This window comes from Pavona decussata, unplaced genomic scaffold, assembly GCF_977016875.1.
Source record: "Pavona decussata unplaced genomic scaffold, jaPavDecu1.1 SCAFFOLD_324, whole genome shotgun sequence".
Taxonomy (NCBI): domain Eukaryota; kingdom Metazoa; phylum Cnidaria; class Anthozoa; order Scleractinia; family Agariciidae; genus Pavona; species Pavona decussata.
In genome coordinates, this window is record NW_028145713.1 from 1,592,373 (window position 1) to 1,736,551 (window position 144,179).

Here is a 144,179-nt window from a genome sequence, read left to right on the forward strand (position 1 = left end):
GTCATCGGATGGACGCACGGCCGTGCGTATGTTGAGAAATGTACCATGATGACGCCAACAGAAATTAGATTAGGATGCGCTTGCGCTATGTTATAATGCAATATGTTTTGAACAGGTGCAAAGATTTATTTAAGCGAAAAAAAATTTTGGGGTTAGGTGCACTTTAACGGCTCAACGGATGAGGTTAGGTTCGGCCACGCACCGAGTGCAACTGGAAACGAGTCTTTGCGTTTACGTAATTAATCTAATTCACTATATTGAGAGGGCCTCAATGGGGTTAACTGTCAGCCGTCAAACAGCCAAAAAATTTAACCGTCAACTGTCAAAAAGGGCAACCTTTACCGTCAACCGTCAAAAAGGCGCAGTTATTATTAGCCGTCAAACGGTTTCAAGGTCTTTTAAATATCACTATTTCAGCTGCTCATCCTGGATTTCTGGCTCTCAAAGAATCGTTTCAACTGGTAAGCCAGTTTCCAAGTTCCCAAATACAGTCAACTCTCTCATTATTAGCGACCACTTCTCGTAAGCGACCACTTCGTAAACAACCGTTTTGTTTCTCAGTTAAATACTGTTTCAAGAGCTCTCTCGTAAGCAACCACCACTCAAATTTCTTAAGGGACCGCGACCACTTTTTAGGCCAGAAATTACACATACTCTTTTGTTTTCTGTTTCTGGTAAGCGACCACCCAACATAACCGTTAGTAAATCATCACTCAGAAGTGACAAAAATTTAATTTTGATGACGATTCCCCGGACTGCTGACAGATAATAACAGTTTACAGACAGAGAAGATGGTAGGTAAACGGGAATTATTACAGTGATTTGTTCCAAAATGTTATACTAAGTTTCATCAGAAGAATGAATAGATGTGAAAAAAGCAAATAAATTAATTTCTATTTGCCTAATTTTAGCTGCTAAGGTAATATTTTTATGTAATTAATTAATCAATCCAGTATTAGGCTTAGTTTGTTGATCTTTCCCGTAAGCGACCACCTCCCGTAAGCGACCACTTTGTCGTGCACCAAGGGTGGTCGCTTACGAGAGAGTTGACTGTATGCTCACTTTACGGTCTTTTCCACGTAATTTGCGTTTAAACTGACACCGCAACTACCTTCCTTCTGGAAGTACTTCCGGTTTCAAAAAATTAATAATATATTACATTGATATAACGTGTTTCTGACCACAAAACAGCCTCCAGAATTGTTAATATTAAAATAAACAATAGTAATGTTAAAAAAACACAAAGTTAATATTGACTTTAACTCATGGAAGAAATTTCCCCTTGATATCCATGAACCGTGCAGAAGCCTAGACTGCAAGCCGTCCCTTTCTGGATATTCAAGAGGTCGCGCGAAATAGCCGAGGGCGAAAACACTGCCGGTCAGTGATTGTTTGAAAATGAAAACTTGATTCTTTGAAAATATAATGTTGATTAACGTAAATACTCAAATTTTGGATTTTTACTCGGGCCGTAAGGCGGCACGAGTTAAGGTTTCGGTAGCATTATCAAATTCTTTTTTATTTCTTGGGTCGCAATGGGCCGAGAGATAAGACTTCGGGCCATGAGTTATTTTTCTCGGTCTCGTTTTTTGTACTCGGGTGCTACGAGTAAAGTTTTCGGTCGCGTTATCAAATTCTTCGCGTTCTTTGTACCCGGGCCGTGAGGCGCCGAGTTAAGTAATCGGGGAAGGGGAGGGGAGGGTCCCGAACTTCCTCATTTTTTTCGCTTCCTTAGCTCCTCCTCCCTTTCCCCGATGTATTCTGCGAGTCACTATTCTTTCGAATCAAAACATTTGGCTTCGGTTGTGAAGCGTTCGTGAACGTTTCCCTTAGCGCAGAGAGGGTTCTGGAGTCGTTAGAACAAAAAGGTGAAGGCAATGATACTTATGTCGAGTGGCGAAGAAAGCGAAAACGTAAGGATTTAAACCGGTGGATAAAGCATAAGAGAAGAGGAGGTAGCTTGAACATGGTGCATTCCGTTTCGTCTGATTAGCGAGGGTGACAGTTGTGCAAGAAATCATGAACCTTTGGAAGGTTTGTCGCACGAGCAGCACGCGCATGAATTTAACTCCGCAAGATGTAGATGGTGAGCTTCGAAAACGCGAATGCGAAATCGAAACAGAAAAGTATAGTGAGGTTTTGCAGCTTTCTTCGGGACCCTCGCAAGAGGCTGCAGAATGCTCAGAAAATTCAAAGAATTCCAAACATTAGAATGCAGACCTCACCGCAAGCAACGCGAATGTATTACAGAAGAAGAATAGCCATGTCGAATCGAACGATCGATTTGCAAGTGCACGCTGAGGAAGAGGGGAAAGAGAGACAGTTTCTGACTTAGTGAACGCTTGGAATAGCAGAGGTGCTCGATGTTTAGTTGAATACGATCCATTAACCCGTTTTAACTTTCAAAGGTCATCTTAAAGAAATGACGAAATCCACGTTTGAGAAAACTGCCGCTCTTTAGCTTTTATTTTAATGTCCACGCCTTAGGTTTTCATCCAGAGACTTACAAGTTCGAACTTCGCATAATAAACATCAAAATAGCCCCAAAAGAAAGTACCGCTGAATAGCTTTGATTTGGGTGACCACAATAAGACTTAATTTTCCAATTTGACTTATAAAGATGTAATCGGTGACGCGATCGCTATCGTGTCACACTCAGTTCTGCAATGACAATTCTTGTGTTTGATTCCTCCGCCGGAAAAATCCTGAACCTTCATGGGTTATCGCGCGGAGCCTTTTTATTACGAAACGCGAAACAAGCCGGCACGTTCCTAAGGACGGGCTATTATTTTTCTGGAGGGGTGGGGGGGGGGGGGGTATGAGAAATATTGAAAAAAAAAAACCAACAAATCTGGGCTCTTGTTATTACAAAGGGATGCAGAAAGCGTGTCTATTGAACATTGTTAAAACTTTTAAACCAAGATTACTGAATTAATTTTTAATTTTTTTTATCACATTTCGTTTTGTTTGCGAGCGCGAAACCAACAGCCAAGTGTTAAATCGTATACGACAGAATTTTATATATTTGCTTGATCAAATGTCTATTTTATACTCGTATGAAAATCGGAAAACAAAATCCTTATCAATTTTTCTTCCCCGTGTTTGAGGCGTATGAAGGCGTCAGATTTCACTTCCGTTAGGCTTCAGTACCTCTCAAGACGGGAGACTGGGGATATTAGGACTGCACTTTCTTTATTCCTCTATTGTTTCATTTAGTGAGTATTCAACAATTCCATTCATATTTTAGTCCGAACAGTTTTCTTCCTCTGCACACGAGAAACACAACTGAGGAATAGAGAAATTGCAAGACTCTATTGACAACACCCCTTTTATTCCCCATCCTCTTCTTGGGCTTGTTAAGCTTATCAAAAACTAGATCATTGTATAATGCAATTCCAGGGAATTGATTGGCATAGCGGCCATGGTATATGAGCCATTATACCATGCCCGAGGAAAAAGCGACCATTAAGTTGTCTTCTCGGTATTCTTGAAATGCAAAGTCAGCAAGGTCCAACAATATTTCTTGATTGTTTTAAAAAAAACCACTATTCCACAAGGGCTTGTTGGATATATGAGATCGATTATAGCCAATTCGACGTTGGCTATCTATCATCTTATATCCAACGCGCGTTCGTGGAATAATTGCTAATTTCTCAACCTCCTGGGTCATGAGAATTAAGGATATGATCACTCAAGTTGAATTTTCTTAATTATTTGATAACTTCTGCCCAGTACGTTATAAGAAAAGAATGGGGACAACATAGGAGAATTTGTTCTTTGATATTAGGGGTTACAGAGTCAAAAGTCACAGACCGGCACTCAAAATTTCGTACTGTATGATGCGTTTTGTTTTATTCAGCAGTTTTAGTAAAATGCCGTAGGTTACAATCTCAATAACGACACTCGTCTGATTATGCTCTTTATGCTTATTTCAACAATTTAAACTTTGAGAACTAAATAAGTTAAGGCTACAGTGTATATTATAGGGCCGTTAATCTTTTCTTATCCAGCATTCTGATACGTGTGAAGCCAATATGACCATCAGTTGTCCTCAACAGTCGAGTTGTTTGCATGTATCACAGAAGTCCTGTCCCTGGCCCTGCAACCATAAAAAATCAACTATGAAAAAGCTATATGAACGCGGGCAATTTAGCGATTTTGTGTGCGTGGCTTTGTATTATGGTGGTGGCGTGAAATGGTCAATAGGGACGCTGGATCAGTGTTAAGAATGTCCCGTGCCTGGGGCCCATTTCTCGAAAGTCTCGGTAACTTACCGGCCCGGTAAGGAGGTAAGTGTCTTTGACAAGAGATCAATGTTTCTTAAGAGAAGTCAATTTTTGTTCGCTTTGAATACTAAATTTTAAAAATCTTCTAATGTTATGAAAACGTTGGCCAAGAACCATGTCTGTAATCACTGTGTAATCTGCGAAAAAATCGGGTTGCAGTAATTAGAGAGATTTCGAATCGCGTTTACGGCAAACGTGAGATTTGTGTTGTTTTTTTTTTCTTAAAAAAAAGACATAGATAAGAATAGTGCAAAACATACAATTCCGGCCTTTGATTCGATGCTAACGCAAAGCTACTCAATTGTTTTTTATAAAAATAATGGCTGTAATCACTGTAAAATCGGCGAAAAAAACGTTGAAATGTATACTTATTGGGCCCGATAAGTTACCAAGTCGTTTAAGAAACGCGCCCCCGGTAAGTTACCGGGACTTTCGAGAAACGGGCCCCTGTACGCGCACCGGACAATGAAGACAGGATGAAGTTAAGAGCGCATATCCCTCACGGTCATCAAGAGAAAACAAGGGGACATGGAGGAAAGCCAGGCGCGTGGGCTGGGATATGTGAATTTCACTTGATTTATTTTAGACATCGTGAAAACGAAAGTCGGTTTTCCGGGACGTCCGCAAACGGTCCATGTGACGTCCCGGGAAGTCATCGAAGCGTGTCAACGTCACATTGTGTAATGGCGGCTGTTGAATATTATATTCAGTATGGTTTTCCTAAGTATAACTATATGGAGGGTTGGGTGAATATATGGTACCTTAACATGAAGTAACATGAGGTACTTGCATCATCGAGCCTTTCAGTGCACGAGGCACAAGATGAGTCGAGGAAACGTCATGTACAGCGGTCTTTTCTCACTTCATTTACAACGACTACTAATGGCATCTTGTTTTACAAAGATTCCTACTTTCATAGCAAGGTAAGGAACAAGAGAACAAACCTGCCTCATTTCCTTCTGTTCGGTAAATTATCAATCAAATCTCCCTATACGTTCCCATTAAAAATGTCTACATGCCCCGCCCCACCCCAGAGGATAGAGGACACATTGTAATTGTAACACTGCCCAAATATGGTCATGGTGCACTTTACTGCAAACTAGAGATTTGCGGGGTTCTTTTTCTTTTTCTTGAAAAAAAACTAAAACGTAGATAAGAATAGTGAAAAATATACAATTCTGGCCTTTGATTCGATGCTAACGCAAAACTACTCAATTTTACTGAGGAATATCGAGTACCTTTCATATCGAGACGATTTTTAATCGAATCAAGTTACCATGGTTTCCCAGAAAAAGAGAGTGATCGCAGTGTGCGGCAAATGCAGGGCAAACCTAGTCATTTGGTATACACGTGTTCATTTTTGCCGTTTGCAGTTTGTCGTGAAGGTAATTATAAATCTCTCTAACGAAATGCCAGGTAAAAACCGCCTAATTTTACATGAGTTTTCGGCCCATTTTCCCCTTGGGGTAACGGAAATAAGTCAAGCAATTTTACATGAGCTATTGATTTTCATCGTTAACTCTTTATACCTGTCGAGCCAGCCGCTGAAGAATACTTGATCCGGCCGAAAGAGGCGAGCCATTGTCGTTGTCGGACACCTTGTAAGAAAAACAGAAGAATTAAACGTTAGTGCTTTGCGAAATTGGTGCTTGCATCACCTATCCAGGCTGAATAGCCAGTAAGGGGATGCATCGGTGGGGAAGAGAAACGAATGTTTGGTTTATCAACAGAGCTGATAACTAAAGGTAAATTGGCCACCGTAAAGAGATTCGAGTGCTGACGGGTCGAGCGTAAGCTGTTAGTCAGATCGATTCGCTCTGACGAAGGGCTAAGGCTCGAAACGACAGCACTCGAACCTCTTTACGGTGGCCAATTCACCTTTAGTTATCAACTCTGTTGATAAACCAAATATTCTTTGAATAGCAATACTCCGCGTTGTTTTGTGTTGCAGAAATAAAACCAAATTAAGGTTTGGCTGTACATGAATGAAGCTTTCTTCACTGACCTGCTCAGTAGCAGAGCGTCTGCCTATGTTATTCATACCAAAGCTCTCACTCATGCTGATCAAACATGTCAGCAAAAGGAAAGCAAAAAGAAAACCTCGAACCTTGGCGTTCATTCTTAGTATGCTTGTAACAGCAGATGACAAAACTTGCTTAGCTTTTAGCCGCTTATCTCGACGTAAATGGAACAGTGGAACCCCGAGCAGATTGGTCGTTATTATAATGCTCGTTTGTGAAACTAGATACGAGCGACCATTGTTCTGTTAAACGCCGTTTAACGGCGCGAGCGGATACGTTTGTGAAGACGCTATTAGCGTTATTTGCTGAATGGAGTTACTATTTGCATCACGACCGATGCTTCATTGAGATAAACAGATAGGAAGCTTTATGTGAGTTTAGTAAGAGATAAATTATCCCTAATTGCTAATCGCACAGAATCGAACTGCTCTTTTAAACCCTTCTCCGAAGAAGTTCACAACCCAAGAAAAATAATCCATGCATCCTTTTGTTCAAGGTTGAAACCATTAACAGGTACCCAGCCTCGTACAGAGCGCGCGATCGTACACAAGAAAAGATATTATCCACAGACTCAAAAGTTAGAAACACCTTGTACAGCATAATAACCAGCACCACAGGAAAGTACAGTTCAGTAGCTTTCTTTTGAATGGTCACACTTCAGGATTTTATCCTCAAACTCAAAAGGTAGCACCTCCTTCGGCAACTTCCATTTGGATGGTCACACCTTAGATTTTATCCGGCGCCACAGACTCTAGACACCTAACTGTCTCTGTCTTGGTTAGCAAAAAACTTTCCGCTGATTAACTCTGATATGACTTCATATTTATTTAGACTGAAAAGTGAAGCTACCTTATACAACATAATAAACCCGGGAATAAACGATTTCATTCAAAAGCTTTCATTTAAGTGATCCGTATTTGGAGTCAGTCAGCTTCTAACCAACTTTAATTTATTTTCACTCCTCAAGTATGTACGCATAAATGCGAAGACAAAGCTACATCTTCAGAAAAAAAGTAGTTTCCTACGCAGTTGTTTTTAGGTGACTCGTATTACCTCCTCCCGCTAGGACCTACAACGAAAATACCCTAAAAACGACTGAATGGGAAGCTGGAAAAAAGTTAAGGTCCATTACCAACCGCTGTAACTAAAGAAATTTAAAACGATGTCCTTAGTTCCAATTTTGAGTTTAAAATAACATATGATTTTTTAATCTCAAGCTCCTAATTTAAGCTTCCATCGAGTCTGATGAGGAAGGAAGTGGGCTTCTTACTGATAAATCGAATATTTTTCTTAAAGTAAACGTTTCAATCATTTATTCAATTCTTGATGATGATAACGCACTAAAGAGGAACAAATATTGATGTTAAATGATCCAATTGTTTCGAATTCATCCGTAAGATAATTGTGTGGGCTGATTTTCAAACACACAAACTTGACTGCACGCCCAATATACGAAATGTTAACTTGGTAGAAAGATATGACTGAACGCACGCATATGTTCATGGGCATAGACAAGATGATAATTTCATCTTTTCTTAGTTTTAATTTTGTAAACGAATACATATTGCAGTGTAAAGAATGAATTGCATATTTAGTATTCTATACTGGAATTTTTTCAGAAGACAGCTAGTCATAGGAAGAATTATATATACTGTAATGTACATTTTTTTTTGTCAGATAAAAATAACAATAAAATAATGAAGAAGTATTTGCATTGTGCTAAAGAAATCGACTGAAGCACAGTAAAGATAAAAGAAAAAAAAAAGAAAAATAATGTTTCTATTTAAGACAGGTTAAAAAGGTTCGATCTATTTTACGGTAGGGTAACAACTTTGTTTCTCAAGTAAATCAAGCTTTGACAGCCTAAGCAACGGTAATTTCGATTCTGGGAAACTGTTTAAGAGCCTAGCAGTATTGTCTTGAAACATCCCATTAGCTCTCGGGATCGTCAATCTTGTCTGGCCGTGTATGTCATTGTAGGTCTCTTGCACTTATTCGCTTTGATTTGTAGCTTTCAAAAGGTGATTCGGACGCTCGCATTTAGAGTTCGTGAAAAATTCGACAATTCATTTTATTTGAAAATTCTTGGTATAGTTTGATAGCCAGCTCTATAAGTTTTATTTTGATATAGGGGTTTAAGTATCTACAGTTTAAACCGGACGCGCTACATCGCTTAGACACGAGACACCTCAAAGGTATACTGTAACCTTAACTGATTCAGAACCACATTGAGCAGGAAATTCTTCCTCAATACTGAATGTAATTACTGCTTTCTTGGGCTTCATCAATTAGATCTTGTCTGACAAAAGAGGACAACGGTTTCTGTCCTTTCTCGTGCTGTTGTCCCCTCTGCTCCATGTACATCATTGTTCAATGAAATTTCTTTTTCTTTTTTTATTTTCAATTTCAATTTCTTCCTCAATAATGCAATTACTGCTTTCTTGGGCTTCATCAATTAGATCTTTTTTGACAAAAGAGGTTATCAGGTCTGTCCTTTACCATGTTGTGTCCCTTTTGCTCCTTGTACATCATTGTTCAATGATGACCCTGTTTACTTCAATTTCTTTCTTTTCTCTTTCCGTGCCTTTTTTTTTTCGCTTCTTCTCGGGAATTACTTTCACCGTCCCTTCCATTACGTATTTGTCTACGGCAATTGCTTTGAGTGCGGAGATTCTAGTAAGCTCCATTTCTATTTTACCGAATGGTGTGGTATGTCAGTTCAAGTTCTTCTTCATCATCATCATCATCATCATCATCATCATCATCATCATCATCATCATCATCATCATCATCATCTCGCCTAGTGTCTGCTTGCTAAGGAAGATTTTTTGGAATCCCTAGTGCATTATTGTACATTGACTACAATGCTGCAAAGCCAATAATAACCCGAGGGTCAGTCACATTCAATGAAGGTGAGAAATGTTACAAAATGGGAGTAAGTTCCTTTTTAACCGATAAATATAAGAAAAAATATTTGAAAAGTCAAAAGTCCTCTTTAGTTCAGTTTAATGTTCCTTTATTTCACATTTGAACATCCTTTTGATTTACATGTTTGTTGAAACAATTGAAAATTTGAGCCTAAAATTATTAATGTGTCCGTTAATCTTTTCTTATTCAACATTTCCGTGTTGTGGGAAGCCACGTTGGGCTTCCGAGGTCGTCAACAGGTTCGTTTTGCGATCCCACAGAATTCCGAACGCCGAACGAGCACCTCGTCCTGCAACCATAAAAATCAACTATGAGAAAACTGTGAATGATGTATTGATCAGTGTATGAAAAGAGGAAATCCGAGTGCTCCTATCAGGAGTAGAACTAAAGACCTTCCGATTACTAGTTCGGATGCTCTACCTACAGGAGACTCATGATCATGGGAGTTAAGGCCATTGAACTACGTTCATGGGACAAACATCCTACATACTGCTAGGATTTGAATGTCAATGTGAGGCATATGCGCAGTGGAATATTTTAAGCCTGGTGAATATATCTACGATTTGACGAAGAAATGCAGGCACGCAAATATAGCGTTGCTCTGGGCGGCAATAACTTTGCATGGGTTAAGCTTAGATTTAGCTGTTTTTTCTTGACGACGTGGCGCCGACGTTTACAATTTCTTACGTATTTCTTCACTTGTGTCTAGATAGAGCGGTTTTCAATTGAGTGTCGTAGAACCAAAACCAAAGTAAGTTACTCTGACCAATCACAGCACACGCAAACAGCGCAATGAACCAATCAGAATTCAAGGCAAATACATGTAACCGGCGCCAAGCGCGGGAAAACGCTGCGGGCAAGTCACGATTGGTTTTGGTTGTGCTTCTCATTGGTTGAGAAAGTGGCGCGAGGTTTGACAACCAATCACAGGGCGTAGTAAAGCAAAACCAAAGGAAACGCGAAATTGCTTACGACACTCAATTGAAAACCGCTGTATAAGTTTGAAAATTAATAACTTATTGTAGCTCATTTTTCTTCTTGGAAAATTCACTTGATTTAGCCTCATTGGTGATGCAGGAGCAATTTATGTGTGAGCAAGACATTAATAGTTGTAAATATAGAAAATCTTCGACAAAAAAGGGATAATTCTTAAGTCACTTCCCATTTACCTACACGTCATTAGCAAATAGAGAGATTTAGAATCGCGTTTACAGCAAACAGCTAGCAAACGTGAGGTTCGCATTTCTGTTTTCTTGAAAAAATAGTACACAGATGAAAATAATAGCGCAAAATAATTCTGACCTTTGATGCTAACGCAAATCTACTCAATTTTATTGAGAAACTGAAAACAGCGAGAGGCAAATATAGGGTAAACATGGTCACGTGTTCACTTCTGTAAACGCACATGTAAACGTAATTCTTAATCACTCTATTGATATGAGAAACATGGAAAATTATTGACGAAAGTAAAAAGTGGTCAAAGGAAGAAAAGAAGACAAACAAAGGAAATCTCAAAAGGCCATTACGATAATATCCTATCCCAGTGTGATCAAGGATATCTACATCTACATCGACATTTAATTTAGTCGGTAAAGTCGTTAGTGAGACATCTATCACGCCAACTTTTCTTAAAAAATAGATTACATAATAAGTAACTCGATAAAATAAAAATGAAAATAAAAACGTATATAAATATGAGAAAAAAACATTAAATGATATTTACTAGCTTTACATAACGTATTTAAAAGAATTATATTATGGCATGACTATATCATGGCGTGGATTTCTGCGCCCTGTCAATTCAGGTGAGTAGCGCTGAGCTAGGACGAGAACAGAGATCTCCCAACATCTATACCACCCCCTAAATTACTGAGGGCACCGACACGCTTGCCGACGCGGGGTAATTGGTATGAGCCCAGAGCCTGTATTTGAGATTTTACATGAGCTACTGATTTTCATCGTTTACTGTTCTTACCTGTTGAGCCAGCCGACGAAGAATTTGTGATCCGTAAATACCCGAGGCACTATCGCTTTCAGACACCTTGCAAGAAAAACAGAAGAAGAGCGTTAAGGATTAAACGCTTATTCTATACAATGCGTTTCAAAGTTGGTGCTATGCAGCCACGCCTCCAGTCCTGTGACATCACCTAAGCCGCGTTAAACGTCTGCGCATGCGTTAGGTTATAGTCACGCATTAAAACAGTAAACAAAGACACACAGCGCCGAACAGCATACAAATACTTCGCTTTGAAAAACATTGATTTAGTAACTCACAGACTTACAGAAAAGTAATCAAGTAACTAAATGAGAATAATCACTTATAATAATTAAAGACAACCCAATTTCGTTCCCAGAACCCGTGTTCCCGTTCCACTGAATTAGGGTAACGCGGGCTCTCGATACAAGATTGAAAATAAACCTGCGGATTTCATTTTGCAAGAAAGATCTGAAGCCGCTATTTCTCGACCATCGTATAATGGCTTTTATTATATAAACAACAGTGTTTTATTAGGATTTCGGCTACTGAGAAAATCCATATATTTTCACACGTAAAAATACGATATCTTTACACGTAAAAATATCAGCCAATCAGAATATTCGTCGTCCGTAGTGAACAGATATCCTGCGATATACGTAATTTCGTGTGTCGTGGAGAAAAATGACAGAATAAAGATCGTCTCCAGCTTTTCTGCAGCAAAACTGTACTTTGTTATCAATTAGTTGAATAATAGAACAATCATTATCCTACTCAATCTTGCGAAATATCTCCTCATTTTAGCCAACCTCGTCGATCGGCCAAGTATCAGGCGATGTTCCGCGCGATTTCGCAAGACAGTTGTCGAATATCCTTATGACCGCTAATTATAAGCCAGTCAACTCAAAGGAATTACATTATTGAATGTGCCCAAATGACCCTTCTCCAAAATGGCGGCAACAGATTTGGATGAGTTGAAATTGAACTGAATGAAAAACTGATACCAGCACTGGAAAGAGAACCTTGACTTAAGTAACCTTACAAAGTTTCAGCACATTAGGTGTATATCAGCTTAGGAAAAGTGAGATGAAATTCGACAAATTTACAGACGTTTGTATGTCTGGGGGTTACGTCATACCCCCAGTCAAACAAACGCCTGTAAATTTTTCATTTTCTCAACTTACATTTTCTCAGCTAATATTACACCTGATATGCTGAAACTTGCAGGGTAACTAAAGTAAAAGTGCTCTTTCTAGTACTGGTATACGTTTTGAATTGTCCGGCTTACCTCACTGACCTGTTCGGTAGCAAAACGCCGTTTGCCTTGGTTTGCTGGATAAAAGCTCTCACCCATGCTGATCAAACATGTCAGCAAAAGGAACACAAAAAGTAAACCTCGAACCTTGGCGTTCATTCTTAGTATGCTTGTAAAGCTTGTTTACCCCTTTCTCGAAGTGAATGGAACAGTGAATCCCGAGCGGATTAGTCGTTATTAATAGTGTTCGCGTGTGAAACTAGATCCGAGCGACCATTGTTCAGTTGCACGCCAGTAGTTAGATATTTGGGTGTATGAGCCCACTTTTCAAAAAAATGATAAAAAATCCCATACAAATCCTTATAAACCCCAATAACTACATAAAATACTATTTCAGCCTTTGAATTCAACAATGAACTCCTGCAACGGAGACGTCAAAAACCTAAAAACCTAAATTTAGCTTTTGACCTAAAAACCTAAATTTAGCTTTTGACCTAAAAACCTAAATTTAGCTTTTGACCTAAAACCTAAAAACCTAAATTTAGCTTTTGACCTAAAACCTGAAAACCTGAATTTTCCTTGCTTTTTTCAAAACTGGTTTAAACCGGTTATTCAATTTTATGTAACCTTATTTATATGAACAACCAATTTGATCACAATGATAAAACATATTTTATTCATCCAACATTTGAAAATTACGGAGCCTCAGTTGATGGTTATATAATCAATCGTAAAAGATTAGAACCTAGAAAAGGATATTTGTCTGAGAATGGCTATTATATAATTTCTCCGGGACGTAACAATACATGCCCCGCTCATCGATTCGTCTATGAGGCCGTAAATCAGACACATATTTCTCCTGGATTGCAAATAAATCACATTGATTCCAATCGCCAGAACAATTCAATTGTAAATTTGCAATTGGTTACAGCCTCTGAAAATATGAAACACATGCACAAAGCCAGAAAAGAATTTTTGAACAGCTCATACTCTGAAGAAGAATTGCAAACAGTCAATAGATTAATGGAATTTCCACCAATGGAAGACAATGATTGCGAATTTACCAGGACAGAAAATAAGTTAATCAATAAGATGTATTATAGAATGTGTCACGATTTGGATGACACTGATTTTCCACTTTACAGGGATTAATCATCAATGAATACAAGGGTTGTTTGACTATGTTTGATGTATTTTTTGGGGTCAATTTGGTCATGAATTTGAAAACCTTAACGATATAAAGCGATAATTATAGAGACTATTATAGAAGAAATGAGTGAGAAAATAAAAATTAGAGAAAATGTATTGGATTCTTCTGCTGGTGAAAAATCAGTAGCAAACACTGTTATTCATAATGAAGGAAAAAAATATTTTATACACCATAAATATGATAATTATGGATCTTCAAAAGATGGATATATAATCAATCGAAAGAGATTGATTCCAAGAAAAGGAATATTACATTTAACTGGGTATTTGCAAACAACTGTTCGCAACCAAAATGGAATCAAAAATTTTTATGTTCACCGATTTGTTTACGAATGTTTTAATGGTCCAATTTCTGATGGAATGCAAATTAATCACAAAGATTCAAATAAACAAAATAATTGTATAGACAATCTTGAGCTTGTAACACGGCAACAAAACATGATATACAAAGGAAAAATTAGACTTGGTAAACAAAAATCAAAAAAGCAAAATGTTCCAACTAAATGTGAAAAATTTCATTATCATCATATTTTTACCAACTTTGGAGCCAACAAATTTGGGCAAATATACAATAAAAAAACCAAGAGAGTTTCAATTGGAATAAAAAAATTTGATGGTTATTTTAATATAACATTATCACAAATTGGTTTACAAAGAAAAACTATTGATGTTCACCGATTTGTTTACGAATGTTTTAATGGACCAATTTCTGATGGAATGCAAATAAATCACATTGACTCCAATAAACAAAATAATTGCATTAATAACCTTGAATTAATGACTCGTTCAGAAAATGCTAAACACGCTCATGAAGCCAAGAAATATAAAACAAAGATTGAAATCACATCTGATAAGCCCATTGAATCAATCAAAATGGAAATTAAATTGGAGAAATCAGACGAAGAGTTTACAGAAGATGAAAAACAATTAATTGATAAAAAATACAATACAATTATTGAAAAAATCAAAATGGGTAAATTTCCATACAAAAAACAACTTCAAGAACATTTACCAAACATGGAATTTTGGTGATTTTTGTAGTTTAGTTTGTAGTTAGTGACCTTAGATTTCATGAAAAATAAATGGAATTTGAGGCCATGTTGCCACAAAACAGAAACAAATCAACGAAGCCGTCAGTCCTTCCACAGATGACTGACATGGATGTTGCCTCCAGTCTTCATCCATTAGCAAATCTGGAATCACAAAATAAAAATAATCTGTCGTATAATATTATAATGAACAAATCTAATCTATCCAAATTGACGAAAGATCAATTAATTGAATTATTAATCGCTAAACAAAAACCGGTTCCAATGCCGAGAATTAAGAAAGTGAAACCAATACCCTATCCACGAAAATCTGTCAAACAAATGGTAAAAGAGTACGAGAATACAATCATCAAGCCGCCAATGCAATTCAGAGATCGACCAATTGTTCAACCAAGAAACAACATTATTCCTCCTCCAAAACAATTTGCTGATAAACCCAAAGCAGCACCAAGGACTAAGAAAATGGCTCCGATTCCTAGACAGAGAACTCAAATCACAGAAGTTGCAAGAGCATTCAAGGGATATAACAAATCTTATGAAGTTGGAATTAAAAATGAAACAGATCCTTTGATACAAATGAGTTCAACCAGATTAGCTATTGCTCATTTTATGAAACAATTATTAACTCAAATGAAAGGAATAAAATTTATTGAAACTTTGACAATTTATTTTGAACAACAAAAAGGAAACCAAACTGTCTCCAGAATTGGATATTTTAATAGTAAACCAAAAACAATAACTAATGCCAATGATTTTCAAGAATCTTTGGATGTTAATGTTGAACAAATTATGAATGATATTCACAAATGGATTAGTGAAGGTTCAGCTTGGATAATTAAATCAATCAATGGACATTACATTAATATTATCAAATATCAGCCTCTTACTGGAAGTTCTTACATTAAACTTCCAACTGAACTTCAACATCACAAATGTGGATTGATTAATCTCAAGAATAAAGATAATGAATGCTTTCGTTGGTGTCACGTTAGACATTTGAATCCACGAGAAAATAATCCACAACGAATCAAAAAAACTGATAAAGCATTTATGCCACAATTGAATTACCAAGGAATTGAATTCCCTGTTTCAGTCAAACAATACAACAAAATTGAAATCCAAAACAGTATCAACATCAATGTTTTTGGTTATGAAAACAAACAAACTTATCCAATTTATGTGTCCAAAGAAAAGTTTGAGAATGTGATGAATCTATTGCTAATCTCAGAAGATGAAAACAAACATTACTGTCTTATCAAAGATTTTAATCGATTTATGCACCACAAAACCAAATCACATCAAAGAAAACATTTTTGTATGCATTGTTTGCAATGTTTTTCATCAGAACGAGTTTTAACCAAGCATAAGGAAGTATGTATTGAAATCAATGGTGTACAATCAATCAAAATGCCCGAAGTTGGCTCCAAAATAGAATTCAAAAATTATCATAAACAAATGCAAGCGCCATTCGTGATATACGCAGATTTTGAAGCAATCACTGAACCAATTCATGGTTGTAATCAATCTAACCAACAATCTTTTACTGAAGCTTATCAAAAACACACTGATTGCGGTTATGGTTACAAAGTTGTTTGCTGCTATGATGACAAATATTCCAAACCAATAAAATATTATCGTGGAGAAAAAGCTGTTTACAAATTCATGCAAGCAATGCTTGATGAAGTCAAATATTGCCGCAATACAATCAAATACAAATTCAATAAACCATTAGTTATGTCTCCAGAAGATGAAGACAAATTCCAAAAATCAACATCTTGTCATATTTGTGGTAAAAAATATGAACCAAATGATAAACGTGTCAGAGATCATTGTCATATTAATGGAGAATTTCGTGGCTCAGCCCATAATCAATGTAACAGGGATTTTACAATAACTAACAAAATCCCTGTAATATTTCATAATTTGAAAGGATATGATAGTCATTTTATAATGCAAGAAATTGGTAAAATTATTGAGACCAATACTTATGTGGATAAAAAAGGTGAAACCAGACAACACAAAATTAATGTAATCCCAAATAACATGGAGAAATACATGGCCTTCATGTTGGGTTATAATTTAGTATTTATTGACAGTCTTCAGTTTATGAATCAATCATTGGCAAATCTTGCAAAAAATCTACCAGAAGATGCCTTCAAATATACTAGTGAAGTTTTCAAAGGTCGTAAACTGCAATTAATGAAACAAAAAGGAGTTTATCCGTACGATTATATGAGTAATTTTGATAAATTCAATGATACTCAATTACCAACCAAAGATGAATTTTACAGTCAAATGAATAATACAAATATTACAGATGAAGAATACAGTCATGCACAAAATGTTTGGAATACATTTCAATTGAAAACCATGGGCGAATACCATGATTTATATCTCAAATCTGATGTACTGCTGTTGGCTGATGTTTTTGAAAATTTCCGTAAAACATGTTTGGAATATTATAGATTGGATCCATGTCATTATTTTACATCTCCGGGATTATCTTGGGATGCAATGTTGAAAATGACTGAAGTCAAACTTGAATTAATCACGGATATTGATATGTATCAATTTGTTGAAAAGGGCATGCGTGGAGGAATCAGTTACATAGCCAATAGATACGGCAAAGCAAACAACAAATACATGCAAAATTGGAATCCAAATGAACCCAGTAAACATATCATGTATTTGGATGCAAACAATCTATATGGATGGGCTATGTCACAACATCTTCCAACTGGGAATTTCAAATGGTTGAATAAACAGCAAATAAAAAACATTAATTGGAAAACGATTCCCAAAGATAATAAGACTGGATATTTATTGGAAGTTGATTTGGAATATCCTCATGAATTACATGACCTGCATAATGATTATCCATGTGGCGCTGAACAAATCAAAGTGACACAAGATATGCTGTCAGATTATTGTCAAAGAATTGCAAAAAAATTTGGAATCAAAAGTGGACAAGTCAATAAGTTGATTCCAACATTGGGAAACAAATCAAAATATGTATTACATTATCGTAATCTACAATTATATCGTGAATTGGGTTTGAAATTGAAGAAAATATATCGTGTATTATCCTTTAATCAAAGTCCTTGGTTGAAGACATACATTGATTTCAATACACATCAAAGAACTAATGCAAAGAATGCTTTTGAGAAAGATTTCTTCAAACTGATGAACAATAGTGTCTTCGGTAAAACAATGGAGAATATCAGAAAACGGGAAGACATTAAACTGGTGACTAATGAGAAACAATTATTGAAAATGACTTCCAAACCAACATTCATCAATAGCAAAATCTTTAATGAAAACTTGGTTGCAGTCCATAAAATAAAGGAATCGTTGACACTTAACAGACCAGCCTATGTTGGTATGTGTATCCTTGATTTGAGCAAAACATTGATGTACGATTTCCATTACAATTTCGTTAAAAACAAATATGGTAACAAAGCTAAGTTACTGTTTACGGATACAGACAGTTTGACATATGAAATTGAAGCCGAAGATGTGTATCAAGATTTTTGGAATAAAAAAGAAATGTTTGATAACTCGGATTATCCATCAAATCATCAATTTTATGACTCCACAAACAAGAAAGTTATTGGAAAATTCAAAGATGAAGCCGCTGGTGTACCCATTACTGAATTTGTGGGATTGAGATCCAAAATGTATTCATATATCAAAGATAACAACAATGGTGGAAAAACAGCCAAAGGAATCAAAAAGAATGTCATCAAAAATGATATTCAACATTTTGATTACAAAGATGTGTTGTTCAATGAGAAACAATTATTTCACCAAATGAAAACAATCAGAAGTAACCATCATGAACTTGGTAGTTACACCATCAACAAGACATCGTTGTCATGTTTTGATGATAAACGATATTTGTATCCTGATGGAATACACTCATTGGCCTATGGTCATTATGCTATCCAATGATAGTATCAACTTGTGATCAAAACATTGCAACAAAAACTTGTGACAAAACTTGGTTTTTATTTGTTTTTTGATAAATATTTGATTTGAACACTTTGACTCATCTTTTGTGATGAGATATTTAATTTTAATGTTTTTGGAGAAAATTTGGTTTCAATATCTTTACAATTATTTGGTTTGTTTTTTGTCAAATATTTGATTTCGAGACTTTGTATCATCTTTTGTGGTTTCAATATTTTTGAAAACATTTTTGTGTAATTATATTATATACTATATTTATACAAAAATGAAATCCATTTTGAAAAAACCAAAAGATGTTTCCAAGCAGGTGGAATCATCTCTGTGCCAATTCCTGCATTGCAAAGATGAATGTGAATTTTGTGGATATCATGATGAATCCAAAGTTGAGAAACAACCATCAATGCCTGATTGTTGTGAATCACAAAATTTGAGAAACATGGAATGTCAATTAACGTGTGTTGCTTGTGGACAGGTTGTTGGTGAAGAATACAAAACAGAATACATCAATTTTCATGTCAATTTGTTCAAAATATACAAGAAAACAGTGTATAATAGAAAATACCATTTGTCGCATACATTAGATAAAATTATTTTGAAAAACAAAATTGAAATCAGTTGTTCAACCAATTTCAAAATTCATAAAATATTCGTTGAAATAAACAAAATACTGCCACAAATCAATGGTAAAAGAAAGAGAATAATCAGTTTGAAATATCTTTTGCATAGAATATTGCAATTTATGAAAATTGATTCTTCCCAAATTGAGTTGACAAAATCCAAAAAAACAATGAAATTATACAATGTTTATTGGGATAAAATTATGGACATTATTGGCCCCCAAATCATGCACATTATTAATCAAACATAAGTGAATATCTGATATTTTTCATCATATTTGTTACCCCATTTATCGACAATCGGCGAATTATCCAAAATGAAATCATCATTTTGAGTAAGCTTGTTTGTCAAATCATCTCTATCAAAATGTCCATTTCTCATTATTTCTTTTATTTCATTTAATAAATGTCCGTAAGTTTGAAAAGCATATTGGCATTGATAAAGTTTGATTTCAACTTTTTTATGCTTCATATAAGCTTGAATTATGACAGACACCGATGATATTGCCAATAATGAAGTTCCACTGGTTGCAACCGATGATGCAATACCACCAGTTGCAAATACAATGGATGAAATATTACCAGCAAACTCCCATTTTTTGAATCTTTTGTATGCACTTTTGTACATCCACATCTTTTTGTGATATGACATGTAATAAGCTTTCAATTCATCAATTTCTTCTTCTGATAATCGATTTGAAATATGATTGAAATCAATTATTAATTTCTTCTTTTGCATATATTATATGGTTATCTTATTTTTGATGCAATAATAGAGACCAGTTATTTGACCCAAAAACATGCATTTTTTCATCCAAGGATATGTTTTTTTCTCATTAATGGTGTACATGTATCCTTTGTCACGATGATATCTGTTGTAAAATTGGCCATAAGCATCATGTAATATTCCATGTGATCTGATATATGGTTGCCAACCAAATAATCGATGGAGAATAGCTGTTAACCATCCATCTCCAGGTCCAATTAATCCGATTCCATCATGAATTAACTCTTTGTAAACTTCATCAGGTAAACCTGTGTTGTAATGTTTTTCATACAAATATGTGAATATTACGATACTTTTTATCATGCATTCCTGTCTGGGTAATATTGGAAGACTCAATTTACGGTGAAAATCTATCATCGATGTTCGAATGTGTTCTTGCAATTCTGACAATTCTTTCATTATACAATTTGATTACAATATTTTTATTCATTATTGTCAGGTAATTGTATCCTAATATATTCGACAAAATACTTCATTGTCCAATCAGATGGATGATTGTTGAAGTAGCAATAATAGTTTTCAAATGACACATCAAAGAAGAATTCCAATTGATCAAATGATGATGACACCAAACCGGATTTAGAATGATGATATCTGTCATTTCTCCTGATATATGTGTTTGTCACAATAATCTCTTGCAATGTATTGATTCCTTTAATGTCATCTTTACTCAATAATTTTATCCATTTGTAATTTGTTTTTGGTATTGTACCACTTTTTCTTCCTATTCTCATTGCAACTTGATTGTTGAGAAACGTTACAGCTTCCTGAGCTTGTTGAGCTTTAAACTGAGCCAGAGCTTGTTGTATTTGTGTTTCAATATATGGTTTGATGATGTCTTCATTGTTGTTAATTAATTGTTGGAGTGAAATTGCATGATTTGAATTAACTCCATCTTTTATCACCAAATGTCTGTTTTCTGTATCCAAATGACCATCATCATTCACATGGATAGATTCTCTGTGTTTGTATCCATCTTCTAAGTTTTCATAAGTGACAGTAAATTCAATTTTATTTCCATTTTCATCAAGAATATGGTTTCCATTTTCATCTTCAATGTATGGCATATCTATTATATATATAATGTTGATAATTCAAATTGATATTTACCTTGAAAACTACTCACTACACGTCGTCTATCATTTTTATCAATAATGGCAGCCATTTCTATACTATGTAATTTTGCATTAGTTGTCATACTATTAATTCCTGATTTAATTGACATTGAAAAAGTATGATATGCACCCCCTTCTCGCGTCACAATGGATACAGCAGCATTTGTTACTGTTGAAGTTGTTGAAATAACAATTCTTTTTAATCTTATTTGTTCATAAACAATCATATTTGTCCCCACAAAATTTTTAAAAAAACCAAATTTTATTTCACCTTCAATTGTATAATGACATTCAGAATTAACCAACACACGTCTATTAATTGCATCTTGATCAAGTAATGCATCACCAACATTTATGATACGATTATTGTTTACATTAACTATTTTATTAAAATTTGTATGATATCTTTCAAAATAATCAGAGTATAATATTTTCAATTCAAAAGTTCCATTGATAGCAGTTCCTGCTCCAATATTATCCAATATTGACATAGAATCAATACTGACAAATTTTCTTGATTTGGGCAAATCAAATGTATTGCTTCCACTTATTATGTTTCCAATTCTGTGGTATGTGTCAGTGTTGGTTGTTTCACCTTGTTTTTTCCCATTTATCAAAATTTGTGCATTTGCAACTTGTTGATTGCTTACCAAAACAACTGAATACAAATTGAAATAAATATTTCCTGAGACAGGAATACTGAAATTGTGAAAAACACCACTGGCAATAGTTCCAGTGTATTTCGTTTTGAATAAGTTGGTAAAATAACCCAAATTCATTGCTTCAGAATCAAATATCGGATTTATTAAACCAGAAATAATCTTATTATTCATATCCATATTGACTTTCATCTCCATATCTCCATTTTTATATTCAAACATGACATTGTCCAAGCCATCATACACTCCTGGATAAACGCTATCTGACCAATCTTTGACACCGTAAACAACCAGATGACATTGTACTGGAGTCGCTGTAGCTGTTCCATGCATCGTCAAATAGATGTAATTTGGAGTTTGTTTGCTGTTGTTATTGAATTGAACCAATAGCTTGCTATAAGCAGTGAAATCACGCTGTACAGCTTTGTGGATGTATGCTTCAGAAGCAGTACATGATAATTGAATATTAGTCATTTCCGGTGGGTAGAATTCAAACACAATTGTGTATGTTCCAATAGCAAGAGTATAAATATTGAAACCTATCCTTGATCTGTAATCATTACTTCCACTGTCTTTAATCAATGTGATATCATAAGCTTTTTTATTCTGATGTGGGGATTGATTGAAAGCAGCTATTCCATACACTATGATATTGTATTCTGAACTGCTTTCATCGGTATCTGTAAGATATTTGAATTCATTTGTTTTATGGCTGCTGACAAGATGACTTTGCTCCAATTTGTCATCAAAATATTTTTTGGTAGTAGCATCATTATCATCAGTTGGTTGAGCCATATCTTTGATTTGTTTATTATTCATATCAAGGTTTCCAGTCATTGCAACACTTCCATCTTTTTTCAAATATACACTCAAATCACTTCCAACAGATGGTATTTTAGCTATTTCTGTATCAACATATGCTTTAGTGGAAGCATCATTGGGATTGGAAGGATTTCCAAGAACGATTATTTTATGACCTCTCATATCTAATTCACCACCAAGAGCATTGGGTGTTAACCTGTTGAGAAAGTTATGATCAACGTAGTGTTTATTAACAGCATCGTTATCATCAGTTGGTTGAGCCATATCTTTGATTTTATGATTGTCCATATCAAGGTCACTATTGGAGACTTTTTGTAAATATTTAGTATCACAGAAACCTAAATTAACGACATCATATGTATTTTGTATATTGGCTCCAATATTAGTAATTTGTTGATTACCCATATCCAGATTTCCAGTCATTTCAACAGTGCCATCTTTTTTCAAATATGTAGACAAATCAGGTGATGGTATTTTTTTAATCTCATCATCGACATATTTTTTATTCGCCGCTTGATCGTTATTATCAGGTTTTAAAACACTAATATCAAAAAATGTTTTCCGTCCAGTAATATGTTGTTCTGTTGATGTAACCATTATTTCGCTTTTAGCTCGTCCACCATGGCCATCAAAGTTTTTCAAATCTGGTATATTAAGATGAATGTTTTCATAAGACTGATGCTCAGTCAATAATCGAACATCATTGGAGCTGCCAGCACCGTCTGGTGTGTCTTGTAGATAAATACTATTGGTATGAACACTTCCACTGTTGCTGTAAATTACTGCTTTATTAGCTCGCACATCACCAGGAGCATTATCCAACAATTGTATTTGGCTCTTTGTGACAACATCATTGGGATCAGCTCCTTGTTTAACATTAACAAGTTTTTTGTTTTGTATATCATAATTGCCATTTTGGGTCAATTTAAACCCTATTCCTTGAAGCCCAGCGGCTCCTTGAAGAGGAACCGTTGTGAAAGAAGACGATGAACTATGTTCGTTGAATATTCCCATTTATATCATTTGGTTATATTGTTCCATAAAAATTCCTGTTAATTCTCTTCATGGGCTTATCAACATATAGAAATGAAAATGGCTCTTTGGTTGCTTTAATGTATTTATCCTTTTCGACACCCAACTCACGGGATATCAGACCTCTTTCATTGCTGCTAGGAAAGTCATAGACACAGAAATGAGAGCAATTGAGTCGAATATCTTTTGGTGTTTTGTAGAACGATTGGCTCAGATAAATAACAGAGCAGTTTTTGTGTCTGCCACGAATGAAATAATCAATCAATGGTTTCTGGTTTTTTTCACAAATAAAGTCATCAAATATGACTATCTTCTGGGCATCTTCATCCTTCAATTCCTCCACTGGAATTATATCATCATTGCTACAAACAAGGACATTATACCCGACACTATTTGATATATCAGTCAATGTTTGTAGCATATCCTTGTATTTTTGTTGCTCCAAATTTTTGGCATACAAATGTATTCTATCATAATACAAAAGTGGTTTCATCAGCATATGGTAGAATAAATTTGTCTTTCCAGATCCTGAATTACCACATATTAACATCCGAAACGTGTCACTTGGCATGTAACCATACAATCTTTTGAAATTAGTGTTTTTATCATGTCTATCATAATTTGGGATTTCCATGTATATCAATACATTATATAAGTTAATAATATAATGGATTTACAGAGATTAAAACAATTATCTGAAGCCAAGATTAAGGCTGGAACAATAACCAAACAAGTTAGAGATACATTGAAGGAGTACAAGCATGATAAACAAGATTTACAACAAGGTTTATCAGAAACTTTCAAACCAATTATTAAAGCTCAAGAGGAAACAAAACAAACAATTGATGAAAAACAAGACAAACTGATTGAACAATTGGAGAAAAACCAAAAAGCGTTAACTTCAGGTTTGGAAGACATTGCTATGTTAACTTATCAACCAGAAACAAAACCACCAGAAGCAAAGCTACCAATTGGCTATAAACCATTAATGATGTCACCTGATGTTGAATCAAATTTGGATGCTGGTTTTGATATTGATGAAATCCAAAAATTGATGCAATACGATCTTGCACCTCCGAGTTCTGTTCTCCAAGCTTCTATGCAAGGAGATATTGACATCAAGGATTACGATGCTAATATTGGCAAAATGTTGAAAAAACTTGGAACAAAGAAGGGTCCTTTATCCAAGGGCCAAGGAAAGACCAAGAATAAAGACAAAATTGATAAAATAGATGAAGATATAAAATTATTGCAAAAATACAAAGGGCGCATTAAAATAATCCCAGAAGGAATGAAAACCATCAAAAAAGGTTCTGGTTATACGCAACCAAAGAAGAAATACAGCAAAAAATTCAAGAAATTGGGCTCTGGTGTTGTTTATTTCAATGATGCTAATGATTTGATTGACAGAATGGAATTGCTTGGTGGATCCATTTTGGCTGGCAATAATGGAGTCAAAGAGGAATTTTCACAAATAGCCCATAAATTGAATCAACTTGGCTTGATAAACAACAAACAACTCATTGATTTATTGCAACAATATATAATTCGCTAGGACGCGGATTATTCTTGCATAATATATAATCAAATAATATATGCAAGAAAGAGCGATACATATTTCATCTGTTAACCGTCAAAAAATAGGTCGAAGTCGGCCTGAAGACTTTATTATCAAATTTGATCCACCATTGAAGCTTGACACAACAATGAGACATGAGCTAGCTGTTGATCGAGTGTCAATGACATACTCGTGGCATAATGTCAATGCAGGATACAACAATAATACAATAAAATACAGCCCAGATAATGGTACAAAATGGAAAACAATCACATTTGTTGATGGAATGTATTCATATGATGACCTTGATGATTATATCACTCAATCAATAATTCAAAATGGAGATAAACCATCTTCCAGCAAGGGCATCAATCTATATTTTGTGCTTTCATCATATAGAGTTGTCATTGAGCTGGACAACCAATGGCAGCTTGATATTAGAAACTCTAATTTTGGAGCACTTATTGGATTTGAACCAAAGTTAATTAACCAAACTGAACATGGGACAAAATTGCCAAATATTACCAATGATATTGACGTTTTGGACATTAATTGTGATATAATAACTGATAGCCTCAGTGATGGACGATTCACAAATACACTGATAATGATACCCACTGACAATTTAACAAGGAGTTATCCCTTTACTTTTGAGCCAAAAAGAGCATTATACAGCCCAGTTTCCAAGTCAATTATTTCAGAAATGGGGATAACAGTGACTGACGCTTTGGGTCGGCCAATTGACTTGAATGGCATTGACTGGTTCATGAGCTTGATTCTCAGGTCTAGTTTAATATAATATATCAATATATGGTACGACAAAGTGAATTTAAGCCACGTTTTGACCCAGAATTGGGTCGTTATGCGATGAAACATATCCATGGTGAAGGAATTATGGATGTTTTCAGATCAGTTGGATCAAAACTTTTCGGAAAAACAGCAAAAGAATTAGCTAAAAAAGGAGCCAAAACTGCAGCTGAAAAAGCAGTCACCAAAACTGGTGAGTTTGCTGGTAATAAAGCAGGTGATAAAATAATTCAATTATTGAGCAAAAAACAACCTTCCAAAACAAAATCAGTGACCATGAGCCAACCAAAAATGGAGCAGCCACTGACTGATTTTCAAATAGCTGAGAGAGTTAATAGGATGATATCTGGTGGAAAACTCAAAAGAAGGAGGAAATGAAAATAATGTAACATATCTGTATAAATGAAATCATTCAGAAATCCAAAATACATTGAGAGATACGAAGATGTCTTCTTCCAATTGGAGACACCATTGAATACTGGTAATCCAGGAAATAATAGGTCACAAAAGAAAGATGGTTATCGTTTTGTTGTTGACAACACAGGAGAAGTGACCCCATTTGATTGGTATAATGCAAGAATATCAGTTGGTTTTAAAGTCCAAACAATGCAGAATGCAAATATAGCAGCTGAAGACCATAATGGTATTGTTAATGGTTCACACAGTCTTATACATGATTTCGATGTAAGATTGAATGGTAAAATGGTATATGATTGTAATGATGCAAATCATTGTGTAAATATCAAGAATCTATTGGAATATAGTCCAGGATATGCTCAATCGACAGCAACAAATGAGTTTTTCTATCTGGATACAAACCGACACGCTGAAGAACGATCGGCTGAAGATAACTACAATAAAGGATTTGCTGTAAGAAAAGCACTTTTGGGTCTATCAGTTGTTGTCAATACAGAAATACCATTGAATCGATACTCATTCTTTGAAGCATTGATGGATGAGTTATTACCATCAACAAGATTGGAATTAAATTTGCAGATTGAATCTGATACTATTCTAATATGGCAAGCTGGGGCTGATTGTCGTGTAATTATTACCAGAATGGAGTTGATTGTACCAAGAATCACTTTCAATTCAGAAGGACAATCACTGTATATGAGTCAGTTTTTGAAGCCACATAAATGGGTTTATTTGCGAGAAAATATAGAGAGAAGTAATTCTTCAACACAAAGAAGTGGTAATTTTCAGATAACAAGTGGGATTTCAAAACCAAGGCATGTATTTGTTTTCATTATCAATGATGCAAATCTTGCTGCACAAACAGTAAATCCATTTTTGTACAATACATTTAGTGTATCAACAGATCCCAGAACATTGCTAAATTGTCATTTATCTGTGGCTAATGGCAATGAATATCCTGATGTACATTACACTCCAGAGGCTGATTTGACTCGAGTTTACAGAGATGTCCTCAAATATGTGCATGCAAATAATGAATACAGTCAGGGGACTTTGTTGAATATCAATAACTTCAAAACACTATTTCCATTCTTGTATTTCGATTTGACAAAACAAAAAATGGATATCAAAGATGGTACCACAAAGCTGACATTCCACTATGAATTATCTGGCACAACTGCAACTGCATATTCAGTTTATGCATTGACATTATACGAGCAAGACGCTGAGCTCATTCAAAAAGATGGCAAACTATTGTTTCGATAATTAATGTAACGTTAGTTATATAAAAGATATGACAACTTATCATTCACATGGAGTAAACCTATCAATTGGGCAAAAAGATAGACTAGCAAAAGCATTAAAAAACAATTCAGCAATAACAATAAGATTATCAAATTCTGAATTAACTGGACCGGATCAGCTGATGTTAACCAAAACACAAATAAATAGGCTGAAAAAGGCAATGCAAAACAAAACTGGAGCAGATATTAAAATAAGCAAAACACAGATACGAAAAGCTGTACAACAAGGAGGCAGTCTTTGGTCATCATTATTCAAAATTGGCACAAAATTACTACCAATGGCAACGAAAGCAGTTGGACCATTAGCTACTGGAGCACTTTCTGGGCTTGCAAATGTGGGAGTCAATAAAATATTTGGTGGTTTCCTCATTCCTCAAAATAAAATTGATCAATTAATAAAATACAAAGATTGGCTCACTGAAGCACAAAAGAAGCAAATTGTCAATGCAATACATACTGGTGGACAGATTGTAATTAAACCAACTAAGACACAATCAGGAGGTTTTTTGGGGACATTATTGGCTTCAATTGGCATTCCAATGGTTTTGAATGCATTAATGGGTAAAGGCTTGCAGGTGGATAGAAGTAGATCCAGAAGATCGGTCCCAGTTTTTGTTCCAAACACAACCAAAAAAGATGGTGGTTTGGTCCTACCACTTAATTATAGACCGCCTCCATTTTTCGGTACATGGGATCAGTATGGTAAAGGGAAAAAAAAAACCAAAAAAGGAAAAGGTCTGTTGTTAGGCAAAAACAGTCCATTCAAGGGGATTCCATTAATCGGAGACATTCTGTGAAATTCATAAATAAACCACTCAGTAACTTTGAACTCATTGACTGGGTCAAAAAACTCAAAATAAAACACTTCAGAGGCATTTACAGCAGAGATAATCTACCACAAAAGATGAAAAAAGATGAAGTTGGTATCATTAACCTGGATTCACAGATTGGACCAGGTACACATTGGGTTGCGTATCGAAACGGAGACAAATATGTAGAATATTTTGATAGTTTTGGGTTAATTATGCCAAAAGAAATTATGCAATTCATGTCAACAAGTGGCAAACGATTAATGTATTCAGGTGATGAAATCCAGGAAAGAGATTCAGTATTGTGTGGCTATTGGTGTTTGTATTATTTATTTGAGAGACAAAAGGGTACAAGTATATTGAAAACAATCCACAATGCACATTTTGACATGAACAATCAAAGTGTCAATCATAATTTTATAATCCAATATTTTAAAAAATTATCTAATTAGTTTGTATAATGGTTGATATAAGATATTGTGAAGAGTGTGATGAATACACAGAATTTTCAGGAAAATTATGTTTATGGTGTACATTGGTAACAGATTCTGAGTCTGACTCTGATGATAATTAATCTAATATAGTGATATAAAATGGTCAAATCATATTGTGTTAAACAAAAGAAAGAAACTGAATGTGTTCAGCCTTCAGGTTACAAGCAAGCCAAAAATGGTCGGCTTATGTTCTTCTGTACATGTGCTGAATGTGGGATAACTAAAACCAAATTTGTTAAAAAACAGGGAAACTAAATAGCCCCTCTGAAGGGGGGGGCATAATGGATACTTTAGCATCAACTGGTGCTGATATGTTAATTCAACATGCAATACCATGGATGGGAAAGAAAGCTGTTGAAATGGGACGATATTATGGGTCTGAAGCATTAAGAAACCCCAAATTGCAGAAAAAAGCTATTGATTATGCTATCTCTAAAGCAACACCTTTTGTTCAAAAGACTGGATCAGAGATGTTTGATAAATTATCAACCAAAGTAAGACCAAAAAGAAGGTACAAAACTGACCGAAAAGAACTTGATGGTGGTAATTTAGATACAATTTTAGAACAATTTGGCACACCAGGTAAGGTTGCGTCGAAGTCAATGGATGTTGTTGGAACATTAATTCCATCAACAAATGAAGTCTTTGATAGATACAAATCCGGTGACATTGCCAAAAGTGTATTTAGCACAGACACTGGCATATTATCGAGTCAATTTTGGTCTGGCAAGGCTGGAAAAAAGACATTAGAAAAATACAAAAATTATCCATGTGAAAGCATGGTAAAAATTGGAAGCAAATTTCACAACACACCGAAATGCTCAAGCTATGATTCAATTGGTTGGCACCCACCAAATTGGGATGAATATGAAAAGGGAATCAAAGGACGACCCAAAAGCGGTGGTTCAATTGATATACACAAAATGATTGGTAAATTACCGCGTCCAAAATCTGGATGGGTATTACCTGGACACAAATACACTGGTCCATACAATGATTTGGAAAATCAAGTCAAATGGAATCCAACAACTGGACAAATATTGGAAATATATGATAAACCAACAGGCAAAACAGATGCAATAGCCATGCAACATGATGTTGATTATTCAGTCTGCAAAGATGATAAAAAAATGTAAATTAAAAGCTGACAAAAAGATGGTAAAGTCATTGGATGCTGTTCCATATTCCGAACGACAATGGGGACATTGGTTGGCAAGAAATGCAATAAATACAAAATCAAAATTGGGACTTGGGGTTCCAAAAAACGTCAAAAGCCGTCGGGTAAAGAGGAAAACTGGCAAGAAAAATTAGCTAATGAGCTGCATAAACCCATAAGACGTAACTTTACTCGGCGGCGTGTTATTGTAAATAATATTGATGAAATATGGGCTGCTGACCTTGTTGAAATGCAACAATTCAGTAAATGGAATAAAGGTAATAGGTATCTTCTCACGACTATAGATGTTTTCAGCAAATACGGCTGGATTGTTCCATTAAAAGATAAAAAAGGTGAAACTATAACTAAAGCATTTCAAAGCATATTCAAAGAGGGTCGAAAACCAAAGTATCTGTGGACTGATAAAGGCTCAGAGTTCTACAACAAACATTTCAAAGACTTGCTCAATAAACATAACATTACACTGTATTCGACTGAAAATGAAGAAAAGTCCTCAGTGGTGGAAAGGTGGAACCGGACGATTAAAAATAAAATGTGGAAACGATTCACTGCCCAAGGCAATACAATGTATCTGGATATTTTGCCTAAAATATTAAAGCAGTATAATAACACTAAACACAGTTCAATAAAAATGACACCGACAGAAGCATCCAAGAAAAAGAATGAAGGGACTGTTTACTTCAATCTATTTGGCAATTTAACACAATCGTCATCTTTACCAAAATTTAAAGTCGGTGATAAGGTTAGAATATCAAAGTTTAAAAGAAAGCTGTTTGATCGAGGTTATACAGAAAACTGGTCAGAAGAGGTCTTCATTATCGATAAAATACAATACACGAATCCAATCACTTATAAACTGAAAGATCTCAATAATGAAAAGATACAAGGCAGCTTTTATGAACCAGAATTATTAAAAGCCCAACAGGAGATATTCAGAATCGATAAAGTCATCAGGAGAGATTACAAGAAGAAACAAGCTTTGGTAAAGTGGAAAGGATACAGTGATGAATTCAATTCTTGGATTCCAATCAAGGATTTGGTCGATGTGTAAAAAATAAATAAGCTCATTCTATCATACAGTCACGGTTTCACGAATATTCGATAGCGAGTCGATTCAATAAAAAAATCTATTGTTGTGTGCAAGATAAATGATATTCTTACCTCAAAAAGCGTCTACAAACATCAGAACGATGAAAGTGGAGAAATAAATGTTCAAAAATCCCAAAACAGGAGCCATAAACATTAAAATACAACCTCTTCGCAAAATGGCAACAAAATGGCCGACACGTGTGTTAACAAACTAGTGTCCAGTCCGCTTTGGGTTGTGTGCATGAAAGCGCATGCGTGCTAATCCAAATCAAGCAATATTACGCAATATACAGAAAAATAGCACCACAAGTGTAAAAATTTCAGAACTGAGTGTAATATATAGGTAATCGGGCCATTGTTATATTAGTTCACAAACTCTGGTGAAGCTTAGGGTGGTGTCAGTTGGCCGCTGACTGAAACCTGTTTGACGGCTTGTGCAGATGGTGAATTACTGAGTAGTGTGGGATGTCTTCCAGTAGACGGTACCTCCAGGGTGAGCCCGCTCAGGCCCTACTGGTTTACAGCGGGGTGCTCAGAGTTCGTCCCAGGACTCAACCTCGGTCCCAGAGGTAAACTGGGAAAGGGACAGCCGCCTTGTCAGCGGCGGGAAAAAGACCTGGCTGGGGCCAGGCAAGTAAACAGCCAACCGAGCACCCCACGTTCAGGGTTTTGTCCATTTTCGTGACAAGTCACACAACGTCACGCGTGACAGTAACGGCATCCAGTCACACAACAACCATAATGATTATTTTTTTATCCAAATTAGTGTTCAAAAATATTGTATTCATCATTCAAATCAGCGATTGATGAGTTGGTTGGATTTAATCGATGATTGTTTGTGAGTTTGGTGTCATTTATGAAAGTGAGAATTTAGGTTTTAGGTCAAAAGCTAAATTTAGGTTTTTAGGTCAAAAGCTAAATTTAGGTTTTTAGGTTTTTGACGTCTCCGTTGCAGGAGTTCATTGTTGAATTCAAAGGCTGAAATAGTATTTTATGTAGTTATTGGGGTTTATAAGGATTTGTATGGGATTTTTTATCATTTTTTTGAAAAGTGGGCTCATACACCCAAATATCTAACTACTCACGCCGTTTAACGGCGCGAGCGGAAACGTTTCTGAAGACGCTATTAGCGTTGTTTGCTGAATCGAGTTACTATTTACATCGTGACTGACGTTTCATTGAGATAAACACGTACATAGGAAAACACATAAGAAGTATTGCTCAACAATGCAAAGCTTTATCTGAGTTTAGTTAGTGATAATTATCGCTAAACGGTAATCAAACCGTATCCAACTGCTCTTTCATACCTTCCCCCTACGTGACAAACTAAAAAACAAAAAAAAAATCCAGCATCTTGTCGTTCATGTATGAAAACCATTAACAGACACTCAGCTTTGTACAGCGCGCAAAATGAAACACGACAAAGGAAAGTCATGAGACTGATCAGTAAACTTCTATTTAAATCCAGGCATTTTTTTGTCCCTATAACAGAAATAAATTAATCTAGTCCTCAGTTACTTCAATTTGAACGGTCGCACTTTAAGAGACTCCAACGTTAGAGCCGAGCGCTTTGTCTTAAGTTACAGAATAAACATCTCCGAATAAAAGCTCTGTTCTTTAGCTTTAATTTGATTTGACCTTATATTTATACAGACTGAAAAGTTCAAGCCACCTTGTACAACGTAATAAACGGTTTTATTTAAAAGCTTTCATTCAAGTGATCCGCATTATTCAATCAATCGTTCAACAATCAATCAAATTAATTTAGACGCGTAACATAGTCAACCTAAAGAGGCTCGTTTCATAAAATGTACGTGTATCTACAAATCAAAAAAATCTACAACAAAAATGAATCAATAAAATCTAAAATTACAAGTCTTCAACCAGTAAAGAATTAATAAAATCTAAAGCTAAATTAGACTAAGGCATATGCTAAATATCTAATCAATGTATTCAGAATTTCAAACCCAACTTTTTAAATTATAATTTATGTCCACCCTTCAAGTAAATACACGTAAATGCGAAGACAGAGCTTTAGTTAACGAAAGAAATTTGAGACGATGGCCTTCCGATTAAAAAGAAAAAGCTCCTAGTTTTAGCTTCCTTCGTCTGATTAGTACTGAGGAAGTGTGCATCTTACTGATAAACCGAATCTTTTTCTTAAAGTAAACGTTTCAATCACTTAGTCGATTTTTTAAGACGATAACGCACTAACTGAGGAACAAATATGAGCAATATTGATGTTAAATGATCTAATTGTTTTTATCCGTAAGATAATTTTGTGGGCTGATTGTGAAACACGGAAATTTGACTGCATGTACAATACGAGATATGTCGCCTGGAAGGAAAATGATATCTGACTGGTAGGCACGTATATAATATACACGTGCTTGATAGCTTGTCATAATAATCTTGTAGTACTGATAATAATAAAATTAATAATAATAATAATAATAAGAAGAAGAAGAAGAAGAAGAAGAAGAAGAAGAAGAAGAAGAAGATATAACGAAGAGACAAAATTCTCTGTTACTCCGAGTTTCGTGTTCACGAGTTTCGTGCTCAGGCGTGAGCACGAAACTCGGAGTAACAGAGAATTTTGTCTCTTCGTTATATCTTCTTATTCAAAGCTTTACACTTTAAAAGTGTATTGAGCACTGTTTAACGGCTTTAGCCACTTTATTACACGTAATAATAATAATAATAATAATAATATAATAAAATTAAGAAGAAGAAGAAGAAGAAGACGAAGAAGAACAAGAAGAAGAAGAAGAAGAAGCAGAAGAAAAAGAAGTATAGAAGAAAAAATAACGCGGACATTGACATTTAAACTGCAGAAAATTTAAACTTTGTTACATTTGTTTTTTCTTTAAAAAACATTGTGCTTGAAAATAGTCTTTTTTTCAATCGAAATGAATTGTAAATAGGTTTTAATAATTCTTTTTTCCTACTTTTAACTTGTAAATGGCAATTTGCTTGGAATATGTTGATTATTTAAAATATTCCAAGCAAATTGCTATTTAAAAGTTAAAAGTAGAAAAAAGAACTATTATAACCTATTTGCAATTTATTTCGATTAAAAAAGAGACTACTTTCAAGCACAACAGAGATATTTTCAAGCACCTTTTTTTAATGAAAAAAAAAAAAACAAATGTCACAAAGTTACAATAATATTCTTATTTGTAATATAAAAAACATATCATGATCGTATTCTGACTAAAAAATATTCGGAAATAAAAATAAAGTCCTTAAAGAAAAATAACTCTAATTAAAAATATATGCGGATAATATCGGTCATTAGAAAAAAAAACTAAAATAACGAAAATTAATAATAGTTATAATAATAATAATAATAACAATAATAATAATAATAATAATAATAATAATAATAAAAGGCGAGTAATGGCGGCGAGTAGGGCGGGGCGTGTTATCAGCTCTGATAAGATTTTCGTTCCCAACGAAAGCAAGCCAAGTTCAGTGAGAGCACCTGTGCATATCCAAAAAAGTGTTTGATACGCTTTGCAGGCTGTCGAGCCTTTTGGCAAGACGATTCGGTGTCTCTTGACGAGTGAATCTAGAAATTTTGTTTGATTTTGTATGATTTTGAAACGATACGTTACAGAAGTTGGTGGGCAACAGAGCTAAAGATGTACTCAGGAAGATGCAAAAGGAGTGCCTCTCAGGAACTCAAAACATTGCTCGCACGTTTAAGGCTGGTTTCCATATGATCGCGGATCGCAGATCGCAGATCGCAATAAGGTCTGCAATCGTCTGCGATCATATGGAAACTACTTCTGCTATCGTCTGCGATCCTGCGATCGCGATCGCAGACGATCGCAGAAGATAGCACCATGTTCTATCTCCATATGATTGCAGACGATCGCAGACCTTATTGCGATCTGCGATCCGCGATCATATGGAAACCAGCCTTTAAAGTCGCGAAGCGAGCACTCGCGGACTCAGTCGCCAGTGAGGCCTTTTTACTTGAGAAAGACATCTTTTAAGTTTTACTTGATCTCTTCTTTGTCGTTAGTTGTAATTAGTTTTTTATTTACTTTATAGCCCCGGGTTACGCTGCGTTAGCGCCTCGTGATGCTTTTTAACTGTATATAGCATTCAGACGTTTTAACTGCTATACAATGGTAATAATATTGACGGCTTATTAAACAGATCCTCTGATTGGTGGCTCTTCAAGTCTTCGTTAAATTACCTAACTACATAACAGAAACTACATTGAAAGAGTACAGTGCAATACGTTGAAGAAACAGATAAGCACACTAAAGTAAAAAGGAAAAAAATAAAAAGAATTCTATTATAAACAGGTTTAAAAGGTTCGATCTAGCTTACTATAGGTTAACGAGTCTGTTTCTCAAGAACATCTTGGACAGTCTGAGCAAAGGTATTGTATTTTTAATTTTGCGCGTTCTAGTAATTTCTTGGAGGTTGTCAAAGAGCCGAGCCGCATTGTCCTGAAATTTCCCATTGTATCGCACGCGACTGTCAATCTTGTTACTAGGTTATTCGACCACAGTGCTCTTGGGCTTATGTGTTGCTAGTTTAAGGTTCTTCGCCCAGTTTTCAAGCATGTACAAGGCTTTAAAGCACGATTTTAGTAGACTATGGTTCCATGTCCTTTCGTTGATTGGTAGGTAGCCAATGTTTATTATGTTTTTAGACCTTTGATATGAAGGCTTACCGATAAAACTCGATCGCATATGTTAAGCAACGACCGTGACGGGAACACCAACCCAAACGAAAACGTAACTTGAAAATAGAAATTGATGTTATTGGAGCTACAATATAGTTCGCTCTAATTCCAACTCATTCAACTTGTTGAATGTGAGCGAATTATCCAGGAACTAAATTACTAACAACGGCGTTCGATTCGAGTTCAATTCATTTATTGTCGTGTCTCACCTCCCGCTTGTGAAACTTTAAATTTGGTCTGTTTACGTAGTTGTTTTGTGGGGACGGCAGAGAAATGCACCAAATACATCTGCTCGTGAAACCTTTCGTTTTGTGGCGTTCTCGTTGTCTTCGCCGTCGCCGTGGTCGCTGCTTTAGTTCTGGGGTACCGTAATAACAATACAACACTTTAACTTTGACGGCTTTCAGTGACAATACGCCAACATTAATTGCAATTTATAACAATTCTAATTTTAAAAATGAAATGCAAAAAATTTCTAGAATAATTATTTAAAAGTAAAAAAGTTAAATAGTTGCGATCAGTCGCTGTTTTTACGTCCGCCGTTAATCAGGTTATTCAACAAGAACATTTATCTGAGCAAAACACTTAACATAGATCGTCTTGTGCCCTTTCAAAGGCATAATATTTATACATTGTATATATTTAGTCAAGCCTAAAAGCGGAGCTCCAAAATTACTTTTAAATAGCATTTCTACCTATGGTTTCCGTATTAACGTAATAACCTTGCAAATTCCTCATCCTTTCTGGACTTAATATATTTTTAGTGCATAGTAGCAAAAAAATTAGCAACAATCAGAACAATTACAATGTAAAATGTTATGCAGGGGAGCAAGGTATATGTATCACCTTAAATCCAAAACAATCATTTCAATAGATTTGACATTCTAAGCTGCATGATTATGTAGAGCTGCGGGTGTCTAAAAAATATCAAAACATTGTGTACACTGAAGGTAAACATTCAGGACGGGACCGGCTATTTATCGAGTTATGATAGTGTTCTTCACGCTCAAAATGAAATTGGCACAGAACTTTGTTTGCTGGATTAACTGATCCGGACCACTGCATAATCAATACACTGAGCAGAAACACAAAGAAACTTGTTGCACGGCCGGGCAACAAAGCCTGCTATAAAAGAAGGGTACAAGTGCCTAGCTGATGCCGCTGGAATTGTAAACAAGGCGTAAATTTGTGGCGTCACGCCCAACATAAATGTTTGTTATTGACACCGGCCGAGGACACAGATTTTCCCTATACGGACCGGCCAAGGTGAATAACTTGTTTTTTTTTTTTTTTTTTTTTTTAGTTTTTAAGATGATCGAGGCGAATGGTTCTGCGAACAGTCTACGCGCTCTCCGTTGCACTATTACTCTCTAGTTAAATTTGATTGATTATCAAGAAAGCCGTGCGTGTGGAGAACAAGGCTAGACTAATGATTAAACAAGCTTTAAACATATTCTGGAGTAATAAGTGAAAAAAAAACTGTGATATTTCATAGCAAGCAGTACAGAGATATTGAAACTAACAACTATATTTGAAAATTCGCACAATCAAGCGAGTAAATGTCAGCTTTGTTTTGATGAAAATGAAGTCGCTGTCACGTTTTTTTTCTCTCTTCCTTACTCTTCTTTCCACGTTTGTCGACATATTCAATGAGTACACGAATTTGTAGGTTTCTTGAAATTTTCCGTTTATTTGTCTAAAAACGCAGCCGACCACGCAACTTCCCGACGAAGCAGGGTTAACTTGAGTGTGGCATTTCAAAATGGCTTACATGGACGGGCGTACGTACGGACGTACGAACGGTCGCAGAATGACGCCATAACCAAAACCAAACTTTTTCGCATTCACTGCTTCAGGCCAATTTCTCTTAGCTATGGGGCTCTGCGCGCGCGCCCCGCTAATAATGTAAGCTAATACAATTTGATTTGTTCGTTCGAATGCATTAGCTAATAATTTCAGTTTCAGAGAGCTTTAAGGAACAGAATCTTGTTCCCCGAATTTACTAGCTGTTGTTGGCTTTACGAAAATGCGAGCCGAGCTTTTCCAGCCTTTTTAAGGACACTGTTTGTTCCTTCGAAAACGAAAGGAATAGTTTTACAGTGTTACGAAATTTTTAGTTGACATTTTGTCGAAGAAAACTTTAGATTTTCTTTATAACTAAATCTGAATTTCTGAGGCGATTGAGGCCTTCCGAACTGATTCACCTAAATAAACCATGAAATTTGAAAGAAGGAGAAATAGTATCCAAAGTTTGTAAGGTGAGGCTGAGATTGTTCCAGACGTCCACTGTTCGATATCGGTAGTTTTATACATGAGGACGTTCAAAAGCTACGCGTTCCTGACTGTGCGCTTAAAGACTTCGATGCCAGTTTTAAGCCGATAACTTGATAACTTGATGCACGTCCATCAAGTCATTAAAAGTCACGTTTACTTAAGATCTGATTAATTTGTGACAACGCGTCAGAAGACAGGCGTCCCTTAGCAAACAATATTCAATTTGACAAGAAAATGAGAACACTAAGGCAGAAGTCAGCGTCGGGAATCAATTGAACCCAATGACCTTACGTTAGCAGTAGGATGCTCTCACTTAAAAAGCTTTTAAGCAACCTTAACGTAGTTGTACCTATTACAATTATTGATCCTATTACGTTACCTTTTGTGTATTATTGACTCAAAGCTGGCCTTGAACATTGAATAAAATATTTTTTCAGCAGGCCGCTAACACGCGTCAGTCCTTGTCCACTAAAATAAGTTTCGGCATAAAGCGGAAAGTTTAATTTTAGTTTACGTCCTTTTGTTTTCGGTGAGTGAAGCCGGAACAAGCCAAAGGTGGCCAAGAACGAGGTTAAACTTTCCTAGGAATCAAGGTAATGGCTTCGTAGAGTTCCAATTAAAACATTCAGAGGGTGTTCTTGTAGATTTTGGGAAATTGTAAGCTTGATGTTTCACGGTATATGCGATAAGGCCAATTTCTGAAGTTATGGTGACTAGTAACGCCAACTTCATTCGTCTTCAAGCATTTTAATTTAGTGCTACTGTTTTCACACTGTTTCAGTTCACTTTATTTCAATGTAGATATTGTGCTAACTTGGCAAAGTTTCGTATCATTACCTCTGACAGATCATACTGTGCGTTGTACAGGATCCTCTCTCATTGCTTTGTGATAAGAAATAGTAAAATAAGGTGCGGCAAAAATCCCCGCTTCTTTCTCTACTTCTAGCTAGTCAGTCTCAAAACAGAAACAAACATTTTAATCAATGAAACAACTTTATTAATTCAACTTTTAGCCTTTTTAACATACCAATTGGGGACGCTAAAAACAAAAAAAATAATAATAGCTTGCTAAACTAGAAGAGACAATGCAGTTGTAAGTCGAACCCTCAAATTGTACCCTTCAAATATTTACTGTATTTTTTTCCTCGATAACTTGAACCCTGGATATCTCGAACCTCCTGCTACCTCGAAGTGCGTTTTTTAGCCGTTCTCGTCATTTTATTTGTAACTGTACCCGGCCTCGATAACTCGAGCCCCTTTGTGAAATTAAGCGCAGTGAATCAAAGCCAACTCCAGAACGTTGGTAGTTATTTTTGAATCAAATTAAGCAGCAAGAAGCTTGAAGTGTCTTCAATTGTCCCTATCTTATATAACGTTTATACAGACACCGAAGAGTTGTGTTACAATTCTGTCAGTGAGAATACACGTAAAAACAGTGTGAGCAAAATGGTCCATTCAGCCCATACTAGCTTAGCTGTATATAGAGCGGTTTTCAATTGAGTGTTGTAAAACCAAAACCAAAGTAATTTCTCTTTCCAATCACAACGGATATAAAAGCATAATCAGCCAATCAGAACTCGACGCAAGTACATGCAACCTGCGTCGAGCACGGGAAAATGCGTTCGTTCCAAGCACGATTGGTTTTGGTTTGGCTCCCATTGGTTGAGAAAATGGCACGAGTTTTGTTAACCAATCATAGAGTCTAGTAAGGCAAAACCAAAGCCAAAGCCAAATTACTCTCGACACTCAATTGAAAACTAAAGCTCTAAGGCTATGTCTACACTATGCTAGATAGCATTTTAGGCCGTTGTGAAGAATACTTCGGTCTGGTGTGAACAGAAGTGGCCCAAAACCGCCGCCATCTTTCCACTAGAATCCAATCCTCGCTCCTTGTTGTTGTGTCACGAAAACCTATCCGATACTGATGTGACGATTCATGCCACTTTCAAGACCGAAGCAGCGCAACAAATATCAATCCGAAATCCGCGTTTTGTGTGTGAACGAAAACACTATCCGATATATGTTTTTGGTGCCGGCACAAGAGCTATCCGGTATAGTGTAGACATACGTAGCCTAATCGTTCTTCGTGGAACAGCCTTCCATCTAACGTCAGAACCATTAGATCTTTCACTAATTTTTAGAAATGAGATAGCTCGCCAATTGTCCTCCTCGTACTCCCACACGGCAAACATGTAAATCAGTTTTATTTTTAAATTTTTATCTTGTAACTGATGTTTTCCCACTCGCGCTTGTTGGATATGAGATGATTATAGCCAACGCGGCGCTACGCGTCTCGTTGGCTATCTATTTAACAACTTTTTACCGAAGGCGAAGTAAATATTTGTGAATGTCGTGGGGAATATTCACCAATATTTACTGAGCCTGAGGCGAATAATTAGTTTTAGTATAATTACTCAGGTGATTTTCAGAGAAAAACAAGAACCGTCCGAAAAATGTCAGAGACACGCAGTTGGCGATCGCATGCTTAATCAAGGATCGATAAACTACACCTGCCTCAAGCAGAATTTCAGTATTCTTAGCCGTTCTCTGCCGTTTGAATGTTGGTTTTCTCCCTCTCTTTTACCAAAATAGAAGGAGATGAACCAGGCTGTTTAGTGTAAGACTGGAGGAAGACGTAACTAGCACTTTGTCGTACAATTCCTTTTTGATGGCTTCGCCGGTTAACGGACGTTTATAAATTGACGTCCTTGGAGATAAGCTGCTTCAGGTAAGAACTGTAAGTCCTTCAAAATTTAGTAGCATCACTAAACAAGTCTACGGTTGTCCCAGATTAAAATATAGCTTTTGCTGTAAGGGTGACCTTAGATGGTGGTCGAGAGCCTCTCGAACCGATAACAAACTAGTTTCCTTAATTTTCTGATAAAAGCTGCCATCTTTTCTCCTCACTGAGACGCAAACCTTAGAAAGACATTTATTCATCTCGTTTACTAGGCTTCCATGCTTTCAAATTCTGTCTTAAATTCGTTTTGTTGTTGAAACCATTCTGTTATTAAAGAAAATTTTGCGCGAATTTAATTTGTTGTTTTCATTTTACTCGACGCTACGTTGGTGATTATAACTTGAGAAGTCTTGAAGGGAAACTCTCTTTGCCCAAACCAAAACCAATTTCCTGAAACGAAGCTTTTGCTATAGCGGGGCTCGTCTGTGGAATAACTTGCCCCAAGACTTAAAAAACGCTGGCTCTGTTGGGCACTTTAAACGACTATCTGACATATCGGATTCCCAAACGGCAATCAGGTAGTCAGAACAGTTGTAATGGGTATTTAGTTTTAAGTTTTAGCTCAACTGATGATTCTCCGTGATTAAATAAAGTTATAAATACAAACATTGGTATCGACATCGACAACATTTTCACTGCAATTTACAAGGTTTCTTTTATTACAATTGACAAAACGTTCATATCTTCCCTTCAAAAAGTGTCACCCCGGACTTAGGTGCATCCTTAGTACCTTTTGGAATTGCGTTTATTTATTTCTTCCTCAGAAACATCAACAAATCGCTAAGCTGCCATTTTGAAATTAGTGTTTGTTCTTTAATCATCTCGCGTCAGGTGATTATACGTTGCACTTTGCACCAGGTGATTTGAGTAGCAAATGAGGCATATCCTCTACCTATGAGGTCAACAGAATCTCTATAATCACCTAAGTAATTATACTAACAGCTCATTTCCAACGCACGCTCGTGGAATAATTGTTAATTTTAACGAATCATGGTTTAGCGACGACTATCGATTTGGTCTTTTGGATACATTTACCGGCTTGAGAGCGCGTGTCGGAGAGTTCCTGCGTGACCGTGAGTTCTTGAAAATAAGCCTAGCCCTCGTGTCAGGAGATAATGAGCAAGGCTTTCTTTTCGCAACTGCTTAACTGAGTGGAGTACTAACTGCAAGGATCTTTCTTCTATTTGATCTTTCGTCCGCAGTTCATTTATTGACATCGATTGACTTTTTGACTGTTACCTAGCAACCACCATGAATCATATTGACTAATATACCAGCTGCAGTATAAAAACAAGCATTTCAGAGTTCCATGTGTTCAGAGTACCTCTTAGACGCCTCTTGTGAAAGTGAATACGAGAGAAGTGATTAAAAGCGAGTTTAAACCCAAACGATTCTACATATTGGGCTAAGTTAGATTGGTGAAACCCTAGTGGACGGACCTAAAAATTGCGAAACACGATACATTTTCCGACTTCTTCACCTAATTCTTCCTGATTGGTGCGCGGACCTCGAGTGATTGACAATTAAGCACTTTCAAGTGCTTTGAAAAACAGTCGATAGGTAACTTGACAGAGCAGACTGGTTTGATCTCCTGTCGTTCGTTATCAATGCCAAGCTACAGGGAATTTGCTTGGTTTTCTAGGGACTGATTGTTGCTTAAAAAGAGAGGTTGTTTCTTAATTATCTCTAAAAATGCCCCGCTATCCACAATTTTCTTTCTGGATTCCAGTCGCCCATACTGAGATCTCTGCTTTTCCTGCAGTCATAAACTTTGTGAAAATATTTCTGTATTAGCAGGCACGATAACATTTGACAGTTTATCCCAAATCCTGAATTTAGCGATAATCCCTGACCTTACACCAATGCGGTACGAGAAGGCAAAGTTCTGTCGAACTATTTGAATTAAGTTTGATCTTTTGACTTGTAATGGAAAAAAGTTACCGTATGAAAACCTTTTTCACATTCGTTAAATTTAACGTGGCTCTGAATCTCTTCTCACATTTTTTTAAACCTTGCAAAGAGTTATGATTTGTATTTGGTATCTAACATATTATTTTACAGTGTCCCCCATTAGGTTATAGCTAAAAACATAGACACTTAAATAAAGTTTTCATTCATTCATTCATTCATTCATTCATTCATTCATTCATTCATTCATTCATTCATTCATTCATTCATTCATTCATTCATTCATTCATTCATTCATTCATTCATTCATTCATTCATTCATTCATTCATTCATAAATTCATTGTATTTGAACATGCTACTTACAGTTCCATAATAAAAAATAGGCGTCAACTAACTTATTTCTGAGTTATTATCACTTAAAGATAAAATTAGGGGTGTTTTTATAACAGATTATACCGTTGCTATGGTAACCTATTATGTCAAGTTAATGATCATAACTTGTTCGCCAATTATTATTAGTCATTTTTTTCATACCATTATTGTTGTATCAACTGATAAAGAGTGGTAATATTGACCCATTAGAGTAGAAGTGACGGAAAGTACTGGAAATTGTTGACAGCCGCCTTATTAAAATTATTCATTAATGCAATGGACTAACGATTACTTTTGCGAAAATGATTTCTCCGAAAATCATCGCTATATAGGTATTCTGTGGTATTTTATAGCAGTCCAAAAACAATGGAATTAAAGATTTGGTATTTGTCCATCTTTCTCAAGTGAAAAAAAGGCAATAAGTTAGATGAGACAGTAAAAAGTTACGTAAACGATTCTCTTTTCTTGCAGGCCAACAGGAAAACCTGTGAGCCCTTGCTTAGTGGCATAAAGGAAAGGCAGAAAGACCCCTGATATCGCGAAAGATCCGTATAGCGTTGTTTGAAGATTCCAACGGCAGAGATATCATGGGTGAAAGTGCTAACTTCTCTTCGGGAACCTTACAGGAGCCTTTCGATGGAAACAGCAACAGTAGCAGCAACAGCAACAATTCATCGCTTTTGCTCTGCACTGCAGCATTAAGAGATCCTGCGGGTGCGAGGGTGGCAAGAGCTGCCATTTATGCGGTCGCTCTGGTCGTAGCCTTGATAGCAAATAGTCTCGTGATCGCAGCTTTCTCAAGGATGAGGGAACCACTCATGCTCTTGATCGCTAACATGGCAGCTTCCGATCTCCTGACTGCAATCTTCCTACTCCCCCGCTGGCTAACCAGTGAAATAGTTGGTTCCCCCAATTTCCAGGTCCACGGATTAGGAGGAAAGATTCTATGCAAGATGTGCGCGTTTTTAAGTGACATATCATTGGGTGTGTCGACCGTAACCCTGGTGATCATCGCCGTGGAACGTTTTCTCGCCGTGGTACACCCCTTGAAGGTCCGTCACTTCCAAGCAATACGCCGCCACCTCATCATTTTGACGTGGCTTGTGATCATGGCTATTCATACGCCATATCTCTACGCCATGGGACTTGTAAAAGGCGAGAACAATGTCCTATTATGCAGACTCACGTGGATTTTGGATAACAAGCCAACGTTTATTAGATACAATATCTTTTTGATTGTAACAGTTTTTCTCATACCTCTGACTGCCATTTCTGTCCTTTACCCTATTATCTTGATTAACCTTCGAAAAGACAAAATGGAAGGACACCGAATCGTTATTAAGAGAGAAAAACGAAGGCGTAAACGAAACGCGAAATTGGTTCATCTGTCTGCAGCCACAGTGTTATTGCTTTTAACCTGCTGGTCCCCATACGCAGTAATTTTTTTCCTTGAGTTGATTGCCCCAGATACTCTTCCTAAATGCAGCTATGCTTTTAACATAGTATACTTTGTAGCTATCATACTGGCCGGCATATACTGTGCACTAAACCCTTTCATTTGTTTTCTGTTCTTACCAAGTTTTCGACGTGAGCTGGCTGGTATATGCAAAGGAAAGCGTCGAGGCTCTCACGTAATCAGTCGTAACAAAATTGGCGAAAGCCGGTCGCTATCGTGTTCAAGGAACACAACTGATCACTCTGGCTCTAGAAGACCTGCTCAGCACCTTAAGGTTGGAGTGAATGTCCTGTTAGAAAGTGCAGTTTGAGAATTTTGAGTCATACCTTCTCGAAAGAAATGTGATTATCGCTTTAAGCCAGGGCCCAGTTGTTCGAAAGCCAAATGACCCTAATCCTCGATTAAAACTTATCAATAACCGAGGTTTTCAACTCGCTTGTTATAAAAATGCCTTTCAAACGCTAATTTTAAGCTTATGGTATAAGAGAAGTTTAAGTCAAATTTAAGGGACTAAAATCTTTTGGGAGAATCTTTTACTGATTAGCAATTAAATTCGAATCAAAGTTCACGTTAATCCAGGATTAGCTTAATCGAGCTTGAAACAACTGGGCCCGGATGAATAAATAATAGATGTATTTTTCAGTCAGCTAGTGACAAAGGCATACTCGAAAAAAAGAAATCTGAGTTCTCTCAACAGGAGTAAAACCTATGAGCTTCCATTTACTAGTTCGGATGCTCTACTACTGAGCTACAGGAGACTCGTGGGAGCTACGTGGCTATTTTCGTCCACACTAGCCTGTTCGTCTCGTTTTAATTTCACCAGCATGTCCACACTAAAGCGCTCGGAAACGATGCAAAAGACTCAGTTGGCCCCAGGATTGAGCATGTGAGGATGCTGGGATACAGTTCAACTGGAGCCGATTTCGTTTCGGCAAAAGTCTTCGTTTTCCTTTGGCTACGCTAAAAATATTTAACCGTTTTCAAAACGATGCGTTTTAGAAAGTCTTCACTTTGAAATCTTTTTCATTCCAAAGTCTCCGTTTCTATCCGTATGCATTATTTAACGTTTTTGACGTTGTGTCCAACTAAAACGTTCGTAAACACTGGTCGTAAAACGCATACGTTCGAAAATATAATGCTTTCCAGAGTAGAGACATTTGAAAACGGAGCCGTGGAATATTAGAGGTGAACAGCGTAAAACGGATCGAGGCTCTTGAAAAAGCCGCGCGATGCCATTCAAATAACAAACATCATGGCGCCTGTATATGCCACATGAGTAGATTACCGTCTTAGCGCTTCCTAGTAGCGTATCAGCGTATGAGAACGTTTTAGTGTGGACGAGGGAAAACGCTGTGAAAACGATAGCGCCGACTCGAACCTTTTGATGCGTTTTCGGCAAAATGAAAACGGGGCACTTAGAATGCACGGAACTTGGTACCAGGTTACCACCAGGGCCCCAGTTGTTTAAAGAGTGGATAACTTTATCTAGCGGAGTACATTTTATCCGCTGGATAGCGATTTATCCACTGGATAGAGTTATCTGCTCTTTGAACAACCGGGAACGAATATAAATGTTTCTTTTCTGTCTTTCATCATGGGCCATTTTAGCCAAATTGTAAAATGTAACCATTTTTCTTTGACTTTTTAAACTACATCAAACCATTCCTCTGGGGATTTGTTTATTTTTATTTTTAATATCTTTTTATTGTAACACACTACCTCACATTTTACAAACAAGATGAGAGGCGCTGAGACTAAGCTAGGGAAGAGAGGGCAAAGACATTTCAAATAACGAAACAAGAACATTACATCGCAAATAATACAAAGTATTTAAAAACAGTACGTCGTGACTAACAACAAAAATATAAGAGAGTTTTGTGCAAATAGAAGAACTTCCGAATTATTTAATTGTAATAAACGTTTGTTTAAAATGCCGATTTGAACGATTCTTAGTTTGATAAATTATCGGTTCAAATATAACTTCTATTGTATTGTATTTTATCGTCAATATTGTACATGTCTGAATACCAATCACAAGCTGTTATGAAAAAAGCTTTGAAAAAGTTCATTATAGCTGATTATTTTGCAAGTCACACTGTTGGCGTGCGTTTCTGAAACTCACGACGAGCAAGGACATTTTTAAAATTGATTAGTATCAAATTTCTCCTGGTAATATTAATGCTTATTCAACCCTTAAGGTCACGAGAAATAAGGATATGATCACCTAAGTTGATTTTTTTTATACTTTATTAACTTCTCCTCAGTTCTTTTATAAGAAGAGCACGGGGACAAGATTGGGAAATTTGTTCTTTGATATTGGAGGTAAAAGAGGTAATTTTAGAGCTGGTTCTCTCAATGTTTTGAATCAGTGTTAATGGGGCAGTGGTACCTTTAAGTGTAGCCAGCCAAACTATGTTAATGAATTAATAACGTTAAGTATTTAACTTTCAAAATAAAATATTAAAAAAAAACACACTTTTCATAAACAAGTGTAAGCGTCGGTTTTTGGTATCTCTCCCGGGAAATAGAATGCAGGACGGCGAACTTCAGACTTTGACCTTTGTTGTTTTTTAGGGGGGGACAGTGTTGCCTCATCACTAACCACCAATGACGTACGCACTGACATAGCCTGTAAAGAAGACAAGAAAAAAATATGAATCGCAATTAGGAAAATCTCAATCTGTCAAGCACGGTAATAAATCCCACTTTGCAGACAGGTCAGTTAGGGGCTGTTTGCATGGAGAGAGGAAGATCCTAGTACTAGCTAGGAAGATACTAGAAGGTGGATCATCCTAGCGCCATATGTTTTCTGTATCAGTTTACATGCAATAGGTTGTATTTGGCCCTTGTCCTAGGATCTTTCTAGCTGAGAGATAGGAAGATCCTAGCACCATGTAAACCACCTTCTTTCGGAAGGTCCTAGTACTAGGGACAAATAAACAAACAAACATGGGAGCGGCCGGGCGTTCAGCTGGTAAAGGACGACAATTTTTCTTCTTTTCCTTCTCCGCTTGGTAACCACCCCGACCGAAATTTCTGCATGTAAACCCGCCAAACGAAAAGTTGTTTCGCCTTCTAGGATCTTCCTCCCTCCATGCAAACAGGGCCTTACTAGAAAACCGTTATTACCGAGAGAGTTCTCGGACACCAGCTAGTGGTCCCAAAGTTTTCTCTTGTGAACGGAATTGACTGTATGTTCTCGAAGAAACACCCCTCTCAGAGGCTTTTTATACATGCGACAATACACCGTAACAAGACTTACAAAGGACGCATGACAAATCATGTACACTAACCACGTGATCCTGAAGATGACGTATGATGTCATTTCTGTTGTTCAGTTCGGCCTGCAACTGTTCCTTTTCTCGTGACAGCGTGTCACGCTCCAACTGCATCGCGTCACGCTCGCACTGCAAGCGCTCACACTCGTGCCTCAGATTGTCAAGCTCCTCTCGCAAATCATCTCGCTCCTGTTTTGAAGGGAATTTTAAAAAAGCAATTTGAAGTGACTAACTTGGCTTACTGCAAATAATCTCACTCTTAATGCATCTAAAATTGAGTTGATGAAGACGGAAGACGGTGTTGGGAAGTAGGTGGGGGAGAGGTGGATGGGAAGATGCGGTGATATCCTGGGGAAAAGAAGAGGTCTCCTCGCCGTTACCTTGACTTGTAATTTGAATGTTTCCTTCTTTTATTAAGGGAAATAAATGATGATGATGATGATGATGATGATGATGATGATGATGATGATGATGATGATGATGACAGGAAAAGGAAAATAGTACAATTGTAAATTTGACAATAGCAAAAACGCGAAGAACCCGGCCTCACACCCCTTCCTCTAAATTTCCCCACTTCATTTATCAATTATGATTGGAACATTTTGCACATTTCTCCCGAATTCTCGTGAAGAAACTCTCAAAACTAAAATGCAGGCAGGTCAACATCGCTTATCCAGCTAACTGCAGTCGTATCGGCTGTGACATTTCTTGGTTCAGTTTCCGAAGTCTGAACAGTTTATTTTATGATCTTTAAGGTTTTCAACTCTTACCTTTTGTAATAATTCGTGGTCCTTTTCTGAGACTGTAGTTGTCTGTGAATTCTGATGCAAGTAAACAGAGACTGTTTTACTTCACATTCGTTCAAATTAGCAAGTCTACTATCGAAATATAGTAATGTAATCGCTTTATTTACCCTCTGGTTTGTGCAGTGAGACTGGTTAATCCTCTAGCAATAAAAACAGTTAACACTCTTTTTTGCGGACACCCTCGGGACCACGAGTTAGTGTCCTTAATAGCGGGAATTTATTTCAGTCTAACGTCTGTCGTATATTTTTGCCGGGGATTTAGCTGCTGTCCGTATTATCGGGGTGTCCGTAATAGCGAGGTGTCCGCAAGGTGAGAGTTGACTGTATATGCCTATGCTCCGAGCATTTCATACCACTAAACAAACTACGTCGTCGACGAAGATCTCCGGCCAAGTTAAAATCAATCCTAAGTATTGCCTGTTTATTAACAATAGCATATCGTAAGAAACATTAATAGGGCAAAGAGTTCCGTAAATACGACCCATTGCTAAGAAACTTGCAGTCTTTTTTAACTGAAGTGCGTTGATTAAGGAGGCTCTCGACAGTTTCTCTAGCTTTTAGTAAATCTGTCAAACTAGGCCAAAGTTTTGCATAGAAGGCATGTTTTGATTTCCCTCAAACTTCACAGCCTTTACAATCTAGCTAGAATCTTTGATCGAATTTTTTCACTGCTTTTCGTTGGATTCCAAGCCACAGCTGTTACCACAGCAACCGCAACGCAAAGCCTATCGCTTTTAATAACGCCGATTATCTTGAAATCTAGTCAGCCACTTCACAACGAAACTTGCACGATTTGAACAACTTGTGATCGAACTCAGTTAGAAAAAAAAATCCGTAAGAGCGTTTTCAGCTAAATATAACATTGATTTTCGCGGGCTGGTTTTAGTTATTCTCGCATTTTTTTGTTAAAATCTCAAGAAAAATAAAACATCAATCAAAGACCCAAAGTTTTCGAACACAGGTTCCATAAAGCAAAACTGTTCAAAGTAACTTGAATTTTATAACGGTTTGGGTAAAAAATTGAGCTGTTTAAATTAAAATTTAATTACTTTACAATTTATTTTGCATACAAAAAAGGGCTCTGCACATACATGTATTGTTCTTCACTGGCTATTCTTGGTGAAAAATTTAGTTTGAACTGAATTTCTTTAATCTCTATGCGATGTGAACTATTATACCCTGACGTCCTAGTAAAAAACGAGACTGTGCATGGCGAAAATTGACCATTCTGACTACACTAACACGAGAGATTCAATGTGAAAATTTCAGTTTAGGATGCGTCAGTCAGTCATCCGATGCAAATTACAACAACAGTATACAGCTTAACGAATAACAATTTTTCTAAAAATGAGAAATTGTGCTACGCCAGATACGAAAAGCCACTAAAAACCACACTTTAGAAGTGGCCAAAAAAATTTGTGGAAACGTATTCCTCATCTAACGCAGCAGCACATGACCCCGAGGAAAGGGTGCAACTAAATAAGCCTAAACATTACACAAAACTGAACAAGAGAAAAAGAGCAAATGCAAAAACAGAAAAACTAGCGGAAAGGACGAGTGACTGACCTAGAATGATCCAAATCTCCCGCCAAAAACCCTAAATACCTCTAGAACACCCCACAACCACCTGCGAACCTCGAAATCGTGCAGTCAGAATATTAATTTCTGACTAATTCATTCACGCCATTCAAACGTCAGAAATTACATTTGTAAGTGATGATCTTAACTCTCGAGTGTTTGGATGAAAACATGAAATGTCACCATTCAAATAAAGGCTAGCTTCTGAGGAGCACTATCTGGTGGTTCTTTTTATTAAGGTTTCCATACTGGTTCTACTGTATACAATCCTTGTGGACCACTTAACTGAAAACTATTGAGCAATAGTGTTTGTTTATCACGATGTAGCGGTTGGTAATATAACTTGTGAAATCTGATGATGAAATCCTAAAATGTAACCATTCTAATGAAAACTTTTGGACATTTTTTGAACGGCGCCTTAGTTTTGTACATTCTCAACTGAAAATATCCTTGATGTTTAGAAGTCAATTTCTATCGGCTTCGTTGTATTTACAGATATTTATAAACAACCAATGGTAATGTTTGGAGCCGAAGAAGCCTGAACCAGAAGCCAGGGGCTTGTGATGGCCAGGCTTCCTTTGAATGACAAGACAATTTTTTGCGTGTGAAAAGTGCTCAGAAATCAAAGCATTAACCAAAGACGACTAAATACAATGGATTATACATAATAACTGCGGTACTTTATAAAGATATATTATAGAAAAGTAAAAAGGAGGGAGACGGAGAGTTAAAGGAACACAATGTCACGACGATTTTGCCGCATTTTGTTCAAAACTGCTGAAATATTTTACAACGAACTCGTTTTGTAACATGAAATTGCTCTTACAACATCGGGAAGAAAATATTAAAAGGTTTTAGGAAGAACAAAATCATAATCAAGTTTTACCGACTTGTCTAAAAACACAGAAAGAACTTGAAAAAATGGCCAAGTTTTTCAAGTTGCAATCCACTTCCATCCTAGCCATCCGCAGTGAGCAAGCCCAGCAAATCATTGAAGCAAATACCTTAAAATTTGTCTGCTGAAGACATTTGTGTAAGCTATTATAACCAGTTTGATCCATTCGGATGTTTTATTTTTATTTATTTATTTATTTTATTTATTTATTCACCACGACATACAAACATAGAAAGTTACAATGAATAATAGACTAGGATTACAAGTACATAAGTTTAGAGTAAATAATAATAGTAAAAGAAGTAAGAAGTGGCGAGGAGACCTCAAGAAACCCCCGGGCTTATACTGAGAGGTCTCCTCGGAGATATGTTGGGACTTTAAGACCAGTAAAGACATTGTATTGAGATTTTTTAACATACGGTGGTGGTAAGACTATAGAGACATGACAGAGTCGGACGTTTCATGCAATTAACTGAGGAAATCAAGAAGCTTTCTTTTGAAGGTGGATAGACTAGGGGAAGACGTAATTGATAATGGCAAAGCATTCCATATTTTTGGCCCTCTATAGAGTATAGTAAATTGCTTGATATTAGTTCGGCAGGTGTGAGGTCGAAAATGAGCTGAGGTTCTAGTATCATAATTATGAATTTGACCACCAGTCGGAAATAAATTTAGAAAGGGGGAAGGCAGCAAACGTTGGTGATAGGAAAACATAAATTTTGCACTATAAAAGGAATTCACTTTAAAAATATCTAGGATATTCAATTGTGCAAATAAAGGCGCAGAAGGTGCAAGGTGATTAGAATTTGTCATAGCTCGCACAGCTCGTTTTTGAAGAAGAAAAATGCGATTTAAGTTTGTTACATAAGTAGAAGACCAAACTGTAGTACAATAAGTTAAATAGGGATAAATTAAGGTATAATACAAAGATTGTTTAGTGTTTGATGACAAAAGGAAACGAAATCTGTACATTATACCAACGGACTTAGAGATTTTCTCGCAAATATAACTGATATGCGATTTCCAGGTGAGACCTTCATCAATATAAATACCTAAGAACTTAACTTCTGTTGCTTGCTTGAGGGGTATACTGTCAAGTGAAATTTGGGAGCTCATGCGGACAGATTTTTGTTTGGGTTTAAATATAACATAATTGGTTTTCTTTATGTTAACAGAAAGTTTGTTTGATTTCATCCATAAGCTAATCTTAGTCAGTTCACTATTCATTACAGAGGCAACATGAGCAGGGTCTGAATTGGAGTAAAAGATACTAGTGTCATCTGCAAAGAGCAGGCATTCTGCCAGTCTGGTTGTTTTGGGAAGATCATTGATATATAATATGAAAAGTAAAGGGCCTAATATGGAACCCTGTGGAACACCGCATCTAATTATCTGTTCGGAGGAACGGGTATCGTTAATCTGGACGAATTGGGTACGGTTGGAGAAATAACTTTTAATCCATTGCAATGCTAGTCCACAGACACCATAATGTTCAAGTTTCTCAAATAAGACCACCAAGCTAGACCACCAAATGATTTGGTGGTCTAGCGTGTCAAACGCTTTAGAAAGGTCAAGAAAAACACCTGCCGTGATTTCATTTTGGTCAATGGACGTTGCAATTTTATTAACAAGGTAAGTTAGCGACAGCGCAGTGCAATGGTTTTTGCGAAAACCAAACTGGAGTTGGTAAAAGATATCATGGCTATTTGCGAATTCTACTAGTCGATTGTGCATGACCTTTTCGAAGATTTCGAAAAATTAGGAAGTAGTGAGATTGGTCTGTAATTAGTGAATAAATCCGGTTCATCACCTTTAAATACAGGAATCACTTTGGCAAGTTTTAGCTTGTCTGGGAATATTCCTTTGGAAAAGGATAAATTAATAATATTCTTAAGAGGTTCCGATACTACTTCAAAAGTGTTTTTGATAACATACATAGAAATATCGTCATATCCTGGGGCTTTCCCAGACTTCATGGACATACAGATTCCATTCAGCTCTTCAACAGTCGTCGGCTTCAAAATCAGAGACTCATTGAACTGATCATTCAAAAAAGAGTGGAAAGAAGAGTTCACCGGAGGTATTTTCGCTGCTAAATTAGGTCCTACGTTAGCAAAATAATTACAGAATCCATTTGCTATTTCTACAGGGTCGGTAAGAATGCTACCATCAGATCTAAATGACGAAGGAAAAGGAGGTCTACATTTACGCTTGTTGATAACTTCATTTATTAATTTCCAGGTCTCCTTTAGGTCATTTTTAGCCGAAGCAAACCTTTGGTCATAATAATGGCGCTTGGCAATTCTAATGAGATGGGTTAATTTGTTTCTGTAAGACTTATATTGTAACTCCCTCGTTGGATTAGGTGATCTCAGTAATTGTCTATACAACTTGTTTTTCTTTCGAACAGAAGCTAATAAAGATTTGGTTATCCATGGGGAATAAGGCCTTTTACAATTCTTAACTTTATGAGGCTTCAATGGGAAACATAAATTATAAAGCCGCGAATATTCGGACAAGAATTTATTGTAAGAATCATTGGAGTCTTTATCATGTAGAAGTTCAGTCCAATCGACTTGAGAGAGGCGAGTTTTGAAATTATTTAAATTTGCCGTAGAGAAGTTTCTCACAGGTCGGTTGCCAATTCTTTTATGAACATGAACAAAAGAGTCATCAGAGACATAGGCAAATACTGGTAAATGATCGGATATGTCACTTATGACAATGCCTTTTAAAACGCTAGGTGAAAAATGATTTGTGAATATGTTATCAATTAAAGTGGCCGAGTGTGCAGTAATACGAGTTGGTCTGTCGATTAGAGGAACAAACATGTGCGAAAACAGACAATCAACAAATTCTTGAGTGGGTTCGTGGTCGGCGTATCGCAGGAGGTCCAAATTAAAGTCGCCGGTGAGGTAGCAGCACTTGTCACTTCTAGAGAGTTTTGAGAGGATGTCAGTGAATTTTTCCATGAAGCCGGTTAGGTGATGATTTGGAGGGCGATAGATGACGCCTACTATTATATTTTTCCCATGGGGGACTGAAATTTCTACAAACAACGATTCAATGACATCTGGATCAGAGACATTACAGTCTGAACAAATTTTGTAATCAAGATTATCTTGCAAATAAAGACCCGTTCCACCGCCAGATTTAGTACCACGGTGATTTGAAATAAAAAAAATTTTAGAAAATTTAAGTTGCAGCAAGTTTTAGGGAAACGATCTTATTCAACGAATTTACTAGCTGTTGTTTGCTTTACGAAAGCGATAGCTGACCTTTTCCGTATTTCGTTTGCGGTCCCTTGCTTATTGTTTATTTTTCTGTTTTGGACAGTAGATCTTTTTAGATCCAATATGTTGTACTTTTTTAACATGGTTTGGCCATGTACTTGTGAGGAAAGTTTTGTTTTTCTCATTTAAAACTTATTGCGAAAGCGACATGATATTTCAGTTCCGAGTGTTCATTGTTCGTAGTCACGCGCTATGACGTGGACGGATGTCTGAATTTGAGCCCATCCGAAATCACTGCCAGGTGCATTTGGTAGACCACTCGACTCGCGTTCGTTCGCTGTCGTGTTAAGTTTTCCACGCAGTCCGATCAGCCTCGCAGGAATTTGAGTCATAATAATTACGTCTGGCAGACATGAGTGTTACGAAATTTTAAGCCGGCTGGCATTTTGCCAATGAAAACTATAGATTTTTCTTTTACAACCAAATCCAAATTTCTGAGTCGATTAAGGTGTTCGGAATAGACATTCCCCGAAATAAACCGTTCGATGCTCCTGAATTGTGCTTTCACGCGATCGACGATTTAAACTCAGATAACTTAAGTTAGACAAACCATCAAGACAATTGGCCAGTAACGAGGACCTTGACAAAAAAGATTATTACCTTGCCACTTCAAAAACGATTTTTAAGAAGTTAAAAATCTTAAAGGTGACTGAGATATATAAATTCATTTTAATTTGCCAATGTTTAAGGTGTGAAGCTCCATTCACACCAACAAAACATGTTTAATTAAACAAGATTTAACAAAGTGAAAATGGGCAACAGAAAGCTGAATCATTGGCTTTGACAAAGGATTCAAGTAAACTTTAACTTGTGCTTTCATTTGTGCTAAATCTGTAGTCGACAAAAATCCAAAAGCAGCTTTTATGAAGGAAACAATTTTAAACTGTGTTTAACTAAACAGCTTTTAAACGTGTTTAGGCCTTGGTGTGAATGGGGCATGAGAGATACATTCATCTCTAAAGGGCATAATTTCTGAACACTTGTTTAAGGTTGAAACCGTAATCATGTGAAATGGAGAAAAAAAAAAAAAAAAATTTCATCCTTACCTTGTCTGTTTTCTCGTCCGTAGCGCCTCCGCGAATTTTAAGGGAAGTTCGTTTACCAGTCTCGATCAAGCTATTGTCTGGAACTTGCAGATACGACTGGGAAAATTCTTTGAGAGCCTTGACCTCTACGCTGCCTTCCTCGTTATTTTCCGATCCCGTGAAAGATCTTGAACGCATTCGGTACTCGATAAATCCCTTGGCTTGAGGTGTCGAGATAACAAGCCCGTCGGGACTGGTAGCAGAAAGCCTCGGAGATCTTCGACCAGCCATCGGCGATAAGTCTAACTCGGGTTCGGAACAACTTCGCCCGTGAATATCAGGCCTTTTGATGTTCGTCATTGGTCGGGGTATTTCGGGTGGCGTTTGAAAGACCTCGCTTGAAGAAGACTCGCTGGATGGCGGTTGCTTTGCTTTGCGAAATCTTGCCCGGGCGTTATGCAATCTTTGGTACTGTTGATCGGTGACGCTGGAAATGATCTGATCTTCGCTCGACCTCCAAGAATTTGATCTCGAAGCAGGATTTGACAAGTCTGCTTCAAAAATCCCGCTCCCGCTGCTCGAAAAACTACTCTCTCGGCTCACAGAATTCGAAGCTCCCAACTCGACGCTACTAAAACTGCTTTCCCGACTCACCGTTGCCCCGGAGCTCGCCTCGCGCGCTGAATTCTCGATCTTGAAGTTGACTGGCATGGTTTCTAAACTGTTTTGTACGGTGTGGTTACTCATATCATCCAAAACATAGTCAAATTCCGCTTTTTCAAGTCGCTTCGCCTCACTAGAACATCCGTTCTTGAGGAGGAGTAAACAAAAACCAATTTCTCCTACGTGCGAATAGCATTTAGTTTGGCATGTCCGAGGTCAAATGGCGCAGTTTGTTTGTTCGGCTTCAAAGAAAAATTTACTTATGGATTAGTGATTGATGGCTACAGCCATAATCCCCGTCTTTTTTATTCAGATATGTTGCTAAGAAAGTAAACATTTTACTCCTCCTTTGGAATTCTAAAGTCAACACTTCCGGTATGTTTCTTTGGTCAATCTTGAAACGTGTTGATACGGGACAATTTCTCTCGCTTGCACGCAATGAAGCTATTCTGAGTGCGTATTGTTATTTTTTGTGGGTCCGGAAGCTAACCTGCAAACAGACGGCGGACATAGACAATTTAGATCACATTTTTAACAATTAAGTCCTTTTGCTTCTTCTATTTTAACTGGAAAAAATTTTCCGACAGACTATCTTTTTCCGGACGATATAGCTTCGTGCCTGAAGTTTCAGACGGTTTTCCCGCCCTAATACTAATAAATTTTCAAACTTGCAGTTTGAAGAAGACCCAGGAGAAGACGATATAAATTTGTTCAGATCCTAGGCAATGGAATCACACTGTTAATTGTTTTCCTTTGTAAGCCCTCCTTGTTATAAATGTCTAAAATTGCAGTAATTTGAACAGTCGTCTAAACACACGTTATCGAAAATTGTGTGGACCGTAGAACGGCCGCGCCATATTTTCGTTTGGATGGAAAATTTTTCTCGGAGATTTTTCTTGTCTAAAAATTAAATTTATTTGTCCAAAGCACAGAGTTTGTTACTGAAGAAGTTGTGACAAATAACACAAACTCGAAAAGAAGATTTACAAATTCCCTATTGCATATTAGAACATCAATTGATCCGGCTTTTGGTACTGTTAAAGCTTTTGCCGGCCTGAATAATGAAATACCAAATGCTTCCTCTTATACACACGCAAGGTGTACATTTATGTCAAATTTTTGACTTCAATAAACTGCCTTTAAATTTCGGACAAGTTCGTCGCAGTAACTTCGGGTAAATTTGGCCGCTCTTCTATCACTTCCGGTACTGTTCTTTTCTCAGGGCGTTCTTCAAGCGCGGGTGCTTAGTCAGCTTAACAGCAGAAGCACGTATGTACAAAGTTAGGACGTTTTTTGCCGGGGAGGGGTATGAAGGCAATCCACAACGTTTCCCACGGGAAGGGTCCCTCTTACCAGCTTATCCGCGGATCTGCGATCCGTAGACCATTCTTTGCAAGGGACCGATATGCTTTGTTTACCCAAACCCTCAACAACAACTTATGGTCTAGAAACATTAAGCTATACGGTCGCAAAGTACTTGCCGGACATGTTTAGAACTGCCTCTGCGCCAAATGACTTCACGGAACAATACGGCAATGTAATGTTTAATTGAGAAGTGGTTTTCTGAAGGCAATCCACAACGTTTCCCACGGGAAGGGTCCCTCTTACCAGCTTATTCGCGGATCTGCGATCCGTAGACCATTCTTTGCAAGGGACCGATATGCTTTGTTTACCCAAACCCTCAACAACAACTTATGGTCTAGAAACATTAAGCTATACGGTCGCAAAGTACTTGCCGGACATGTTTAGAACTGCCTCTGCGCCAAATGACTTCACGGAACAATACGGCAATGTAATGTTTAATTGAGAAGTGGTTTTCTCATGCAACCAATTTGAATGATTTCTGTACTTGCATTTTAGTATATTCTAGGACGTAGTTTAGTGTAGTTTTGATTTAGTTTTAATCTTTACTCTCGAAGATGCTAGCTTATATAAATTCGAGTTAAATTAAAGGTTTAGTGTATGTTTATGTATGTATCCCTTCGCACACTACTTTTTGTTTTCGAAACTCACCCCACTAACATACATAAAACAAAAAGTTTAATTCCTCAGTCTCACACCAGAAAGATATGTCAAAGATAAGGGGGATAAATTGGTTTCTAAGGAAACTGTGGTGTTGCGTCGGTGGGGAGTGGAAACTAATGTTTGGTTTATCACAGAGTTGAAAAGGTAATTTGGTCACCGTGAAGAGATTCGACTTCTGACTCTTCCAGCTTATGGAACTTCGTCAGAGCGAATCAAGAAATTGTGGATTGTATGTGGTTTATGTAGTGAGCAGTGAAGTTACGCTGTTTAATTGGTGGGAGTATGCCGGTAACGTGGAAAACAAGATAAAAGATAGAGGAATATTAAGCACCGAATATAAAGATAAAAAATACCAAATGGTAACTGTGGCGTTCCATAGCAGAACCACATTGGACACATTACGCGTGACTTGAGCCTAAAAGAGGCGAATTTTAAGGCACTTGAGGAAGTTTATCTAGCTAATAATGTTGACAAAAGGATGTTTTTATTTTAGCCTGTGAGCGGATGTGTTCGGTGCAATTGACGTAATCTTGTTCGTAACGTACGTAATTAGTTCTAATCCTGTGTGAAGAGGAACTTTGCCGTTCAAAGCCCACCGATTCGAAATCTTTTCTTTTCCAACTACAAGCTTTTCTGTCAATTGTTCACTGCTCATACCGTAGTTTAATGGCCGGTATCTTTGGGTCAATTACTTTTCAGAATAATTGATTCTTGTCGTTGGGTATAGCAAACCGTGTTCGATCAGATTAGAGGCTGTAGCAACTATTTGTAGCATCATCTTGAAATGAAAGAAGAGTTAATTGTTTGCTTTATAAATTGACGATCCATGAAGGACAGAGTTCTCATATGAAATGGTTTTCGTATGAAACTGGGAATGTAACACGTACTCAGCTACATTGGTATGTCGGGGACTGACCTGGCGACTTTATACGCCGATCGGCGTATTTTTTTATTCGATTCGCCGGCATTCGCCTTGTGTGCTCGTTCCCGCGATCGCTGCGAATCACCAGTAAAGTCAACCAATCAGGTTGGGCGATTTTATCGCATGACTTTTCAAAAGGCCTCTCAGAACAAGGTTGAAGTGCCACATCGCCGCGATCGGCGAAAGTGCTACTATATAAATATAGGCTATGTCTATACTATGCTGGATCGCATTTTATGCCTTTGTGAAAACTACTCCGGCCTGGTATGAACAGAAGTGGACCAAAACCACCGCCATCTTTTCACAAGAATCCAATCCTCGCTCCTCACTGTTGGTTCGATTCTCTGTTAACATTACTCAAGAAAGTGTCACGACAACCTATTTGATATGTGACGATTCACTTTCAAGACCAAAGCAGCGCAGCATCGCTCCGGCACAAAAATTGATCCGGATCGGCGCTTTGTGTTTTAACGACAGCCCTATCCGATTTATTTATTGTGCCATCACAAGAGCAACCCGGTATAGTGTAGACATAGCCTAATGCAAGTTTACAGCACCTGTACATCTTTGGAAGCTACTGAACATCCATCTGGTCGCCTACTAATTTCTTGCTCATACTAAAAGCAACTCGCCAAATTTTAAAAATGTGCCGGACGGCCGCAAGCGGAGATTTTCCACAGTTCTCGTTGTTTGCAAGACGAACATAAAGCTCGGGTTTACAGTAAAGAAAAACAACTATGCTGGCAACGATTATCGATGCGCGTTAGTTATCATGATCATGATATACTCATCACGACGTTAAAGTAGCAAGCTGATTTCAACTGTTATAAATTAATTGATAACATGGGAACTCTCCGAAAGGCTTCCACCTGTTACCAAATAATTATATTACTGAAGTCACCTTTCGGTAACGAGTTTGTTCACCCTTGCTGTTAAAAATTGTGTCAAGACTGAGAACTTGTTAAACTTGTTAAATAGCGTGTACAGCTATTTCAATTCACGTTGTCGGATCAAAGTCTAAAGCTATAAGACAAGAGCTCAAGATTCTGTGGATTTTTGTATGAATAAGTTCATCAAAATCAGCTATGCCTCGTCTGTCCAGTGAAGATATACGATGGCGAGTCATTTGGATGAAAGAAATGTTAGGATATTAAACGGATGAGGTGGCAGCCTCTTTGAAGATGTCTTTAAGCTTCAAGCTTTGATCCGACAACGTTAATTGAAATACAGTTGTATTTACGAATCAACAAGTTTTTCGAAATTGATTTAACTATAAAAGTTAACGTTAAAAGAGAACGACGTTTCGACCGTCCGACGGTCATTTTCAAGTTCAAAATGAGAAGTAAAATATGTGTTTATATACAATTGTGAAAAAACTAATGAGATGCTGACTTAAAAAGCTCTAAGATATTCACATCTAAACAATATCAAAAATAATAGCGTGAATGATAAATACAAAGGAACGCTAAAAACGATAAAAGGTATTTAAAAGGTATTTAAAAGTGAAATAATTAAACAAATAACTTCGCGCGGATCGAGTCGCATTGTTTGTTCAGTTTCGGCTTTAGGTCGCGAATAAACAACATCTCGAAGATCAAGCAGTCGAGTTTGCTCTGACACTTTCTCAGGATTCTGAAGTTGCTTTTAATGGTCTCTGGATCCTGTCCATGCTCGTCCTTTACATGATTGCCAATTGCAGATCGTTTGTGTTCCTCCACACGTTGATGCAAGTGTCGACTCGTGAAGCCAACATAGTCTGCATCGCACAGACCACATTTGAAATAATAAACAACGTTTTGTTGATTCACCATGGGAGGTTTATGTTCCTTTGGTTTGATTTTGCTCTTAATCTTCTGACTTGTGTAGACAGGATGGACATCAGCATCGATCTTTCGGCTGAGATCATTAAGTTGGTGTCTTACCGCGTTCGCCGATTTCTGGTCTTTGAAAGGTAGGACGATTCTGACGAGAGCTCGTTCGTCGGATACCCGTTGTTCAGGACATGCATTCTCAGTAACTTTCATTTCAATAAAATGTGTGATGGTGTTCTCTACGACGGTTTCAGGATAATGCAAGCGAGAAAAAAATCCCTTTGAGACGTTCACATTCCTGATGGAAAAAATGCCAATTCGAAGAGAGTTTGAACGCCCGGTTTAACATTGTTTTCAGCAGAGAATGTTTGTATTTCATGTCAACATGGCTTTGGTAGTGCAGTAAAAGCCCAGTATCGGTTGGTTTCCTGTAGACCTTCGTGTCTAGTCGGGGGCCATTTCTGATAATCACCATTCCAAGAAAGGGAAGTTTGCCGTTGTCTTCGAGTTCCATTGTGAAACTGACTGAGGGGTGGATTTCATTCAGTGTCGACAAGAATTCAGAGGCAGATGAAACATCGGGCATTTTGCTGAGAGTGTCATCGACATAGCGTTTATAGAAAGCGGGCATCTTGTTTTGGTTTGTCAATTGTTCTTCGATATTGCACATAAATGCATTTGCCATGAGTGGCCCAAGTGGAGAGCCCATAGCAACTCCGTCCACTTGTTCGTACAGATTTCCTTCAAATTGAAAAAGCTGATTCTTTGTAGCAACCTCTAACAACTCTATAAGGTTGGTTTTTGTGATGTTAAGGTCGTATTGCTTGTTGAACCAATCGTCTTTAAAAGCTTTCTCCGCTAGGATTTCAATTGTTTCATCCACTGGCACGTTTGTGAAAAGAGATGAAACATCGTATGACACTAAAATATCGTGTTCGTCGATTTTCATCCCATGTAGATCATCAGCAAACGAGAAGATGTCATTAACGGTATGGTCGTTGTTGTTGTATTTATACAGTTATAACGTAGAGTAAGCGTAAAGCCAAAACATTGAATTCAAGGTTTTGAAAAGGCCAAACTCCCGAAGTCAAGATTTTGGAACGCCAAAATCTATCCTGAATTCAGGATTTTCGAACGCCAAAATCTTGAATTAAAGATTTTGCCATTTTGGTACAATCAAAATCCTAAATTCAAGATTTTGGAAAGCCAGGATTTTGGCGTTGCAAAATCGTGAATTCAGGATTTTGCCAGGAACTTTAATACACATTGTCATAACTCGATGTAAATAACTCTATTGCTAGTCGACCTCTACTTAGCATGACTCTTGTTTTCGAACTGTTGTTTAAACATTACTTAAAATACATTTAAGTCATGCGTGGTTCAAAACGATATTGTATGCGAGCAAGATCTTGATGCGAGCGACAAATCTGTTAAATTGGAAGCTTTTAAACATGACCATTTTAAAATCTAAAGGAAAATTGGTTTAAGCGCGCTTGGTTAATTTGATGGGAAAATTGTAAAAAAAAAAATTAAATAATAATAATAATAATAATAATAATAATAATAATAATAATAATAATAATAATAATAATAATAAAGGCGCCATTTAAGATGTTAAGATGGTTTTTTCCATCTACATTCAGTTGACTTTGCGAGACAGGAATTCGATGCTTTGTCTGCTTTCTCCCTGAGGCACGTGATGTGGCAACGCGTGATTCGGGGGGCGGGCAGGTTCAAAGTACGAGACTTGATAGGGCATGGGTTTTGTTGCATTTTATTTGAGCTGGCTTTGTCGCTGGTTTCAAATAGAACTGCTACACCGTGCTGACGAGTTCCAATAAGAACGAAACAGCTGTCCACGGTTGCAGCCCTGTTTTGTCGGTTTCTGTCGGGTTGTTGTCTCGCAAAGTCAACTCTTTCACGTAGTATCAGCCTTGCAGTTTGTGTTACAATTTATTTTTGGCTGATTAGGTCTCTTGTAGATCCTATGTCAACTGACAGCATTATCGTTCGCGGTCCTTTGCAGTTTTCACGTCTGCCATTTAAGACTCGGCACAACAGTTACTGAAATAACATAAATAAACATAATTATACAGTATTATTAAAATTTTTAGGCTATTAATTACGCCAGAAATTTGCCGGAAAACTTTTCCTTCCTCAATGTTCAGGAATTAATTTTTAGAATTCTGTCAAGGTCGTATGGTGATCAGAAAAAAAAAACAATCTTTTCTGATTTGTAGAAGAACGTAGGTAAAAAGCGGATAGCCTTTTTTTTTTTTCGAGGGATGAGTATATACAATTAATCCCGAGAATTAATCAAATGTTATGCACTGTTCATTCAGCTGGGAATAATCCACTTCTTAAACACAAGCTGTATAAATTCACGATAGATAAATTTATGTAAAAAGAAAAAATATGTTGTCAGCTTGTGAATCAGCTTTAATTTATAGTTTATAACTCGACATTCATCAAGACCCTACTAAAAAAGTCGCACGGCTTTCGTCTTGTAAATTTTGGAACAATACTGAAGATAGAAGTGCCTGATTCATTGCGCCGTATCTGCGTTCAAACATGTTGAACCACAGACGCACTGGCTTTTTACTCGCTTGTATCCTTTTGTGTTTTGTTTTGGTCTATGTGCTGCAGAAAAACCCTGGAAGGCCTGTGCGAAAGTCCGACTTTCACCCGATTCCATACACAACTTTAGCTCCGTGCGAGAGAAAACCAAACGGAAAATTCAACTGTCCAGGAATTCGCAGCAAAGGAACAACCTTATACTTCAACAAGCTCAACTTGTGCTCACTAGGATTCTAAGAATCTTTAATCTCATTGCTAAAAAACATGGCAAAAGTTACTGGTTGTACAGGGGTGCTTTGTAGTGTAGGCGCCGTGAGACACAATGGTCATGTACCTTTCGACAATGATGTAGACATCTGTATCCCTCACGCAGACTTTGAGAAGTTTATCAAATACGGTGCGAAGGAGCTACCTGGTGATATATTTTCCAAACGGAAGAAACTGACGTTCACTGGAAAGTACCGTGTTGGACCGGAATACTAGGAAAACTACGCGACAAGCGAAGCTGCTACAAGCACTGCATTAAAGGCGGCTGTGGGTTTAATGATGGATTGATGTTGGATTTTTTTGTTGTGGAAAATGACTCCGATGGAAATTTCATCGAGGTGTACAGTAGCAATAATCTTCTACAAAGATTTATTTACGGTCCAATTTTTAGAAAACAGAGCGAAATTTTCCCATTGACAGAAGTGAATTTCGATGGCTTTCCTCTCCCAGCTCCGCGAAAATGGAAGGAAATTTTAAAGTCGCTGTACGGAGATTTTATGAGAGTTCCCGAAGCCCAACCCCTTGGGCACATAAACACTGATCCACTTCAAAGTTGTGACGAAATCGAGTGACATGAATCAAGCTAAGTAATATACACCTGTATAGGAAAAAGTTGTTCTAAAACTGAACCCGGCCAAAACATTGATGGCGAGTTCTCTCAAGCTTCCCTTCTTTCAAACTGTTCCACATACTTTACTTTTTCTTTCGTCCGTTTAAAAAAAAATTGTTTTTTTTCCATTATTTTGCTCTATATCAGAACCTAATTAGTTTTTTTAGTCTAAAATACATCAACAATAAACCGTATACCTTTAGAGGTGTCTCGCGTCCAAGCGATGTAGCGAGCCGGTTACGTTTAAACTGCACATACCTAAACCCCTATACCAAGAATTTTGAAATAAATTGAATTGTCCATGTCGAATTTTTAGCGCTGTCTTCTCAAATCAAATTTTTCACCTGAAGGGGACACTTTAAAGAGATAAAACTCAAAGGGAATTTGTTCGTTTGCCTTCAAATTTAGACAGTAGCTAGTTTAACATATTAACAACAAAATCATGTCTGCGAACTTTCTCTTTCGAAATATTTTTTCGCCGAGGGCGATTTTTGTACGATTACTCCAAATTTATTTCGAACTGATGTTCTGCGACTTTTCACTGCAATTAAATAAAGCAAAACGCAGGCACCTTTTTTAGCGCTTTGGGTCCGGAAAGTGATGAGGAAATCAATTTTACGAAAAACAATATTCGCTTTGACTTGTAGCTTTCAAAAGGTGATTCCGACGCTCGCATTTAGAGGTCGTGAAAAATTCGACAATTCTTTTATTTCAAAATTATTGGCATAGTTTGATAGCCAGCTCTATAAGCTTTAATTTGATATAGGGGCTTAGGTATCTACAGTTTAAACCGGACGCGCTACATCACTTGAACGCGAGACACCTCTGAAGGTATAAGGTAACCTTGAAGAAAAAAAAAAAAGAAAAAAAATTCGCTTATTTTTACCTGACACTGAATCTAAATGTTGCCTTTCAAAATCTTGAAATTAAGTCCTGGCGACTTGCAAAAAAAATTCAAATTCTTGCAACAAGGCTCCGGTGACTACGAAAGAGGTTGCAGTTGCAAGTAACGCGTGACGCGTGACTCAATGTGTCACCTGACATGATGTATTACCTTTTGACAGATTGACCTGTAGCATGTGTAGGTGGCGGTATTGTAGGCGCGCGCGAAAGCCGCCGGAACTTTATTTCGCGCGCGCCTACAATACCGCCAGCTAATAGGCCATTTTTATGACGTCACGCGCGCAAAGGCTTGTGGTAGTTGTAGTAAAGAAAATGATATCAAACAAGATGCCTGCTATACTGGCATTACGCGAGATGCTGGGGCTGATTCATTTATTCCAACTGTATGCTTCGCCGATTGATAAAACTATCCTTGCTAATGGAATAGTTTGAGTCACGACGATCGCGTTACGTTGTTTTCCGTGTGTTACGCGACTCAGACTATCAGCGGAAATTTGTCAAATTCCATTACGATAACGTAAGCTTCTCAATGACCTCTTTTCAGTCTCGCGTCGTGGTCTAAGACTGTCAAACAAAGCACGATTCCTTCACTAAGAACTCACCAATTTCCACCGTTTTACGTGTCGGGTGCTTCTTAGAAGTTATTCTTTCGATTTGCCGCTTCAAAATGGTGAAATTTCCCTTTGAAAACGGCACACTTGAGTCCAGAACATGTTAAAACAATATGGCGCGACTTAATCCGTCTTTAATAAATATATCAAATGATGCATTGACGTCACACAGGTAGGGGTGAGTGGGTCCCCTCCCTCGCAATATAAGCGACAAGAATGGATTTTGATTGGCCTGCTTTTGTTGAAGACAATCAAAACAATACATCCCGAGTAGGAGAGGGGAGAGTTTAATGAATAAATTAATGTACCGATTTGTGTATACGACGAAGAAAAAAAAAAAAGAAATCGACCCGTTTTTAGACACGGTATGCCCCTTCAGGGCATCCCGCGTAAATAGCGGAAAGTCTTCCCGGTGGTTATACTTGTTGTGTTCCGGGGTGTTTTATTAATTCGAAAAAACACAAAGGTCAATTTTCCTTTTACGTGTTTCCAAAGGACCCAAAATTAAAGTGCCCATAATGGAATTTTTTTTATTTTCTTATCTGAATCTAAACATCACCCGAAGAACTTCCGCAAAAAAATTTTTCGATTTCCATAAAACGCGAATTTTTTATGAATTTTACAAATCTTTGAAATCCTATTTTATTGCGGTCAATCCGCCCCGCTGATAAGAATACCGACGGGCTCGCAATAGGTCCCCGTGACGTAGATTCAGGAACTCTCGTTTCTATGCACTCACTTGACCTTCAGTAAAGTCCGTTCGCGGCAGAAAGAAAATCGTCAGATTCACCGGTAGGAAGGAAAAAATTAGCTCCAAATAAGTATATTCCATGGCAGAAAACTTGTCTGACACGGAAAGTGAGCAAACCGCTGAAGAAAGCAGCGAGGACGAATTTGAAAGCGTCTAAGTCGAGCTGAGGCGATAGATGGCGTCCACGAAACAAGTAATACGTGTGAAGATGATGATACACTCGAACCGTACGCGGACGAGCCGATAGCAGACGAAAAATGGCTAAAAAGATATCGCAAGGAACAATTTTTCACTGAAGTTCTTAGGGTGATGTTTAGATTCAGATGAGAAAATAAAAAAAATTCCGTTATGGGCACTTTAAGAAGGAAATTGCTTCTTAACATTTCTAGAAAGAATTTTTCGCCGACGACGGGCCACCGTGTGTGTAGTGCTCATTTCCTAGGAGGCAAAAAGTCTTACCAAAACACCGTACCCACGGTTTTCTCTTTGAAGAAGTCACATCAGAGACCTAAACCAAAAGCAGTAAGATGTCTGATAAGGCATAAAGATACCACGATACAAGATACTGTGATGGAATCCACACAAAACAACGGAATTAATCAGTGGAGTCGACGAGGAGGAATCCAATGAAGAAGACAAAGGTGAAGGATCAGAAATCAAAACAGTGAACGACCTGGACCAGTTGGAGGCAATAAAAACACGTATTGCGCTTCTTGAACACGAAAAACAACAGCTGGAACAAAAGATAACGATGGAAAGGTTTGGAGTCGAGCGTTTTGCTTTATCGGACAGTGATATGCAGTCTTACACAGGTCTTGATAATTATTTACAGTTCAAAGCTCTATTTGATTTCCTTGATGGTAACTGTTGTGCTTGCTCGCAGCTTAACTATTGAGGGTCCAACAACTGTGACTTTCAACTTCAAGACCCTGAGAAGCATGGCAAAAAGCGGTCGATAATTCCAGCAGATGAACTTTTCTTGACACTCTCAAGACTAAGGGCAAATGTCCCAGAGAAAGTTCTAGCCGACCAGTTTAAGATAAGCACATCTGAAGTGTCAAGGATATTTGTGACATGGGTTGACCTTCTATTTTCAAGATTGAATCAGTTACCTATATGGGCTACCAGGGAGACTGTTAATCAGACAATGCCTGAAAGTTTCAAATATGACTACCCATACACAAGAATCATTCTTGACTGCACAGAAATCTTTATTGAGAAGCCATCTTGCTTCAGAGTCGAGGCAGAGGCATATTCTACTTACAAGTCGCCAAACACCGCCAAAGGTCTGGTTGGAATTGCTCCAAATGTAGCAGTGACTTTTATTTCAGATTTGTATGGGGGGCATGTGAGTGACCGGAAAATTGTCATTGCCTCTGGTATTTTGGATATGTTGGAACCACAAGATTCAGTAATGGCTGACAGGGGATTTGAAATTCAGGATTTGCTTGTACCAAAGAAGGTGTCCCTCAATATTCCTCCGTTCATGCGATGCAAGGATCAACTCGATCCTGTTGAAGAGGATGAGACAAGGCAGATAGCTGCTGTTAGGATCCATGTTGAACGGGCTATTGAGAGGATTAAAAATTACAATATTTTGAAGCAAACTATCCCTAACAGCATGGCTGAAGACCTGAACAAAATTTGGAAGGTTTGCTCATATTTAACAAATTTCAAGGGGCCATTGGTTGTCTAGCAGTACATTTACAAAATAATGTACAAAAATTTTTACAAAGCTGTTGATAAGCAACTACCCACGATTTCACTGAAAGAAAAAAAAAATGAGATCCTTGACAGCCTTGGTTGCTTTGGAGGGGTAGTTGCTTGTAAGAGAAGACAAGTCAATAGACGGAAGGTGGTCACATAATTACAATTCTGCAACATATCTTTAGCAACATCAGTTGACAAAATTATACACCTCACTCGAAGTCATTCAAAACCATTAAAGCACAAATATGGGTTAACAAGTCAGACTGGAATGATTTATACTAATTAATCTTATTAAAAACAATGCCATTAATATTGCACTGCTAGCATTTTTGATTGGTTTATCACAGCAGGGTTAATCAGCTCATAATTTGTTGAACCTTGCTGAAAATATGAATTGTGGAGGTAAAAAAACTATTTTCCTGCTCAGCAACTGCCACAATTCATCTTGAAAGCAATATTTGTTGTAGAGTTTTAAGTGGAACAAGTATTCTTGGGTTTGCTGGATATCAAAATAATAATTATTATAACCAACTCATCACTACACCCTCTTGTAGAATTATTTAGTGTTTGCACTTGTCTCGAAGGGGTCTAGTTTTTTGCTGTCTCATCTCTTTCCCTGTTTTATGCCAGTGGAAAGTTGTTTTCATTGTTAAAAAAAATGCTTTAACTGGCAGGTCCATGACTGTCAGGATTGGTTTTGTAGACATCAACTTAGCTGGATTGGAACATTCAGTTGTGTCTTTAGTGGCATGCCCCCAGGGGCCCCACTCACATATTTTAATGACGGGGGGGTCCAAAGGAATTTTTTGGGTCTGACATTTTGGCCAAAAGGGATTTTTGGGGATCTATGAAAGACGCCGGGATTTTTTGGGGTCGCGAAAACAACACAGGGATTTTTTTGGGTATTGTATTTTTCATCAGCTCAAATCAACAATCACAAAAGCGCAATTTACTGCTTGTGTGGTATTACAGGATATTCCTGAGATTGTAATCTATTTGTTTTAGCTTTCCAGAAGATAAATAATAACACTGAGGGATTTTTTTGGGTATGCTAAACAAAGAGGGGATTTTTTGGGGTAGACAAATTCTGAATTTGGGATTTTTTGGGGTATAAAATATGAACCTCTGTCGGACCCCCCCCCCCCCCCCCCCCATCATTAAAATATGTGAGTGGGGCCCCTGGGGGCATGCCCTTTTAGCAGAAGGAGCTGGGATCCACCTTGTTTTGATTAACCTTATTTTCATAATTATGTAAGTTGCATTGTTATTATGCTAACGAGTCCTGATTTACATGTAAAAGCACAATGGTTTTTGTTTTCAAAACAAGATCAGTCCAGCCTCACTTCCTTTAACTCCAGGTCCCTTAGGACACAACTGTAAAGTGGTACATAAGATGACATAATTTGATGAGCCTTAACATGGTAGATAGAAATATGTGTATCACTACATGTATATAGTAGGAATACTCATTGACCTTTACAGAATTTTTAGAAAAGAGGGGTCAATTTATCTGCTTTGTTTAGAACACTGTTTTTCACTTTTCCACTTAGAAGTTTGGGGAAGAGAAATTCTACTTATAGGAAAACAATGTTGGATACAGGTGTTTTCCATTCTTAATTCTACTTGTTAATATTTCTGGTATAATGGCAAATAAACAGAAATCCAAAAGCTTTTGTTTCAAAGCATTCCAATAAATTGGATCAAAGTATATTCTCTCTACATGCAAGTCTTCAATGTTACCACAGTAGGTGTAGACAGCCAAGTCACACCATTGCCTGCCAGAAATGCCCATGCCCCCTTGTATTTGTGCATAATAGTGATGTCGAGTCTTCAGCTTCAATCCAGTGTTAGTAATTTCAAGGCAGAAATTCTTTTTGTTCTCAGTAATAATATGTAGCAACTCTTTTCTGCCATCAGGCTGTGGAATTTTACTGGGGAATTGGATGTATTTCATTTCCAAATTTCCAATGGCACCATGTCTTGCAGTGGGATCATTGACTTCCCCATCAATACTTGCGGCAAGGAGTGGTGCAGTTTTATCTATAAAAAGTCCTCTTTCTTCAACAAATAGTCCAGTGTGTCCTGCTGCTTGTTGCTTGGCAACATATTTTTCCCTTATTAAGGGTTCAAGACTCAGACCCTCGGCACATTGCGCAGGTACAGCAGACCTAGTTTTGTATTGAAAAATGTCACGGGTTAGTCTATCAGGGGCTGTTGGTGGTCTCCTGTTCTGAATTTCACCAAATTTAGAAGCTGTTACCCTTCCACTTCTGTACTGAAACCACTTTTCATTGTTGGTTTGACCCCTTGTTTGCCTTGAAATTTCCTTGTCAGTTATACTCAAGGATGCCATATAAGAACTACAAATGCCTTTAAATTGTTCACAATTAAGGTCATAGTCGTCAGAACACGAATCTTGAATGCCTTTACTTGCAAGAATGTGTTTTTCAATGTCGAGAGTTTCTACCAAAGGGATACCTTGTTCACTTTCCTTTGGCTCATTTTCAATTCCAAGCTCAGAAAAGCTGGCTGTCAGTAACTTCTTGCTGAACAGTTTTGCACGGAGGTTGCTCTTCCTGAATCGTTTCACAGTGGGACAAGCAGAAATCACGCCCAAAATTAAAATCCAGAGGGGTATGAGTGTCATCCCTAAGTTTTTTCTCGGGAAATTGAAATCCGGAATTTGCCGTTACTTCATCCTCCACAGGATACTTTCTCTTTCCAGAGGGGCAATAATCGTGGTCCATACGTACGTGCGTTCTAGCTTCTTTCGCCTTCATGTTCTCAGTTATGTTGGGCTGGTAATTATTTCCTTTCAGAAGGTCGATAATCATGGGCCTCTTACCCCTAGTCGTCTCCAGGTCTTTTCACAAACGCTCAATTTGGATTTTAGTAACATTTCTTGAAAAAGATGATGCTGCTTCAAACGATTGCTTGTCGGCTTTTCTTTGTTCCCTTTTGATGCTTTTGTCATACTTTTTGTCAGCCTCGTAACTGTGCTTTATGACAAGTAGATTACTGAGAAGTATAGCCTCATTATCAGCGCAGGCTGTTGATCGAGGTTTGTGCCACTGTTGTGGTCGTTCCGTGCATGTGGTGTCAGGTGGGATTTGATCTAACTCACTTTCTACAAAATCTAGAATCGTATACAGTAGCGCACCTACATGCTTACATCTTCCAGTAGCCCCAGCTTTGTAATTACAGTATCCACTTTTCACCCCAGCAGTTTCTTTTCGCAGAGAGACTCGTGTTCGGTAGAGCTTGTTCTTAGTCATCGAGGCCTTAAACTTGCTTTCAAAAAAGCAAACATGTTGTTGTGATGTTGCGTTAAACTTTACTTTTTGTACGTGGCCGGCCTTAAACAATGCCGTAACCTTCCCGCTTACTTTTAAAAGCCCCTCGTCGAAATTTGTTGGAATCTTTTGCAATTTCTCCGGCTAAATGGGCAAATATATAGCAATGTTGGAATTCTGGCATTTGTTCCAACGATAAAGTCCAGCCATCTGTTGGCCACTCGATTCTTTGCGGCTCGTCTGGTTGTGTTCGCATTTCACGTTCGAGACGTATTCTCCGAAGATGAATTCCTCCATCAGGATCTACGATCTTGTCAAATCCAGAGCTCTGATAACTCTTTACTCTAGTTGCAATGCAAAAAAAAAAGACGGTGTTTAGGCGCGATATCTTTCGCCATCGAGCGAATTCAATATTTTTATAATGTTTATAATTTAGCGCTTACCTCTGCAGCAGTTGGCTTCGGTTTCCGCTTGTTGAAGCACCTCGACACTTCAACCATCGCCTTAATTGATCGTTGTGATAAAGTTCTGGCTCTTTGTTTTTAAAGGAAGCCCCAGGGACATCATTCTCAGTTAAATTTATTCTTTTCTTCTTGTTACACGCTTGAGAAGAAGCCATTGCTGTTGTTGCTTATTTTAATTTTAGCGCGTAATTCGCGTCCACTTTACCACAACTATCACAAGCCTTTGCGCGCGTGACGTCATAATGAAAATGACCTATTGACCTGACGCCAGAAGTCGGTTCCAGCCTATTCCGCACGTTCCCCAGTCCTGAAGCTGCGTTGTCTTTGATGATCATTCCGATATGTTCTGGCGACGAACGAGCGTTTACACGCTACGACGTGCAAAGAGCTATAAGAAAATTGTCTTCATATTGGTTGGCTTAACGTTGGGGGTTTGGTTTCTTTCAAGGGTGACGAAAACTCCAGGATCAAAGCTTCTTCAGCTCGAGCAACACGCCATCTTTCACCCAGTTCCTTACACAAGTTTAGCTCCGTGCGAGAGAACACCGAACGGAGAATTCAACTGTCCAGACATTCGCCACAAAGGAACAACCCTGCTTCGACAAGCTCAACTTGTGCTCACAAAGATGCTAAGAATCTTTGATCTTATATCTAAAAAACATGGCATAAGATACTGGTTGTACAGGGGTACTTTATTGGGCGCCGTGAGACACAATGGTCATGTCCCTTTCGACAATGATGTAGACATCTGTATCCCTCAGGCAGACTATGAGAAGTTCGTCAAATACGGTGCGAAGGAGCTACCTGATGATATTTTTTTCCAAACGGAAGAAACTGACATTCACTGGAAAGTACCGCGTTGGACCGGAATACTAGGAAAACTACGCGACAAGCGAAGCTGCTACAAGCACTGCATTGAGAGCAGCTGTAAACATAACGATGGTTTGATGTTGGATTTGTTTGTTATGGAAAATGACTCCGATGGAAATTTCATCGAGGTGTACAGTAACACAAATTGGTTTCTACGAAGGTTTATTTACGGTCCAATTTTTAGAAAACAGAGCGAAATTTTCCCATTGACAGAAGTGAATTTTGATGGCTTTCCTCTCCCAGCTCCGCGAAAATGGAAGGAAATTTTAAAGTCGCTGTTTGGAGATTTTATGATAATTCCCGAAGACGAACCGCTGGGTCATATTACCACAGATGCATTCCGCAGTTGCGACGAGATAAAATAATTATAGCAGATAAAAGTTGTCTCTTTCGATTAGTCATATTATGAATCCTTTCACAGAAAACAGAACCGCAAACAGTCAATCGCAAAATGTAAAAGTGTTTGCGATCGGGCCACTTTGACTTGTTGCTACCTTGTAATGTGTAGATGGAAACCAGGCTTTAGGGCCTTTGTCAGTTCTTTACCTTGCCCATAATTTCCCTTTGTTTTTAGCTTCTATAAGTAATAACTTTCGTTATTTCAAATTCACTTCTTTATAACTGTCTCTCGTTGTAAACGTCAGACATCTTCGCTCGGATCTTCTGTGCTTTTCGTTCATGTCCTGGAAGTCAAACAACGTTCCACCGCGTGTTTTTTTATTATTATTATTATTATTATTATTTTGGCTTCAAAGTATTATTCACCAATTCGACGGCACTTTATTAGCTCAACTTTAAGCTTGTGAACTTTTAGTTCGACGTCATTGTAAAAAAACCAAAACAAGATTTAATTGACTTGCTTGTTTTTCAAATGTTTTTGTTTCTGTTCAGCGTTACCGCAGTATTCAGTTGCTGCTCTTGCGAATATCGCCGATATTACCCTGCGAGCAGAGGCCCTTCGATCTTCCCGACTTATCTAGGAAGATCGAAGGGTCTCTGCTCGCAGGGTACGCCGATATGGAAGCTCGACTTAATTATGCATTTTTTCCATGCCTTTTGGCCCTTTCAAGTATTCTCACTGGGGGCCGCCAAGCACAAACGCCCCCTATTCCTATGAGACCTGTGTATTCAAATTCCCGCGCATCTGTGGATCCTCAGGGGAACCAGTTTGCGGGCATATTATTACATACTTACATACATACTTTATTGTTACCTCCCCAATAGGGCTTTTCAGGAACAATTATTTAAATACTTAAGTTACTAGTAACTACACAATTAAAATTAAACAAGTTTAGTATAAATAGGCCTGTTTTATCCTTTTTATTCCTCTCTTCGTTAAAGTGCTACTACGATCAAAACTTCATGTCACGTATCAAACAAACGAAACAAACATACGTTCTTTACAGCTTATCCGATGTGGCTGTACCTGTCTTGGTCACTGAAATGAAGTTTGGGCCCCGCAAATTGAAAATATTGAGCCTTGAAAAGTATGAGGGGTGATCTCCCCCAAAATTATGTTTCAAATTGTGTTATGCAGAATCGCCAATTTTTCGTATTGGCAATCAAATTCTTTTCTAACAAGATTGGAGCGGTAATTGACATATCACAAAAGAAATTGAAGAAACAGAACAGAATTTAAGACACGCGAAGTGAAATAAAGACATTAAAACAGAAATTGAAGCAACAGAACAGAAATTACAACACAATTAACAACCGATCCAATTTCGGTTCTGTTGCTTCAATTTCTGTTCTGATGGGGGTGTGGTTCAAACGGGGAACCGAGCAGAACCTGGGTAAGAACTAGTTCTACATTATAATTTATGAAAATACATTCGATTACTAAGTTGCCGCGCTGCCGCGTATAGAAAATTAATTCCTTGTCTGAAATGGCCGCTCGAGAGGAAAGCACCTGCAAGGGAGGACTTTCAGCTCGATGTATCTCCTTGTTAGAGGAGGTTAAAGAAATTATCGAGGGTCGGAGCAACACAGCGACCAACACCATAATGAATGGCGATGAGACATCAGCCCGGAGTCATGTAAGCGTAGTCATGTACTGTTAGAACAAATGAGATCACAAGTACGTGAGAATAAACAGAGTGAATCTTACCCTTGTGTCTTATCAGACTCCTTAGAAGTAAGGGGGAAAGGGAAAGCAAACCACAGAGTTAACAAAACGGCCAAAAACCGAAAAAGAAAAGAGCGGAGAAAAATCAAAGACAAAAAGCGCTTTTGTAACGCTATTGAGTCACGCAAACAGCATGTCAAAAACCTGTCAAATGAACAACTGACAGATGAGCAAATTACTTTACTATCGCGTGGCCTTAAGTTTATCCCAACAACCGTGACAAAAGAAAATCTTATCAGGCGCAAACTTCTCGCGGATTTTGATCAATTTGCGAGACGAATGCGACTACAATATATTTTTCACGGAGAAGAAAGCGAACCTCATCCTTTCCACGTTAAGTCAGACTGGAAACCACCAGTCCAGGGGTGTCAGTAAAACGCGGGGTCGGGGTCGGGGTCGGGGTCGGGGTCGGGGTCGGGGTCGGGGTCATTTTTTTTTTCTTTATTTTTCTTTATTTTTTCTTTATTTTTCTTTTTTTTTCCTTTTTTTTCTTTCTTTATTTTTTCTTTTTTTTTTTCAGGTCATTTGTGGGTCAAACAAGCCAATACAAAAAAAGTTAAGTCTCTAAAGCTTACTAGCTTAGGATAGGTCATCGGTGACCGGACAACATTCGATGCAGTTCTGTATTCTGGCGGACATTGGTTCCGTGAATTGACTACCTTTTATTCTTCTAAGAAACGAAATGAGGCAAAAAATACAAGGTACGAGACAATATATTTCCTTGAACTAACAAATTCTTGAACTAGAATGTGCATGATCTTACTATGAACACCCCCACGGTTTTCGACACCATTTTGACGAGTAGGCAAACAGGCTTGAAATAACGGGTCTGCGAAATCTGCGAGCCAGCGAGCCATGCGAGCCACCGTGCGAGCCATGCGAGTCATGCGAGTCATGCGAGTCACGCGAGTCATGCGAGTCATGCGAGCCACAGTGCAAATGTTAAGAATTTTTATTTGTTTTATTTACATTCGCGTGAGAAAATTTTGGACGAATTTTTTTCTTTGTTTTTTTTTTTTCGTTTTTGTTATAATTTTGGAGAGAATTTTGCCCATTCAAAATCGCCCAAGATGCACAAAAAAATAAAAACATTACGCAAAAATTTATTAAGGTTCAAGACTTCAGAAAAAAAAAATCCGAGAAAAACATACGGCTGCACCGCTACTCGAATAGGTATCTATTGACACATGTCATTCATTGATATCCACGTGGAACTTCATTCAAGAAAAAAAAAAAAAAAAGAAAAGAACAGCACCTCGATCTCCGTGTGTTGGCGTCAAGAATGGTGAGTAAATCGCGCCATTTTAACAGGTTTGGTCTTTAGTCGAGAATCAGAGTTATCAGAACTCTGTCGGTTGGCTGACTGCTGCATGTGGTTGTCCTTTCCCTTAGACAAGTTTTTCTTCAAAACTCGCCACTTGAGTGGCAGAGGCTGGTTTCGAGATAGCATTCGACCCACCAGCTGACGGCAAATGCTTCTGTTACGCTGATTCTTTTTAAATTGAATTTAGTGCGACAATATTGACTTCGCTCATCTTTGAGCACTCATTTATCATACCCTACAAGATTGGAATGACACTGACAATCAGTCCTGACGTGTCAATTACAGTCAACCCAGGTCGCGCGTGAACAGTATTTCCAAAATGAAATGAACATTCAAATTTCTCTTTGTAATGTCCGACGTGTGAATGGAATGTTGGACATTTCTCTGGAAATCGTTCCGAAAAAGACGCATTAACTGAAAAAAAAAAAAAAAAAAAGATTCAAAATACTTGGGAAACAATTGTTATTCTTGAAATATTCTATTTTGCAGTGTAAAGAAAAATTCATAGCTTTACACCGTCAATAAGCTAGGGAAATTTATACGGGAACTCTGAAATCTCGTTGGCGATTTTCAAAACTGACATGTAAATTTTTAAACTCCGTTCAAATTTCAAAAATATCGTTCACGCGTGACCTGGGTTGACTGTAACAAAAAACTGAAATATGATGGTTTGCGTTGTCCCACTGTAAGAATTAAATATTGCGATGTTATTCATCTTGTTCCGATGCTCTTGTTCTTGTTCTGATGTGAATGTTAAAATACAACAAATAAAAATTCTTAAATTTTATACTGTGGCTCGCATGACTCGCGTGACTCGCATGGCTCGCATGGCTCGCACGGCTCGCATGGCTCGCATGGCTCACACCTTGGCTCGCACTCGCAGATTTTTATCACTCGAAATAACAGTGTTTGTATGGAAATTCGATGTCAAATAAAATCCATAAAACATCGCTGCTGAAAAATTCATGAATCGGAAACTTTTAGCACTAGGAAAAGGATTTTAGCAAAAAAATTGGAGAGATGTAGCTGTGCCAGAAAGCGTCCAGTCGTGTTTTGAACTTTCCATACATTTATCTGCAAAGCGAACCAGCCGTGAACTGCTACTAAAAATAGTTCGCGGTAAAAAAATACAGGAAAATGTATGGAAAGTTCAAACACGACTGGACGCTTTCTGGCACAGTTACATCCCTCCAATTTTTTTTCTTAAAATCCTTTTCCCAATGCCAAAAGTTTCCAATTCATGAATTTTTCAGCAGCAATGTTTTATGAAAATTATTTGACATCGGATTTCCATTTCAAGCCTGTTTGCCTACTCGTCAAAACCGTGATAAGGCCTATTTGCATGTCAGTTTTGTTGTCGTCAATGAGATTTCAGAGTTCTCGTAGAAATTTCCCAGTTTATTGACGGTATTAACTATGAATTTTTCTTTACATTACAGCACAGGTATTTTCAAGAATAACAATTGTCTCTCAAGTATTTTGAATTTTTTTTTTTTTTGTCAGTTAATGCGTCTTTTTCGGAAAGATTTCCAGAGAAATGTTCTACATTCCATTCAAATGCCGAGCTTCACAAAGGAATTCGAACGCATATTTATTTCCGCTCTCGGAAACAATAGTCACGCGTGACATGGATTGACTGTAACAAACGAGCACGATCATGGAAGGCGGCGGGTGTTTCATAGTTCATGCAAGAATTTGTCAGTTCAAGGAAATATATTGTCTCGTACCTTGTATTTTTTGCCTCATTTCGTTTCTTAGACGAATAAAAGGTAGTCATTTACCGGAACCAATGTCCGCCAAATACGGAACTGCATCGAACGTTGTAACCGCTTTAGAGACTTAACTTTTTTATATTAGCTTTAATCCTTATTTGACCCAAAAATGACATGTGATTTTGAAAAAAACAAAAACAAAAATAAAATAAATAAAAAATAAATAAAAAAATAAAAAAATGACCCCGACCCCGACCCCGACCCCGACCCCGACCCCGCGTTTTACTGACACCCCCAGTCCAGCCATCAGTAGCTCTGATGTTAAAATAATGAAGACAGGCCAAACACAACTCCTATTGGTCGAGATAAGAAGGACATGACCTTCAAAGCTTTGCTCTTACGAGTACGTCTTTCAAAGATCTCCCTTTTCTGTACGAAAGTAGAGGAGGATCTTTGTAGATCTGTCTTAGCAGAGGCTGGTTTTCTATCAAATGCCATTTACTCATCAGAATGGTTTTTAGGTTAGGCACGGATGGGCGATATTCCGTAACAAACGGCAAAATGTTTTTGCGCGTTTTTTGTTTGTTTTGTAGTGCCGACATTCTTTCGCTGAAATTGACTTCTGATATAGTTTTATCTATAAGTTTATCGGGGTAACCTCTCAGTGTTGCGTAGTCTCTGTTTGAATAGAGTGATGTTTTCTTCAAATTTTGTTTTTGAAGAGTTCAGTGTTCTGAGAAGTCTTAAGGCTTCGCCTTTGATAAAGCCTTTCCTGACGCCTGGAGGGTGGCGGGAAGAAAAATGCGTGTACTGAAACGTTTCTGTCGGCTTGAAGTGCGTACGCACGTCAAGTTTTGATTCTTTTTTAAATCTTTCGCCCTTGTATACACATGTGTCAAGGAAAGTGATTTCAATCTCTGAAATTTCAGCCATGAATTTTATCGTCGCATGATAGTTGTTGGCTAGCTCTATAAAAGTTTGGATTTCATTTCACATTGACGAAATGACGGCTAAATGGCTCTCTCTTACGCCTGATACTCCGCGAATTCCAGTGTTTTACACACTCACTAAGATTTACGGCAAACCGACACTTCGGTCGGAAGACCTATATCTCAGGGTGTTCCGGCCCCACAGAACGGATCTCAGCATTTGTTGACCACCTTATTCAACCAATAGCACAACAACAAGCTTCGTATCTTAAAGATACGACAGACTTTATTAACTTCATCGAGAAGATTAAACTGCCTAAAAGTGCTATACTTGTTTCAATGGACGTCAGAAGCCTATACACGAACATACCACAACAAGAGGGTATTACCACTGTATGCAATGGATACGAAGAATTTCACCAAGGAAACCCTCCAGTTCCTACCAGGTTTTTAAGCGAGATGCTTAGTCTGATCCTACAAGAAAACTCGTTTCAATTTAACGGGAAAGATTATCTTCAAACCCATGGAACAGCCATGGGCACGAAAATGGCCGTAGCCTTCGCTAACACCTTCATGGCCAAAATAGAAAAAGAAATACCCAGACAGAGCAGCATTAAGCCTATCTTTTGGAAAAGGTTTATCGATGACGTCATATCAGTATGGGATACAAGCAGAAACAAAATAGAAGAATTCCTTCTAAAAGCAAACAACTTCCATCCCACAATCAAATTCACGGCTGAAATCTCAGAAACAGAAACTACATTCTTGGACACGATAGTGTACAAAGGTGTCAGATTCAACAAGGATTCTATCCTTGACGTGCGAACACACTTCATGCCTACAGGTCCTACAGAGACCTTCCAATACACGAATTTCTATTCTTGCCACCCACCAGGCGTCACGAAAGGTTTTATCAAAGGAGAAGCGTTAAGGCTTCTAAGAACAAATTCCTCTGAAAACACTTTTCAAGAGAATATGAGGAATTTTGCAACACGCCTCAAGAATAGAGATTACCCAGCTACAACTGTAGAAAAACATCTCTCGGAGGTCATTTTCACTGACAGAAAGAAAGCACTGGAACAGAGAAACAAAAATGCACGTAAGAAAATACTGCCCTTTGTAACGCAATACCACCCTGCGTTACCCCTCATTTCATATCGCAAAGGAAATTCCCTAAAAGACACTCTTGTAAGAGCTAAGCTATAAATGCTTTAAGACCAATCTATATGCGAACTGCAGGAGTCGTGCAGACCCGTCAACACTTTTAGACCCCAACGAATCTGCGTATCTGTTCACAACATCGAGTAGCCAGTCAAGGCGAAACAAAGCTCTTTCAGTCATAGAAGCTTGTAGATCTCTCAATACTTCTCCCACAACATCTAGAATACTTCGCCGAAATACATTCTCATCAGCGGCCATCTTGGAATCGGAAAAATTTTCTTTACGCGGGAAGATCATCGAATAGATTTTCATAAATTATAATGTAGAACTAGTTCTTATCCAGGTTCTGCTCGGTTCCCCGTTTGAGCCACACCCCTATCAGAACAGACATTGAAGCAACAGAACAGAAATTGGATCGGTTGTTAATTGTTGTAATTTCTGTTCTGTTGCTTCAATTTCTGTTTTAATGTCCTTATTTCACTTCGCGTGTCTTAAATTCTGTTCTGTTTCTTCAATTTCTTTTGTGATATGTCAATTACCGCTCCAATCTCGATAGAAAAGAATTTGATTGCCAATAAGAAAAATTGGCGATTCTGCATAACACAATTTGAAACATAATTTTGGCGGAGATCACCCCTCATAGAAAAGTGGTGTATTCGAGTCCGCCATTATGAATTTATGTTCCCGTGAGCCCGCGGTATGAAAGTGATTGAAGTTGCGGTATTTTTATTCAAACCTATTCTCGGTTTTCACTGTCACGCCATTGAAAAAAAAAATCAAAACCATTCCATGAATGAAGTCAAGAAATTGACATGGTATAGAGGATAAATAAATAAGGCATCTGTCCAAGTGTCAGGTCTGTGCGGCATTCCGTACTCGAGTTATTTGACAAAATGTTCCACATAAATTTATAGAGCTTAGTATGGAGAAGCCATGTTTGTGCCCCTCTGAGGGGCACAAACATGGCGGCCGGAAATAGGAAAAAACATCTGGAGTTCACTTTTGCCAGAAAAGATGTTTGTTTACCCTTGTGAATTTTCGAATGTTTAGATTAATATTTATCCTCAAACTTAAATTGTTTAGAATGCTGAAAATTACCCGAAGAGTCATTTTTAAGATACGGAAAAGCTCTGTCACGGCCGTCCTCCTGATGTCACGCACGATGGAAACTCGGAAATTGAAACTGTTCTATTTTCAAAAGGAAGCACGACATCGAGCTAAGAAATTGTGAACAGACATATTTTTAGGCAATCTTTCCTTGAATGAAGGTAAAAACTTTGTAGGCCTCCCAGTTTTGAATTCTAGAATTTGGTGACGTCACGTGAAAACCAAGGTGTTTTTGTCGTGACGAAATACTCTCAAGTCGCTGATCGAGCGAGTACTGTAGTTCTCCTTCTGGCGACGAATTTCAGAGCTGTTTTGACCACAGAAAGCTCTCCTGGGTCGTCTTCGCATGATATAGGCAATGGAAATGAAGAAGTCATGACTCTGTAGAGCTAGTTCCGTCTGAAGAAGAGGCAACCGAATAAGTTCAGCAGCTAGCTCTGTTGCTACAAGAGGAGGAAGAGCAGACTTTGCTGAGTCGTTCATCTCTCGGGTAAGATATTAGAGATAGAGATTAATATTTAGACGTGTTATTACTTGGGCGGAGCACCAAGTTATAAAATAGGATTTCTTCGTCTACGCCAAAACGCAGTGATCTAGTGCGCGTGCGCTACATGTTGGCCGAGTCTGCGAGTCTGCATGTATTCATCATAAGCCGCCATTACGGGACAAAAAACAAGGACGTAAAATTAAAACAATGAATATCGTATTCTTAAAAGAAAACAGCTAGTATGTGTGTTGTCTGCTAACTCCTTCTATTGAACGAAACTAAGGGGCAACTTTCCTTTCAGGACGGATATTTTCCAAAAGTTCGACTTCAATTAACCTCAGACACTCTTTTGGCTCTTCTCGATAAATCCCCATTCGGTGTCAAACGTAATCGATAAGATCAGGCCGGAACCACTGAATTTACATACAGCCGAGCAAAACATTTCATTTCTCTGGCCGCAATATAAAAAAGAAAACGTTCAATTAACTTTAAAGATTCAAGACCATTCCGTGGGTGAAAGGTTTAGGGTAAAGTAGGAAACTAAAGCTTCGAAAATAAATTTCATTCGGGGTCCAGTGTGAGCGATAAGATCTATTCACCAGAACAAATGTAAACACTGAAAGTTTGCTAATGCACAGTGACAATCAACGTTTATTTACGTTCACTTGGATAAAACCAAAATGTGATCCTCACGGGAAAACAGGGAAAAAGGTGAACGCACGGGTTCGCCAAATTGACACGCTAAACGTAGAATCTGAAAAAAAATCTTTCCTTCGGAGTCGAGTGTTAGCGATAAGATCGATTCATTGGAACAAACGTAAACGCCGAAAATTTGCATATTCATACCAACAACAACTGAGTACCGCAACGCTAAACGCATTTTTATTTTTACGTTGGATAAAGCCAAAATAGCAACTTGAGCACCCGGGCTTTAGCAAAACTGAAACGGCCCCTTCCGATGTTACAAAACGTTGAAAGAAGCCGTCGTTTGGATGCAGAAAGGAATCGCCACGCTGAAAACCCCGGGAAGAAATCGGTCACGTGCTAGGCAACCTAGCCTCCCACGCAGTCGTTTTTAGGGGACTCGTATTACCTCCTCCCCGCAAACGCCTGCTTACCCAAGCGCCACATTCCTTTCCGCCGCTAAGCCAATCACAGTGAACCTTCTAAAATCTGGAAGGTTGACCTTGACCTCAGAACGCCTCTCGCGGGAACAGTGAAAAACATCACAACGGAGACAGAACTTGACCGAGCTTAGCTTTTAGCACCGTGTGCCCTACGTTCAAAATTTCTCGTGTAAATGCCTATCAACTGACTGCAATAAAAAAAATTCGTGACGGGAAATAGTGATAATTTCGTCAATTTGCCGACTGGTAACGCAAAGTCGCTTTAATATTTATCAAGCTTTGCCTTCAATCTTGTCGACCTTGTCGGTGTGGAGGAAACCAAAATATTACCCGATATGTCGGTAAACTTTAAAGATTTTGCAGTTGAAACTCGCTTTGTTGTTGCAATTTGTTCGGGGGCATGTGCGACATTTTCCACAAGGACCACAAGTTGATCGGCTCTTTGTCGTTTAACTTTCCGTTTAATAGTCTTTTATGAACTGATAAATACTGCAGATCTCCCCTTGATACCTTCTACATTCTTCTTTGCTTTCTCGAATCGAGCTAGTCTGTCGGAGCACTTCGTACAAACAAACAAATCTGCTCCAGAGTTTCGGCACCCGTAAGAGGCGATATCTTCACCGATTGTCAACTCGATCAGGCGGGGAAGATCGATTACACTTTCCCGAAGCTTTTGACTCTCCCAGCAGTGTCAAAACGTCGCACAAGAAGCGCTTGTATTCACATTCGATATTTGTTTTGGTGTTTCAGCCATGACCAGCCATTCCAGAAGTGAAAAAATATATATATTCCAACTTAACTCCCGCATCTCTCAAGACTGTAACAGCTAGACACTGTACAAAGCTCGCGGGAAACGGAAGCGACCATTGTAACCAGCAATTTGATTTGATGTCATTAAACAATGCCTCGATGGTGATTGGCTAGGGTGCTTGCGGAGTAAAACAATGGGAAAGGAATGTGGCGCTTGGGTAAGCAGGCGTTTGTGGGGAGGAGGTAATACGATTCCCCTAAAAACGACTGCGTGGGAGGCTATAGGCAACCAAAATCGTTCACGTGTCTCAAGTTTCATCCGGCGACGCGGCATTCAGAAAGAAAATATTTTCGGCGGTTCTTGGAAGGAAAACTGGACGGTTTCTGTTTGTTATTCAGCTGCAGTGTCTTTCCACTTTATAACCCAAGCTTCTTTCATTTAAAGCCCTTTTAAATCCTGGAAACACTCTCTTTTGTGTCATGATATTTTGTCCATTGGCAATCACGCAAAACCACTAAAAGAATGAACGTGCACTTCGACCTTTTCGTTGCCTTCCAGTGCGAGTGAAGTTTATTATTTCCTTTTTGGCGTGTTTAATAAACAAATAACTGTAGACATAATTTGAAAAAGTTCATTCTTTGGTCACTCACAGAGCGCTTTGATTTTGTCATTAAAGTTCTGTCCTATTCCAGTGATTATGAAATAGATTCGTTGAGTTAACTTTCTGTAAATCGGATGTTCTGTGAGGTTTGTCTTATCGGCGCGCGTCCCATATAGAACGCATGTCTTTTCGCACGCGTGTCATATTGCACGTTCTGCGTGACATTTTGCGATCGTGCGCTGTTACCAGTGAAAAAGCTGGAACATCTCTCGTAGAAATCCCAGAAAAAAAGGGTATCAGGGTGGAAAGGTATTCGCACAAATACCCCTCTGTCGCCAAAATTCATCATTACCACTGGAACCGCAAAATACTCCTTTGTCGCCAAAATCCATCATTATCTTAGATGCACCTCATGGTTACAAAATCCGACATATTTAGTATAAAGAGAGTAATGTTTTATTTTGTTTGCGTAACATTTTCGGTCGAACTACATCACGTTTATCGCAAATATGATGCCTTAGACTCTCAGCGAATCTTTTATCGTTCACCTGTCACCAATGACTGAACTATTAAACGTGCATGCCCAGATACTCCTAATACAACGGCGCCCAAGTAAACGCTCCCACAGCGTCTTGTTTGCTGTATTAACAAAACAGGCAAGCTTTAAAAGTGTAGTGCCTGAGAATCCGCAACAATTTCAGTTGACTACTAGTCAGTTCATTCCCCGAAGGGAGGCTACCGGAGACTCAGTTGAATTGAAATCGAAGTCAAGTTTAGGTCTTTAGCTTTGCTTTCGAAAGTTTGCCTTGGTGTTAAATTAGAGTGCACAGTGAAGTTTCGGTTCCGAGCAAGCTTACTGTTTTTGCGCTTTTTTACCATGGAAAAGGAATATAAATTGTAGTGAAAAGCCCTGTACAATGGCTTGAATTTCAGCTGATCGTTCCCTTGTAATTGATGCTAAGTTTCCTCTTGGTATAATATTTTCTCAGGTGCAAATGTTCAAATTGCTCCCTTGAGCGACTTACCAAGCCTGGAGAGTGCTGGTGCTGCATGGACATCATTGTATCCAGATTTGAATAAGTACAGTAATCAATAAACAAATAAATTTGCAAGGCAACAACAATTTGCAATGATTTGTTTTCTTCCCTTGCATCATCCTGAACAATGTAATAGTAACAGTCTTTTCTGTGTACATATATTTTTGTAAGGTGCCCTACATCAGGTTAAACACCACTGCACTAGATGCTTTAAACTACTGAAGAAATGACTAGCTTTATAAATGAAAATTTATTAACATGCTTTCTGGTAACAAGCATCCACCTAGGCAAATGAGGGGAGGAAAAGTAGGAATTTTGCAAATATACATTGAAAACAATATTCTTGGGAGTTAAAGTTTGTGATTCAGGTATTAATTGAAATTTTTTTGCTTATTCTAATGAAGGGTCAAATCAACCTAACAACAAACATCCTTTGTCCTACATGTCTGAGGGCAAACCCCCAAGCAAGTCTTGATGAGTTTTATACACTATTGCTGTGGTAACAGTTCTTGATACTTTCACTTTTGGTGCAGTGAGAGTTGGGCAAATGCATGCTACCAAAAATGTAGTAAAGTTGAGACTGTTGTGAGCCACCTTTGATTTTTTTCTCAAATGTAGATTCAATTTCATTTGTACAACAACAAATTTATTGGTGAAACAAGATTCTGGCACTCTTTTTCAAACGAATATAAAAATAAAATTATTAATGTACTGCAGACAATGAACCATAAACCTTATTCCAAAATGGCTACCATATTAATATTCTTTTGTTTATATTCAAATTAGTATTTCTTTAAAACCACACCAAAAGAGAAAACATTTGAGTTCTGGTTGCTATGCATGGCTCAGGAATGTCTGTGCTTCAGCTCCCTGTTAGCAGGGAGTAGGGGGTGGGAGGGGGGGGGGGGGAGTGGAGGGTCATGAAAATATATATATAAGAAGGAACAGTCAACGGCGAACTCAAACTCCTTCAAAATCGCTCAAAAACCGCTTTTGAGGTAAAAGGACGACTATTTACCACAGATAAGGTAATTCAACGTTTATTTATCATTGATTTGTATACATAGTTAGCGATATATCGCTATAGGTGAAGCAAACGGTAAATCGAGTGCATTTACTATATAATAACAATCGGCTACACAGACACATTGTGTGGGCCCCCTATGCTTCGAGTTGAGAGTTTGACGTCACTTTGTTTTTCCCGGGTGACCCGGCCTCTGTTGTCATTGGACACCATCTGCCTTTGGTAACGCCGCAGGAACATGGCGGTTCAATGGCGGATGAAAATTCGAGGAGTTTGAGCGCAAAAAAATCGCACTTTCCTTCATCTTATGAGGATATAACTTGGAAATCATGTACTTTAGGACATAAACTACCAATCAACCGCAAATAAAAGGTATTCGACAATTTGATCGTAGTAGCACTTTAAAACGGACACGAGATATCAGGTTGTCGTTTGGTTTCCTGCCATCGCCGCGCCGTGTTTTGTTCTCTAATACATGTATGGCCCAAGTTCCAGAGTTGGAAGATAGATAGAAGTGCCTGATTCATTGCGCCGCATCTGCGTAAAAACATGTTGAACTGCATACGCACTGGCTTTACACTCGCTTGTATTCTTTTGTGTTTTGTTTTGGTCTATGTGCTGCAGAAAAACCCTGGAAGGCCTGTGCGAAAGTCCGACTTTCACCCGATTCCATACACAAGTTAAGCTCCGTGCGAGACAAAAACCGAACGGAGAATTCAACTGTCCGGACATTCGCCACAAAGAAAGAACCCTACTTCGACAAACTCAACTTGTGCTCACAAGGATTCTAAGAATCTTTCATCTCATTGCTAAAAAACATGGCATGAGATACTGGTTGTACACAGGGCCACCCAACGGATCGTTTCGGTAAATTATCTGTTCGGAAGGCCCTTAATCCGCTACAATTTTCTGAAGGGAATTTTCACCACGAACTTTCGTGATATGGGAAATTTAAGGCCTAGTGTTTTCGGATTGACAAAAATGTTGTTTCGGGTACCGATAAAAGGTCAGCTAAGATTTTCGGAAAGGAACTGATAAGACCTAAGGTTTTCGGGAAATGGACAAAAATGCCCTACTAATTTCGAAAAGACTCAAGTTCCCGTAGAATGACCGAACAGATAAAAATATTATAGCGCTGGCTAAAATGAACCTATAGAGCTTTAAAGCCACTCCAGATCGCCTAAAATAACGTTTCAAAGGATCTGAGAGAAAATTGTCGTTGGGTGCCCCTGTGTACAGGGGTACTTTGTTAGGCGCCATGAGACACAATGGTCATGTTCCTTTCGACAATGATGTGGACATCTGTATCCCTCAGACAGACTTTGAGAAGTTTATCAAATACGGTGCGAAGGAGCTACCTGGTGATATTTTTTTCCAAACGGAAGAAACTGACGTTCACTGGAAAGTACCGCGTTGGACCGGAATACTAGGAAAACTACGCGTCAAGCGAAGCTGCTACAAGCACTGCATTGAAAGCGGCTGTGGGTTTAACGATGGATTGATGTTGGATTTTTTTGTTGTGGAAAATGACTCCGATGGAAATTTCATCGAGGTGTACTGGAGCAATAATCTTCTACGAAGATTTATTTACGGTCCGATTATTAGAAAACAGAGCGAAATTTTCCCATTGACAAAAGTAAATTTCGATGGCTTTCTTCTTCCAGCTCCGCAAGAATGGAGGAAAGTTTTGACGTCGATGTACGGAGATTTTATGAGAGTTCCCGAAGGCCAACCCCTTGGGCACATAAACACAGATCCACTTCAAAGTTGTGACGAAATCGAGTGACATGAATCAAGTAGTATACACTCGATTGCAAAAACGTTGACACCTAAAAAGCATAAACCATGAACGATGAGACCCAACGGATTTGTGGGTAGTGTTTAAACAATAACCTCATTTCCATAATCAATAATTTACCATTCTCATCCCTTGCAAGAAAGAATACAGTGTAGACTTGCTTACAAGTCGAGCTTAGAGAGCGCGTGCGATCGTCAGAGCTCGAGCGAGCGAGCGAGAGCTCGGTCGCTCGCGCAAGGTCCATTCAATGAGAAGCAAGCGAGCGACTTTGAGAAGGGGTAAATACAGTGCTGACTTTATTCTTCCGAATAATTTTCTGCCAAATATTGCTTAAGTTCATTGACTGATTTGAACTTAGGCAAAACACGATATCGGCTCAAATTGGCCCTTGTTGGCCAACTTGGACACTTAGGCCCGGTTCATGCGTCGAACTTTACATGAGCCGAACCTTATCATTTGGTTCGGCGCATGTAAAGATCGACGTATGAATCAGTTAGGATCGACAGATTTGTATTTGGGTCGACCCGCCGTTCTATTCGACTGCGCCAGTCGAATAGAACGGCAAAGTTCGACTTCGATTCAGACGTCGAACTTTTACATGTGCCGAACCAAATGCATACGTTACGTATAAATTATATAACTTATATCTATTCCAGAGGTCTGCGCGTTCCATCGACTTGGCATGTGCAAAGGACTTCATTCTGAACAAGATGGTGGGAAAAGAATAATGTGCTTGTTCTTCTTGTTTGGAAACAACTAAATATACTTGTCTGAGATGCGAAAGATTAAAAAAAAATCTATTCTTGACGTGCACACGCACTTCAAACCGACAGAAACTTTCCACTACAGGCAATATTGCTACGGAGGTTACCTCGATAACCCTATAGATAAAACTCTTTCAGAAGTCAATTTCCGCGAAAGAATGTCGACACTACAAAACAAACAAAAAACGCGCACTAACATTTTGCTGTTTGTTACGGAATATCGCCTTTCTTTGCCTAACCTAAAACAATTCAGATGAGTAAATGGCACTTGATAGAAAACCAGCCTCTGCTAAGAGAGATCTACAAAGACCTTCCCTACTTTCGTACAGAATCGAAAAGGGAGATCTTTGAAAGATGTACTCGTAAGAGCAAATTAGCTTTGAAGGTCATATTCTTCCTATCTCGACCAATAGGAGCCGTGTTTGGCCTGTCTTCATTATTTCACCAAACAAGCTCTTCCATGTCAGAATTCATCTTTCCCGCCATTTTGAATCTTTTTGAGTAAAAACAACAGCCCCTGACCACGAAACTCTATTTTCTCACTTTAGCTTTAATTAATCGACTTCAGTTAGGTTTGACGTCTGAATCAACTGCCGAACTTAATTATTTGGGTCGACCTTAATAGGTATTAGTTTCGGCTCATGTAAAGTTCGACGTATGAACCGGGCCTTGAAGGAAAGCTTGCAGTGGACAGTTTCCGTTATTCACCACGTGCAACTAATTTTGGTCCAGTCAACCGTCGCACGAAAATAGAATATTATGCAGATAAATTTAGTACACTCATACCCAAAAAGCCATTGGGTCTCATCGTTCACGGTTTATGCTTTTTAGGTGTCAACGTTTTTGCTATCGAGTGTATAGGTAGAAGTTGTTCTAAAACTAAACCCGGCCAAAACATTGATGGCGAGTTCTCTCAAGCTTCCTTTCTTTCAAACTGCCCCACATACTTTACTTTTTCTTTCGTCCGTTTAAAAAAATTGTTTTTTTTTTTTTTTTTTTCATTATTTTGCTCTATATCCATTCAGAACCTAATTAGTTTTTTTAGTCTAAAATACATCAACAATAAACCGTATACCTTTAGAGGTGTCTCACGTCCAAGCGATGTAGCGAGCCGGTTTAAACTGCACATACCTAAACCCCTATATCAAACAAAAGTTAAACGGAGCTGGCTATCAATCTATACCAAGAATTGAATTGTCGAATTTTTAGCGCTGTTTTCTCGAATCAGTTTTTTCACCTGAAGGGGACACTTTAAAGAGAAAACTCGAGGCGAATTTGTTCGTTTGCCTTCAACTTTAGACAGTAGCTAGTTTAACAACAAAAACATGTCTGCGAATTTTCTCTTTTGGAATATTTTTCGCCGAGGATGATTTCTGTACGATAACTCCACGTTTAGTTCGAAAATGTTCTGTAACTTTTCACTGCAATTAAATAAAGCAAAACGCAGACACGATTTTTGAGCGCTTTGGGTCCGGAAAGTGAGGAGGAAATCAAATTTACGAAAAACAATATTCGCTTTGACTTGTAGCTTTCAAAAGGTGATTCGGACGCTCGCATTTAGAGGTCGTGAAAAATTCGACAATTCTTCTATTTCAAAATTATTGGCATAGTTTGATATAAAGCTCTATAAGCTTTAATGTGATATAGGGGCTTAGGTATCTACAGTTTAAACCGGACGCGCTACATCGCTTGGACGCGAGACACCTCTGAAGGTATACGGTAACCTTAAAGAAAAAAAAAAAAAAGAAAAAAATTTCGCTTATTTTTACCTGACACTGAATCTAAATGTTGCCTTTCAAAATCTTGAATTAAGTCTCGGCAACATGCAAAAAAATTCAAATTCCTGCAACAAGGTTCCGGTGACTAAAGGCTGGTTTCCATATGATCGCGGATCGCTGATCGCAATAAGGTCTGCGATCATCTGCGATCATATGGAAACCAGCCTTTAGATAGAACATGGTTCTATCTTCTGCGATCTTTTGCGATCGCGATCGCAGGATCGCAGACGATCGCAGAAGTAGTTTCCATATGATCGCAGAGGATCGAAGATCTTATTGCGATCTGCGATCTGCGATCCGCGATCATATGGAAACCAGCCTTAAGCAAGAGGTTGCAATTGCAAGTAACGCGTGACTCGTGACTCAATGTGTCACCTGTCATGATGTGATGCCTTTTGACAGATTGACCTGTAGCATGCGTAGGTGGCGGTATTGTAGGCGCGCGTGAAAGCCGCAAAAAGGTTATTTCGTGCGCGCCAACAATACCGCCAGTTACGCACGCTAATTGACCTCACGCCAGAAGTCGGTTCCAGACTATTCCGCACGTTCTCCAGTCCTGAAGCTGCGTTGTCTTTGATGATCATTCCGATATGTTCTGGCAACGAACGAGCGTTCACACGCTACGACGTGCAAAGAGCTGTAAGAAAATTGTCCTCATATTGGTTGGCTTAACGTTGGGGGTTTGGTTTCTTTCAAGGGTGACGAAAACTCCAGGATCAAAGCTTCTTCAGCTCGAGCAACACGCCATCTTTCATCCAGTTCCTTACACAAGTTTAGCTCCGTGCGAGAGAAAACCGAACGGAGAATTCAACTGCCCAGACATTCGCCACAAAGGAACAACCCTGCTTCGACAAGCTCAACTTGTGCTCACAAAGATGCTAAGAATTTTTGATCTCATTGCTAAAAAACATGGAATAAGATACTGGTTGTACAGGGGTACTTTATTAGGCGCCGTGAGACACAATGGTCATGTCCCTTTCGACAATGATGTAGACATCTGTATCCCTCAGGCAGACTATGAGAAGTTCGTCAAATACGGTGCGAAGGAGCTACCTAATGATATTTTTTTCCAAACGGAAGAAACGGACATTCACTGGAAAGTTCCATACTGGAGTCGCATGTTTGGAAAACTACGCGACAAGCGAAGTTGCTACAAGTACTGCATTGAGAGCGGCTGTAAGCATAATGATGGATTGCAATTGGATTTGTTTGTTGTGGAAAATGACTCCGATGGAAATTTCATCGACGTGTACAGTAGCACAAATTGGTTTCTAAGAAGGTTTATCTACGGTCCAATTTTTAGAAAACAGAGCGAAATTTTCCCATTGACAGAAGTGAATTTTGATGGCTTTCCTCTCCCAGCTCCGCGAAAATGGAAGGAAATTTTAAAGTCGCTGTTTGGAGATTTTATGATAATTCCCGAAGACGAACCGCTGAGACATATTTTCACAGATGCATTTCACAGTTGCGAGGAGATAATATAATTTATAGCAGATAAAAGTTGTCTCTTTTGGTTAGTCATATTATGAATCCTTTCACAGGAAACAGAACCGCAAACAGTCAATCGCAAAATGTGAAAGTGTTTGCGATCGGGCCACTTTGACTTTTTGCGACCTTGTAATGTGTATATGGAGACCAGGCTTTAGCGCCTTTGTCAGTTCTTTACCTTGCCCATAATTTTCCTTTGTTTTTTAAGTAATAGCTTTCGTTATTTCGAATCCACTTCTTTATAACTGTCTCTCGCTGTAAAAGTCAAACATCGTCGCTCGGACCTCCTGTGCTTTTCGTTCCCGTCCTGGGGCCCGTTTCTCGAAAGTCCCGGTAACTTACCGGGCCCGATAAGTGTCTTTGGTGATAAATGCTTCTTAACAGAAATCAATTTTTGTTAGCCTTGAAAACAATGGCCAAGTACCATGTCTGTAATCATTGTGTAATCGGCGAAAAAACATTTAAAAATATACTTATCGGGCCCGGTAAGTTACCGGGTCTTTCGAGAAACGGGCCCCTGAAAGTCAAACAACGTTTCAGCCGTGTCTTTTTTATTTGGGCTTCAAAATATTATTCACCAAACCGACGGCACTTTATTAGTTAAGCTTGTGAAACGCCGATATGAAAGCTCGACTTAATTATGCATTGTTTTCAATTCATGCCTTTTGCAGGCCCTTTCTGGGCCGCCAAGCACAAACGCCCTCTATTCCTATGAGACCTGTAAATCGGTTGGGCATAACATTTACAAGTCTAGTAAATAGGCCTGTTTTATCCTGTTTATTCCTCTCTTCGTTAAAACGGACACAAACTGATATCAGGTTGTCGTTTGGTTTCCTGCCATCGCTACGCCGTGTTTCGTTCTCTAATCATTTATCTATACTTTAATACATGTATGGCCCAAGTTCCCGTAAACCCGAGGCTGGTGTCGTTTTTGGCGGCTGTGCATGAAGCTGAAAACCAACCCGCTCCCGTCAGTGTCCCGTTCACGTGACTGCGACTGCTCCAGCTCCTGAGGAAAACAATGCTGTCCCTGCTGCTCCGCCTGTGGCTCAAAGATTAAATTTTTTCTTTCTCTTTTTGGTGAGTTTCCCGGTGTGTCTTATTGTAGTTTCGATTTTTCCGCCTCATTTCCTTTTATACTTGCGTTTTTCACCCGGTATGCCTGGGCACGTTCTCGGTTTGCGAGTTCTAGGCGTGTGTTACTAGTTAACCTGCAATCATGCATTTTTTTTAAAGTGAGAAAGAAAAAAGAAAGAAACGCCTGATACGTTTATTAGACCAGCCACCAACCGCCCCCTAAAAGTAAACTAAGGTGTGGTTGAACTTATACCAGTTCAGAGGTGTCTTCACAGGTGTCTCGCGTCCAAGCGATGTAGCGCGTCCGGTTTAAACTGTAGATACCTACACCCTTATAGAGTGTATGCACGTCGGCCATGTTGGAGGACCAAAACAATACAATGATTTTCCTTTGGGAAATATACGCTATTTTTATGTAAACATCTTCTATTGTTTTAGTCCTCCAACATGGCCGCCGTGCACACACTCTATATCAAATTAAAGCTTATAGAGTTGGCTATCAAACTAAACCAAGAATTTTGAAATAAAATGAATTGCCGAATTTTTAGGGATGCTTTCTCGAATCAATTTTTTCACTTAAAGGAGCCACTTCTAAGGGCTAAAACTCAAAGGGAATTTGTTTGTCTGCCTACAAATTTGGGCAGTAGCTAGTTTAACATATAAACAACAAACACGTGTCTGCGAACTGGGTCCGGAAACTGAAGAGCAAATTAAATTAGCGAAAAACAAAATTCGCTTTGACTTGTGATTTAAAAAGGTGATTCCGACGCTCGAGTTTAGAGGTCGTGAAAAATTTGACAATTCATTTTATTTCAAAATTCTTGGTATAGTTTGATAACCAGTTCTATAAGCTTTAATTTGATATAGGGGTTTAGGTATCTACAGTTTAAACTGGACGCGCTACATCGTTTGGACGCGAGACACATCTGAAGGTAAACGTCAACCAGGATTCACCGGAAATCAAATCACTATATTTCCACGAGACGCGAAAAAATGTCTGCAGAATATAATCTGCACAGTTACATATATACATGCATGAAAACTTGGCCGTGTTTTGAAAAACAAATGTGCTCGGAAGCAGGGTGAGATGGTGCTCGGGAAAAATAAACCGTGCTGATATCTCTGTGATATTAACTTGCCGCGCATTCTGCAGTTACTCCAAGTTGTTATAAAGTGCTCCACTCTTTGTCACGAGCTGGAGATCATTATCGTGAAAGTCAAGAGCGCGACACCAATTTAAAAAGTGTTGAAAGGCTCCATGAAAATTCTCCGAGTGGATCTACAGAAGGCTAAGGATAATATCAAGAAAAAGATCGAGGGCTATTCAAGAGTCGAGCGAGGAAATATATCGCCGTTTTCATTTTCTAAACAGTTCTGCAACATTCCAACACTTTTGTGGTTTTCAAGAAACCCGCTGAGAGAACGGCCAAAACATCTTCACCTGAACAACACTCGATCTGCCTTCAGAGAACGGTGAGGGTAATAGGCGGAAAGAGTTTGCGGAATGGTATGTGGCATGGCGTGCGGAATGGCATAATTATGCGAAATACGATTTACGCGGGGAATAAATTAACTGAAGAGCGCATCCTGTTTCCGCGCCAATTTTATAAGAGCAGCAGTTTTTTCGATGTTGCAGACTATTAAACAACCAAACCACAGATCGAGGATAGAAAATAAACGCCTGGGATAGAACATGTCTGATCGCTGGTTAGGAAGTGAGAGTGAAGAAATCGATGAAGTTTCGCATTCAAGGAACTAAGAATAAATTATATTTCTAGTCGGACAAAAAGAACGTGGCAGCGAGTAGCCTAGACAAAAAGTAACACCACACTGGAGAAATAACATCAGTCCAAGGCCAAAACTATTATGTGACAAATTTTGAATTTAAACTCGGTCATTTTATGAGACTCTTTGACGGTTACAATTTGTACAACTCATGGGAAAAATATGTTCTACTTTTTCTCACCTTACATTTTCGTCGAGCGACGAGTATGCAAGTCACTGTTGAGCTGCTGAGTTAGCTACCTAGCAATTCAATAAGGCGATTCAGAAAGCTATAGTTCAGTTACGCGTTATCGAACTAAACATATTATCCGTCTTTAATTGAGGTCTTTCAGTGCCAGACGTCCCAACCTAAAATGAGATTTAAAGCGAAGAAGCCCTAGAGCAAAAAAGCAGATGACAAGTATGGTGTCTAATTATCGACACTGGTTGTGTGAAAGGTTGTGAAACTATTCTTATCACAAATGCATTTTGGTCAAATTGTTGTTCATTTTCCCGCTCATGAAAAATGAATCATCGAGCATACAGAGTATGAGAATTGATCTTTTACCGAGGGTTTAAAAAAAAAAAGAAAAAAATGTTTATTATTTGCCCTCGGTAAAGGATCAATCTTTGTCCTGAGAAGACTTCACGCTGCCACGTTATTTTTGTCACCCGAAGTCGCATGGAGTAAAGTGAACATGAAATTTAATTTACAACGGATTTACTCATAGTTCCTTGAATGCGAAAACTATAAACAGTTTTCATCGCTTTCTTTACCCTCACTTCTTCCAAATCAACAATCAGACGATCAAATCCTCGAATTGTTGTTGATATTTAGCAAGAGTCCGCAGCATCAAAAAAGCTGCTGCTCTTATAAAATTGGCGCGGAAACAGGATGCGCTCTTCAGTTAATTTATTCCCCGCGTAAATCGTATTTCCCATAATTATGCCATTCCGCACGCCATGCCACATACCATTCCGCAAACTCTTTCCGCATATTACCCCCACCGCTACCCAATTCATTTTATTCTCAAAAGTAGAAGCAGAAAGTAAGCCAAAACAAGCAAAATAATGAGATTTGAAGTTATTCTAGATTTTTAAAACGCGATCGAAATCACAATTTCCGAAGTTAAAACCGCGCCATTAGAGGACTGGCACTAGTGAGTTGTGACGTCGACCCGGTATCTCGATAACAAGCACCCAACAAAACACTAGTGAGTCGGAGTGAATTCTACGCGAGGTGTTTGGGGTTTCTGGCCGATTTTTATAGCCCAAAAGCCGAACACTGACACCGAATCCGAGCAAAGCTTCAACTCAGATGATTCAGAATTTAACTACAACCCTGGCTACGTGATTGACGCGACGATCAAGCACGTAAAATAGGAATGAAAGGCCTACACAACTCCTACTCGCATGTTTAGGGCTTCTATCTCAGTCTTTTGATCAATTTAGCTTCTTGTATGTTTACAGCGGGTTGGCATGACGATTTGAAGGATTTGTATGATAATCATAGAACAAAATTATGTGCTTAACTGTGGCATGTTTTGTATTTTGATCTCAAAGGACATTTTGGGTTAAGAGTTCTGCGTTAAAATAGCGCCTGTTTTAATATTTCACTTCTTGTTGTTTCTGTTTAGCCGCAGTCGTTCTTATGCCATTTCATTTTACTAGTATTTAGATCTAGTTTGGCTCTTTTCAGTTCGTAGTCCGGTGACAGTACAGCTTCTAGTTAGGATTGAACCGTATGATAATCTTTAACCTCCGAAAGCCTGACCGCTATTGTTGTTATCTTTGTTAGAATTCAACTGTGTAATTACATCAGTTTATCTTACAGTTTTTGTATTGCGTTGCCCAGCCATTTGTTTTTGTGGCAAGATGTTGTGTCTCTGATCGTTGCTATTTGCTTTTTGATCCTTTCTCTAGCACTGTAGATTTCTTCGAGAGCTATGCAATGCGTGAAATTGAGGGCTTAAGTTTGTTTAGTTACGGCTTCGTTTTTGCATGCAGTGATCTTTGCATCGCCTCGCTTCGCTCCGCTCTGAGGTTTGTGTTGGGGGAGCTTGCTATTTTCTAAATATTTGAAATCTTTCGGTTTTAAAGAATATTTTACTGGGGCCTGAGGGAAGTGTAAATAAGCAAAAGTTTTCCTATGAACAAGAGGCTTGCCTTTTGTCAACGAAACCATCACATCAAATTTTACTTCGCGGCAACGTGCGGACCGCTGAGGAGACATTTTTTCGTGGCGTAAATATAAGCTTGTTCAGTTGATATTTTTACCATTTTTAAACTGTTTTTTTTTTAGCTGAAATTGCTCTGGTAGTAAGAGAAGTAAAACCGCACAACGTTTGGAAAGCGGTTGCGTGTGTTATTTTTCAAAATATCTCGATTTCCAGCGGGTAAGAAAAGCCGACCTTTTGAGCAGTATTTTGAGCAGTATGTCAATCGACCGAGATGTTCGATTGACTCTTTACCTCGTTCTTCAGAGACAAATTCAAGACTGAAGCTTTTTTAAAAAGAATGATCTGTTCTCCTTGGAAAGGCTACTCCCAAATTTATACACGTGGAATTGAAAAAGAAAAAGAACTAGCTTTATCATGTCACTGTGGCCCTTCATCCGCTCGCCAACAGACAGCAGTCTCAGAAGTAAGAGACTCCATTTGCCTCTTCGCATTCTTGTGAGTCTAGACCAATTACAAAATAAAATAACTTTACTATTTCAGTAGGTTTGTTTTGGCTGCACCTATAAGCTTAAATAAAAAAAAATGGAAACATTTCTTACCGCTCGTTCGCGGCGACTTTTTGGCAATGGTTTAAATCAGTACTCCTGGACTTGTGGTCACCGCTTTAGCATGGGCAGTTGGCGTCACATTAATACCGATATCATCTCGTTTCAGTCTTGAGAGGATTGGCTTGTTACTCACTTCATCAATAAATCAGAATTGACGCATGAAGTCGTCGTTCGTGAAGTGCTTGGAGCATATTGACGATTTTCCGGGTTAGCCCGCTTTTGTTTCATGAAATTGATCTATTTCTTTCTGCATTTCCTTGCTTCATCATTATCGAACAGTATAGCGTGCAGAACTATACCCTTCTACATAACTGAGAAGGCAGCATATTCACCTACCACCCTACCACATACCTTCCTGGCACATTCCAAGTTCAGTACAGAGAATGTAGTGACAAATGAGCAAATGCTCTGTGGCTGAGATACCGGGTCGACGTCACAAGCTTGTTAGAACCCAGTCTCTCAACTGCTCCTTTTTTGTATTCAATATGGCGGAAAACGGCCAATTTTGGGCGATTTTGTCGTCTGATAAAAACAAAACGAAACATGGAATACGATTTATTTCTTCGCAAAGCGTCTTAGACATGCATAAATTTTCGAAATTCATTAAAACTGTGTAAGGGTGATAGGCACTTTAATTGCTCTGTCCCTGGACGGGGTATTTCGGGGCTGCTTCGCGGGTGGCTTTTCCCCTTTTCTGCAATTTTTATGTAGGCTTCTGTTTCGCCAGGTGTGCCCGGTGCAGCGATTGCGATTTTCGTCGATCGCCGTATTTTTTTATTAAATTCGCCGGCATTCGACAAGTGTACCCGTTCCCGCTATTTTGTACTCTTATCGCTGCGAATCACCAGTAAAGTCAACCAATCAGGTTGGGCGATTTTATCACATGACTTTTTAAAAGGCCCCTCGATGGAGCCCGGGAACAACGTTGAAGTGCCACATCGCCGCGATCGGCGAAAGTGGTACTAAGGCTATGTCTACACTATGCTGGATAGCATTTTATGCCGTTGTAAAATATACTCCGGCCTGGTGTGAACAGAAGTGGCCTAAAACCACTGCCATCTTTCCACTAGAATGCAATCCTCGCTCCTCGTTGTTGACTTCTTTTTTCGGTTCGATTTTCTGTTCACACTACTCAAGAAAGTGTCACAAAAAGCTATTTGATATGTGACGATTCACTTTCAAGACCGAAGCAGCGCAGCATCGTTCCGCCGAAAAAATCGATCCGAAATCGGCATTTTGTGTGAACAAAAGACCTATCCGATATGTTCTTTTGTGCCAGCACAAGAGCTACCCGGTATAGTGTAGACATACAGTCGAACCTGTATATAACGACCCTGTATTAAGCGGCCACCCTCTTTTAAGCGGCCAGTTTTCAAAGTCCCGATTTTTCGCTCATACAAACGCTGTATTTTTTACCTGTATTAGGCGGCCGCCCTGTAGCAGTCCTATGTTTGTCTTTCTTTGTTATTTTTACCTGTATTAAGCCGCCACCCTTGAATGGAAACTAAGCTATATGTTATTTTATGCGGTATTTTATTGTGTTTAAAATGCGATCCAGCATCACTATAAAGAATAAAATAACATGTACAAAGCTACTGTAAGCTGATGAGATATCGTTAACGCTTTTCAGATATCCGCATGGTGTTGAAGTACAGTACCATATACTGAACGCTAAAAAAAAAGTTTGTTTTGAATATGCTTTACTCTTTAGCAAGAAATTCCTCTTAAATTGGCTTGTTCTTCAGCCATGTGACATTGAACATTGAGCGTAACAACTATGAAATTACGGAATGAGATATTTTGTTGTGAACTGTAAGTCATAGAAATAGAGCACTGTATACCGTAGAAGGGTAGAGGACAATTTATTGCATAGTACTTTAACTCAATGTTACGTATATTATACTGTTAAGTTACAAGTTGGCACTGAACTTTGTTTAAAGTATTGATCGCTTGAAAGAGTGTTGATTGTCCTATTGTTTCCTTGCATGAAGTGTTTTTGTATGATACGCCATTAAAATTGACATAAGACAACGCCCAGTGAGTATTTTAGGGATCCTGTACCAGTTCTGCAAGTCCCGAGGGTGGCCGTTATATACAGGTTCGACTGTATAGCCTAATGCAACATGCCAAGTTTTACAACACCCGAAGATTACTTCAATTGAAGTAGAGATCGCTGCATAGAGTATACACTGATACACCCAATGCTAAAAACGTACAGCAAGATAACAAAATAATGTATTTTTATTAGTTTTAAAATATTCTGCTGCCTTTTAAGACATACTTGACACTTGAGATTTTGTTGTAAAAAAATAATTTACTGTACAAAATAAATATTTTTGCGCAAAACGAATGCTAAGCGTCACATTTCTAAAACAAACGTATGTTGATGATAACTACTAAAACATAACACAATAGAAGGTTTAAAGGGGGTCACAAATGATGAAACGACACCATTTTGCCCTAGACACATTGTGTGGGAGTTGTCTTCTTCTAAACATTAATGCGGGGCTTAAAGTTCAGATTCAGAGTCCGATTTTTGGCCAGTGGCATCTCAGACGCTGTTTCTGCTCAGGAGAGGTGAAAGAAAACTCTACGAAAGAGAATGATGCTATACCTAGGCCTAATCATCAGTTGTTCAAGGCCCGATTAAGTTAATCCTGGGTTAACGTGTTCAATTGCTAATCAACAAAGATTATTTCCAAGAGACTTTTGCTCTTCAGTTTTGACTTAGACTTTTCTTTGCCATTAGCTTAAAATTAGCTTTAAAGACATTTTTAACGAGCGAGATGAAAACCTCGGTTAACTTTTAATCGTGGATTAGTGTTAATGGGCTGTGGAAGAACTGGGCCTTAGAACAGATAATTTACTTCACGCAGATTTCGTTTGAGAGATCAATATTCGCACTCAATCTTTTACTCGAGTTACAATCTAAAAGTTCTTGTGTTTGCATTTTGCCGCATAGGAAACAAATGCTATATTCGGCAAATCCTCGAATGAAGACCGAACTTCTCATGAGAGTTCACGAACAGTTATAAAAAGGAGCTAAAAAAAATTACGAGAGTTCATGAGTGCGTACGAGAGTCTACGAACACTAACGAGAGTTTACGCATACTTCCGACAATTTACGAATACCAACGATCATTAGCTAGAGGACCCCGAAATTAATAGCGTCGGTGCTCACAGCAAAAACAATAACACGCCCAAAATATTATAATGGGCCAGTCGAGAACTTAAATCCGCAGTTCGACCAAAATTCAAAAACAGTCTGATGGATATAAAAACCTTGCCACTGAGTAGGTTCTATCAGTTATTTTGTCAGATTGGTTTTCAAGCGGAAGACAAATGATTTGTATTGGTCAGGGCCTTCATAGACGAGGCACTTGAATTGTTATCGACGAATATTTTCAATTGACAACTATTTGCGTTCGGAAATGCGTTTTCACGCACGAAAAGTTTTAGTCTGTTTTGAGGGAGCCTCGAAACTTGTTTGTAATACGCATGTGTACATCGTGCAGAAAATGGCGGCCGCTGCAAAAATAGGCTTTAGTAATAAATGACTTACTCACAGACGGGAGTGAGTGGAAAGTGAGTTGTTGATAAAAAAAAAACGATACTTGTTTTCCTTTTCAAAGGAAAACTACTTTGTTGTCGACGACAATATTTTTCACCATTTGTAGTCGATAACTTGATTCACACACGAGATGCTTTGTCATTGATAAGTTTTTGTTATCGACAACTAAAAAGTTATCGATGACAATTTGCCTCGCCTCTGGAGGCCCTCAGTTCTTCTAACATTGTTAGTGAATACGGTAAAATTTTGAAGGATTTGGTCGGTTGTCAAGCAAGGCACCTCTTCAATACACAGCGACGCTTCAAGGCACCACAGGAAACCTATTGTCAGCAGTTCAACTCTTCCCGTCTTTGTTGATTTTCACAAACGAGACCTGCATCACAGGTACCCAACTTCACAAGGTCACCTGTCTCTTGGGATATAACAGGAACCCCAACTTCATCAACTGATGTCTGCGCAAAGCGAGACTGCGCATCACAGGAAAAACACTGTTTCAAGTGCATTGAGCACCTACTGTCATGTGTTGACTTCTACTTGTGTTTGTTGATTCGGAAGGTCCATCGAGGGCCCATTCTCAGCGGGTCTACCTCGCGCACTTCCGGCTGTGCTGGACACAATACTTGCTGTCTCAAGGTCCTTGGTTTCCTGTAGAGATTAAAAAATCATCGAACTTTATTTCTTCACTTAGAGTGCTAATGTCGATTGGTATCACTGGTCGAAAAAAACATTCAGTTAAGGGAAAAGATTTGGCTCTAAATCACCAAAACATTCAATTTGCAAAGGCCTGTTCATTCCGTAAACGGAAGCATGGTTAAACCTTTGACCCCTAATGGAGAAGTAAAAGACATTAAGGCCCGGTTCATACGTCGAACTTTACATGAGCCTAACCTAATACCTATTAAGGTCGACCCAAATAATTAAGTTCGGCAGTTCATTCAGACGTCGAACCTAACTGAACTCGAACTTGATTAAAGCTCAAGTGAGAAAGTAGATTTTCGTGGTCAGCGGTTGTTGTTTTTTCTCAACAAAATTCAAAATGGCGGGAAGGATGAGTTCTGACATGGAAAAGCTTGTCTGGTAAAATGGAATTGGGGGTGGTCAATAGTTTATTTTAGTATTAGTTTTTATTGATATTTCTTATAGTTTTTTATAGTGATTATATTTTTATATAAAATTTTTAAATTCATGTAAAGCGCTTTTGATCATTTTAATGTTAAAAGGCGCTATATTAAGTGAATAAATTATTATTTTTATTATTATTTTTATTAATATCATTATTATTATTATTATTATTATTATTATTATTATTATTATTATTATTATTATTATTATTATGAAGACAGGCCAAACAGGGCTCCTATTGGTCGACATAGGAAGAATATGACCTTCAATACTAATTTGCTCTTACGATTACGTCTTTCAAAGATCTCCCTTTTCTGTACAAAAGTAGGGAAGGGTCTTTATAGATCTCTCATAGCAGAGGCTGATTTTCTATCAAGTGCCATTCACTCATCTGAATGAGGTTAGGCACAGAACGGCGATATTCCGTAACAAACGGGAAAATGTTTTTTTGCTTGTTTTGTAGTGCCGACATTCTTTCGCTGAAATTGACTTCTGAGAGAGTTTCATCTATAAGGTTATCGAGGTAACCTCTGTAGCGCAATCTCTGTTTAAATAGAGTAATGTTTTCTTCAAATGTTGTTTTTGAAGATTTTGTTCTGAGAAGTCTTGACGCTTCGCCTTTGATATAGCCTGTATTGGAAAGTTTCTGTTCCTTTGAAGTGCGTGTGCACATCATTTAAATCAATGGGAATATTGTCCGAAAGAAGAGTCGCAGAATAAGCTATTGACTAGCACACTACTGCACCTTCACTGTGAGTAGCAGGGGTCAGCTGTAATTTGCTTACCTTCCACTTCATTCCGTCTGAAACGGAAAAACTCATCTCACTCTTGTACTGACCATGCGCAGAAGGGAGCACATGAGGAAGTATAATCGTCTTGGTGACTGCAGGATACTTGAGAAATTCCGCGTAACGCTTCTGAAGAAGCTTCTCTTGTTTCGTGGCTGTTGAGGACAAACATGTATTCTCTATTGACAAAAGTGTACTCAAATACAAAATTGAAAAGTGAGGATGAAAAGCTATCGAAATTTAAATATCACTTGCCAAAACAATGATAACAAACAGCGCGAAATACTATTCAGTTGTTAAAAGATTTAGCTGGTATTTCGTGGAGCATTTTTTAACAATTATTCCACGAGAGCGCGATGGACATGAGACGGATAGATAGCCAACGAGACGCGTAGCGCCGAGTTAACTATTATCATCTCATATCCAACAAGCGTGAATATTCGAATGGAATTGATTTACTACAACAATCAAGAAGTATTGCTAGATTTTGCAAGAACAGGCAGGCGACAATTTAATGCTAGCTATTTCTCTGGTATGGTGTAATGGCTCATATACAATGGCAGCTAAGCCAATCAAATCTCTGTAATTGCATTATACAATAATTCAGCTTTTGATAATAACCAATAGCACATTTTACAGTTGTACGCTTAGTAACCTGGCCTTTGACTAGACGCGAGGCTGCTGGAAATCGTATTGTTCTAAGCAGAACTAGTTTTTATTTTCATTTTTTTTTTTACATATCAAAACTACATATTAACTCCGGACTCGGTTCCACTCAAAGACCAGGTTTCTAACTCTACACAACTGTAAGATAGGCTATTGCGAGTAAGCGAAAATAACTAATGAATTGTAATCGTATTTTCTTATACCTGCCATATTCAATAGCTAATAAGACTGCTGCATGGACTGTGAAAGTGTGAAAAGTGGTTCATTAACGTTCATACGACAGTATGAAAGACAGAGAGCCAACAGTGATCAGTTTGTAACCATGGTAATGCCATGGGTGACAATCTTCTCTTTAATTGTGGAGCAAAATTTCAGTATTAATTTATAAAATCACATGTGAAATGGCAAATTCAAAAACTTAAGTCAAAACCTCACGATTGTGAGGGTAATTTGTCACCGATGACATTAAAAGGTAATCAAATGGAATACTCGTGAAATTAGTAAATAATTTCACGCGCGTTTTGTCAAAATTCGGATAATTTCCCGAGCCTATTTGCGCGTGAAATTATTTCCTAATTTCACTCGTCACCATTTGATTACCCATACTAATCATCTTTGCGTCGGTGTTATGGTTTATTACTCACTGATTAGTGTCCGTGCACTCTCATTGGACGAAATACGTCAGGCGGTAGCCTGCAGAACAGGCGTGATTTTTTTTTACGTTTTTCAAGCGAGCATGTCTCACGCTTACCTCCGCTCGCTTGAAAAACGCAAGAAGCTTTAGCACAGACGTTCGTGAGCCACGGACGGCAACCGGAAGTTGAATGTTTACTTTTTTTGGCGTCGTTTTGCTCCTTACCATTAGCTCTTATTGATGACTGTGGCTTGACGTTACAAATGCGATGGCGTGAAAACGCTCAAAAAAGGAAAAAAACTCAATTTCTGGTTGACGTCCGTGGCTCAAAAATGTCTGTGCTTAAGTACCCACGACTGTCCTGCAGGCTTATCACGCGGAGCCTCGCTGTAGGAAACTTTGCCGAGTACCGCACCCCAAGTCAAAACCCCCATGAGTGCCGACCTCAAAGGTAATAGAACAAAACATACTTACGAGGTAATTTGACCTTGCCTTCATCTTCAGGCTGGGTGTACTGTTTACAAAACCCCGCCCAGTAGGGCAGCAACTCCTTAAACAGGATACTCTGGGCCTCGTCAAACAGCCCCGGCTCCTTCTGTTCCCTGGGAATCTTTTTCCCTGATGAAAACACTTGCGCTTTGTGAATTATTCTCGAGGCAAGCTCTGGTCCGATGTCAATCTATAAAAAAAAACCCGAAAATTAAATTAGGCTGAATAAACCCTGCAAAAGGGAATTATAAACGGGAATGATAGGTCAGGAGTTTAAGGTTTGCATTCTCAGTGACAGCTATATACTAGGGGGGAGGGGGGAAGGGGGGAATGAAGATTCCTTTAAAATGTCAATTGCTTGCAATTTTGGTTCTTCTCGAATTTCTCGCAAATTTCTAAGGGTGCTAATTTGAAGGGTCGAACAACTTTAAAAGTGTTCGCTTGTTTATTCTTCGACGCAGTCGTTTTTTGGGGACTCGTAGAAGCCGGGAGTACGAGTCCCCTAAAAACGACTACGTGGGAGGCTATCGCTTGATATGATTATCGTAAGACTTCTCAAATAGTACAGTTTTTGCAACCTTCCTAGCAAGCGTTTCCGTAAATTTTGCCACACATAGCTTGGAGCGAGGACAACAATTTGAGGGGAGGAGAGGAAGGGGGAGAATGAGATTCTTTCCTCTGTCCCTTCCCCCCCCCTCCCCTCCCATTCTCATTATTTGTGCTCTCGCTTCAACTTGAATAGCACTCCGCAAAACCTACCTTTGTACAGAAACGTTTGCTACACAGATACCAACTTTTGTAAATCACGTTTTTGGCTCAGAAATGAGTCTATCTGGCTGAGAAAGCTACTGAACATCCATCTGGTTGCCTACTAATTTCTTGCTCATAGAAAGCTAAAAATGTGCCGGACGGCCGCGAGCGGAGATTTTCCACAGTTCTCGTTGTTCGCAAGACGAACATAAAGCTCGCGTTTATATTAAATATAGAAAAAAAAAACTGTGCTGGAAACGATTATCGATGCGCGATAGTTATCATGATTATATACTCATCACGACGTTAAAATAGTACGCTGATTTGAACTGTTATAAATTAATTGATAACATGGGGATTCTCCTAAAGGCTTGCACCTGTTACCAAATGATTACTGAAGTAACCTTTCGGAAACGAGTTTGTTCACCCTTTCTCGGTTCAATAAAAACCGTGTCAAGCCTGAGAACTTGTTACACTTGTTAAATAGCGTATCGCTTAACTGGGGACGGCTATTTCTAGAGTTATATTTATAGAGTTATGACGAAGAGTAAGAGTAAAGCCAAAATAGTGAATTCAAGATATTTGAACGCCAAAATCTATCCTGAATTTATGATTTTCGAGCGCCAAAATCTTGAATTAAAGATTTTGCCATTTTGGTACAGTGAAAATCCTAAATTCAAGATTTTGGAACGCCAGGATTTTGGCGTTGCAAAATCGTGAGTTCAGGATTTTGACAGGAACTTTAAAACACTTTGTCATAACTCGATGTAAATAACTCTGTTGCTAGTCGACCTCTACTTAACATGGTTCTTGTTTTTGAACTGTTGTGTAAACATTACTTAAAATAGGTTTATAATTAAAGTCATGCGTGGTTCAAAACGATATTGTATGCGAGCAAGACCTTGACGCGAGCGACAAATCTGTTAAATTGGAAGCTTTTAACCATGACCATTTTAAAATCTAAAGGAAAATTGGTTAAAGCTTGTTAATTCGATGGAAAAATTGTAAAAAAAAAATAATAAATAGAGGTGCCATAAGCCTCGGCATAACAGTTACTGAAATAACATAAATAAACATAATTATACAGTATAATTGAACCTTTTTAGGCTATTAATTACGCCAGAAATTTGCCGGAAAACTTTTCCTTCATCAATGTCCAGGAATTAGTTTTAGAATTCTGTCAATGTCGCATGGCGATAAGAAAAAAAAACAATCTTTTCTGATTTGTAGAAGAACGTAGGTAAAAAGCGGATAGCCTTTTTTTTCGAGAGATGAGTACATACAATTAATCCCGAGAATTAATCAAATGTTATGCACTGTTCATTCAGCTGGGAATAATCCACTTCTTAAACACAAGCTGTATAAATTCACGATAGATAAATTTATGTAAAAAGAAAAAATATATTGTCAGCTTGTGAATCAGCTTTAATTTATAGTTTATAAGTCGACATTCATCAAGACCCTACTAAAAAAGTCGCACGGCTTTCGTCTTGTAAATTTTGGGAGATTAAGATAGAAGTGCCTGATTCATTGCGCTGTATCTGCGTTCAAACATGTTGAACCACAGACGCACTGGCTTTACACTCGCTTGTATTCTTTTGTGTTTTGTTTTGGTCTATGTGCTGCAGAAAAACCCTGGAAGGCCTGTGCGAAAGTCCGACTTTCACCCGATTCCATACACAACTTTAGCTCCGTGCGAGACAAAACTAAACGGAAAATTCAACTGTCCAGACATTCGCAGCAAAGGAACAACCCTGCTTCGACAAGCTCAACTTGTGCTCACAAGGATTCTAAGAATCTTTGATCTCATTGCTAAAAAACATGGCATAGGATACTGGTTGTACAGGGGTACTTTGTTAGGCGCCGTGAGACACAATGGTCATGTTCCTTTCGACAATGATGTAGACATCTGTATCCCTAAGGCAGACTTTGAGAAGTTCGTCAAATACGGTGCGAAGGAGCTACCTGATGATATTTTTTTCCAAACGGAAGAAACTGACGTTCACTGGAAAGTACCGTTTTGTACCGGAATACTAGGAAAACTACGCGACAAGCGAAGCTGCTACAAGCACTGCATTAAAGGCGGCTGTGGGTTTAACGATGGATTGATGTTGGATTTTTTTGTTGTGGAAAATGACTCCGATGGAAATTTCATCGAGGTGTACAGTAGCAATAATCTTCTACGAAGATTTATTTGCGGTCCGATTATTAGAAAACAGAGCGAAATTTTCCCATTGATAAAAGTGAATTTCGATGGCTTTCTTCTTCCAGCTCCGCAAGAATGGAGGAAAGTTTTGACGTCGATGTACGGAGATTTTATGAGAGTTCCCGAAGGCCACCCCCTTGGGCACATAAACACAGATCCACTTCAAAGTTGTGACGAAATCGAGTGATATAAATCAAGTAGTATACACCTGTATAGGTAAAAGTTTTCTAAAATTGAACTTGGCCAAAACATTGATGGCGAGTGCTCTCAAGCTTCCTTTCTTTCAAACTGTTGGACCACATACTTTACTTTTTTCTTTCGTCCGTTTAAAAGAATAAATTTTTTCTATTATTTTGCTCTATATCAGAACCTAATTGTTTTTTTTTTTAGCCTAAAATACATAAAAAATAAACTATCTTAAGGTTACCGTATACCTTTAGAGGTGTCTCGCGTCCAAGCAATGTAGCGAGCCGGTTTCAACTGCACATACCTAAACCCCTAAATGATCCTATATCAGACTAAAGCTTATAGAGCTGGCTATCAATCTAAACCAAGAATTTTGAAATAAATTGAATTGTCGAATTTTTAGCGCTGTTTACTCGAATCAATTTTTTCACCTGAAGGGGACACTTTAAAGAGCTAAAACTCAAAGGGAATTTGTTCGTTTGCCTTCAAATATAGACAGTAGCTAGTTTAATTAACATATTAACAACAAAAACGTGTCTGCGAATCTTCTCTTTCGAAATATTTTTTCGCTGAGGGCGATTTTTGTACGATTATTCCACATTTATTTCGAAAATGTTCTGCGACTTTTCACTGCAATTAAATAAAGCAAAACAAAGACACGATTTTTTAGCGCTTTGGGTCCGGAAACTAAGGAGGAAATTAAATTTGCGAAAAACGCTTTCACTTGTAGCTTTCAAAAGGTGATTCGGACGCTCGCATTTAGAGGTCATGAAACTTCGACAGTTCTTTTATTTCAAAATCATTGGCATAGTTTGATAGCTAACTCTATAAGCTTTAATTTGGTATAGGGGCTTAGGTATCTATAGTTTAAACCGGACGCGCTACATCGCTTGGACGCGAGACACCTCTGAAGGTATACGGTAACAAAGAAAAAAAAAATTCGCTTATTTTTACCTGACACTGAATCTAAATTTTGCCTTTCAAAATCTTAAAATTAAGTCTTGGCGACATGCAAAAAAATTTAAATTCTTGCAACAAGGTTCCGGTAACTAAGCAAGAGGTTGCAAGTAACGCGTGACGCGTGACTCAATGTGTCACCTGTCATGATGTGATGACTTTTGACAGATTGATAAGCAGTTTGACCTGACGTCAGAAGTCGGGTCCAGACTATTCCGCACGCTCTCCAGTCCTGAAGCCGCGTTGTCTTTGATGATCATTCCGATATGTTTTGGCGACGATCGCGAACGAGCGTTAACACGCTACGACGTGCAAAGAGCTGTAAGTTTGTCTTGATATTGGTTGGCTTAACGTTGGGGGTTTGGTTTCTTTTAAGGGTGACGAAAACTCCAGGATCAAAGCTTCTTCAGCTCGAGCAACACGCCATCTTTCATCCAGTTCCTTACACAAGTTTAGCTCCGTGCGAGAGAAAACCGAACGGAGAATTCAACTGTCCAGACATTCGCCACAAAGGAACAACCCTGCTTCGACAAGCTCAACTTGTGCTCACAAAGATGCTAAGAATCTTTGATCTCATTGCTAAAAAACATGGCATAAGATACTGGTTGTACAGGGGTACTTTGTTAGGCGCCGTGAGACACAATGGTCATGTCCCTTTCGACACAGATGTAGACATCTGTATCCCTCAGGCAGAATATGAGAAGTTCATCAAATACGGTGCGAAGGAGCTACCTGATGATATTTTTTTCCAAACGGAAGAAACGGACATTCACTGGAAAGTTCCATACTGGAGTCGCATGTTTGGAAAACTACGCGACAAGCGAAGTTGCTACAAGTACTGCATTGAGAGCGGCTGTAAGCATAATGATGGATTGCAATTGGATTTGTTTGTTGTGGAAAATGACTCCGATGGAAATTTCATCGAGGTGTACAGTAGCACAAATTGGTTTCTACGAAGGTTTATTTACGGTCCAATTTTTAGAAAACAGAGCGAAATTTTCCCATTGACAGAAGTGAATTTTGATGGCTTTCCTCTCCCAGCTCCGCGAAAATGGAAGGAAATTTTAATGTCGCTGTACGGAGATTTTATGATAATTCCCGAAGACGAACCGCTGGGTCATATTACCACAGATGCATTTCATAGTTGCGACGAGATAAAATAATTTATAGCAGATAAAAGTTGTCTCTCTCGGTTAGTCATATTATTTATCCTTTCACAGAAAACAGTCAATCGCAAAATGTGAAAGTTTTTGCGATCGGTTGTAATGTGTATATCGAACCAGGCTTTAGCGCCTTTGTCAGTTCTGTACCTTGCCCATAATTTTCCTTTGTTTTTAGCTTATATAAGTAATAACTTTCGTTATTTCGAATTCACTTCTTTATAACTGTCTCTTGTTGTAAACGTCAAACATCGTCGCTCGGATCTACTGTGCGTTTCGTTCTTGTCCTGGAAGTCAAACAACGTTTCAACCGTGTATTTTTTTATTTCCGCCTCAAAATATTATTCACCAATTCGACGGCACTTTATTAGCTCAACTTTAAGCTTGTGAACTCTTAGTTCGAAGTCATTGTAAAAAAACAAAAACGATTCAAGATTTAATTGACTTGTTTTTCAAATGTTTTCATTTCTGTTCATCGTTACAGCAGTATTCTGTTGCTGCTCTTGCGAATATCGCCGAAGCTCGACTTATTATGCATTATTTTCATTTCATGATTATGCCTTTTGGCAATAATTTACATGCAACCCGTTCAAGTATTTTAACTTAGTGTAAAAACATAAAATTTCGATTCAATTGCTATTTCTGTCGGTGTTGAACTCGCCCTGTTAAACTTAAATTACTATGAAAACACAACCTTTAAAATGAAAATAAAAAATTCACTTTGCTGGCTAACGCCAAAGGTTTCGTGACTAACAATAATAATAATAATAAGCTTCATTCCGTTTATTCATCGATCCAAAAAAAAATATACAATGGATTTACATAATTGGATATAAAGTTAAAACCACACACCCTAAACCCGGGGGGGGGGGGGGGGGTACTTGGGTTCAGTTTTGCTGGGTATGTGCCGCTGGCCTCTCAGAGCCCCTGCCCCATTATAGTCTATTTTGTGGCCAGTTATAGACCCCATCTTGGTCACTTTTGGGAAAACGTAATTTTCGCGATTCCAACTAAGTCACTTTCTATTTATGCATCTACTTTATCAATCCTTTAAATAGGTCATCCTAAAATGAATTGAAAGAACGGAATGTAATGCGAAGTGATTGTTACATTTAAGAAACAACAACTTCTGAACTTTTTAACGGAGACCATTTTGAATCCCTACTTAATAGAATTTTCTTACTCCAAAAATCCGAAAATGTGCGACCCCATTCTAGTAACTCTATTGAAAATGCAACCCCATTCTAGTCAATCCAGTCGTGAAAATGCTACCCCATCCAGCGGCAGATCCCCATTAGCCTCTTATAAGGAAGTGCCCCCCCCCCCCCCCGGGACCCTGATTCATAAACAAAGAAGATGTCTTTTGGTTATTAACCTTGGTATTATGGATTGGTCGTAAAAAATAACACGTTTATTATGTTATATTATGTAATGTTTAAAACACGAGCAGCAGTGTTTTATTGGCATTTAAAACCACGAGGCACACCCGAGGTTTTTGCAAAGTTAAAAAATTGTAGGGAGGGGTTGTATATGAACATGCTGATCAAAGTTCCATAACCAAAAATGGGGGTCATCGAGCTCGTTTTTTTTTTTTTTTTTTTTTTTTTTTTTTTTTTTTTCATAACTCCTAAAAACTGAATTACGGGAGATTTTAACAGGTTTTAACAGGCCATGGTAACTTATTTTGTCGAGAAAATGACCATGACTTGTTGGCTAATGATCTGTCATTTGCTTCATACCATTATTGTTGTATTAACTGATAAAGAGTGATAGTATTGATCAGTCAAAGTGCAAATCTTGAAAAGTGCTGGAAACTGCTGTGAGACACCCTTTAAAAATGGCATTCTGGCCGCAACTAAGGCCAGTTACAATTTTTGGAAAAGCAATGGCGGCTATCAAATTTAGGAGATAGGATAATTCTTAAATAGAAGAAAGATCCTCGCAATTAGTACTCAACTTAAGCAGTTGCGAAAAGAAGTAATTCTGATGTTTGATTATAAAATTTTCTGCAAATTGAAAAGATATTCACTACAAAGCTGCAACTTTACCTGCAGCCAGGGAGGGGTGGCAGAGTCCAAAAAGCATTCAATGATCGTCTCTACTTTTCTGTTCAAGGAAACCTAGAAAAAAAAGAGACTTTACTGTAAGATCGGTATTGAGGGAAAAAATGGATAAAGAACGTGACTAAGACCTCAAGATTACTAAATTACAACAAGAACCGTGTACAATCAACCTGTCTTATCTGTCATTTGATAAAAAAAAAATGGTGACACATTACAACTGATTGAGCATAAATACCCGTGCAGATAAAAACAATCGAAAAATTCAAGAAAAAGCGATGATAGATTTAAATTTTTACTCCAATTATTCCAATGAATTTAATATAATAATTTTCAAGCATTTAGGGCCAGTTATTTAAACAAAGTCTAACTTAGGCCGCGGCTTAAAGGGGTAGTATCATGGGAGATATCATGATTTTGGGCAAAAATTCACTTTAATTTGAACTTTGAACACTGTGTTAATTTAAAATTTCTAAATCGCGAATTTAAAGAAATATTAATAGTGATTCTACTGAGACGAAAGGTTGAACCAAAATATAGTACAACCGATTTTTAGTGCGTTACGACAGCGAAAATTGAAAACGTCGGCCCGACGTTTTCAAATTTGAACCCATTTTTATTTTGGTCATCTGCCGGAGAAAATATCCGTGGATAGTTTCTTTGCATTCCGATAGTCTTTAATTCGAATTTTGGTCATTATATCTTGGCTGCTATCAACAGAATAGCGTCTTTTCGATTTTCAATGTGTTACTAAAAATAGCGTGATACTGTCCCTTTAAGACAATCATTTGGCTTCCAAATCTGTTTATAAGTGGTTTATTTTAAGTAGATAAACAGTTTTCTAGCCTGGGATGCAAGCCTTCTTGTTACCGTGGGCAGTAGATAATGTTTAGATATGATTGTTGCAAAATTGAAAATGGCTTAGAACGTGGTTTTGTTAAACACCGTCTAAACTGTCTTTTAATAACTGGCCCTTAATTTTACGTTGGCCTAGACCTTCACGCGGGGGGAGGGGACGGGGTACTCTATTTATACGCACAAATGGAGGCTTCACCCGAAATGACTCTCTTTTGTAGCTCGCACTATTCGAAAGGGTAGCGAAATTGAACATTTTAAGTATTATGTGGGGCCGCAAAAATAAACTGTGAACCGAAAGGTGGTAATAAAATCCAAGTATTATGTTAATAAAAATACGAGCAATGTAAAGACTCACGCTCGTAATATTTTGCCCTTGGTTTTCTTGGGTTTATTTATCCTGTTATCGTTGGTGTTGGAAAACGATGCAATCAGTGTTTTATTTATGGTGAATATTCTATGCAATCGGATTAAAAATGGTTAAAAGTCAATCGGTTCACCCTATTAGTAATGTTTTCAGTGTAGTGCTGATCTAGCGCAAATCAAACGTTCATTGTTTTGTCCTGGAATATATTTTGGCACGGAGCAAGTGTTCTGCTTTCTAATGTTTCTCGGGAAACTGATCTTTCAAACAAGCACTCTTGAAATTGTTTTTTCCCCAGATAACAATAGATTGTTTACATTAAATTAAGCCCTATTTTACTGTTTTTCCTCGAGTTAACCTCTCGCTGGTATTTGCCTGGAAACGGCTATTCTCATTTATTTTATCGTACTATGTTTGTTACCGAATTTATACCAGCCGATATTTCTACTTAGAGTTCAGTATTCATAACCGAACTTATTTGAACAATAATAATCATAAAGCCTTTTCATTTGAAGGTGTCTGTCAATGTAAATACTTTTTTGTTCTATGACCACGTACTGTATTTTTAATTCAGTATGGATCTGAAATTTGTAAACACCTACTCTGTAATTTATGGAAACAGACGTGGACTTGTAGTGCCGCCTTTCTTCTTGGAAAGTTGTTGTTTTATAGCCATTACGCTTGGCAGTGCTTGTAGCTTTCAACTTAATATTTTGCACACTTCCGATCATTGCTAATGTATAATGTATAATTTTTTTTTCGATACAATGTTCATTGTAATCTTTATATTTTTCTCGTTGCCTTATTTGGTTGGAGGTTTTGAAGAACATTACGAAAACAAACAAGTAACAATACAAAAATAGAGAAACCAAAATAATATTGGAAGATGAAAGACGGAAAAATGTTCATGTCTCATTTCTCCTATTTATACCTAGGGGCTCTGTCGATGAGGTATGCCTCTAGTTTTGTGTACACTGCCACGATTAGATTTAACGAGTTCAAGAGGAATAAGTAGCGTACCAGAAGCGTTACGGTGAGGTAGGCATATCTTTAGGGTATAAGATGTGGATTTGATGCAAACAGGGTACCATTTCTGAAGTTTCTTTGTTAAAGGGTAAGAGGTGAATCTCCAGGCGGAGCCCCCACCGCCCCCACGCCCAAGCCCCTCGCTTTCCTCAACTCACGAGGAAAAACTATAAAATCAAGCAATGTATCCTCCCAAATGAATGAATATTGACCCTTGTCTGGTTATTTAAAGTATCAGTTTTACTTACGTCATCCATATAGTTGAATAGTTCCTATAAACGAAAAAAATAAATAATAAATAAACATAATCATACAATTGTGTAAAAAGAACGCTTGAATTGGAAAATGAATAAATAATCTGTATGAACCTTTATTAAGCAACTGGTAGCAATTTCGTACCCAACTAGAGAATCTGCTCATAGTCTAATGATTACCTTGAATTTCTGAACCTCCAAATAGAAGATTAGGTCATTTTCCAGGCGAGGAAAGCCATCGGGCTCACCATGGGTTTGCAAGTAGCGTCGGAAAAATTCCATTTTCATGGAAAGTCGCCCGTGTATGGACTGTAGCACCTTCTTGAAGCTGTCTTTGTCCTCTTTGGTGGGTGCCGAACGGCCGGTGCTCTGAAAAAGAGCAGTGTCGTAAGGTTTTTTCCCTGTTTTTAGTAAAAATGTGCTAAACGTCTAAGTACTTTGCTCATAGGATAACTGGTTTTAGATATCAAAGGGCTGATTTGAAGTGAACATGTTTTCAATCCACTCTACCGAAAAGATAGCGACTGGTGCATTTACCCATGATTCTTAGCGTACACAAACCCTAAAACGCTCAAAAAAACGCCCAGAAAAGTTCAAAACCTTCAAACCTAGCATACATAATGTTGTTAGTGCACGGACGAATTTCGCAAAAAAAAACTATGGCTTTGAACGTGATTATTGACTGTTCATTGTTCGCGGGGTTTTTGTGGTAAAATTTACGACCGCCATTTTTTTTTTTTTTTTTTTTTTTTGCAACGAATCTTACTTTGGTCCAACTTTGGCCTAATCAAAATTGACGTTTTGTCGTAGTGGCATCCTTTGCAATCAATTTGGTTTAATCTTACTGTTTTCATATCTAGAATCACTGTTTTATTGTTTGTTTCCTCGATCAGTGCCGGGAAACTTCAAATTTCCCGTACAAACGAAGCAACATTGTTTCTTAAACGTTTCTCCGTTTGCGCACACATGTACAGAAACTGTTTTTGCTTCCGAAAGGCCAAAATTAGTTTCTGATTTTTTTCAGAAACATTTTGTCTCCATTGCAAATCTTCCCTGTTTGCATCAGCCTGCGAATACGACCGCTTCTCGTGCTCCTAGCGGAACCGACCCCTTAACGACAGGCAACGATGAGCGGGGACTGCATTCACAGGCAAGGTGGAGGTAAAAAATGGTTGTTTACCATTGAATCGGAAATACCAGTTGGCCAACAGTTTCAGTAAATGGGACGCATCAAAACCCCGAAGGAAAATTTCCGTGAGATGTGCGAATTCCATTTCCACAGACATCTCCCCCGAAAGGACTGGAACTAGTAGAAACGGGCAAATGGAACGCGCACAATCCGTTTGGAAATTCCATTTGGGAATTTTGGCCTACCTTTCAAGAAATCCCATTTTCGCTGGAAATTTTCCGTTTAGTGAGACCAAACCAGCCTTACCATTTACAAATTTCCGGATTTTGGGGATAAATGGTAAACAACCAATGTTTCAAAATTGTGGCTCTGTCGTTGTTTGCGCTTCTTGTGCCTGGAGTGGTCACTTGCTATAAATTCGCTTGGTTTATGGACAACCACTAAACAGCGGGTTGCAATTGTCTGCCAAAACGCAAGCATGCAATCAGGCTAGAAAAATCAATTGGCATACTCAACCGTTATAAAGAAGAATGTGTTAGCCTTTACACCTAATTGACTAAAAACGTGTTATGGTATCAGTTTGAGGATAAAACCACGGTGCCAAGTCAGGCAAAACCAAGGGGAAAATATTAGAACGGTTTTCAGTTGACTGTCGAAAGAAATTTTCGCGTTTGCTTTAGTTTTACTTTACCACGCTCTTTTATTGGCTGGCAAAACTCGCGCCACTTTTTCAACCAATAAGAAGCAAAACTAAAACCAATGGTGACTTGCACGCACGCGTTTTCCCGCGCTTGGCATGTATGTATTTGCTTCGAGTTCTGATTGGTCAACTGTCATTTACGTTCTTTGTGATTGGCCAGAGTAGTTATTTTAGTTTTCGTTTTACGACACAGCTCACACTCAATTGAAAACCACTCTATTAGAACAAATTACTTACGATTCTCAATCGAAAAGCGCTCACAGGCGATGAATGTTGTATTAGTTTTACGATGGGTGTTATAAAACCGCACCAATGACTATAAAATAGGCAAACGCACCTTTGTCTTCCTCGCTCTTCTTCGGTACAACTGCAAGAAACTCTGCGAGCTTTCAAAGGTGTCTGCCTTGTTGAAGCTTCCTGGAGTATTGGGTGTCCCCTCACGGCGACCATTGGCATCTTGTGCGTGCTAACAAAAACAAGGCATGAATTAAGAACATGGAAATCGTCGTCACCCCCGTGGGTAGGGGGTACTCCTTAAAATGGACTAGACGGGAAGGTCCCACCCTAAAGAGGTATAGGAATTTCACAAGCTGGAGTATATAGAAAAGGGTGGGCGAAAACTGCCCCTTGCTCTTAGGTATTTAAAAGGGCCTTTTTTGAAATATCTTGAACAGACCAACCCGAAAAGAGATGCAATGTTTCTACTGTAGGTATGTGAAAGGGATACCATTTTGAATGGCAAGTATATCGTATACAAAAGGGCTATACAAGAGATATAAAAAGGTAAGGGTTTGGACCAAGGGGTAGAGCCTCCCGGAATAAAACGTTCCTGAGTACCCCCCCCCCCCCCCCTCCCTCCCCTCCGGATCGAAAACCTTCTTAAACCATTGGATGGATACATTCGATCTCATCCACAGGCTGAGAAGACTCTTCCTAACCGAGTACGAGGTCCGTACTGTAATTTACGGACCGAGCTTTTTCCCCGTTGATTTATGGCCCAAGCGCGAAGCGCGCGGGCCATAAATTAAGGCGAAAAAACGAGGATCCGTAACTTACACTACGGACCGAGAAACGAGGTTAGTAAGATATTCATTATATCTCTGCGGTTAATTGGGCGCGCGGGAAAGGAAACTTTCAAAGTTAGCGGGCCGTGCAGCGAGATATGGCCCGCAAAATTGACCAATCACACCGAGCGTACTAACTGAGAGATACAATAAAAGATCAGTGACTGGACAGACAGTCTCGCTGCCCTGTTACCCAAGAGGAAAGGAGGGAGTGATTATGGTGAATTTAATGTATGCTTGACTCTGGATAGAATTCATGACACACGATCACCAAATGTTAGGGTTAAGCCGCGGCTAAACGTTCCAACGTTCTGTGCAACATTTATTGATGGAAAAGAGCTAGAGCATTTAGAACGCCGTTGTTAGATGAAGTTAAATCTTCAGTATTATTTGTTTTGTTGTTGGGCAAATGTCGGAGTGTTGTTAAATGACGTCTGATCGTATCTCCAAAAATAGTATACAACAAATTAACAAATGGAATGTGGTTTAGCGTTGTCTGCACTCTTATCGACAACGATATTCGTCATGACAGTGGTCAAAATGTTTTGCCGAGTGAGTCCACAACAAATTTTGACCACTGTGATGACGAATATCGTTGTCGATAAGAGTGCAGACAATGCTAAACCACATACCATTTGTTTTTTTACCACAATATTAACGTCAAAGAAAATTTTTACAATAACTGTCAAAATTTCTGCGCGCTGATTGACGCGAGCAGCGTTGTCTAGACTGTTATCGACAACGGAAAATAAGCCAATCAGGTTGCGAGATTAGAAACAATTGTGGTAAAATATGTATAGCAATGTTTCGATATGTTGAAACGTTTAGCAGCGACGTTAGCCAGTTAGGGTTAGGCTAGGCTAGAGTTAGGTTAGGCTGGAGCCGGTTAGGCTAGGCTAGAGTTAGGTTAGGCTAGAGTTAGGCTAGGCTAGAGTTAGGTTAGGCCAGAGTTAGGTTAGGCTAGAGTTAGGCTAGGCTAGAGTTAGGCTAGGCTAGAGTTAGGTTAGGCTAGAGTTAGGCTGGGCTAGAGTTAGGCTAGGCTAGAGTTAGGTTAGGCTAGAGTTAGGTTAGGCTAGGGTTAGGCTAGAGTTAGGTTAGGCTGGAGCCGGTTAGGCTAGGCTAGAGTTAGGTTAGGCTAGAGTTAGGCTAGGCTAGAGTTAGGCTAGGCTAGAGTTAGGCTAGGCTAGAGTTAGGTTAGGCTAGAGTTAGGCTAGGCTAGAGTTAGGTTAGGCTAGAGTTAGGCTAGGCTAGAGTTAGGTTAGGCTAGGGTTAGGCTAGAGTTATTATCAAGGTAACTGGTGATTGCATATCACGAGAAGACTCCTATTAAAAGGCTAGAATTTGATGGCGTCATTGCACTGACAAGAACCAATCAGAATTCTTGAGACATTCAGACCGCAACCACGTTCCTATCCCCTCTCTGCTTGGAAAGGGGATGAAATTTCCCGATAAAATAATACCATTCCTCTTACAAGGAGATCCATAAATTAAGCTGTCCTTGTCGTGTTCTTAACGTTACCTTAAAGAAACTTTTAAAGTAGGTCTGTACATCGCTAAGGACATATTGCTGCGCCTCCGTGAAGACTGGGGAGTTGGGTCTCTCACCCTCCACTTGATTGAGAAGAGACTGGGGAAGACCCACAGATCTATGAGACAAACAAACAAAAGAGGCGATTACGTTGGGGCTGGGTGACTGACTGATTGACGGGTAAACTGGCAGACTGACTGATTTACTAAATAGAAGAAAGATCCTCGCAGTTAGTACGCAACTTAAGCAGTTGAGAAAAGAAAGCCTGAAAAAATTATTTAATCTTTTATCCGCAGTTCAATATATGATGTTTCATATGTTCATATTCATTTATTCATCCTTCACGGGTATATTACGAACTCACAATACGACCACCTCCCAGTTGGCTTGATAGCTCAGTTGGTAGAGCAATGCACTGGCATCGCAGAGGTCATGGGTTCGAATCCCGTTCAAGCCTGAATTTTTTTCAGGCTTTCTTTTCGCATACTAACTGCGAGGATCTTTCTTCTATTTAATCGTTTATACGCAGTTCAATATATGATGTTTCGTATATTCATATTCATTTTTGACTGATTTACGTGGTACTGATTGAGTAAGGGGTTAGTTTCTAAAGAAACTGTGGTGCTGCGTCGGTGGGGAGTAGAGACGAACGTTTGGTTTATCAAAGGAGTTTATACATAAAGGTAAATTGGTCACCGTAACCCGCAAAACTTAAGAACAAAAATTCATCTTCCAAATCGGCACTGTTAATCCCCACGGAATCAACGAACGCTCTTCATTCGACTAATGTCCCATGAACCTAGTTTAATGGCCTTAGCTCCCACGAGTCTCCTGTAGCTCAGTGGTAGAGCATCCGAACTAGTAATCGGAAGGTCTTAGGTTCGACTTCTGATAGGAACACTCGGAATTTCTTTTTCCGAGTTTGCCTGTGTCATTACTGAATAATATACATCATTCTAATTTATTCTTGTTTTCCACGTTAGCACTTCCCACCGATAGAGTTGTTCCACTGCTCAAACCCACAATTCCTTGATTCGCACTGACGAAGCGCTAACGCTCGAAACTGTACCGATTGAGTAATTTACTGACTGACATGCGCAGCGAATGCGTTACTGAATGACGGACTGCCTGGGTAACTGACTGGTAAAAAGGGAAAGGTAAAATATAGTTCTCGAAGACGAGTGTTCAGTGCCAATATGTAGAAATTATTCCAGACGTTTCGGGCTTAGCCCTTCATCAGTGGAAAAAGATTTACGTCCGTTAGCTGCGTAGCACTTGTACTTATAAAAAGGGAAAGGTAAAATATAGTTCTCGAAGACGAGTGTTCAGTGCCAATATGTAGAAATTATTCCAGACGTTTCGGGCTTAGCCCTTCATCAGTGGAAAAAGATTTACGTGACTGGTAGACTGACTGACAGACAGACAGACAGACAGACAGATTGACTGGCTAAATGACTCTCGGACAGGCGGACTGACTGGCTAAATGACTGGTTGACTGACTGACTGACTGACTGACTGACTGACTAACTGACTGCCTGACAAACAGACAGACAGAGAGACAGATTGACTGACTGACTGACTGACTCTCGGACAAGCGGAATGACTGGCTAAATGACTGGTTGACTGACTGACTGACCGACTGACTGACTGACTGACAGACAGACAGACAGACAGACAGACAGACAGACAGACAGACAGACTGACTGACTGACTCTCGGACAGGCGGACTGACTGGCTAAATGACTGGTTGACTGACTGACTGACTGACTGACTAACTGACTGCCTGACAAACAGACAGACAGAGAGACAGATTGACTGACTGACTGACTGACTCTCGGACAAGCGGAATGACTGGCTAAATGACTGGTTGACTGACTGACTGACCGACTGACTGACTGACTGACTGACAAACAAACAGACAGACAGACAGACAGACAGACAGACAGACTGACTGACTGACTGACTCTCGGACAGGCGGACTGACTGGCTTAATGACTGGTTGACTGACTGACTGACTGACTGACTGACCGACCGACCGACCGACCGACCAACCGACCGACCGACCGACCAACCGACGGACCGACCAACCGACCGACCGACCGACCGACCGACTGACTGACAAACAGACAGACAGACAGATTGACTGACTGACTGACTGACTGACTGACTGACTGACTGACTGACTGACTGACTGACTCTCGGACAAGCGGACTGACTGACTAAATCAATATTCACCTTCTGGATGTGGGATCAAAGTACGTCCTGCAAAGAAGAAGTGAAAAGTTTAGATTTTGAATCACCCAAAAAGAATCTTTGAGACTTAAACACCATAACCAATATTTGGATGATTTTTCCTACCATCATTTACTACCAAAATAGCTGCGTAAAGATCTACTCATTACAACTATAAAACTGTGAACTTCTCCCAGGCATGATATTGTTGATCACCTCTATAAATTGTCATGTTTTGAAGGGGTCTACCTTATAGCCATAAAGATAATATTTCAACCTTTTTTTTCCCGTTTTTTATTTGTTAGAACCCGCAGGCCAGACGGTCAGTTCGTAAACGGAATGTACCAATTTGAAGGATACGTTTTATCTCCTAGTCCAGATTTCTTCAAAATAGCGCGAACCATTTTCGGAGTCATTATTTTTCAAGATTTTGCAGCACCATCCCTTCAAAATGACGCATTCGATTTACAGACTGCCCAGTATGGCTGGCCAGTTTGGTCCGGGGCTAGTTCTAGCAAATGGAAAGCACTCTAGATGTCGATATATGAAAAACACTGATGGAACCTTTCACAAAACGGCGCAGTAAGATAGGACATTTGTAGCAAACTGATAAGAAACGGCATTTGCTATCTAAGCAAAGCTATCAGATCATCTTACTTGTAAATATGTGTTGCTTGCTGGGCTTTCTGCATCTTCTTTGCTGGTAAAATAGCGTTGTATTGTTCAATTTCCAAGTACATCAGAAGCTGGTTGAGTGCCTGTCGTCCTTCCATATTTTGTACGTACTGCTTAAAAGCCGAAACAGTTCTGCAAGAGGAAAAGCTATTAATATCCTTCCTTTCATTTTGGCTTGTTGTTCTCATTTGTATTACTACACAGCTCTAGTAGAATAAGCATCCATTTGTCAACTAAAATGAAATCCAACTTTCAAAACCAAAGTCTTAGTCCGAAACAATAAATCAACTCGGGTATTTAAGGTCTTGCGGAAATTAGTTTCTTTTTTCCTGAACAACTCTGCCAGAACGACATGTTACTGAGACTGGGAAATATTCAATTCCAAAAAAGTGAAACATGTCAACTCCAAAATTGAAACTCAAAGTTTAAAGAATTAAAGTCGACCTGGGCGAGCCTGTTGAGCAGGTGCAATCGGGTTGGAGGAGGGAGAAAAGTGAGAGAAAAAGGGGGTCCTCTCCCCTCTCCCCAGCCCCACATTTTTCTCTCATTTCCCCCCTCCCCTCCCCGATTACGACTGTTACGCAGGCTAGCCTGGGCGGAAAAGTAGATTCAACACGTTTTAACATTCTCAGGCTTACCCTTTATTTTCTATGACATCAACAAAATCCGGCACAGCAGGTTTAACTGGTTCAGCCTGTTTCTTCTGTTCAGAGCCGGAGCCTTCTTCGTCGGAATCAGCCGATTTCTTTTTCTTGCTGTCAAATGAGACATTCTTGGTTGCCTTGCCTTTCTTTTTCGCTTTCGGTTTCGGTTTTTTAGCCTGTGATTGAAAGGAACAGATACTCTAGGCAAACATGTTGCATTTAGACTCGTCAATTCTACAAACACTCTGTCAGGTGATCAGGTAAGCCTAGCTACAAATGTCCACATAGAGCGGTTTCCAATTGAGTGTCGTAAAACCAAAACCAAAGTAATTACTCTGGCCAATCGCAACATATGTAAGCAACACAACGAACCAATCAGAATTCGAAGCAAATACATGTAACTGGCGCCAAGCGCGGGAAAGCGCGTGCGGCGAAAACACGATTGGTTTTGGTTTTGTTTCTCATTGGTTGAGAAAGTGGCGCGAGTTTTGTTAACCAATCACAGAGCGTAGTAATGCCAAACCAAAGCAAACGCGAAATTACTTTTGACACTCAATTGAAAACCGCTCTATTATGGAAATACATGTACTCTGAAACAAAGAGCCCATTATCCGGCGCCTCTACCAACTCCCATTCGCTCTGGGTCAACCCGTTCTCGGACTCGGGAAAGGATTGACTCAATAATTGTTACAGGTAGAGGCTCCTAGTCCTGGGATTCTGTCTAAAATTATATATAGCGGTATAAAGGCCTGGGTACCCAACAAAACGCAAGGTAGACTTGACAAAACACCGTGGGGTAAGCCGCACTAACATCTCATAGGGGGAGGGGGGGTGGTAATACTCTTTGTCACTTCATGATGGGTATCCTGTCATGGATTAGCATCATTAGAAAGTAGTATTAAATACTCCTCGTCACTTCATGCTGGTTATCCTGTGATGGATTAGCATCCCATCAGAAGGGAGGTGATGATACTTCTAGTCATTAAACGCTGGGTATCCTGTAACGAGCTAGCCCCCCATTCGTTGGAGTTATAATACCTCAAATGATGATGGGTATACTCCTGCATCCCCATAAAGGAAAAATACATCCCTTGTAACACATGGAGCAGTTACCTTGGCTGGTTGTGGAATTATCGGTCTTGTTGGTGAACTCGTCCTTGGCGAAGAGCGACTGGCGTCAATTTCCTCAGCCATAGTTAGCGAAGTATACAACCTCCTCTGCCTCTGAGATGGAGTAGAACCAGGATGCCTAAAAGATAAAAAATACATATCATCATCAGATCACTTTCCAAAGTAAAAGCGTTGTTAGGTTTTCGACTGCAAAGGTACGCGCAGTCCGTAGTTTTTGCGTCGTAAGTTGTACTGGCGCGCAATCTTTGAAGGTAAAGTCCGGAGCGAGCGAGGAATCGGAAAGTGAAAAAGGGTGCGTGAGGCTCGAGCGTGAGAATCCACGCGCGCTTTTCGCGCTTCGCATCTCGCGAGTTCGCGCTTTCTGTGATTCGCGTCTCGTCTCTTTCCGTGAATTTCAAGAGAACAAAACACCGTTTTGCAGTCTACAAGGTTTTGAACTGTCCTCAGAAAATTGCAACCTGTTGCTGAAACACTCCATCATATTGAGTTAGCAATTTTTATGCGAGGTATTATGTGACCGAGTCCTTAAAGCCTTTTTTTCAATGCGGACACCGCGTTGTAACTTGCTGGGTGTTTAATAACGTAAAGCGACAGCCTCCCTCGTGGACGCTCTTCTGACTCGTTACGCAATCTTTCCACAAGAGCCAAGAGTCTCTCGTCACGGAATCTTTCCAGTAGAGCGTCTGCGAGGGAAACCAGTACAGCGAGGGCCTTTATTGCTTATTACCTTTTTACCCAGCGTCCTGAGGTGGGCGAGAAATAGCGAGTCCTTTCATCCCTGTCACTTGCCACGATGGACACGTGATCTGAAGATGATTTATGGGCCCTGAAAATAAAATATTAAGGCAAAACTCCTGAGATATTGCAGCGATAAATCACATTGAAATCCCGACTAGTTTACAAACGCGATTTAAAACTGCGACTTGAAGCGCGACAAAAGTTACATTTAAAAAAAGTACGACAAAATTTTCGCAAGCATCGCATATGTAAACGAGAATGTGGGAGGGGGGGGGGGGGGGAGAGAATTTCAGGATTGTCAGTTAGGCTACAAAAATCTAACTAAACAACCATTGCAGTTGGGACGGTACCCCTTAGGCATTAAGAGTAATGAAACCATTTGCAGTCTAGGTGTAAATGAGTTTGGACCAACACATCACAAATAAGGACTGCCAAGAACTTAAATACTTTCAAGAAACACTTAAGGACATTTTTGTTTAAAAAAGCATATGACATCTGATTATTCCCTTTTTTGTTTATTTTATTTCTTACTTTTTTGTTCGATTGATTATTCTTAAAGTTTATATTTTATTGATTTTGACTAAATTTTTCATTTTTATATTGTAAGCGCTTTTGAATATCATATAAAAATCTCTATATAAATTTATTATTATTATTATTATTATTATTATTATTATTATTATTATTATTATTATTATTATTATTATTATTATTATTATTATCATCACCTCCATCATTGTTATATGAGAGTCCCCCCGTCTCCCCTCCCCCGGCGTTTTAGGTTACTCTACGTGGGAAGGGGAGGGGGAAGGGGGCTAAGAAGCCCACTTCCTGCAACTCTGAAGAAAGAAACCTTTATAATTTTAACCACTAACAAATTTTGCTGGTAAGTGACATTTTTTTGATGTGTTCGATTATACAAAAGAAAAAATGAAAATTGTTCTATTCATACTTTACGTAAGCCTCTTCTTCATATCGCTTGAAAGCTTCCCATGTAGGCTCTAATTTTTTGGTGGCATGGTCCTGTTCAAAAAGAAAAAAATTGGAAAACGGTCAGAGGAAATTCACACAAAGGAAAAATAATGAGAAAATAAATTGTTACCTGACCCTGACAATTGAGATAGAAAAACAAAATTAGCTTTCAGGATCTAAAAATTTTGAACGCTACAAGCTTTCGATTCCTTCCCATCATCATCATCATCATCATTATCATCTTCTTCTTCTTTTTTTTTTTTTTTTTTTTCAATTAGTTGCCATTTAAACATAACTACAACTGAAATCGTTACTTTTATAAACATGACTGTACACCGTTATGTTTAATACTAATCATTTCCAGGTCCTGTCATTTCACATTGCTAGTTACGTATGGTTGGTACGGTGCGTTTAGCCACTTTAATGATTTTCGGTCTTTCATCGTACATGTATTTCTTGTATTTTTTGCAGTGCCTTGAATGAAGAGAACAGGATTTTGAGTGAAAAACCGATGAATGAAAAAAATGACCGAAAGTATTACAAAGTGCTGACGATACGTCCTATCTAAGGGAGGGAAAACACCTCGAACAACAAAAACGCCACTATCATCATTATCATATGCTTACTTGAGCCGGTTTGAAAAAGGCCAACGGTAAATCGTTGGTCGAGTGGAGAATGCGCTCTAGTTTCAGTCTCTCTGATTGAAGAAGTCCAATGCTCATTTCACAATCTAAGAATCAAGAGTAACAAGAAGAAGATGGAATGAGTAGTAATAAATGTAACAGATATAGCTCAAAAGGGGCACATTTTGTTGATCTTCAACGGAAAATGGGTTTGAATTCCGTTCAACAGTGATCAATTTCGAATTTTAGAGGATAATGGCGTTAGTTTTTATTGAAACTGCGGTGCTGCGTCAGTGGGGAGCGGAAAGGAGTATTTAGCTTTATGAACAGAGCTGATAAGGTAATTTGGCCGCCGTGAGAGCGAAGAGCTAACGTTCGAAACGTCAGCAATCTATTGATAAAACTAAACTTTTGAATTTTAGAGGCCTGTTTCTACTTCGAACAGGGTCTGATTTGCGACTGTTCAACATTTGTTGAACAGCACTCGCTATATAAGTCGATCAGCAAATGAACCGTTGAATTGTCTGTCACTCGCTTTAAAAGCAGTTTGTATCTGACAAATAATCTAAAAAAATATACTTCCCTGACCGTGAAATCAGCCTTGCTCTTTTTTGAGATTATTTGCTTTACAATTTTTTTGCTGATTAGATCCTTCACTACAGGATCCGGTACTTTTATTTTGTCACAGTGGTCCTTGCAAACACACTTTATCACTGGTTTTCACTGAACTTGTATCTGACAAAATTATCTAACATAGCACCTCGTGAAAAACAGTTTCAAAATAAATTAAAGGCTGTAGTTGGTCAACAATTGCACTTTTGAACAAGTGAGTCACTGCCTTTAAGAACAGTTTGTACTGCACAAAATAAACTTAAATTGCACGGACCACGCCCTTATAATCTCCAAAAATAAATAAATAATAAAAATAAGAAGATTTATTTTTACCATTCGCAATGAACTTGTTGAATATCGCCCAAGCATTAACTAATCGGAGGTATCGGTCACCAGACCTCTTCTCTGCAGCATTAAAATCGGTCACATCCAGCCAGAAGAGGAGAGAGAACAGTAAAGACTTGTCATCCTTGGAATTGCTGTAAATTACAACAGAAGACAAAAAATGTATCCTTACTTTTTAATTAAAGCGAGGAAAGGGGATTGTTGTACGGAAAAGTGGTATGTCTGTTCTTTGGGTGGAGAGGAGCGATCAAAAATTTAAAACTAATTAAGTTACAGTAAGGCAAGCGCCAACGCCCTGTTCTGATTCTCGATCCCCTCTCCCGAAAGTCGATTTCTTTTCGCTTCATGTCCCGCCATTAACACTGTAAGCACTATGCGATATATAAATACCATTAACATTACCCCTTTATTTACAGGCCGTAAATACGTCAAAACAACGTCTAAATTCGGAACTTGCAATAGGGCTAAATAAAGATCAAACGAATGAAAACGTTCTAACTACGGCTTATACATTCATGTTATTTAGAGTTCTTACTTTTCCAAGTAGCGTTTAAAAGGACAACCGGCTTCTTTCTCGCAACGGAGAGCTGAAGTAAACCGTTCTTCATTCCTAAAAGAATTAAAACATAGACACTCAGTAGGGTCCAGTCCCCCTGGACGGCTGTTTCCAAGGAAACGTTTTCTGTGCAGGGATTAGGCCACTGGGTACGTGCGAAGTTAGACTCGAGCCGTTTGTGCCATAGGACTGAAGTGGCTAAGAGTAAAACTTCGTTCCCAGGTCTCTCTCTCTGGGAAGTGAAGAGGAGAGACCCTGGGAACGAAGTTGGTAGAAGTACCAGTATTTCTTGGAGTATTTATTACAGCTTGATTACCCCCAGCATTTTTTTGGTCTCCCTTACCGTTCACTGGTATCCATTATATGGGGGCGAGATTGTGGTAACCATTATATTTATACACCAAGGGTGGAGAGAAAGGCAATGAAATGTGAAGAACAAAGGAACCTCGATTTAACGAACCTCTATATAACGAAGCCCTCGGTATAACGAACGATATTCTCCAGCCTGGCCTTTTGAAATGTATGGAACAGAACCTTGATATAACGAGCCAATTTATCTGGGTCCGTTGGCAATTCGTCGAATCGGGGCTCCACTGTAAAGTTTTTTGTATATAAGGAAACGACATGAACACTTAATTACCAGCGTAACTGCTAAATTCAGACGTTCAAGCAAACCACACCATTATTTTTACGTTTGAAGTTAACAATATCACGGGGTGTTACTTTTGATGCAACTCACGCAGGACTCGAACAACTTGATTTTAACAAGGTAAATGCAAACATTTCTTTCTCCTAAATAAAACAAAGAAATTGCTAAAACTGAGAAAACAAACGGCTTATGATGCTCACACTTCCGGTATTCGGCTCAGTCTCCTCCGCGCGGATTTGTTCCTATTCTCCTTGACCATGATGTCACGGTCCCACTGGCGTGACCGAACAACCTCTCGGCACCACTCCCCCAGCGGCGGTAGCGAATGAGCAAACGAAAGAGTGGGGAAGAAACTCAGGCCTGATGGCGGGCGATTGAGGTCATTAAATCCCATGTATTGGTCTCTGGGGAAATTCAAAAAGAAAAGCGTTTTAAAAAAGTGTATCAAGTGTGTTTTGGGGTAATTAACCAAAGGTCCCTCTGTGATAACGTCTTAGAAACAGAAACCACTTTATTGGAAAAGAGAGGGTTTCCAGACGAAAATGGCCTGCATTGCAAGTGTTTCCATGGAGTTTTTGCGTTAATCGCTGTGTGAAGACGCGGAAATTGGGACAGAGCGAAAAAACGGAGAAGGGGGGGGGGGGGGGAGGGAGAGGAAAGTTTCCTCTCTCTCCTGCAACCGCCCACCCCTCGTCCTTCCTTTCGCTCTCGTCCAAATATCCGCGTGGTAAAAAAACAAAAACGCACAAAATCCCCATTGAAATGCTTGCTATACAGCCATGAGACGAATGCTGACTGCGCATTAAGGATGGACCATTATAAGTTTTACAAGAAAAACGTTTGAAAAACGAAAGCGAAGCGAAACGAAGCTAAGAAATATCTTGCAAATTAATGAATGAAAATTTATATAAGCTTTTACTCGGAAATTAATTCCGGCAGAAAAGTCGTCTAGCCCCCCTCTCTCCGCTTCTAGATGAAATGCACCATCCTTTGGCGTTTAATCGACTCAAAGTGAGAATGCTAGGACAAGCCCCTCACCCAAAGTCGCTGTTTCTTTCCACATGGACAAGGAATCGTGGGATCCAGTAGGAACGTAATCTCCTCAGCATGTCGTACTGGGTTCTCGCAAAAAGGTCCTGCGTCAGGCCCTCGTGATATCGAGCCCTCTCTATCTGCTCCTACATACACAAAGGAGATAAAGTTCACGTCGTTAGAACTCCGTCGTTTAAACCATGCACTATTGCCTACCGGTATGCATGCCACCCTGGGCATGCAAATGCCGTAGGATACCTTCACAAAAGTCAACACTAAGGGTGCGTTTGATTGACCCTATTCCGGAGTAGAAATACCTACAATGATGACAAGAAAACCCTCACAAGAGGTTTTTGGAGTTACTGGAGTACAAAATTATCGTGTATCAGCGAACGTTTGCAGAAATGTCTCTCCAAACTTACTCAAAAAGAGAAGTCTAGCAGCTATTTCGCTTATTCTTATTCTGGAATACAGTCAATCGAACGCAACCTAAGACTTGCCCCTTCTCCAAAGCAATGTTGATTTGAAGCATTGTTTCCACTTTGAATCATATCAACGCCCACCAAAATTTTCAAGAGGCGGAAGGGGAGAAACAATAGAAACGCGTAGATTTGTGGGCAGTTTTGTGAAGTTTCCCAAGAAATTCTTACTGTACCGTACAAGTTAACCAGCGTCCCTAGACGACCTGGATTCATCATTACGAATTGCATTACATTAATTGCATTGCATTACGAATTACGAATATATTCAAATAGGGCTATTGAGAAGACTTGAGACACCCGCTCACCCCACGTGAACAAATTTTTCTGTCCTGGTGGAAACTGGACAATTTAGAAAAACGGGAGCAAGCCGACTGAAACCACTGTAACAGTAACTGCGATTTACCTTTGCGTCAACTGTCAGAAAGTTCTTGTACTTGTCCTGGATTTCTCTGTTGAAGAAATGTTATCCAAAAATCAGCAAGTCACATTCGAAGAACGTTTGCCACTAAAACATTCAGCTTATTTTCCGAAAGGGAACGCGATTCAAACAGATGAAAAAAGCTTCCTGTACTCTCCGACGGTATTTGAAAAAGTTGGGCGAACGATTTGAAAGCGCTTCTCATCAATGCGCGCATGTGCCTGAGGTGACATAGTCCCTTTACAGCGCCTCAAAAATAACCAGCGTAAGTGGGCCTTTAATGCTGCCTACCTGAACAGCCTTGTCATTTGTTCCCTTAGCGTGTCTTCCGGTTCAGATTCTAAGCTGTCCTTGAAGCGTTCGGCGTCCAGCCAGAAATTGAACAAATGTTTACCTGAGGTCTCCTCCAGAAATGTCTTGAAAAGTTCCATGCCTTGTAGCTAGACACAAACACAACGTGAAACATACATACAGTTAGTAATTCAGTCTTGGAACGACAGCTATTCCTCGCAAAACTCAGCGTCTTTCTATAAGGGAAGAGGTCAAAACTACTATACTTAAACAGGACCAACCAAACCACAAAATAGATGGTGGCCTCTCCCTGCACCCCACTTCCACAACCTCAAAGGATGGCGTATTTATTGCATAGCCACCCCTCTATCCAGCAGTAAAAAATGACAGTGAGATTCAAACCACACTTTTCTTGTTTATCTAGCAATGCTGACTCTTATAAGCTGAATATTTCTGTGTCAACTCAAATTTCAAAGCGAATAAAATTTTTTCGGTAATGTTTATGAGCGAGATGGTGTCTTCGATAACACCCCTACCCCAGACAAGGTGGGTCGTCTTCGAACGAGCTAGTTACCACCAGCTTTCTAAGGAACTAAGGAAAGTTTTCCAAATACTCCCCCAGCCCCCCCCCCCCCCCCCTTTAACTTAACTCGCGTAATAGCATTGCGGCCTTGAATATCACCCTAGCCTGTGCTAATAATCGCCTCGAATGTCATTGATGGATCATCTCTCTCCCTGGTGGAGTGGGGGAGCAATTGTTGGAGCAGCTTGAGTGAATCCGTACACGGAACTTCTTTCTTACCGAGCCCAGTACTTCTCTTTTCAGTTCCTCAAGTGTGATGTGATGCTTGTTTGTGATATTTTTAATATCAGCCTCTGTCTGAGCCTCGTCAAGCTCGTCCTCATCAAACTCCACCACAGCGCCTAGTTCATTATCCGGGGCATCTAAGTCGTCTTCTGCCGGTTCTTCGGTCTCTTCCGGTTCGTTCTCTGCTTCAGCTGAAGAGAAACCAAAATATCAACGTTGCTACAATGTAAGATTTAGTGCAAAGACTTCAAAACAGTAAACAGATAGACAACATTTGATTGCAGTATGACGTGATAACTTACAGAGAAGCGTTTCATCTGGATAACGTAACGAAGAGGGATCAAAATATATACGAGCGTCTTAATAGGGTGGTGGCTTTGACGGTAAACGGTTAAATTATACCGATTTTGACAGTTGACGGTTAAATTCTAGGGCTTTGGACGGTTGACGGTTATTAACGGGAAATTTCTTCCATGAGTTTAAGATAGTATTAACTTTTGTGTTTTTTAATATTAACAATTGGTTCTGGAGGTTGTTTTGTGAAATTAAGGACGGTGCCTACTATTGTTACTGCGCATATGTTTTGCGCATCGCAAGATATTAGGGTTTCCTATGGGTGGTGCCCACTCATACAGGGATATTTTTGCGCGGGTTTAAAACTATATGGAAAAAGCAGAACTTACCAAATGCTTTTGGTATCTCAAAAGAAAATTGGGGGTGACCATGAATTTTTCAGAGATAATTAAGCTTCAATTTAGGAAAAAATCCCACACATTGCTTTATGTTTTGAAGTTTTTTAGAGATATTAATGTTTAATTATCTCTGAAAAATGCGTTGTTACCCCCAATTTTCTTTTTGGATTCCAATGGGTCTTGCAAAGATCTGTTTTTCCCGCATAGTCATAAACCGCACAAAAATACTTCGGTATTAGTAGGCACCGTCCTTAAGTGGCAAAGACCATGAAGTGAGTATATTTTGGAACATGGGAACTGGTTTTCGGTACCAATTGAAACGATTCTTTGAGAGCCAGAAGTCCAGGGGAGCAGCTGCAATAGTAATATTCGAAAGATCTTGAAACCGTTCGACGGGTGATAACAACTTTTTTTTTTTTACGGTTGACAATTAACCCCACTGAGACCCTAATATTCGTGTGGAAGGACAGGACTTTGACTGCAATTCAAGAACAACAACATACCGGAATTGCTGGCAACAGCTTTATCAGGTTCGTGTAAAAGAGTGACACTTTTAGCTCTCGACTTTCGTTTATCCGTGATGCCACCTTCGGCGCCGTTTGATTGTTCTTTCTCCTCTTCAACGTTTGATTGAGTTACGCCATCATCAGCGTTCGGCTTTTCAGTATTCACGCCACCTTCAAGACAAATACAGCAGTTTTCAACTCAATTCCAAGGTTCAGTATCACTCTAACCAATCATAACAGACGTAAAAACGCAATCAGCCAATCAAAACAGGGAGAAGCCGTAGATGTAACCGGCGCCAAGCGCGGCAAAGCCACTGGTTCAAGGTCGTTCAAGAGCAGTTTTGAATATCAAAAGAATTTGCGTTTGCTTTCGTTTTGCGTTACCACGCTCTACGATTGGTTACGTGGAGGAGGCGGCGTGGCCCCTGTGGTAAGGGCGCCGGACTTGAAATCCCGGAGGTCCCGGGTTCAAGTTCCGCCTCGGCCACGCTTGTAAATAGCCAGCTGGTTTGCCTCCTGCCAGTCGGGATTTTTAACATGTTATGTTCGATTTGATTATTATTTGTTTCCCGTTATTTCTGAGTGGAATGCCTGTAAACTAGCTTTGGATAGCTAAGTGCATTTCCACTATAAACAAAGCATTTATTATTTGATTATTATTAAGAATATTCCCGTCAATTTCTCCGTGTTTGTCGGACGCATCGGTCCCACCCTTGGCGCCGGTATTACTAATTATGATTTTTTTTGATAAATCAATCACAATCTGTAATGCCTCGCCCGTATTGAAAACAGAAACAGTGGCAAAGGGTGTGGTCCCATTACGCTGCACTGAGCAACAATGATTACTGTCAGTATTGATTTGTTTCTTTTATGGACAAATTTTTGGAATACTTTTACTCTAAAGGCCCGTTTGAACGGTTTCAACATTTGCCCAACATTCGTTCAACAAAAGGTGAACGGATGTTGGGCAAATGTTGGATGAGCTGAGAGTGCTCAAACGGTTTCAACGCCATTCAACATTTTTAAGAACAAAGGAAATGTTGAAGCGATGTTGAATGAAAGTTTAAACTAATTTAAATTTGATTCAACACGCTTTTGAAACAGTATTTTTACGCTTTCAACAATGTTGAACGACCTGCTCAAACGCCCCCGACATTTGGTTCAACAACTGCGTTGAACGCATGTTGAAGCAAATGTTGAAACCGTTTAAACGGGCTTTTATATTGAATACAACTCAAGCATTCCTCACCCTCTAATTTCTCTTCCGTTTCCAGTTCTCTGTCACTTCCGTTTGGTCTCCCATGCGTTCCTTCCGCCTTCTGTTCCATACCCAGGTTCAACATAGCAGGCAAGCTAGTGGCGCTTCCTAAAGGCCTCCTTCCAAAATGCCGCAGTAAAATCGCCGGCCATGAATGGTTTGAGCTCCGGCTTGACGGACGGACTCCATTGCCTATAGGACTGGATATCGTACAGCTCGTTGCCCGGCTGTACCCGCGGAGACCCCGACTGCTGGCGCGGGCGGTACGATTATCGAGCGTGCGCAACAGTAAGCGGCAGAGTTTGTACTGAAGGTAGAGATGCGTTCTGAAACAAAACGAAAATAGGTTAAACAAGAAAGGTGGGGTAAGGGGAGGGGGTGCCCGAGGACGTGAGGCTTCTATACAGAAACGAATGTTTGGTTTCAACAACAGTTGATAAGGTAATTTGGCGGTAGCCCTTATTCGCTCTAACGACGAGCTTAAGCTCGAAACATCAGCACTGGAATCTCTTTACGTTGGCCAAATTACTTTATCAACTCGATAAAACGATAAAATGGTTGATAAAACCAAACATTCGTTTCTACGCAGCAAAACAGTTTCTGTAGAAAGTAACCCTTTTTCTCTATACAGAAACTCCGGTTTACACAGGTTAAATGATTCGATTTTGTCAGCAATTTCATTTCTGTGGCCATTTGTCATTTTAATTAATAAATCGCATGCGTAAACTGCTGCAGATCTGCCAACCCTCTCCCCCTCCCCCCCCCCCCTTCCCCCCCGGGCTGCAACCCTCCTGGTTTGGCAGGAAGAATCCGTTTTTTTTGTTTGTTTGTTTGTTTGTTTTCTCACGGTCTCCCAACAAAGAGCTGAAATCTCCCAGTTTTTCTAAAAAAGAAAAAGAATGGAACGGTATGATTTATAAAATGAGACTTTTAAAATTTTATTTTAACGTCAAAAATCTGCGATTTACGCGCACGGATTCCTTTTTTTTTTTTGCTTCATGCAACGTTCAGCCAAGGAAAATGTACCCTGGGTACCAGTAGGCGGTGTTTTCTGCGACCTGAGTGCGGCCTTGAGATTTCCTGAGCACAAATCACGTCAAAACTCCCTTGGGGGATCCAGTGAGGTAGGTCTTCTGTCATGTCGCATGCGCACTGCGTCGCATAAAAAAAATCGCCGGCAAAATTGGATGAAAACCACGTGTGTCAAATTTGTGTAATTATGGATAAGAAGGTGAGTTTCTGAGGAAACAATGGTGCTGTGTTGGTGGGGAGTAGAAACAAATGTTTCGTTTATCAATAGAGTTGATAACTAAAGGTAAATTGGCCACCGTAAAGACTAGATTCGAGTGCTGACGGGTCGAGCGTATAAATAACCCTTCGTCAAAAGGGTATACGGTCTATGCATATGCTTGCCAAATCTTACGAGTTTAGTCACGTTCCTAGAGCTTTCGCACCAATTTGTTGTTGACGAGAACTACAGAGTACAGATATGCACTTACAGGTTGTAGTAAGCAGGAAAACACAGTCTTTTGAGGGGCCTCTGAAAAGGCTGCCTGGTTTCACCAAGCAAGAAAAAAGCCTTGGTCTAGCTTTCTGTGAGTACCGGAGCACGTACATTGTTTAAGGCAGTGTTTATTCCTGTTACTTTGTGTCATTTGAGCAGCAGTTTTCACAATACAAGGAACCAAAACCATGATAAGCTTGTAGAATGCGTGCATTAAAGTTATTTGCAAGTCAACCAGCTCCTAAAAGCTCACTGACCAGAACATCTGAAAAAGCAGGTGTATGGAAGCTGATGGAGGTGAAGATGCCATCAAGTACTTTAGCATTTTTGCTTTGTACATCGACAACTACTGTAATCATTACTCCACACAGTACACATATTAGGGAACTGGTCATAACAAGTTTGTTTGAAGAGGACCCTCCTTGTCTGGGGTAGGGGTGTTATCAAAGACACCACCTATCTCATGAACATTACCGATAAAATTTTATTGGATTGAAAATCTGAGAATAATTGACACAGGAATATTCAGCTAGCAAGAGTCAGCAGTGCTAGATAAACAAGAAAAGTGTGGTTTGAATCTCACTGTTATTTTTTTACTGCTGGATAGAGGGGTGGCTATGCAATAAAGACACCATCATTTCAGGTTGAGGAAGGGGGCTGCAGGCAGAGGCCACCATCTACTGCAGGTGGGTCCTGTTTAAGTAGAGTAGTTTTCTCACTTCCCTTAAGCCCGAGGGATAGTGGAGGTGGGGGTGGGGTGGGTGGATACTCAACAAAGTTTTGTATGGGAGGCTCTGTCCAAGGTCTAAACCCTTACCCTTTAATATACTATTTTTGACAGAAAAGGTAGCCCTACATGCATCTCTTTTTGTGGGTCTGTTTGGGATATTTGAAAGGCCCTTTTAAATTGCCTAAATGACAGTTTTGCCTACCCTTTGCTAGACTTTAGCTTGTAAAATCCCCTTTTATGTACCTCCAGCCTCAATGACAAACATACCCCTTTTGGGCGCAGCCTCCTGTATAGTCCTGTATAGAGAGTTAATCCCTCTGTTCAGGATAGTAAGCTGTTGCTTACATTTTTTTAATGATTTGCATTATAATTTTATTATTATTATTATTATTATTATTATTATTATTATTATTATTATTATTATGATGGTCATCATCATTATTATTCAGGCAAGTAAAAACTAACGATATAATGTTCCGAAGTTTCGGCGACGTCATGACGCCATTCTCAAGGAATGAATAATACAAGCGAGTTCAACAGAGTAAGATCTTAGATTTGCATTTATGGGGTAATTGAAATAAATACTTTGGCACGGATCGAAATTACCTCATTAATGCAAATCTAAGATCTTACTCTGTTGAACTCTCTTGCATTATTCATTCCTTGAGAATGGCGTCATGACATCGCCGAAACGTTGGAACATTATATCGTTAGTTTTTACTTGCCTGTATATTTCTAAAGCATTATTAATTATTATTCTTATTATTATTATTATTATTGTTATTAAAATAATATTATTATTATTATTATTACTATTGTTGTTATTGTCATTATTATTATTATTATTATTATTATTATTATTATTAATATTATTATTATTATTATTATTATTATTATTATTATTATTATTATTATTACTCGTGGATTTTTTAGTTACCTGGGCACCATTTGTTACCAACCTGAAAACAACTTCAGTTCATAGAGGTTTTCTTAAAGCATTCTTACTTCAAAAACAATGGAAGTCGTTCCTTTTTCACCCAAGCAGTGGTCCTTTCTCTCTTTTTAGCCTCTGCCTCAGCATCTTGGCTTGGTTGCAGCTGCTGAAAATCTATCTCTGCCTGTCCAGTGAAATCCTTGAAAGACCCAGACAATGAGTCATACTGCAGACACTTGGAGAAAGCCTACATGATTGAAAAATAAATACATTGTAAATAATAAATAATAAATAGAACAAGGAGGAAAATTATGTTTATCTGGGTGAGTGTAAACTAAGTACTTCTCATTACTACATTCACTCGGATTCATAATTTATGTACTTAATGACATATCACTCCCTAGAGCCTATCACGGGTTTAGACTGATTCTTTGATCTCCGCAGCACCAACACTGAGGGTCTTTAAATAACTGCAGAGAAGTATATACGTGCTGCCTTGTAATGACATCTGCAAACAGTTGGACTTCCTATAAGTCTTCTGGGATAAGGACAATAAACTGTAGGTCCCCTCTCACAACACCTGTTCCTAATAATCAAGAACCCACACACTGTTCAGTGTGGTGGTCTACATGTATCTCTATCTCTAATATTTTCATCTGATTTCATGTGTGGGTTGGGTGGGTGAGATCAAAAATATGGACTGATGGCAGCTCCCAGTGGCCCCTTTACAGGCTGATGTCCGATCTCACCCCACAGAAAAATTGTAAACTACCAAGAGACTATATGATATGTGCAGTATATATAAATACATTAATTTAACCATTACCCCAAATACAGTGTAAGTCTTTACCAACATCTTTTACCCTAAAATGCTATATGGTCGTGAAACCACAATTTTGCCAAATCCCCCAAAAGTCCTCAGCTCACTTATAAATATTTTATTTCATAATTTTTATTTCAAACCCAAAGAAGGACTTCTCATGTTCTCTGTCACTTAAATATAGTACCTGAGTATCCCCACTTCCCCCTCCCCCGGTACCCTTGCACTAAAATGTCACATGACCAACATCCCCTAAAACACTGACTTAATAAAACTGACTGTTAAACTGGAAACAGAAATTAAGAGCATATAAAATTATTATTAATATTGTAGATCTCAAATTCTAAAAGCAAAATCTTCAAGGGGAGAAATTTTATGACAGTTTTAAGTTTACAACAAAATGACAGTTTCTAATACATTAATGTAAGTGTTTTTACCGGTAGTGCCAAAAAGGCATTGAAGTACTCCACAAATATTTCATCATATGCCAACCGGTCTTCAAGAGTTTCATCTGTAAGTCTAATCCCTAGAGAAATCAAGTGAAGCTTTTAGCTATAACTATAAAGAATATACTGCCATAGCAGCTACAAAACCAATATAAAGTTAATTACGCTGTAGCTGAGGGGTTGAAGGGTGGTAGTTAAGTTGGTCCCATTGGAGTATACTGGGGCCACCAGATGTGCTTCATAAATGCTGCGCAATGCCCACCGTATCGTAGGCTATGCTGCCAAGTCAGCTGTCTTATGTCCTCGTCATAACCCTGGTAATGCAGTCCCACTGCAGCTGGGCAACAACAGCATAATATAGGCGATTTTCTGGTACCTCTTATAAATAACGGGATATAGTGGCTAAGGGAAGGCAACCCCAACAGAACAGAAAACCCTGGCCCTCCAGGTTGGGGATTGGGCATGGGGCCAAACTCCCCATCCCGTCAAAAATGGTTGATTTACGGAAACCGAAAATTCTTCTAACAAGCAATGTTACCGGCCCATTTCCCCCCTTGGGATCAAGGAAATAAGTCAAGTAAGCCAAGTCACACTGTAGCTGATTTAAATGATCATTTCCTCTTATAGCATCATATGTCATCACCTGTGTCATCACATGTATATGCAGTGAGCACTTAACCCTCCTTTGAAGTTGCAATATCAACTGAGACATTCTCCAAACTTTTCTCTACATATTTCATAGGAAAATGTTTGGAAGAATTTGTTTCAACATCGAGACATTTTCTCTTTAGTGATCATGTCCTCTATTTTCATTCATGTTTGATCATGTGGACTGCGGTAAACATAAGGAGAACTTAGCCCACAGAGTGGGGGAGGGGGTTCACAATTTTTTCTATGACAACTCTCTTGGAGTGACAATTTTCTTAACTTTGATAATATTCAAAGTCCCCTCTCTTGCCCATGGTACCCCCCCCCCCCCCACGATGGCTGATGATAGGTGCATTACCTAAAATAACTGAAGAGATTTTAATTGCTGCCTTTTTAATCACATCTGCAAACAGTTCAACTTTCTAGTCTTTTCAGATAAGGAGGATAAACCGTAAGTACCATCTCACAATCTGTGAGATGTTAAAGAACCCACACACTGTTTGAAAAGAGTAGGGGATGTAGTCACCAGTGTGGTGGTCAATATCTCTGATTTCATCTGTCTTTCGCATTCATTCATGGGCTGGGTGGGTAGGTGGGTGGGTGGGTGGGTGGGTGAGATCAAAATATGGACTGATAGCGGCTGCCAATGGCACCTTTATATGCTGAGGTCCGATCTCACCCCAAAGAAGAACTGTAAAACACCACGAGACTATGTGATTTGAGCTGTTCATAAATTACACTACTGTTACCATTACCATTTAAGAAGTGTCCCAAGGAACCCTGATATAATTAACCCCTATACATGTACAAAGGAGACCCAGGTGAAACGAATGATATTAATTCTTCAGCCCAGTTATAGTACTGTCTGTAATTGACCCACTAGGGCACGATAAAACGAACGCCCCAGTGTAACAAACAGAGTTTCCCAGTCCCTTGGCACTTATCATGCTCAAGTTTTCACTTGGAACAGAAGCAATCTTTAAAAAAATGTGTTGATCTTTTAAAGAAAATATGACCTTGTCAGTTCAGTGGAATTGAAAAACTTATGCCTTTGAACATGTTATGTGAATTTTTTCCGATATAAATATGCTGTCATTAACATCAACATGCAACAATAGTAAATTATAAGGCAATGTAAAACAGCTATGATCAAGGGCGCCCGTATTTATGTTTATGTTCTGTCTGCCACCTTATTCTCAATTAATCATAACACATTCCAGATTAAAATGATAAGTACTCGCGCGAAAATTTATCGACATTTTAAATTCCCATTTATATTTCGTGGCAGTGCGTGCTTATGAAAACAATATAAAATTAGCTATTATTTCCTTGTCGTAGCGGAATGAATATAAGTGTTTGGTCCCTTCAAAATTAATTTCTTAGGCCTTGAAATTGTAAACCTCTAACAAATCAAAATTTATCAACAAAATCACGGCGGAGACTGTGGAAAGATCAACCAGGAGCAGACATGATTTCAAATAATGAGACCATTATAACCCCGCCGTCGACGTTCGTGTTGACTTCGTTGACGTTCGTGTTGTTCTCTACTCTTTCAACGCTAATAGCTCCGAATTTACAATTGAATATGAAATCACAATCTTTCACAGAATTACGGTTGAGTCGTTAACGAGCTCTCATACCAATGGTCTTAACCGAGCGCGCGATAACTTTCATTCTCAGATTAAATCAGATCATTTTAGAGCCGGATTCTCTCACCTTTCATGCCTTTAACTCCCCCTGTCGGCCTTGATTTGCCAGGTGAGCATAAGCAATCATAATTCTGCTTCTACAGCTCTTGTATCGGACACATTTGCTGAGCTACATGACTTTTTACAACTTGTTGGCTGTCGTCTGTAATGTCTATGATGCCTCGCTACCACTTCGCATTTGTGAAAAGGTGGTTGTCAAGGTGATAGGAAACTCTTTTGTTTTGGCTAAATGCTCATTAAATATTAACTCGTACTTGTATTTTTGTAAAATTTAATTAATTAAAATGTCCATGTAAAACGCGTCTTACATCTACAGAAATAACAACTTTTAGATGGTTGGGGCGAAAAGAAATTAAGTTAAAATCAGCTTTTTAAAAATTCGCGACAGTGAATTATCGCGATTAATTATTAAACATTTTTTTTCCTTTTCAGTACAACTGATCTTTAATGTTTTTAATTTAGTTTTGTTTATCCGCAATAGGGGTCTGTTTACTGTTTGATTCTTGTTATATTTTAAGCAAATTTTATTGAGACTAATTCAGTTTAAAATATCCCTAGTTGTGGTACGGAGCCTCAACATTCTCCTTGAATATGCTTTAGTTCTGTAGATACACCGTTTTGTGTTATGACATGGACTGCCACCTACATGCAGGATCAATTTAATGTCTGTCTGAGGAATATGAAACTCTCAAATCCACGCCTCTGGTGCCCAGTTCAATGGACTAAACAGACTAGTGGCGCAAAATTAGGCCATTTTCACAATGGTCTCATTTACTGCCCGGAATCCGGGTGTCTCGAATGGCGAGTGACACGCCTCCTAGCTGTCAGCTTTCATTTGCTTACTGTTCCACCGATCGGCCTTCAGATCGCTCAAATTTTCAGCTACAGTACTGTAGTTCGGAGCCCAGGGGGGATACTCGGGTATAAACGTGACGGGGGGTCCGACGTATTTTTTTGGGTCAAAAATTTTCAACTCCTGTATTTTTTGGGTTGAAGATTTAACCGTGTAATTTTTTGGGTCTGAAAAATCTGCGTGAATTTTTTTGGGTTGGAATTTCCGCCAGGCTAATAGTTCTTACGCAATTCAAGCCAAAGTTCCCGCAAGATCCAAAAGTATGATTTCCAGTCTTGTATTTTTTTGGGTGCACAACATAAGGTCCATGTATTTTTTTGGGTGCAAAATATTATGCTCCGTCGGACCCCCCCCCCCCCCCCCCACCCCTCCGTCACGTTTATACCCGAGTACCCCCTGGGGTTTGGAGATTTGTAGTCATCCCTTCCCCGTCCCTCAAAAGCAGGCTCCTCGAAAATGTTTGTGTAAGATGTTTTCCGGAAAAAAATTGTATTCAAGTAGTATTTTTCTAAACAGCGATTGCTGTTCAATGGCCCCATGTGATTCTGTTGTTGTTTTGTCTTTTTCACAACAGCTTTAACTCTAAAAGATATGCAAAATACGAAAATACATACAAAGGTAGCTAACACAAGACATCCAAGAAAAATGGGGCACATTGCGCGCCCTGTGTACGAGGAGATGCTGTTTTTTAAGGACGGTGCCTACTAATAAGGAAGTATTTGTGTGTGATTTATGACTATGCGGGGAAAGCAGATCTTAGCAAGGGCTATCGAAATCCAAGAAGAAAATTGAGGGTAACCACGCAGTTTTTAGAGATAATTAAGCAACAATTCTTCTAAAAAACAGTAAAATACAAAGCAATGAATGGCGTTTTTTTCCAAATTAAAGCTTTATTATCTCTGAAAAATGCATGGTTACCCCAAATTTTCTTTGTTGGTACCAAGAGCACTTGCTAAGTTCTGCTCTCTCCGCATAGTTTTAAAGCGCGGAAAAATGTCTCTGTATTAGTAGGCACTACTGCATAGGAAACCCGACTCGAGATGCGCAGTAACAAAAGTGAGCACCGTCTTTAAATACAGTTAATTCCACTGTTTCTTACATTGTGGCAGTTACAGTACTTTTCGTGACACCCAAGTACACCCTCGTAGCCGTTCTGTACCTCGTCACGTAACGCTCCTCCCGTTGCGTGACGAGACAAAGAACTGCTGCGAGAGAGACTAAGTACACCCACCAGAGTTTGTTGTTTTCTCTTGCAAATTAGAGATATTGTTATCTAAACCTCACTGCGATTACAAAATTTAAATGAGAGACGGTAACCGAAAAAGATTTTGCCGGGTATTTTTGGTAAAATAAGGTCATCGTGAAAATCGTCTATTGCCACTACTCGTGATCACTGCACCGTTGAAAAGAAACCTGTTGAATGCAACCTTGCACGTCGCGCGCGCGCGCCGAACCCTTAATTTCCACGCGTACGCGCGCCCTAAAAGCAATTTCAGACATTACGGAGAAATCAGGAGGCGAAACGGTGGAAAACAAAAGTGCGTGAATTTACAGGAGCTTCTAATTCTATTCTTAGCATTCATACTTTGAAAAGTTGGAAGATATGGAAACAAAGAACCCCGCACAAAATAAGGGACTGTGAAATAATTATCAGGAGGGGGGGGGGGGGGGGCTGAAAAACCAGAGGGGGGGGCATTACCTAAAATTGCTGCCAAGATAGGGGGGGTCAAAGTAAAATCACTCATTTGACAGAGGGGGGGCCTTAAGTTTTATTCGAAATGTAAATAAACTTAAACGCAATTAAAGATTCTCAATGCAAAGGACCAGGAGCAGGAGTCCACAACGTTGAAGTTCAAGAGCTTTTTTTACTAGTTTGTAAGGTTCTTGAGTCCGACCATCGTATCCGTTTACACAGAGCACCACATGACTCAGCACAGAACGAGGCTGAGAGGACTAATGCCGCCATTGGTGAAGCTCTGGCAACTGATAAGCCAGTTGAACCACCAATAGATCCATTTCACGGTCTTACAGCTGAACAAATGGATAACATGACTTTAGAAGAGATTGAAGAGCATTGTGCATCATGGAAAGTAGAAAATACATGGGATCTAACTAGAGAGGTGTCAGATCGAATCCACGACGAGCCAGGGCCTGGGAAACACGATTTTCTTATTTCTGTCCCCAGTTACCCTAGGGAGAAGCAGATCATACAGTTTCTTGCCAAATATCTTGTTCAGTGGAGAAAGGCATCTGCTGATAAACGTAAAAAGATGTGCGGAAATGCTATGTCCTTGAAGCTTCAGAAGCTTAAGGACAGTCATGTGCGACAAGGG

General features: G+C 38.7%; 7 protein-coding genes, 2 long non-coding RNA genes and 2 pseudogenes across 12 annotated transcripts; 6 read left to right on the forward strand and 5 right to left on the reverse strand.

Moving 5' to 3' along the window:
* Window positions 1-3,825: 3,825 nt before the first annotated feature.
* On the reverse strand, window positions 3,826-6,491 carry LOC146453737 (uncharacterized). Its single transcript, XR_014859455.1, has 3 exons — window positions 6,292-6,491; window positions 5,816-5,884; window positions 3,826-4,099 (listed from the first exon to the last, which is right to left on the reverse strand). It is a non-coding gene; the product is annotated as an uncharacterized LOC146453737 (long non-coding RNA).
* A 2,810-nt stretch (window positions 6,492-9,301) lies between these two features.
* On the reverse strand, window positions 9,302-12,688 carry LOC146453738 (uncharacterized). Of its 2 annotated transcripts, none has more exons than XR_014859457.1 (3): window positions 12,508-12,688; window positions 11,211-11,276; window positions 9,302-9,524 (listed from the first exon to the last, which is right to left on the reverse strand). It is a non-coding gene; the product is annotated as an uncharacterized LOC146453738 (long non-coding RNA). The 2 variants fall into 2 exon arrangements; XR_014859456.1 differs by having other exon boundaries at window positions 12,499-12,688.
* A 23,196-nt stretch (window positions 12,689-35,884) lies between these two features.
* LOC146453739 (pyroglutamylated RF-amide peptide receptor-like) lies at window positions 35,885-46,497 on the forward strand. Of its 3 annotated transcripts, XM_085096367.1 has the most exons (3): window positions 38,640-38,951; window positions 40,951-41,086; window positions 43,851-46,497. In XM_085096367.1, the coding sequence occupies exon 3, from the start codon at window positions 43,967-43,969 to the stop codon at window positions 45,143-45,145; it is 1,179 nt and encodes a 392-aa protein (XP_084952493.1). In that variant the 5' UTR covers window positions 38,640-38,951; window positions 40,951-41,086; window positions 43,851-43,966; the 3' UTR covers window positions 45,146-46,497. The 3 variants fall into 3 exon arrangements, with proteins under 3 accessions (XP_084952494.1, XP_084952493.1, XP_084952492.1); XM_085096368.1 differs by lacking the exons at window positions 38,640-38,951; window positions 40,951-41,086 and adding an exon at window positions 35,885-36,021; XM_085096366.1 differs by lacking the exon at window positions 40,951-41,086.
* A 6-nt stretch (window positions 46,498-46,503) lies between these two features.
* LOC146453740 (uncharacterized) lies at window positions 46,504-56,575 on the reverse strand. Its single transcript, XM_085096369.1, has 4 exons — window positions 55,732-56,575; window positions 48,884-48,934; window positions 48,129-48,302; window positions 46,504-47,464 (listed from the first exon to the last, which is right to left on the reverse strand). The coding sequence occupies exons 1-4, from the start codon at window positions 56,455-56,457 to the stop codon at window positions 47,315-47,317; spliced, it is 1,101 nt and encodes a 366-aa protein (XP_084952495.1). The 5' UTR covers window positions 56,458-56,575; the 3' UTR covers window positions 46,504-47,314.
* A 3,584-nt stretch (window positions 56,576-60,159) lies between these two features.
* LOC146453741 (uncharacterized) lies at window positions 60,160-62,125 on the reverse strand (annotated as a pseudogene).
* A 1,160-nt stretch (window positions 62,126-63,285) lies between these two features.
* LOC146453742 (uncharacterized) lies at window positions 63,286-64,547 on the forward strand (annotated as a pseudogene).
* Window positions 64,548-72,585: 8,038 nt separating this feature from the next.
* On the forward strand, window positions 72,586-74,113 carry LOC146453743 (uncharacterized). The gene is made up of 2 exons (XM_085096377.1): window positions 72,586-73,896; window positions 73,943-74,113. The coding sequence occupies exon 1, from the start codon at window positions 72,659-72,661 to the stop codon at window positions 73,550-73,552; it is 894 nt and encodes a 297-aa protein (XP_084952503.1). The 5' UTR covers window positions 72,586-72,658; the 3' UTR covers window positions 73,553-73,896; window positions 73,943-74,113.
* A 17,244-nt stretch (window positions 74,114-91,357) lies between these two features.
* On the forward strand, window positions 91,358-92,500 carry LOC146453744 (uncharacterized). The gene has a single exon (XM_085096323.1). The coding sequence runs from the start codon at window positions 91,503-91,505 to the stop codon at window positions 92,394-92,396; it is 894 nt and encodes a 297-aa protein (XP_084952449.1). The 5' UTR covers window positions 91,358-91,502; the 3' UTR covers window positions 92,397-92,500.
* A 7,752-nt stretch (window positions 92,501-100,252) lies between these two features.
* Window positions 100,253-141,185, reverse strand: LOC146453745 (uncharacterized). Its single transcript, XM_085096270.1, has 27 exons — window positions 141,001-141,185; window positions 138,628-138,716; window positions 137,442-137,617; window positions 134,194-134,528; window positions 132,942-133,115; window positions 131,741-131,937; window positions 130,939-131,087; window positions 130,633-130,678; window positions 129,754-129,893; window positions 128,916-129,119; window positions 128,046-128,120; window positions 127,499-127,644; window positions 126,557-126,660; window positions 125,911-125,981; window positions 124,948-125,046; window positions 124,203-124,338; window positions 123,084-123,265; window positions 122,428-122,577; window positions 121,774-121,800; window positions 119,530-119,656; window positions 117,284-117,412; window positions 115,298-115,486; window positions 115,112-115,135; window positions 112,607-112,678; window positions 105,285-105,489; window positions 103,508-103,665; window positions 100,253-102,245 (listed from the first exon to the last, which is right to left on the reverse strand). Exons 1-27 carry the CDS (start codon window positions 141,005-141,007, stop codon window positions 102,117-102,119), a joined length of 3,540 nt encoding a protein of 1,179 aa, XP_084952396.1. The 5' UTR covers window positions 141,008-141,185; the 3' UTR covers window positions 100,253-102,116.
* LOC146453746 (uncharacterized) lies at window positions 107,060-109,141 on the forward strand. The gene has a single exon (XM_085096325.1). The coding sequence runs from the start codon at window positions 107,603-107,605 to the stop codon at window positions 108,440-108,442; it is 840 nt and encodes a 279-aa protein (XP_084952451.1). The 5' UTR covers window positions 107,060-107,602; the 3' UTR covers window positions 108,443-109,141.
* LOC146453747 (uncharacterized) lies at window positions 109,637-111,290 on the forward strand. Its single transcript, XM_085096322.1, has one exon. It carries the CDS (start codon window positions 109,665-109,667, stop codon window positions 110,559-110,561), a length of 897 nt encoding a protein of 298 aa, XP_084952448.1. The 5' UTR covers window positions 109,637-109,664; the 3' UTR covers window positions 110,562-111,290.
* Window positions 141,186-144,179: the final 2,994 nt, after the last annotated feature.

Bases quoted from the DNA above. Each gene is read 5' to 3' on its own strand.
- LOC146453744 (XM_085096323.1), top strand. From the start codon at position 91,503: ATGTTCTGGCAACGAACGAGCGTTCACACGCTACGACGTGCAAAGAGC.
- LOC146453739 (XM_085096368.1), top strand. From the start codon at position 43,967: ATGGGTGAAAGTGCTAACTTCTCTTCGGGAACCTTACAGGAGCCTTTC.
- LOC146453740 (XM_085096369.1), bottom strand. From the start codon at position 56,457: ATGAGTAACCACACCGTACAAAACAGTTTAGAAACCATGCCAGTCAAC. The intron at 48,935-55,731 runs GTAAGGATGAAA...TACTTGCATCAG, and splicing joins CGGACGAGAAAACAGACAAG to AATTCACAGACAACTACAGT. The intron at 47,465-48,128 runs GTTAGTGTACAT...TCTTCTTTACAG, and splicing joins GTCATCTTCAGGATCACGTG to GCTATGTCAGTGCGTACGTC.
- LOC146453743 (XM_085096377.1), top strand. From the start codon at position 72,659: ATGTTCTGGCGACGAACGAGCGTTTACACGCTACGACGTGCAAAGAGC.
- LOC146453745 (XM_085096270.1), bottom strand. The intron at 130,679-130,938 runs GTAGGCAGCATT...TTTCTTCAACAG, and splicing joins CAAATGACAAGGCTGTTCAG to AGAAATCCAGGACAAGTACA. The intron at 103,666-105,284 runs GTAAGTATGTTT...TGTCCTCAACAG, and splicing joins AGGCAAGGTCAAATTACCTC to CCACGAAACAAGAGAAGCTT.
- LOC146453747 (XM_085096322.1), top strand. From the start codon at position 109,665: ATGTTTTGGCGACGATCGCGAACGAGCGTTAACACGCTACGACGTGCA.
- LOC146453746 (XM_085096325.1), top strand. From the start codon at position 107,603: ATGTTGAACCACAGACGCACTGGCTTTACACTCGCTTGTATTCTTTTG.